At 36.5% G+C, this 144,179-nt stretch overlaps 2 protein-coding genes, 1 long non-coding RNA gene and 1 pseudogene across 3 annotated transcripts; 1 reads left to right on the top strand and 3 right to left on the bottom strand.

The window, feature by feature from the left end:
* Positions 1–29,792: 29,792 nt before the first annotated feature.
* Positions 29,793–139,139, bottom strand: LOC126763917 (ER membrane protein complex subunit 2-like). Its single transcript, XM_050481687.1, has 5 exons — positions 138,952–139,139; positions 138,431–138,839; positions 98,786–98,942; positions 30,248–30,343; positions 29,793–30,171 (listed from the first exon to the last, which is right to left on the bottom strand). Exons 1-5 carry the CDS (start codon positions 138,983–138,985, stop codon positions 29,986–29,988), a joined length of 882 nt encoding a protein of 293 aa, XP_050337644.1. The 5' UTR covers positions 138,986–139,139; the 3' UTR covers positions 29,793–29,985.
* Positions 64,313–65,637, bottom strand: LOC126763924 (putative nuclease HARBI1). The gene is made up of 3 exons (XM_050481695.1): positions 65,097–65,637; positions 64,901–65,036; positions 64,313–64,847 (listed from the first exon to the last, which is right to left on the bottom strand). The coding sequence occupies exons 1-3, from the start codon at positions 65,424–65,426 to the stop codon at positions 64,540–64,542; spliced, it is 774 nt and encodes a 257-aa protein (XP_050337652.1). The 5' UTR covers positions 65,427–65,637; the 3' UTR covers positions 64,313–64,539.
* Positions 100,037–101,331, top strand: LOC126763977 (tigger transposable element-derived protein 1-like; annotated as a pseudogene).
* LOC126764034 (uncharacterized) lies at positions 115,569–116,160 on the bottom strand. The gene is made up of 2 exons (XR_007667795.1): positions 116,074–116,160; positions 115,569–115,733 (listed from the first exon to the last, which is right to left on the bottom strand). It is a non-coding gene; the product is annotated as an uncharacterized LOC126764034 (long non-coding RNA).
* Positions 139,140–144,179: the final 5,040 nt, after the last annotated feature.

The following is a 144,179-nucleotide window of genomic DNA, read 5'->3' as shown; positions in this document are numbered from 1 at the left end:
CACAGCTTCGCAGGAAGACGGATAATTTGGTGAACCAAGCGATATCCATTTTTTAGAATAATTAGCTCTTCGCTTCCTTTTTCGAAGTAAAGACGAAGAGCGGTAGAATTTTAAAATTTTTAGTAGATACATCCAGTAAAAATTATGTTAAGCCAGAGCTGGCAAAAAAAAAAAATCCAAAACGACAATCCCTTTTTTGCAAAATCTATTGCGGGAAATTTAGAAATCAGCGAACATACTTATGTTCAACTTTTTAACTTTAATGATAAAATTAAATTCTATCTAATTCCACTTCTCAAAACATTTGACGGTATTCTAGGGAATGATACCCTCGGGAATTTAGGGCCATTATATACACTGGCGAAAATTACATGACTTTAAGTAACGGCTTTAAGGTTCACCCCAAACAGCTCCACTCACAGCGAGTGAACGCAATCAATGTAGATGAGGGAAACCTTTCAGAAAATCAAATACACACGATGGAAAACGTCGTAAATAAATACCCAAAGTTTTTTTCCGAACCTGACGAAAAGCTAACCTATACAACAAAAGTTGTCGAACAAATTCGGACAACATCCGATTCCCCCGTTTATACAAAATTCTATCCATATCTTGCAGCATTGAAACAGAAAGTGGAATCTCAGGTAGAAAAGCTTTTAAGCGATGGTATAATTAGACCATCTAGATCACCGTACAACTCCCCAGTGTGGATTGTACCAAAGAAGCCAGACGAGGCAGGAAATAAACAATACCGTACGGTCATTGATTATAGGAAACTAAACAAAGTAACGATCGCGGACAGATACCCCATTCCGGAAATTACAGAAGTAATTACTCAACTAGATAATAGCAGTTTTTTCTCAGTTCTCGACCTTAAAAATGGTTTTCACCAGATTCCACTAAAAAATCTGATATAGAAAAAAAATCTGATAAAGAACAAAATTTGATCTCTATCAACAATGGGAAGTACGAATTTACTCGACTACCGTTTGCCCTAAAAAATGCGCCATCTATTTTTCAACGTGCATTAGACGATATATTAAGAGAACACATAGGGAAATGTTGCTACGTGTATATCGACGATATAATTGTTTTTAGCAAAACGGAAGAGGAACATATACATATATAAGGTGTTTGAAACATTAGAAAACGCTAATATGAAAATGCACTTCGGAAAATGTAAATTTTTCAAAAAAGAAGTAGAATTCTTAGGGTATGTAATCACACCGGTTGGCATAACCCTTTCAGACCTTCAATACACAATTGTGCGGGTAAGACTAAAAATATGTTAAAATTTTTTTTTCACTTTACTACGTGTTAAGACCCGAAAGCAATGATTATGCCATTTATTTCTAACGGTTCTTTTCAACGGTTGCTTTGATTTTTTGTATATTTTTGTCACAATTTACAAAGTTTTGAAGTGTTCAGCCGTGTTGTCAAGAATGGAAAAAGGTAAATTGAAATAAATTTTGTGCAGTGCTTTAGTTTCGTGATGTTTTGCAAAAATGTGTATTGAAAAATATTAAATAAATTATAAATTGTCTTATTGCGAAAAAATTATAATTAAATTAAGTGTTTTGAACAAGTTTAAAAAAGGACCACACAATTGTGCGCTTCAGGCTTTGACCTCGCATTTTCATTTACCCGCACAATTGTGTCATTCCAGGTCATTTCAATTTTAATCTTGATGAGGACAGCTTCAACTTCTCCAAATATTGGAAAATTCCGATGCTGACTTTATTTTTGATGACTCAAATGATGATGCGCTCTGGGAAAAACCAAATAGGCAAATGGGCGGTTCATCCGAGTCGGATTGTAATGAAACTTCTTCGGAAGATGAAATTTTACTTCCAGCTAATCAAGACCCAACTGTACGTCATGTAAATACAAGCATATCTGCTCGGGATGAAGTCTGGAAGAGCGTCGGTTTTGTTGACTCGACGCCCCCGCAGCAAACAAGTCATCAAGGATTACGGAATACTCGATTGATGAGGAAATGATCTCATTTACAGGAAGGGCGTCCATGCGGCAATAAGTTAAAAATAAACCGAGACCTATAGGTCTTAAGAACCTTGTTGTTGCGACTTCCAGCGGGCTCGTCGTTGATTTCGAAATATTCCAAGGAGCAGGAACTTTTTCTGACACTGGCTTGGGAGTTGGACCGTCTATTGTCATCAGATTAACAAAACATTTGCCAAAAGGGAGTTTTCTCTATTTTGATAGGTACTTTACCACGATTCCGCTTTTAGAAAGGCTCCTGGAACTCGGTTACAAGGCTACTGGGACCATAGCTTTAAAGCGATTGCCTGTGCAGAGGATGGATTTCTCGTTAGATCGAAATATGAATAGAGGAGACAGTTGTGAAAGGTAATGTAGTTGCAGTTAAATGGCGCGATAGCAAGTGCGTTACGCTAGTATCCAGAGAATGTGGAAAAGACCCAGTTGGAGTGGTACAAAGGTGGTGCAAAAATGTACCATGCCCTCAAATCGTGAAGCGTTACAACGCTAAAATGGGCGGAGTCGACGCAGCTGATCAGTCAGTGGAATACTACAGAATTTTTATAAAAACGAAGAAATGGACTGTAAAAACAACTTTTCATTTGATTGACATGGCAGTATGCAATGCATGGAGAGAGTACAGAGCCGATGCACTAAAGGCGGGCATGCGAAAAAAGAATATTAATGACCTATTCAAGTTTAAATCTGAGCTCGGCGAAGTATTGGCCAAATTCACTGAAAGGCCAATTAATCCACCTGTTCCGTATTGCCCATCAACAGCAGAGCCAGCTGCAAAAAGAAACAGAGCCCTGGATCCTCCCGTTGATGTGCCTACTGATCGGTATGATCACTGGCCAGAGGTAATGGATATGACAGCACCACGGATGTGCCGCGTGAAAGAACGTACAAGCAGAACTGGAATAAAATGCTCCAAATGGGATGTATTTCTCTGCCTAGCCAAAAATAAAAACTGTTTTCAGGAGTACCACACAAAAAAATGATCACTTTCAATCAATGTACATGAATATTATTTTTAAATACATTCCATCAATATAAAATCATTTTTTTCTTGAAATAAGATTTTTAAATCATACTGCTTTTTCTTTCAATAATATGGCCTTAAGACCCGTAATACACAATTGTGCGAGTCCTTTTTCTAGGAATCCTTCTTCGGATAATTTTTTTTTCTTATTTTTATTGCATTCACGATAGTGATATTAGCAACTGTGCGAAGCGGCGTTAAAATCTGTAAACTTTAATTTCTCAGGTCTGAAAGGGATAAGAACCAACCCAAAAAAAGTTGACGCCATTTCAAACTTTCCACAACCATAAAATTTAAAACAACTTCGCAGCTTCCTCGGCATGTCAGGTTACTGCCGGCGTTTTATAAGATATTACGCTAAACTTGCAAAACCCCTAACATCTCTTTTAAGAGGGGAAGACGATCGTACGTCAAAGAATAAATCTACTCACATAAAAATAAATTTGAATTGGGAAGCGATAGAAACTTTCATGAAAATAAAAAATTCCCTCACCTCAGAGGATATCATCCTCACGTATCCAGATTACAGCAAAGAATTTGAGCTGACCACGGATGCGTCCAACTTCGCCATAGGCGCAGTATTGTCTCAGTCAGATAGACCAATAGCATTTTTATCCAGGACATTAAGCAAAGCGGAAGAGCACTATGCCGCGAATGAAAAAGAAATGTTAGCCATCATTTGGGCATTGAATTCATTTCATTATGAAATGCACTATAAGCCAGGTAGAACAAACGTCGTGGCCGACGCACTGTCAAAAATTCCACACCAAGAATCAGATTTGCATACGCTATCAATAGCGACAAATTCGGATGATAGCTCATCCCACAAGTTAATATACTGCGTAGACGCACCAATTAACGCGTTTAAAAATCAAATATTTTTAAATAAGGATGTAACATCGACATATCAATTTAAAATCATATTTCCCACCTACCACCGTCATATAGTAACCGAACCTGATAACTGCGAACAAAATTTGATTTCTATTTTAATTTTATATTTAAATCGGTCTGTAATAAACTGCATCAAAACGAAGGAGTACATTATGGGCAAGATTCAAGAAATTTATCCCTAACACTTTGACAAATATAAGATTAGGTTTTCGCAGTTCCAAGTGGAAGACATAACAAACAAGGAAGAGCAAGAGAATATTATTATAAATGAACATAAGAGAGCGCATAGAAATTGCAGGGAGAATAAGATACAAATTTTAGAAAAAATCTATTTTCCAAGTATGGCGAATAAAATAAATAAGATAATAATAAAATGCGTTACTTGTAAAGAGAACAAGTACGATCGCCACTCATCAAAGCCGTAGTTACAAGCCACACCCATACCTAATTTCCTTGGACAAATAATCCACATAGATATATTATTGATAGGCAAAAAGCTAGTTCTGACAGCAATGGACAAATTCTCAAAATACGCTATCGCAAAATCCATTATATCCAAGGCAACAGAGGATATCAGGCAACCTTTAAGGGACATTCTTTTCTTCCTTGTACCGGAAACATTGGTAATAGATAATGAAAGATCCTTTAACTCAGAGTCCATCAACTTTATGATAAAGAACGAATCTGACACCAAAATATATCGCATCCTCCTTACACAAGGTGCTCGAACGGTCAGGTTGAGCGCTTCTATTCTACTCTACAGAAGATTATGCGTTGTCTGCAAACAGAGAAAACCCACCGATCGTTCCAACAACTTTTGGAACAAACAATCAAATAATATAACTACACTATTCATTCAACAACGGGGAAAAACCCAATTGAAATCTTCTTCGGAAGACCTGTCAGTAGCGACCACAGGCTAATAGAAGAGGAAAGAAAATAAACGAAAAAAGGCTTCAGGATAAGCAATTGGCAGATCTTTCCTACCACAATAAAAACCGAACGCTACCCAAACAACATTTTGAAGGAGATGAAATTTTTGTTAAGATAAATAAGAGATTAGGAACTAAGTTATCACCTAGATTTAGGAAAGAAATTGTAGTACCACCGTTAAAACTAAAACAGGCAGGATTGTTCACAAAAACAACATAAAACAATGATAAGAAGAAAAAGTTACTTGCAGGTGGAAAAACATCGAAAAGGAGAACCTACAAATTTACCTTATCCTAATTACATATATTGGCACCCACTACAAAAACCCAACAAATTGACGTTCGGGACTTGACAAATAATAATGGATATCTACCAATTAAGACAGGAGAAGTAAGGACAATCAACCATTATGATAAAGTCCTACATTTTATCAAAAATCTAAACGAGGTCTCCTTAATATCATTGGGAAAGGACTAAAACACATAGCAGGTACCATGGACAGCGATGACGAAAAAGAAATTAGCGACGCACTTACACAATTGCATAAAAGCGAAAGGACAGATGCACAAAATATTAATAATTTATTATACTTTAGCAACCTTATTTCCGGACTAATAAACAACGTTACGGACCATAAAAATAAGCAGCAAATTATTGTCAGTATTTACATAAAAGAACTTAAAGAAACAGCGCAGAAAAAGATTAAGACTTTGGAAGACGACATTAAATTCATTAAACACACCTATCAGTTTAACAACGGTATATCGCTTTTACGCAGTCACGTGGACGACATTGGACAGATAATTTTTTCAAGCAAATTAGGCATAAAACCAACAGATATGTATACTGACATCTACAGAACTAAATCTCATTACCGATTTCGAAAGCTATAGCCACATAAAAACAGCAGTACTTTTCCAGGATAACACGATCATTATAACCGTCCTCATACCCCAATATTCCAACAGCATCCTAATCCAAATAAAAATTGAACCCTTCCCAATATAAACAATAAATCATTAGTTTTAGACAAATACGATGTATTAGTAGATGAAGATAATAAATATGTACAATGTAGAAATTAAGGATAATCTGGAGAAAAATTTAATTAAAAAGAAGGATCAATGTTTAACAATATATTATAATTTGAAGAAGCAGCTTGTAAGCTCAGAATTTGTAATGAGCAATCTGTAAATGAAGTGCTACCAGGCACACTAATATTTAAAAATTTTCAATCAAAAATTATACAAAATTGTAACAGACAAAATATTAAACAAAGAGGAACTTTTTTAGTAAAATTTAAAAATTGTGAAATAAGTGTATTTAACAGATCATATATTAATGTAAAAACGGAAGTATATGAATCCTTTGTATTAACGAATGTAATAACAAAAATTAAAGAAAATACAAATTTTACTAACCGGCTAAATGGGTATCAGCCTTCTCCCTTCTGCCCGTCACCACATCTATATATGCAACATTGGTACGCCACATTCCCCACACTCATCATCATTTTCCTCGCATTACACACCACTAACACACACACAATGACATCACACACCATCATCTACTTTCGCCGAACCAAAGTACAAAAGGACAGACAACTTGATCAAAAAACACTCTCTGGCGCTACGACATCGGCCCAATCAAAACGATTCTTTTTTTGCGAACGTCTACCATTTTTTTGCGAACATCATCGTTAACTTGAAATATTTTTTACCTTTTGGGAAAATTGAAAGTTTTACCTTTTTTACATATTTTTGCGAGCATCTCGTTTAAAAATTAAAGTTTATATTATATACCTACATATGTTGTGAAAATAAATTCGAAAACTTACAATTACATTACAAGTTTGTGAACCTCTTGGGTTAATTTCAAATACACTTGTGTTTTATACTTCAAAAGAAAATAAATTCAAAAGTTGATAACAACTTGAAGTGAAGTGCAAACGAATGTTTTAATCGCAATTTTGAAAAAAAAAATTATACGGTGAGAGTGGAAAAGGTGATACATACATCAATACACTAACAAAGAATGAGGACTGGAAACCTTATATGTGAAATAAATGCAACATGAAAATAATATTGAATTTTTGTTAAATAAAAGCGACAGTTCCTCAGTCATTAGCTTAAGTTCTGATGTAATAATAATTGTCATAATTATAACCGTTATAATACCATTTTTATATAAACATCGTCAGAAAGAATATTTGTTACCTGAATCTAGTGCAGAGGGCGTAGTAAACGTGCGGAAAGGTCCTTTTTTACAAATAACAACGGCACACCCTACGAGCAACACCGATTAGGGACAATCGATTTAAGAGGGGAAGAGTTAACGCAACACTTGTTACATGAATAAGTATCGACTTACAACTTCCGGCACGTGTGACGGAAATGCACCAGAAAGTGCATGGTCAGCGTCTGCACTACCTGTTGTGCAGAATAAGATTCGTGGAAACGAATCACACCACGGGTAATTATTTAGTTTAGAATTATATTAAATATAAAGTATTGTAATTTGGTTAAGCTAACTTACAGTTTTGATTACTGCAATAAAGCTACGCGGTAACGCTGCCCCAATGCAGCTCCGCAAAAAAATTATTATTTTTTGGTTTTTCAATAACCAAAAGCTTAACTTATATGATATTATGTAATACTTGTATATCTTTGCAAAATTAAGTAAAGGGTATCTCTAGAGTTTATAAGTGATATGTAATGATTTTATAAAATTCTTACATTTTGAAAGACCTACACAATTTAATTTCGACTGGAAGATTATGAAACTAGGGTAGCATTTGCCTGATTTTGTCCATTTTTGGAATCACGACATGTTATATGAGGGGCTTGAAAAGTTATGATCCGATTTTGACCATTTTTAGATTGTAGATTGGATTAGACTAACATATTTGTGCAAAGTTTTGTATCGCCTAAGTCATAGGCTATCGATTTATATACAGTAAAGTGAAAAAATCAGATGGAATTCAAAATTGTGATACAAGTATGTGTGGTTGTAGATCGATTGCGATTACGTCGCACTAAGGGGTATTTGATGCAAAAAACCGGTCATAATTATTTAGGGACTTATATTATCTTTAAATATAATAAAAAACAATATTGAATCAATATATAGCATTTATTAATAAAAATACATGATTAGAATAGAAAAAAAATACTGAAAATAAAATAATATAATTTAAAAAAATTAATCGGTTTCAGGATAATTTACTTCGCTGATTACATCAGAATCCTCTTCCTCGACAGTATTCTCGTCTGACCTATTGAGATTAGGTGTTGCTGCAGTTAAAATTGATTTTGCTTCCTCGGAAAATGGCATGAGTTTCTTCTTATTCTTTGGACGATTGCAGCTGATAAGTGGATCGGATGTTAAAAGCAGTCTGTTCAAAACATCTCTGTTACACTCGATCCTCGAAAACTTTCGGGCAAAATCTACCCGATATTTTCTGATATGTTTATTTCGGGCCTCAGCTGCCTCCTCGGATAATTGTCCAATTGGAAGAATTGCCTCTTGCAGCACCTGCGCTCCGTGTATGAGGATTTTGTGGACAGTTGGCGACATTGGATACCAACCGTACATTTCCACATACAATTTTGCCGTGTCTTGGGCATAATCATCGAATTTTTGAGGATCAATCTCATGACCACTTGATATTATTTCAAGAATAACTTTAAATCTTTTGATTACTTCGATGTTGATGCCGGTGATGCGAGAAGAGCATTCTGCATTTTCGAAAAATCTCCTAGATGTATTCCCGTCATTACTGTTTCCAAAACCAGGTTTAGGAACATCAACCAGTAGACCCATTTCATCTTTAAAACATTTTTGTATTGTCTCTTTTGTTTCCTTAATAATCTTTTTGTCTTCTGCTGTACGGGCTTGCCAATTCTTTATGGGTTCTTTATATGCTAAGTGCAACAACAACTCAAAAAACCGTATTCGGGCGTGGAGTACTGAGAGGCCAAACTTTAAAGCCTCTTGATTTATGACACCTTTTTTTAATTTATTAAAATCTTTTGAAGTCTGACCGCATACATAACATCGCATAGTAGAGGTTGTATCCGTTGCAGCGTTACAAACTTTCCCGTCTACCATTGTCAGTAATATTTTATGATTGATGTGCACTGATGTTTCACTGTCTCTTGTATCTTCCAGATTTCTGGCTTGATTTTCGATGTATTCTATTTCTTGTTTTGTTACATCTTTTGTTTCGTGAGTAAATTGAGCTCTAATAGGCCTGCAGAATCTCACCGAAGAAGGCGTAGGGTTTTGCCAAATGGTTTTTGTTGTTTCACCATTGAAGGTAACAACCAACCTCACTGGAACAATCGAGCTCACAAATATACTTGAATCGTCACCAGAAAGATTTTCAAATTTTTGCTTAAATGGAGTTTGGTGTGATCCATCGCAGCCCCATTTTGATATCAAAAGAAGGCTCTGCTTCTCGGCGTCAGTTAATGTATCTATGACTTCTTTTAAATATTGGATGAGGCGCAAAGCCGTATGATCCAACAAAGCTTGAAGTTCTACATTAAAGCTAGTCTCTGTAACCGTTATTTTATCTTCCTCCGGGTAAGCACTTTTTTTGCCTTTTGCAGCAAAGAGTAGCAAGGATAGATAGTTTTACGTCCGCCTTGTAATAAATTCCACTGACTTCTTGTGAAATTACCTTCAACAAATAAGGATAATGCTTCTTCTATAGTATATTTTTTTCCACGTGGTCTTTTTTAGATGAAACTAAATTTCTGATCTTCTTGGCTCTCGTAGGTGTTGAAGTTATTTCCTTAATCATCTTTGAAGTGTGTATGTTTCCGGAAGTGCCCTGACTTACACATGCAGCAAAAGTCAACTCCTCGACAGGTACGTGAGCCCGTAAATCTACAGTTCTGCGCCGCTTACTCCTTTCGCTTAATTCACGAAACTCTTTGACTGGACGACCAGGCTTGTTCGACCACGAAGGAAGTTCTAATGTTGTTCTTAGCCATTCTTCGTTATTTTTTACGAACCTCTCATCAGTGTTACGAGCTGCTGACCATTTTTTTTTTAAATCTGTCTTGAAATGCCTCAAAGAACGAGACAAAACATTTCTATCCTCTGTTGGGCATGACGTCAACTGAGCAATTCTATCTTCCAGAAAGGTGAATTTTTCGTTCATTTTTTTTCCTTTGTACTCCTTTATAATAACGTATAATTCCATTCGGGTGATATTTTTCAACATTGCTGCAGAATCTGTGAAAATTTGTATTTTGTATATGTAATATTAAAACGACGTGAAAGGTTTTGACTATAAAATTGTACTCAGCTCTGGTTGCCCAGAGCTCCTTTATTTATAGAGCCCACAGTATGTACACATATCTTAAGCATAAGTGTTTTCAAGGGCAGACACAATTGTCTATTGTTAGTTTAGGGTCATTTCCGATCCTTTTGGATCGATGTGCATTTAGGTAATTGAATACAAATGTGCATGTGACCTTGAAAACAACCCATATTATGTAGCATAAAACAATACCCGAAATGAATATTTGTTACAATGATGATTGAAATGAGTATTTGTACATACATATTTATAATTACAACTGTATTTTTATGTGTTAGCGATAATGACTGTTCAGAAATCTGAACAGTATAGAATTACACCGTGCACTTTAAAAAAATACCTATAAAAATGGGGTGGGTTGGGGGACAATTTTACTTCTGTTTCGGATAGAAGAAAGTCCAAATTACATTTCCGTACCAGAATTCTGGCGCGACAAATCCCGACAAATAAACAAAAACAATAATGTTATACTTTTTTTGTAAAAATACTACATTCTTGCAAAGGCAACTAACAACATCAGTTTAAATGCTTAAATTTAAAAATAAATTGACTGTTATACGTCTTAATCATAAGTACATACCTTTTACTTCCATATTCAATAAAGAATTTCCAAGTAAATCTTCACACGCAGCCGTATCAACCAAAGGAAATTATGTAAATAATCGAGAACGCCGAGAACAGAGACACGCGTTACACTCAATGATTGGGTTCCGGCTGGATCCGTGGCGAGAACGAGGTAAAAAGCGGGCGGGGGAGGGTTGCGCAGGTTGAAGCGGTTATTGTAAATAGTAAAACATGCGGCGTAAATACCATTTGGCAAAGTTTAGTAAAACCACTTTTGACCGGTTTTTTGCATCAAATACCCCTTAGTGCGTCGGATCATATGCCGGATGGAAAATTTAGTGATGTGACGTATTTATTTAGGTAATTGTCGCACTCTTAGTAGCTTAATTATCATATATATGTATATGTGCATATATGGGATATCATTCGATTTCATTAATTTTCACACTGTCTGAGGAGGTGCCGAAAATATTTATTCTCAGAAATTGGGTTGAAAAATATGTACTTTAAGTCTATTTAGGAGCTGGATATTTTATAAGTTTTAGATTAACGGCTTTTTGCGCGCGTGACAATGTTCCGATACATCTACCATCTACAATGCCAAATGTCTTACATGCTGACACATGGAGTTCAATTCGTTTCGTCCATTATTTATATACAGTAGTGGTCAAAACATTTTAAACCAAAATCAAATATTTGTTTCTATAATTTTTTCGCTGTTAAAGTAATTTTTTTGTTCTTTGTTTTTCTCTTTTTCCGAGCTTTAGTTATTGTATTTGTCACATACATATGTGGGAATCTATGGTGAATGGGCATTAGAAGAAAAGGAAGATTAGAGAAAACAGCAAGGAGTGAAGTAGTTGAACAGCGACAGCCAAAAGTGAAAGACGTGCCCACTAAGTTCCACACTTATTAATAAAACAACATTTATTATATGAACATAATATTATATAAACAATAAACCTAAATCTATTATATAAACAATAAACCTACATTTTGGGGGCTCGCCCGTGTTTGTGTGGAAAAATGGCTTGTTTAAATGATGTAATTTGTGGAAATCTGCGTTTGTGTAAAAAACCAAGCATAGTAGCTTTGCATAAATTTGTGTTCGGGTGCGACGGTGACCGAAATAATCGAAAGCGGTTGCGCGAGTTTATTGGTTTTAATTTCGCCGAGCAGAGCGCGGAGTATGTCGAAAAAATGAAGTACATTGAGAACAATTTAACGCAAGCAGATCTGGTGTCAATTTGCAATGACTTGGGCATGAGGCATAATGGTGAGCAATTGGCTGGTAATATTTTTCGCAACTTGCAAGAGGGCAATTTGTTGAAATACGACGTAAATGACGACGATGCTTCAAACGACGAGTCGGATGACGAAACTGACAACGAGGCATACGAAGATGTAAGAAGTATCTACAAATCACTCAGTCACAGCAAACCAACGTTCAACACCAAAGAGGCAAGCGCAAGACAGAGCAACACGATATAGCGCAAGCGTCAACGACGACAGAGGCAACGTTAGGCGAGAACGTTGTGAGCAGAACGAAAGCGATAGAATGACGACGACACGCTTTGCAACAAACTTTCGCGACGTAGAAGACAGCATTCGTAACTTTGATGGTACTAATTCTATGCCTATTGAAGTGTGGGTAAATGAATATGAAGAACAATCCGAATTAATGCGATGGGATGATTTTCAAAAGTTTATTTTCGCAAAAAAGGAATTAAAGGGAATTGCGAAATTATTTGTAGCAAGCGAACGAGGATTGAATTCATGGAACGCGTTGAAAGCAGCGCTGCTAACAGAATTCAAGTCCACTGTAAACAGCAAGCAGATACACAAATTGCTCGCTCAGAGCAAACGAGGTAAAGCCGAAGATGTTTTTGAATTTTTTTTATCGGTTGAAAGACATTTCGTCAAGAGGGCATATTGACGACGATGCTCTAATGCAATATGTGATAGACGGAATAGACGGTAAAGCAACAAATAAAACAATTTTGTATAATGCAAAAAATATGACTGAATTCAAAGAAAAATTGAGAGTGTACAAAATAATGAGCGAAAAAGAGAAGAGTGAGACTATTGTGCGTGTAGAGGACTATTCAAAGAAGAAGTTAAAAGAATTGCTTTGTTTTAATTGTGGTGAAAAGGGACACGTATCAAAGAATTGCCAAAATAAAGAAAAGGGTAGAAAATGTTTTGATTGTAACTCGTACGGCCATATTGCAAAAAATTGCAATACAAAGAAAACAAGTGACCCAGTCAGAAAAGTAAACACGATTGATGCAAAGAGCAATATAATGCATAAGACGGTAAACATTGGTGGTTGTAATTATTTGGCTCTGTTTGATACAGGGGGTAGTGCGAATATTATGAGCAGTGAAATTTATAATAAATTAATTAATCCACGGTTGAACAGTTGCTCAGTACAATTGACAGGTTTTGGCAAATCAGCTAGTGTTAAGCCGTTTGGTCAATTAATGCAAACCATTGTAGTAGACAATGAAAAATTTGACTTACTTTTTTATGTTGTGCAAGCAAATCACCTTGATGTAAATGTAATAATAGGTGCGGATTTTTGTTTAAAGGCCGAAATTTTAATAAATCCATCTGGTTTAAAGATAAGAAAACTTTTAGATACAAGTCAACATGAAGAACTGTCAGTACTTAATATTGACGTGGCTGATGAGAATGAGTATATTGACATAGGCGATACGGGGAGTGCATCGGCCAAGCAAGAAGTGTTTGAACTTATTTCAAATTATAAACCCTTAAAGTCGAAAACAACAAACATTAAAATGCGTATTATTTTAAAAGACGATTTACCAATATTTTCGCGACCTCGTAGAATGGCGTTATCTGAACAAAATATCGTTGACGATCAAATCGATGAGTGGCTAAAAAATGATATTATTGAAGAATCGAACTCTGAGTTTACTAGCCCGATAGTTCTTATTAAAAAACGTGACGGTTCGCCGCGACTTTGCGTAGACTTTCGTAGAATCAATAAGGTAATTGTTAAAGATCGTTTCCCTTTACCATTAATAGAAGATCAGTTAGACAGACTACAAGAGGCAAGAGTATTTAGTACCATTGACCTCAAAAACGGGTTTTTCCACGTGCCTGTTGCAGAGTCAAGCCGAAAGTATACGTCGTTTGTTACGCAAAACGGCCAATATCAATTTCTGAAGGTGCCGTTTGGGCTGTCAAACTCACCAGGCGTGTTTCAACGACATGTAAACGCTATTTTCAGGCATCTGTCGCGCAAAGGTATTGCTTTGCCTTACGTTGACGACGTTATTATGCCTTCTAAGGACGAAAACGAAGCTGTACAGAATTTCAAAGAAGTCATCAACGTATGTAAAGAGTATGGCTTACAATTAAATTTGAAAAAATGTAGTTTTTTAAAGACGCGAATACAGTTTCTTGGTCATATCATTGAGAATCAAAAACTGTACCCATCTACAGAGAAAATTGATGCAGTAATTAGGTTTAGGACTCCACAAACGTTAAAACAGTTAGAAAGTTTTTTGGGCTTAACCGGATACTTCAGAAGGTTTATCCCAAACTACGCAGTAATTTCAAAGCCGTTGTCGAATTTAACTAAAAATAACGTAAAGTTTGTAATTGGTATACAAGAAGAAGCCGCAATCAATCTTCTGAAGAAACTTTTAACTGAGAATCCAGTACAGAACATATACAACCAATCGTACGAAACTGAGGTGCATACAGACGCTTCGATTGATGGATTCGGTGCAGTTTTACTGCAGAAATTACCAGACGACTCCCAGTTACACCCAGTATATTTTATGAGCAAAAAGACGACAGATACACAGCGAAAGTATACTAGCTATGAATTAGAAATATTGGCGGTGATTGAAGCTCTGAAAAAATTTCGAGTTTACTTGTTGGGAACACATTTTATGTTAGTCACCGACTGCAACGCTTTCACGAAAACCTTAGAGAAGCAGAATTTGTGCACGAGGGTGGCACGTTGGGTTCTTTTCTTACAAGAGTTCGACTATACCGTTGAGCATCGTGCTGGACGGCGTATGCAGCATGTCGTCGCGCTCAGCAGATACCCGATATTGACGATAACTAAAGATGACGCTTGTGTTGGCATTGGTAGAGCACAAGCAAATTAAAAGCAATTAAAGAAATTATCAGCGATGAAACAAAAACATATGAGAATTATTTTCTTAGAGGTGATATTTTATACAAACTAGTAAACGACGTTGAGCTGCTAGTAGTTCCAAAAGCAATGCAAAGGCAGATCATTAGCAATGCGCACGACAGAGGTCATTTTGCGGCAAAGAAAACAAAATAATTGATTTGTAGATCTTATTATATCCCACAATTGGAAGACAAGATTAAGCAGTACATCGAATGCTGCATACCCTGTATCATGAGTAACCGTAGACGAGGCAAACAGGAAGGGTTTTTACATCCGCTTCAAAAAGAAGACGTTCCATTATATACTTACCATATTGATTTCTTAGGTCCACTAGATTCAACACATAAAGACTATAAACACATTTTAGCCGTTTAGATTATTTTACTAAGTTTTGCTGGTTATACCCAACGAAGTCAACAACGTCGAACGAAGTAATTACACGGCTTAGCAATCAAAGTTCATTGTTTGGCAATCCAGCGTATATTATATCTGACAGAGGTTCTGCTTTTACCTCTCAAGACTTTATTAAATATTGCGATGACGAAGGCATCAAGTTGGTTAAGACGACAACAGGCTTACCACGAGTTAATGGTCAAGTGGAGAGACTGAATGCAGTCATTATCTCAGTCCTCTCTAAGCTAAGCATCAACGATCCATCTAAGTGGTATAAGCACGTTAGTAAAGTACAGCAGGCGATCAACTCAACATTCTGCAGAAGCATAGACGCTACTCCTTTGATGCGAACTCGAGAAGATATTCAGTTACGAGACTGTGTCAGCAAAGAATTTTTAACCACGTTTTATGACAATCGAGATGACTTAAGAGCAAAGGCAAAAACAACTATTTTGAAGGTACAAAACGAAAACAAGAAGACATATAATCTACGGCGTAAAGCAGCACGACAGTATAAAATCGGAGAACGTGTAGCTATAAAGAGAACGCAGTTTGGTAGTAACCTTAAGCTGAAGCCAACATTTTTGGGTCCCTATCAAGTCGTTAAGGTCAAGCACAACAATTCATATGACGTTCAGAAGATAAGCAGCGGTGATAGTCTAAAGAATACAACGACTTGCGTAGAATATATGAAACCATGGTCCACGTCCAAAGACGACGCAGATAGCAATGAAGCATCCGAGGGGGATACTTAGTCAAAATGGCCGAATGTGGGAATCTATGGTGAATGGACATTAGAAGAAGAGGAAGATTAGAGAAAACAGCAAGGAGTGAAGTAGTTGAACAGCGACAGCCAAAAGTGAAAGACGAGCCCACTAAGTTCCACACTTATTAATAAAACAACATTTATTATATGAACATATTATTATATAAACAATAAACATAAATCTATTATATAAACAATAAACCTACACATATGTACTATCAAAATTGTTATTTTAATCTATAACCAAAAACAAAGCAATATTTCAGTGGAGAAAATGAAATACAAGTATTCAAACATTTGCAACTGATATTCGTTGTATTTTTTTATTTTGCTACTTAACAAAAGGCAAGTTATAACGGTAACCGCATTCCGCATAGTTAATGGAACTTTATGAGTTTTTATTTTACGAGCAGTTTGCATTTAATTTTTCGCGTTTCTAGTATTAAAATATTTTTCCGTATTTTGTGACCTTTGTAATATTTTCGGTTGAAAATGGGAGCCAATGAATACAGTTAGGACTTTATAGCAAAAATAAAAGATTTTAGAAATGGACTTTCACAAAAAGAAATATCGTTAAAATATTCCATACATAAATGAACGACTTGTCATATTATTCGGACTGAGAACATCCACACGTCCAGGCTCGTAAAATCGTGGTCAGTACTAATCATACAAATACTGTGGTGTGGCCGGCACAGTCTCCCAATCTTAACCCGTTATAGAATTTGTGGATGATTGTTAAACACAAAATAGGCAGTGAAATGTTCCGAAATTGTGATGATTGGCCAGATTGGAAAGTGAATGAAAATCGATCCCTTACAGTTACATTAAAAGTCAAGTAGCTTCAATGCCTAGAAGATATGCTGAAGTTATTAAAATTAATAGTTATGCAACTAAAAATTAAAAAAAGTTGCAAGCGTTTTGAACACATGACTTTTGACTTTGGCTTATATAAGAAAATGAATTAATGTTTAAATTTTTATAATTATTTGTATAAACAACACCTCCAAAAAAAATATAAATAAATTAATACTTTACCAAAAACTAAAAAAAAATATTTTTAAATATAATAGTCATTATGGTTGCAAAAGTTTTGACCACCATTGTATGTGTCGGAGATTTGTTTGTAGACGAAGCCATGATTAACACTTTACACTTTTATTTTGTTAAGGCACAGTAAGTTCTGCTCGTCTCAACACCACATTTCGAAATGCTTTTGCGAGGAGACAGCGGTTCATATAACCGAAACAGCCAAAAACGCTACTCCCTTCCTTCCTTTGCCCGTGGTAAAAACGTAGAAATCAGCAATCTTTCTTTGTTTTCATTTGAACAATGTTGCCATTGCTCAGTACGCATATATAGTTTTGTACACATCTAAATTTTAAATTACAATTTTTCATAATATAAAATATCAAATCTGATAACAAACTATTAAATTTAGTTTATATATTTAAAAATAATAGGATTCGTCTCTGATTTTGAGTTAGTTTAAGGAAATTTCAAACATATTGAAGATAACTTTTATATTTACTACAGTGTATAGAGATTGGCAACCCTGCGTTGTGAGAGAGCAATCAGCTGACACGTTTCTACGGCAAAAACCCAAATGCCGTGGATTCCTACGGCATCCTACGGCAAAGAGAGAAGGGAGTAGTGTTTCTCGCTGTTTCGCTGCGCGCCCATAAGATAGGTCGTATCAGCTGACACGGGCCACGGGTCTACGTTTTTGGCTGTTTCGGCTATAAGGTGCTGCTAGTAGTGGTGAAGGTGACTGCTTAACCTTCTGAAGACTGTCAAAGACAAATTTTTAACATTTATTAGAATATGAGCAATATGAGTATTGTGTGTGCTGCAATACCGCTAAACCTTTCACTACAACTATCCCATCTACTAATTGAAATGTTTACTAACCTCAAATAATTTTCCTTCCATTGTTTAAATAGTTTATTTATACCAGTCTTCTCCGATTTTTCAGCTCTTCAAAACAAGTAAATATATGACAGAATGTTTCTCATAAGAATTGATCACTACACAGCTAAAGAACGATTGATGTCAATTGAAAGACGTTCTCAATAATTGGGACTATCTCAAACCACAACCTGGAGAATTTTGAGAAAGGATTTGGCCTTGCATCCATATAAAATTGTTCTCACTCAAGGACTGAAGCCATTGGAGCACCATGAATTTGCTGAGTTTGCACCTGGAACAACTTGAAAACGATAACGATTTTTGTAAGAAAAACATCTTCTCCGATGAGGCTCACTATCATCTGAGTGCGGTAAATAAAATAAAAATGTCGATTCTGGTGTAAAGAAAATCCACAACTAATAATTTATATGATTCCTGGTCTGGTGGAATCATCATCGGTCCGTACTTTTTTCGAAATTAAGCTGGTGGCGTCGTTACTGTCAATGGAAATCGGTATAGATCGATGATAACCAATTTTTTCTAGGAAAAAGTTGATCTTGAAAGCATTTGTTCCAAGAAAGCCAGTAGCACAAAGAAAGTACAACAACTCAAAATTATTGCGAACAAGTTTGGAGATTCAAGATATTGTGACATTGAATGACTTCCAAAACGTTGTGATTTTACGTCATTAGACTACTTCTTGTGGGGTCATTAGAAGTCATTGGTATTTGGCAATAAACCAGACTCTTTTCAAGCTTTTGAAGTCAATATTGAAGGTGTGATTCAGGATATACGATTTGATTTTGTGGAAAAAGTACTCAAAGATTGGGTCAGTCGAATTCGTTCCTGCAAAAGAAGTCGTGGAGGCCATTTGAATATTATGCTCAAAACTTAATTGTATTGAGTGTATTTCCCATTAAATAAATTTGAATTTCAATTTCCTTAACGATTAGTGTTTTCTCATATTTAAGGAATCATGTCGCTCTTATTGGAAAACCTTGTATATACATATCCAGTCTACTCGTATTGTATTATATATGCAATCAATATATAGAATAAGAGACATGTGAATATCTAAAGAAAACTCTTTATATGAGCAGTTTCTTCTCAGGTATTTAAATACACAGTCGCCTTTAATGGGTTAAGGCATATTAGTACTTGCGTATTTGTTCTTGACTTTATTTTTATTGTTGCTTTGAAATACTTACACTGCGCGCCCATAAGATAGGTCGTATCAGCTGACACGGGCCATGGGTCTACGTTTTTGGCTGTTTCGGCTATTATTATCCCGCACTCCTTCTTTGCTTCTTAGTTTGCCGAATCCGATCACACCTCACTCAACAACACTTTCCCTATTTTTGCTAATATGCTTATTTGCGTATTTACATATACGATAATATATGCCGTCTATGCACTGCCTACTTCAAAAGACGCTCTATTGCCTGGTTTCACAGTCCATACTTAGGTTGTGCCCAAATAAAATCTTAGGTAAGAGTTGTTGCAGACTGAGTAGTCGTTTGCGTTTCACAGTCAATGCTTAATTTCTATTAAATTTTATTATGACACATGTTTTACAAATGTCATCCATAAAAATATTTAAATTATAACAGGCAATACATAAATTTGCAACGAAAATTATATCGAAAATGGATGAAAACAACAAAAGAACACCGAATTTCACCGCTAGCGAGTCGGAGCACCTATTGGAACTGGTGGAAAAGTATAAAGCTATCATCGAGTGCAAGCGGACGGACACTTGCTCGAACGCTAAGAAAGATGTCGCATGTAAGCGTATCGGAGATGATTTTAATTCAAAGTGTTCAGTGAAAAACATTGAAGAAATAGTATCTTAATCTGAAAAAAGGGGACAAAAAGCGAGCTGCAGAGGATTAAAGATCTCTTTATTTAACTGGAGGAGGACCACCATCAAAAAAAATTGTTAACTGTTATGACAATGATGTAATTGCCGTAATAGTTTCCGAAATTAACGAAAATAGTAGCATCATGCGTTGATCCAGGCCACAGTGCAACGATGTCTATGATGTGGAGATTACTATCACATAACGTCTGGACGTTGATGGAAAATATACCTTGTCTATTACGAAATAGCTCTACATCTATCTTCCCCAACTGTATATAAAAAGATTTTGAGAGAAGTAGTTTTTTGGACTTTCTTTACCTGGAGAAATTATTTTATATAATATGTTATAACTCTTGATACCGTACTTTTAGATACTCCAAATCAATCTCCCACTGTCCTCAACATATGTACTTCCCGTAGCATAAAAGCGCAATGTAAACAAAAACATTTGTTCTGGCGATAGTGCATGATTCCTAAAAGAAATGTATACATAATTGAGTCGTATAAGGCAAATTAGATGTACCACTTGGTTTTGTGCTCATATTTTTTCACAAAATATAATTTCTTATTATTCTTCTTTTCACAAATAACTGAAAATTCAAAACTTAACTTAATTATGAACTGTAAACACATTTTTCCTATTTTATCTTAAGCACAACTAAAGTATGGACTCACAAATTTCACAAATCGGGCATATATCTATCTCAAATTAGTGTTACAAACAACCGTTAGGTAAGCATAATTCTGTTGCAACATGTTGGGGGAGTATAGAATTAAATTTGAATAATAGACCATGACCATGAAACCAAGCCGTGAACCCAGTCTCAGAACGTTAATCACCAAATACAGTGGACCAATAAAGTTTGCATACACCTAGTTCTATTAAATTACGACACGTTTATTTCTAGTTTTTTTCTATCCATTTCAAAAGATGTACATTTAACATTAAATATAGCATATCAAAATATTTTTTTTTTACACTAAAAAAAAAATTAATGCTAAAGCTTCAAATGAGCATAATTTATATCAAAAAAGTTTACGTACACTAATGATTATTTATTAAATCAAAAGTAATTACAATACTTTTAGCGGTTTTTGGCCTACATTTTGTTGCTATTATTGTCTCTAGACATCGATGTATGCTCCCCACTCAAAATACTCCAAAATACTAGTATTACTTCCGGATATTTTGACCCACTAAGTCCATGATCCAGCTTTTTGGCCTTATTTTGATGAATTTCGTTGTTCTCGAATACGGTTTTCAAAAAAGTTCCAGGGGCCCTATTCTGTATCTCGATTCGTAAATGTATTCTATTCGAAATTCGGATCTATTTTATTATTATGCGAAAGTTGTGCCAGAATAAATACGTACAATTTTCGTTTTTGCTTTCTACAACTCAAAAGCTAACGAATATTTTATTCGAAAATTGGCTTGAAAATCCGAAAATTGAGTTACGGAATACAAAAAAATCCGAATTCGAGTAAATTTTTTTTCGAATCGAGTTACAGAATAGGCCCCCAGAATGGGGCCCCAGATATTTTGAATAGGATTAATGTATGGTGATTGCGGGACCTATGGAGTTATTTTTAATTCCATAACAACCATTCACGTACAAGATAACACGTGTGTTTTGGGTCGTTATCTTGTTGTAAATAGAAGTGGCTGCTATTAATAGCCGATTTAAGCACACTTAAAATTTAAATCTTTTTCTTAAAATGCTCAAAAAAAATAAATCCCCAAACAGTAGGGAATGTGTTGAATAGTTCTGGTTTTCATAGACGAATCGCACATCGGAAGCCATACATAAGTAAGGTTAATAAAAAGAAGAAGTCGGCGGTTGCTTAACAATATTTAAACAAACCGTATTGATTTTGGGAAAACATTGTGTTCACGAATCAAAATTTAATATATTTGGTTCGAATAGATCATGAAAAGTGTGGAGAAAGATCAATGTAGAGTCGAAAGGAAAAAATGTATTGCCAACGATAAAGCACGGTAGGAGTAATGTTATGGTTTGGGGGTATATGGCTGCATCTGAAGTTGGACATTTGGACTTTTTTTGGGAAAAAATGGATAAGCATATGTATCTGAAAATTTTAAGAAAAAGGGGATGTTCGCGTCTTAATCACTGCGGCAATATTGCAAAGCATCATATTCGACGCAAAAATGTAGCAACTTTTGCAAATGTCAAACGTTCGAGCAACTCAAATTTTGACATTTCTTGCGCGCAAAAGTGACAAAATCGCCATCAACAAAATTAATGATGGAAAAATGAGGCAAGCGAAATCACTCTTTATTTTTGTTTATAACTAATTATTATCATTATGTTTCACGAGACATCCGAAAATGTGATAAATATATATCTAGAGGATAAAATCGAATTTTTTTAAAGAAGTTTTGCGATTTACTATTGCCCTCTTCTTTAAAATTTCAGTCATAAGCCACTTTTTAACGCAAAAAACTTTGTTTCCTTGCTTTTTTGTATTTAAGAAGCAAACTACACTCACTATCCACCAAGTTATCCACTGTTAAATTGATTAAAAATTCATTTTTAAGACTTCTTAAATTTCCCTTCTTCAATGCACCTGCACGCCGCGAAAAATATTTGTTTAAGTATCAGCTGAGTATCTGCAAAAAAACATCAAGGTTGCAATATTGCCACAGTTATTTGCTTGATCGAACATCCCCAAAGCTTCTAATTTTAAGTGTGCTTAAATCGGCTATTAATAGCAGCCACTTCTATTTACAACAGGATAACGACCCAAAACACACAACTTATCTTGGACGTGAATGGTTGTTATGGAATTAAAAATATGTAAATCCATAGCTTCAGCAATCACCAGACATTAATTCTATTCAAAATATCTGGAACTTTTTGGAAAATTGTATTCGAAAACATCGAATTTCTTCAAAATAAGGCCAAAAAAATGGATCATCGACTTATTGGGTCAAAATATGCAGGAAGCATACGTCGACGTCTAGGGACAATAATTGCAACAAAATGTGGCCCAAAAACCGCTAAAACTATTGTAATTACTTTTGATTTATATAAATAATCATTGGTATACGCAAACTTTTTTTATATGAATTAGGCGCATTTTAAGATTTAGCATTAATTTTTTTAATTTGTGTAAAAAAAATTTATTGATATGCTATATTTAATGTTAAATATACATATCTTGAAATGGATAGAAAAAAACAACAAAATCTATTCATTTTGAAACAAATAAACGTGTCGTAATTTTATAGAACTAGGTGTATGTAAACTTTATTGGTCCACTGTATATATATTTTTTTTGTTAATGAAACGTAACAAAGATATGGTTTTACATTTCATTCAAATTGCAACTAGTGACAAAACAATAAAAGCTCTATTAAGAAGTTTTTTCAAAAACTAAATATTATAATATTTGTTATTTACTTAGAAGGTCATGAAACGTTATACTTTTCAATCTGCGCCTGCCATTTCTAGTCTCTCCTAGTTGTCGGCCTTCAGAGTTTACGTGATTTGTAACCTTGTGCCATGTTTCGATGCCGTTTCCTGAATGACTTTCCGAATCATTTTTATGTGAAGATCACGATGTAGATCTGAATTTCGTATATACCAAGGGGCATTTTCAATTTTTAGCAGTAATTTGTTTTGGAATCTTTGCACTGCTTCGATGAATAATGGGCTTTAACGTCTGATTGCAGACTAGGATTTTATTTAAGGTTGTTAGGGGTGATTTCTTGCCGATTAACCAGTTTATTTTGTTGTTTTTAGTTTTAGTTCTGCAACTTTTCTTTGGATGTGCCTCTTCCACTTTAACGAGTACGGGATTGCTTCAATCCTTCCAATATATAAGGCACCTTTGTATATAGACTTTGTGTATAGACTTCAACTCGTTTAGAGTAATGCTCCAGTTTTGTGTCCATTCTATAATTACATAGGTAAATTGAAGACTGCATTCTGTTCGACGACTCTACTACATTTTTACCAGTAGTAATGACCTACATCATTACAAATCTGCAAATTTGGCGATTGTGCAGTTTGGGGGCGTAGGCATATCGCTAGTAAACAAAATGTATAAGAGTGGCCCCAGGATACTTCCTTAGGGTACACCCGTTTTTATTGGCTGTAACTTAGTATATGATTGTCCCTGCTTTATTCTGAAGTAGCGGTTACTCAGGTCAGAGGCAAATAGTTCACTTAGATGCTGTGGAAAGAGAAGTCTTAATTTATGAAGTAAGCCATGTATGTCATACTCTATCGAGCGCCTGGGATAAGTCAAGAGAAACAGCTATGCAATTTTGTTCTTTTCCATCACATCTTCTGTTATATCTGTTATTCGATGAACCTGATCGATTGTGAAATGTTGCGATCTAAATCCAAATTGATGAATCGGTATAAGGCCCTTTTCTCCAATTGCGTACAGAAGTCTTCTTTCAACTTGAAGTAGTTTGGACAAAATAGGCGACAGTGAGATTGCACGATATGACGAGGCTTCTCAATATCTCCGAATTCCATGGTAATGAAGGTCTTGGATATTTGTCGAGTGGTGAAAAAGTCGATCAAGTCAGGTAAGTTTATTGTGTCGGAAGGCCAGTAAGTCGGCTTGCCAGTAGACATGAAGTCGCATCCAGTGGCCATAACAGCTTTAAATAGCTCTCTCCCTTTCGGTGTCGTAACTCTTGAATCCCATTGGGAGTGTTTCGAGTTAAAATCACCACTCATGATGAATTTCCCATGATGTTTTAATATACATAAGTTCTGTGTACAATTCCATTTCGATATTGTATCTAGGTGGGCTATATATTGCGGTAATACTTATTTTTCCGAAACTAGATTCAACCGATATGTACGTGGTTTGGAATTCTGGGACACTTATATTAATTTCTTCGTAGTGGGGAATATTATCTCTGATAATTATGGCACTCCCTCCTCTCGCATTGTAATTTGGGTGGTTCGAGCAATACGTCTTGTAGTTTTTGAATCTAACGAAAGTCTCATTTGTAAAATGAGTTTCTGATATAAATATCAATTTTTTCAACATGGAGTATGTCTCTAATTCTTTACTACGTTTGAGCAAGCCATTTGCATTTCAGGTCATAATTTTTATCGGTTTAATTTTTGCGCCTTACTTTCGATTTGCTGTCGCTCCAGTTGAGTAAGACGTTTGTGGGTAAGTCTATTTTGTTCTTCTAGCTTATTAAGCTTGTTGAGAATTAATGAAAAATTACCGGTAATATCGCCAATTGCATTTGTATTTTTTTACTTTATTAGCACCTTTAGTTATGCTGGCAAATGAGGGCTTTCCAGATTGATGATTTACATTAGTCACTTGAGTCTGAGGCGCAGTGGAAGCGGTTGTACTTAAGTTTTTAATTTTTTGAAGTTGCTTTGCCAGTTCACATCATTATCAGTTACAGCATTTTGGCGTTAGTTCGGCAAGTTTTGTGCAGCTTAGAGTTGTATGACTTCCGGCGCACTTCACGCACCTCGGTGGTTAACAACAAAAGCTTCTAGTGTGAACGAACGCCTGACAGGATTTACACTGCGGCACAAGATTCGATGGCTTGATGGGGTCGAGCTTAATGACAGAATTTAAAATATGTTTGATTTCGTAGATCTTCTTAATGTTTTCTGTAGATTCGAAGCATACTATAAACATATTTAACGGATTTTTGTTTTATATTGAAGTTTGTTTAAGACCTTCGTAACTTTAAACCCTTGCTTTTGAAGATCTGTGGCAATACTTTCAGGCTCACATGAGCGATGAAGGTCTTTTACCATTACGCGTATATCACGGAATTGCTTGTCCTCGTACTAGTATCAAGGAATTTTCGATTCGTTTAATTCCCTTGTAAGTATTCTATAATCAGAACTATCTGAAAGATTTATTTTACAGGAACTTGGGCCAGTGAGCTTGAGTGTGTAAGATTTTTTAACATCTGCGTTTATGCGTTCAAGGGATAGTTAAAATTTCCCGATATTATAATTGGCGGAGGGCGATTACTTACTTTTGTAGCTATTTCACCTTCTGCTGCTTCATCCGGACTCGGAGACTTCAATGTTACATCCGGTGAAGAATCTTCTTTGCGTTTCTTACTTTCCCTACTTTTGTTTTAATAGACCATTTGTTTTTTTTTCGAGATCTTCTTCGTCTGTTTCGGCTACAAAGGTCGATTTTGATGAAGAAGAAGACGTTTCATTTGTACAAGTATATTTTGTTTGCGATTTCTTTAGCCTTTCGTTTTGAAGTTTTTCGTTTGAAGTTTAAAATGCGATACTTTCATTTCTCAATTCATTGTTCAATGTTTCTATTTTCTTAATGCGTTCGAGCAACATACCTATTTGGTTACATTCGGTTCCCCCACCGGGAGGCGGGGTTTGTATGTCCATCACGATCTTATTAAATTGTGGTTACGTTAAGTAAAAGAAACTGCCTTACCTACAACTCTGCGTAAACAGCTGGTTTGCCGTGCGACAGAAACAGCTGATATCCACTTTAGATGTGCGGAGGAGAATTTTTGCGCGAAAATTAATTGAATGTTTTTTAATTTGGTATTATTGTTTTATATTTCCAAATGTTTATGTGATAAATTATTTTTGTTTTAAAATATTGTTGTAGATAATTTCGAATATATTGATATACCTCTGGTGAATCTGCTCACGAGTTTCCAAAAGAGGAAATATTCAAAATCAACAACGAGCTACCTCCTAAGTTGAAATTTTTAAGAGTCCAAAAAGATGAAACACTAAAAAATGTGTACAACATCATAAGAGGAAAAGGAATTATAATACATAACAAGATAGTGATCAAAACGACAAAATTATACAGAGTAAGATTGCAAACTGGTCATAGTAGTTTGGCTTTATATTATCTTTTTCAAATGGAAATATAGATATCGAATGCAGTAATTCAAAATAATTCTTCAACATTCTATCGAAGGGCATACTGGAATTAAAAATAGGAAGTACACGAAACTTACAAAGACATTTTTCTTGCACCTCCACCACAATATCACACACAAAAGTTGATTGAAGCATCTTTAAAGCAATTATGATGGAAGTAAATGAAGTACCGACAAAAGTAATTTCGCAACCAGAAACGTTACTCTAAGAGTTAAAAATATGTAAATCCATAGCTTCAGCAATCACCATACATTAATGCTATTCAAAATATCTGGAGCTTTTTTGAAATCCCTATTCGAGAACATCGAATTTCTTCAAAATAAGGCAAAAAAATGGATCATCAACTTATTGGGTCAAAATATGCGGAAATAATACTAGAAATCGAGTGGGGAGCAAACATCGATGTCTAGGGACAATTCTTCTTCTTCTTAATTGGCGTAGACACCGCTTACGCGATTATAGCCGAGTTAACAACAGCGCGCCAGTCGTTTCTTCTTTTCGCTGCGTGGCGCCAATTGGATATTCCAAGCGAAGCCAGGTCCTTCTCCACTTGGTCCTTCCAACGGAGTGGAGGTCTTCCTCTGCTTCCCCCGGCGAGTATTGCGTCGAATACTTTCAGAGCTGGAGTGTTTTCATCCATCCGGACAACATGACCTAGCCAGCGTAGCCGCTGTCTTTTAATTCGCTGAACTATGTCAATGTCGTCGTATATCTCGTACAGATCGTTCCATCGGATGCGATATTCGCCGTGGCCAATGCGCAAAGGACAATAAATCTTTCGCAGAATTTTTCTCTCGAAAACTCGTAACGTCGACTCATCGGTTGCTGTCATCGCCCAAGCCTCTGCACCATATAGCAGGACGGGAATTATGAGCGACTTATAGAGTTTAGCTTTTGTTCGTCGAGAGAGGACTTTACTTTTCAATTGCCTACTCAGTCCGAAGTAGCACCTGTTGGCAAGAGCAATCCTGCGTTGGATTTCCAGGCTGACATTATTAGTGGTGTTAATGCTGGTTCCTAAATAGACGAAATTATCTACAACTTCAAAGTTATGACTGTCAACAGTGACGTGAGAGCCAAGTCGCGAGTGCGACGACTGTTTGTTTGATGACAGGAGATATTTCGTTTTGCCCTCGTTCACTACCAGACCCATTTTCTGTGCTTCCTTGTTCAGCCTAGAGAAAGCAGAACTAACAGCGCGGGTGTTGAGGCCGATGATATCAATATCGTCGGCATACGCCAGCAGCTGTACACTCTTAAAGAAGATGGTACCTTCTCTGTTTAGTTCTGCAGCTCGAACTATTTTCTCCACAAGCAGGTTGAAGAAGTCGCACGATAGGGAGTCGCCTTGTCTGAAACCTCGTTTGGTATCGAACGGCTCGGAGAGGTCCTTCCCGATCCGGAGCTTTTGGTGTTGTTCAACGTCAGTTTACACAGCCGTATTAGTTTTGAGGGGATACCAAATTCAGACATCGCGGCATAAAGGCAGCTCCTTTTCGTGCTGTCGAAAGCAGCTTTGAAATCGACGAAGAGGTGGTGTGTGTCGATTCTCCTTTCACGGGTCTTTTCCAAGATTTGGCGCATGGTGAATATCTGGTCGGTTGTTGATTTTCCAGGTCTGAAGCCACACTGATAAGGTCCAATCAGTTTGTTGACGGTGGGCTTTAATCTTTCACACAATACGCTCGATAGAACCTTATATGCGATGTTGAGGAGGCTAATCCCACGGTAGTTGGCGCAGATTGTGGGGTCTCCTTTTTTATGGATTGGGCATAGCACACTTAAATTCCAATCGTTGGGCATGCTCTCGTCCGACCCTATTTTACAAAGAAGCTGATGCATGCTCCCTATTAGTTCTTCGCCGCCGTGTTTGAATAGCTCGGCCGGTAGTCCGTCGGCCCCTGCCGCTTTGTTGTTCTTGAGGCGGGCAATTGCTATTCGAACTTCTTCATGGTCGGGTAATGGAACGTCTGCTCCATCGTCATCGATTGGGGAATCGGGTTCGCCTTCTCCTGGTGTTGTGCGTTCACTGCCATTCAGTAGGCTGGAGAAGTGTTCCCTCCATAATTTAACTATGCTCTGGGCATCAGTGACTAGATCACCTTTGGGAGTTCTACAAGAGTATGCTCCGGTCTTGAAACCTTCTGTAAGCCGCCGCATTTTTTCGTAGAATTTTCGAGCATTACCCCTGTCGGCCAGCTTATCAAGCTCTTCGTACTCACGCATTTCGGCCTCTTTCTTCTTCTGTCTGCAAATGCGTCTCGCTTCCCTCTTCAACTCTCGGTATCTATCCCATCCCGCACGTGTAGTGGTCGATCGTAACGTGGCGAGGTAGGCAGCCTGTTTTCTCTCCGCTGCGACACGGCACTCCTCGTCGTACCAGCTGTTCTTTTGCTCTTTCCGGAAACCAATGGTTTCGGTTGCAGCTGTACGTAAGGAATTTGAAATGCCGTCCCACAGTTCCCTTATACCGAGTTGTTGACTAGTGCTCTCAGAGAGCAGGAGTGCAAGCCGAGTAGAAAACCGTTCGGCTGTCTGTTGTGATTGCAGCTTCTCGACGTCGAACCTTCCTTGTGTTTGTTGGCGTGCGTTTTTTGCTGCACAGAGGCGAGTGCGAATCTTAGCTGCAACAAGATAGTGGTCCGAGTCGATGTTAGGACCTCGGAGCGCACGCACATCTAAAACACTGGAGACGTGTCTTCCATCTATCACAACATGATCGATCTGGTTGGTAGTTTTTCGATCCGGAGACAGCCAGGTAGCTTGATGGACAAGGGGACAATTATAGCAACAAAATGTAGGCCAAAAGCCACTAAAAGTATTGTAATTACTTTTGATTTATATATCATTAGTGTACGTAAACTTTTTTGATACCAAATTATGCTAATTTAGGCTTTAGCATTAATTTTTTTTATTAGTGTAAAAAAAAAATATTTTGATATTCTATATTTAATGTTAAATATACATCTTTTGAAATGGATAGAAAAAACTACAAAATTTATTCATTTTAAAACAAATAAACGTGTCGTAATTTAAAAGAACTAGGTGTATGTAAACTTTATTGGTCCACTGTACATAAATTGGTTATGATTATGTATCTTTAAGCATAGTAAATGCACTAAAATTTTAACGTATATTTTTATAGTATTAGAAGATAAATCAAATAGGATGACCATTAATATAATCTTTTATACATTTTACAACAATGGTTTAGGATAATGTCAATTAGATTTAATATCTAAGCTACCCAATGCACATTCTAGACTTGAAACTAATTTATCGTTGCTAGGAATTTTCGATGACGTAATTGTTCGCACGCCTGCACTCTCCAACGCCCATTGCCCCATTTTTTGAGCCTCTTTGCGCTTCGACCCCAAGGCGCGAGAATTGGTAATGTAACTGCAACACTGGAAAACATAACAAGCATATACATACATACACATTCAGATATATAGTCGATCTATTATGACATATCAAACTTACCAAATATAAACCATATAATGCACGCAAATTATTTGGATTTAATTTCAAGGCTTGGGAATAGTATATTCGAGCGATTTCCACATTCTCCATTCCACCCTAAAATAAATAAAATACAAAATGATATCAGATAAATGAAAAATAAATACACTTTGCTGCTAACGCTTCGTCAAGGATCAGCAGCTTCTTGACACTGTAATCACTAAAAGCGAAGACGTTTTTAATAAAGTGTCCGCATACATAAAGTTCTCGAAACAAACTTTGAATCGAGGCGATAAATATAAAACGATTTAAAAAACAACACATATTTTTGAACGGAGCCAATGTTTATTACAAAAAATAAGTTATAAGCAATCAATTATGGAAAGTCTGGGCTTATGTGCCTAAACTGGCCGCTACAATAGCGAAAGCGATTCGTTTTAACAACCAGCTTTATTAACAAGTAAGGAAGGGCTAAGTTCGGGTGTCACCGAACATTTTATACTCTCGCATGATAAAGTCATAATGGTTCCTAATGTATATATCGGGTGATTTTTTAAGAGCTTGATAACTTTTTTTTTTTAAAAAACGCATAAAATTTGCAAAATCTCATCGGTTCTTTATTTGAAACGTTAGATTGGTTCATGACATTTACTTTTTGAAGATAATTTCATTTAAATGTTGACCGCGGCTGCGTCTTAGGTGGTCCATTCGGAAAGTCCAATTTTGGGCAACTTTTTCGAGCATTTCGGCCGGAATAGCCCGAATTTCTTCGGAAATGTTGTCTTCCAAAGCTGGAATAGTTGCTGGCTTATTTCTGTAGACTTTAGACTTGACGTAGCCCCACAAAAAATAGTCTAAAGGCGTTAAATCGCATGATCTTGGTGGCCAACTTACGGGTCCATTTCTTGAGATGAATTGTTCTCCGAAGTTTTCCCTCAAAATGGCCATAGAATCGCGAGCTGTGTGGCATGTAGCGCCATCTTGTTGAAACCACATGTCAACCAAGTTCAGTTCTTCCATTTTTGGCAACAAAAAGTTTGTTAGCATCGAACGATAGCGATCGCCATTCACCGTAACGTTGCGTCCAACAGCATCTTTGAAAAAATACGGTCCAATGATTCCACCAGCGTACAAACCACACCAAACAGTGCATTTTTCGGGATGCATGGGCAGTTTCTCTTCTGTACGCACTGTACGCATTCGTGTGGTTGGTTTAATGTCCAATAAAGTAAACTGAGTGCGAAACTTGGTCACAATCGCATTAATTGTTTGCTCACTTGGTCGATTATGTAGACCATAAATCGGACGTAAAGCGCGAAACACATTTCGAACCGAACACTGATTTTGGTAATAAAATTCAATGATTTGCAAGCGTTGCTCGTTAGTAAGTCTATTCATGATGAAATGTCAAAGCATACTGAGCATCTTTCTCTTTGACACCATGTCTGAAATCCCACGTGATCTGTCAAATACTAATGCATGAAAATCCTAACCTCAAAAAAATCACCCGATATTATACAGAGAAAGCATCAGAAGGAATTCAAAATAGCGTTATATTGGAAGAAGGCGTGGTTGTGAACCGATTTCACCATATTTTGTACATGTCATCAGGGTGTTAAGAGAATATTATATACCGAATTTCATTGAAATCGGTGGAGTAGTTCCTGAGATATGGTTTTTCGTCCACAAGTGGGCGACGCCACGCCCATTTTCGATTTTTAAAAAAAGCCTAGGTGCAGCTTCCTTCTGCCATTTCTTTCGTAAAATTTAGTGTTTCTGACGTTTTTTGTTAGTCGGTTAACGCACTTTTAGTGATTTTCAACATAACCTTTGTATGGGAGGTGGGCGTTGTTATTATCCGATTTCTTCTATTTTTAAACTGCATATGGAAATGCCTAAAGGAAACGACTCTATAGAGTTTGGTTGACATAGCTATAGTAGTTTCCGAGATATGTACTTAATGCGATCCTTTGTGCCAAATTTCACTTTCATATCTTTATTTATGGCACTTTATAGGTTTTCGGTTTTCGCCATTTTGTGAGCGTGGCAGTTGGCCGATTTTGCCCATCTTCGAACTTAACCTTCTTATGGAGCCAAGAAATACGTGTACCAAGTTTCATCATGATATCTCAATTTTTACTCAAGTTACAGCTTGCACGGACGGACGGACGGACGGACAGACGGATGGATGGACAGACAGACATCCGGATTTCAACTCTACTCGTCACCCTGATCACTTTGGTATATATAACCCTATATCTGACTCTTTTAGTTTCAGGACTTACAAACAACCGTTATGTGAACAAAACTATAATACTCTCCTTAGCAACTTTGTTGCGAGAGTATAAAAAACGAATATACGCAACTTTTTTAATATTACAACATTTGCGAACATTTCTTCATCACCTAATTGTTATTTTTCAATAAACATAGCCAAATCTACAGCGTGGACAACAACCAGAATTGCGTTAAATTTTCAACTCGATTTGTATTCCATTAAGAATTAGTGTAGTACGGTAAATTGATTTAAATTAGCGCTTTAAAAGAGCAAAGGCTGGTTAATTGTTCAGTGAAGAGGCTATGACAATCAGTCGCACACTCCAACGACAACTTGTCTCATTGTTTGATGCATAAGTTTAGGTAATGACAATTTATGCCCAGAAACATCACTTCCTTATTTATACCAGTTTACTCTCTTCTTTTCAGACTTTCAAGTTTGAATATTTGAAGACTACGCAAGGCTGTATGAATTCACGGTGTTCAAGGTGTTGTTTTTCGTTTGTGGTAGTATATATTAGCTAATCTGCCATCCTTTATCTGCAAATTATGTCGGAGTTTATGTAGCGAGAGCGTATTCTACATCAGTGGTCGGCATGAGAGGATCTGTCACTGTGTTGGTGAGCACGAAAAAAAAGTAGCCCAGTGAGAAATTGGAATTAAAATTAAGCATCTAATCTAAATAATTAATAGTATAATGAAAATTAACAAAATGTCTTTTAAGGATATATTCCCTATTATCTTTAAAAGACTTGGAACATAAAATGCATTGCATGGCACCAAAGGCAGTTAGAATCATAAAATATTTCTCGTAGGGCATATTTGGTTTTGCGCTATAGTCTTGCGTGATGTTAATTGTGCCAAAATATGTTTCCACAGTTCAATGAAATTTCATTTCGCACTAATTTCGTCAAGTAATTATAGCGCTGCCCCTTTGGCATCCCACCTTTTTCGCTATTAACATAAACAGTGGAGAACGTAGAATCGTGGCCCGACTCAGCTGATACGACTATCTTATGGGCGCGCAATGTAAGTGAACAGTGAAAAACGCTACTTCCTTCTCTCTTTGACGTAGGATGCCGTGAGAATTCAGGGCATTTGGTTTTTTGCCGTAGAAACGTGGCAGCTGATTGCTCTTTCACAACCCATGGTTGCCAATATCGATATACTGTAGTAATTATCAACTTTTATAATTCAGTCTGTTCAATATGTTTGAAATTTTCTTAAAATAACTCAAAATCTGAGTCGAATGCTATTATTTATAAATATATAAACTATTTTTAATAGTTTGTTTCCAGTTTTGATATTTTATTTTATAAAAAATTGTAATTGAAAACATAGATACAAAACGTAGCGTTTTTGACTGGTTCTGCTATAATTGCTGGTTGACGGCACCATGATTGTGTTTTGTTGTCAGCTCAGAAAACAGATCAGGATGCCCTGCCAGCTGACAAGCGAGAGAGCAAGAAAAGAAATTCTGATCAAGTTATCTATGCTAAAGAGTCAGTCATTATTCAATTACCGAGGATGCAGCACCAGACTCAGGAACTCGTTGAAAGATGACACTTTGAGTGTGATGCCTAAATGCAAAATCGAAATTGAATTGAGTAACCGAAAATTATTCTCGATAGGGGTGTACGACTGCTGATATAATTTTATCAGAACAACGTCTTGTGAGAATTAGTGATTCTGTAAGCAGTCTCTAGTCACTATTTGAGACATTTTGATGTAAAGTCTCAATTTGTGACTAGTTTCTATTCACAGTCTCTAGCGTTAGTCTCAAAATATTGACTCAAATTTAAGACCTAATAGTTAGCAGGTCACAAAACTAAAAAGAACTCTTGTTTGCCATTGTGAACATACTGAATAGAGATCTCGTAGATATTAATCGATTGTAGTTTTTTATATTTTGTAAGCAACTGAAACACGAATCAAATCAATTAAAAATCAATTTTACGTAAATTTCGTAATTATTATGAAACAAAGTCAACATAAGTATATATTTTTATTTTTATGGATAAGTATGTTTTTTGACTATATTATAGAAAATTGTATGTTTGTTATCGACATATTTATTTTCATTCAATTGTAAAAACATCTTTGAATATGGCTGGCTTTGCTGTATTTGCGGCCCAACAATTAAAAAAGCGAAAATGCCTATTCTACTGTGTCATTTTTGCGAAAAGCCCTGACATAAAATTGATTGTCAATCAGTGCTTTACAACAGAACCAAAAGCGAGTAAGACGCAAACAAGTGAGGTCTATCCAATTTGTTTTGATTCCAGGGTGGAATGCCCATTGATAAGAGAGAGTGTTGGCCAGAAGCTAGCTGGCAAATGGGCACAATTCCGATTTCTTTGACGCCGCGATTTGAAGATACCGTTGGAAAGAGGAAGTCCTGTTTAAAAAATTGTAAATATAATATATTTTAAATATAATAATATATATCGTCACCTAAAATACAAACCAATATATCATAAAAAATAAATTGAAATCGCTGACAGATATAATAACCAAAATGTATAAATTTTATAACGAAAACTTAAATTTTATTTGAATATTGGATATAAAGTGGTTATATTTTTTGGTTATCATGCACTCACATTGAAACAAAATTTAAGTTTTGGATATAAAGTAGTTATATTTTTTGGTTATTATATCTGTCAGCGATTTCCATTTATTTTTTATGATTCATTGGTTTGTATTTTAGGTGACGATATATATATTATTATATTTAAAATATGAGTTTGAGTGCATAATAACCAAAAAATATAACTACTTTATATCCAAAACTCAATGTTTGTTGTAATAAGAGTGCATGATAACCGTAAAATATAAACACTTTATATAAAATATAAATGGAAATCGCTGACAGAAATAATAATCAAAATTTATCAATTTTATAACGAAAACTTAAATTTTGTTTGAATATGAGTGCATAATAACCAAAGAATATAACCACTTTCACCACTTTATAACAAAAAGTCAATCAGGGGTGTTGTGGAATCTGATAGTTGTCGGAATCAGAATTGAAACCGATCAAAAAAAGCAGTAGGTGTCATGAATTCAGACATTATTGGTTTGATATTCGAAACAGAATTTGTATCGGTTTTTGGTGTCACAGAAACCAATTTTATCGGGTTTGCTGACAGAAACAAAGCAAGAAGATAATCGCACACAGATTTGAAATGCTAGTTAAGAAATCAAGTTACATATTTTATTGTTACGAATTAATTTATCTTTATTTCTATAGGAGAAAACATAAGAATAAAACACGTAATGTTTTAATTATTGAGTTTTGAAAAAAAAATGGGGATAGTATTTAAGGGGGGAGCCTGCTTTAGAGGCTTAAAAAATCGATTTTTTTATAGGGAAAGAAATAATTGATTAAAGCGAAATTTCTAGGGTTTATAGTTATATATTTAAACATCAACAGAAAATTTTTTGGATACGAATTCTTTGATATTCTGCCTTAGGGAAGCAATCGCTCGATGCATCTCGCATGTGCATTTGTCGGACGGCGGGTAGTATGCAGGTTGCAATTTCTATCGAAAACAAAAAATTCAAAGAGATTCAAATTTGTTAATAACTTATGTTCAAGTTAAACTAGGAAAATTTCAAAAACAATTGTAAAATTCTAAAAAAATTTAAAAATTTGAAAAAAAGTAACCAAAAAATTTTACTTTATGTTGTTTAAACATATGTTCAAACTTAACTTTTCTTAGTTTTTTTAATTTAAATAGAAGATAATTTAATGCCAAAGATAATAAACTTTGCCCCAAAAATCGTAAAAATGAAAAAACCGAGAAATCGCACGTCAAAGTCTTCGCTTCCTGCCCATACATTTTAAGAGATTTAAGCAAAAAAAATTCAATTTTTTTGAAGATTCTAAAGCAGTTTCCTCCCTTACTTAACTTAAGACCCAAACGCGTCTTTATTCATTCGAAATATGTTATCTCTTAAAATCTTTCTTTAATTCGGAACTCATTAAAAACTTTAATAGGATTGCTTCCAAATGTATTCACTTGCAAGTTTTGTCTCATTAGTAAACAGCTGGTTCGAATATTGGTTTTGCGTATGTTCGAAAAGACGAAAATCTATTCAGATTCTGTGACACCATTGATATTCAGAATTGGCAATTCTGACAGCTAAGTCTTGGATTCCACAACACCCCTAAATATATTTTTTTATTTTTAACGCAGGAAGGAGTACTACGCGAAAGTACTTCAGTCACCCCGGGTATTCGCTCGGCCAAAGTTATTTTTTTAGAGCGCGGCCAAAGGCCGCCAACGCCGAAAGGAGTACTACGCGATAGTACTTCAGTCACCCCGGGTATTCGCTCGGCCAGGGTTATTTTTTTAGAGCGCGGCCAAAGGCCGCCAACGCCGAAAGGAGTACTACGCGAAAGTACTTCAGTCACCCCGGGTATTCGCTCGGCCAGGGTTATTTTTTTTAGAGCGCGGCCGAAGGCCGCCAACGCAGAAAGGAGTACTACGCGAAAATACTTCAGTAACCCCGGGTATTCGCTCGGCCAGAGATATTTTTTTAGAGCGCGGCCAAAGGCCGCCAACGCCGAAAGGAGTACTACGCGATAGTACTTCAGTCACCCCGGGTATTCGCTCGGCCAGGGTTATTTTTTTTAGAGCGCGGCCAAAGGCCGCCAACGCCGAAAGGAGTACTACGCGAAAGTACTTCAGTCACCCCGGGTATTCGCTCGGCCAGGGTTATTTTTTTAGAGCGCGGCCAAGGCCGCCAACGCAGAAAGGAGTACTACGCGAAAGTACTTCAGTCACCCCGGGGTATTCGCACGACCAGGGTTATTTTTTAAAGCGCGGCCGAAGGCCGCCAACGCAGAAAGGAGTACTACGCGAAAGTACTTCAGTCACCCCGGGGTATTCGCTCGACCAGGGTTATTTTTTAAAGCGCGGCCGAAGGCCGCCAACGCAGAAAGGAGTACTTCTCGAAAGTACTTCAGTCACATAAATTACGTATTACACATATATGTACATATGTAGAAACTATTTTTTTATAGTTAATATAGAAAAAAGAATCACGCGATAAAACTAACAAAGAAAAATTGTTAAAAATCCTACATATTTACTGTTTAAGATGTGGCAAGGCTCGTTTTCCTCATAATTGTAAACAATCTAACCTTTTCAACGATGAGTGTGTTAAGTGATTTTTAAATTAATAAATTTAGGTAAAATATACCACAATAAAAGTGAAATGTAAGCTTATTTCAAAGCTTAGAGTGTGTATTTAAATATACAAAGTAAAAAATGTGAAAAAAAATTGTGAAACATGGAGAAATAACATGTTTTCTTAGTGCAAATTTTTGAACTTTTAATCGTGAATATTTTAAAAAATATTAGTAATTTTTACATTATTTTTGGATATTCCTCCTCTGGAGAAGCTCTCCTATCCGTACATACCCCATTTATACGGAAATTCGGTTTTTTTACCCCTCCGCCAAAGTAATCGGAATCGTGCCGGCAAATGCATAAATAATATTGTAATATGTAGGAGTATTGATGATGTTTTGATGTACAGTACATTACAAATTTTAAATTGTGTTGTCATTAATGAAAGTGTTCAGAAAATATTATCCCATGTAGTGCAGGATAGATATTTGAAAAATGACAATGTAATTGACTGTAAAATCCTTAAGCAACGCTATAATGTTATATTGTCATTTGATAAGTTTGATATTACAAAATCGAAATGTATAAATATTTGTACGATATCTGAGCCAGCAAGACAATCTTAAGCCATACTATTATTAAAAATACAGACAAGAAAAAGACCGATACTTTAATTAGGAAGTATCTCGGCAAGTTAAGAATTATAAAAAAAACGTAAATGTAATCAAAAAAAATTTGAGATATAGTGCACTGCGGATTTATAACAACGGCAAAAAGTTATGGGTTATGGAACGAATTCACATCAACCACACGAAGTTGGCAGGAAAGACAGAGCCGAATCACGAATACTTAATCAACAATGCGTTCGAGAATTTGCGGCAAACATGTGAAGTCACACATGAAAGGAAAAGAGCTAAGGATCAGCTCAAAATTCAACGCTTGGATCAACATCGAAATCAAGGGTAGAGAAAATTCGCTTTATATTCAACAATAGGCAACGGAAATAAATGCGGTCTACGAAAACGTGCTTGGAAGGCATGAATTAATATTAAGAAGATTTGGGGTCTCATAGAAAAAAATATAGATAGTTTAGCACACAAACGTGGCAGAGAAGTTCTTAATGAAGAGATAGAAAAACTGGAGGATGAAGCCATGTGTAGAATTTCATGCAAGTGAGGAATGTCCAGTCCCGTAATTCGGAAAGTGTCGCTGTCCAGCTGCTTGATATCCTCGTCAGATATCATCGCCGTCCAAGAAATACGATGGGCCGGACAAGGACTGGGGCGAGTTGGCCCTTGTGGCATTTACAACAGCGGCCATATAAAAATTAGGTGTGGAAGAGAGACTCCGTCGCCGAGTACTGTCATTCACCCCGGTGGATGAACGTCTAGCCACAATCCGCATCAAAGCGAATTTCTTCAACATATCGCTGATTTGCGCCCACGCCCCGACGGAGGAGAAAGACGATGTAACCAAAGATGTCTTCTATGAGCGCTTGAAGTGCACCCATGACAGCTGTCCCCGCCATGATCTCCAAATCATGCTTGGCGACTTTAACGCCAGGGTGGGCAAAAAAGGTATATTTGGCACAACAGTCGCGAAATTCAGCGTACACGATGAAACTTCCCTAAATGGGTTGACGCTGATCGACTTCGCTGGGGCCCGAAATTTGATTATCTGTAGTACTAGATTACAGCATAGAAAAATTCATCAAGATACCTTGGCTGTCTCCGGATCGAAAAGCCACCAACCAGATCGATCATGTTGTGATGGACGGAAGACAAGTCTCCAGTGTTTTAGATGTGCGTACGCTCTGAGGTCCTTACATCTATTCGGACCACTATCTTGTTGCAGCCAAGATTCGCACCCGCCTCTGTGCACCAAAAAACGCACGTCAACAAACACAAAGAAGGTTCGACATAGAGAAACTTGCAATCACAACAAACAACCGAACGATTTTCTAGTCGACATGCATTCCTGCTCTCTGAGAGCACTCATCAGCAACTCGGTATAAGGGAATTGTGGGACTACATTTTAAGCTCCTTATATACGTACAGCTGCAAACGAAACCATTGGTTTCGGAAAAGGGAAAAAAATACCTGGTACGATGAGGAGTGCCGTGTCGACGGATGGATAGATACTGAGAGTTGAAGAGGGAAACGAGATGCAAGATCGGAGCATACTTTTGCAGACCTCGCAGAGGTGATCTAGAGACGGGTTATAGAGGAAACAATTTTCCAGCCTGCCGAATGGCAGCGAAAGCATAACACCAGAATATTGTGAACCCGATTCCACTACCGATGACATTTCGGACGTTCTAATGTCCGACCATGAAAAAGTTCGAATAGCAGTTACGTGTTTGAATAACAACAAAGCGGGGGGGGGGGGCTGATGAATTGCCGGTCGAACCATTCAAATTCGGCGGCGGAGCATCTTGGAACCAATATTAACACCAACAACATTGTCAGCCTCGAAATTCAACACAGAATAACTCTAACTGGTTCTACTTCGGACGGAGTAGGCAATTGAGAAGTAAAGTCCTGTCTTAATGAATAAAGAACAATTTCTACAATTCACTCATCATCCCCGCCCTACTATTTGGTGCAGAGGCATGGACGAAGAGACTTTACAAGTTTCTTCTCCCGCCGGGAGAAGAGGATGATTGGCACGTTGTTGTAAACTCGGCGGCAAGTGGTGTCTTCTTCTTCTTCTTCTTAATTGGCGTAGACACCACTTACGCGATTATAGCCGAGTTAACAACAGCGCGCCAGTCGTTTCTTCTTTTCGCTACGTGGCGCCAATTGGATACTCCAAGCGAAGCCAGGTCCTTCTCCACTTGGTCCTTCCAACGGAGTGGAGGTCTTCCTCTGCTTCCCCCGGCGAGTATTGCGTCGAATACTTTCAGAGCTGGAGTGTTTTCATCCATCCGGACAACATGACCTAGCCAGCGTAGCCGCTGTCTTTTAATTCGCTGAACTATGTCAATGTCGTCGTATATCTCGTACAGATCGTTCCATCGAATGCGATATTCGCCGTGGCCAACGCGCAAAGGACCATACATCTTTCGCAGAATTTTTCTCTCGAAAACTCGTAACGTCGACTCATCGGTTGCTGTCATCGCCCAAGCCTCTGCACCATATAGCAGGGCGGGAATTATGCGACTTATAGAGTTTAGCTTTTGTTCGTCGAAAGAGGACTTTACTTTTCAATTGCCTTCTCAGTCCGAAGTAGCACCTGTTGGCAAGAGCAATCCTGCGTTGGATTTCCAGGCTGACATTGTTGGTGGTGTTTACGCTGGTTCCAAGATAGACGAAATTATCTACAACTTCAAAGTTATGACTGACAACAGTGACGTGAGAGCCAAGTCGCGAGTGCGACGACTGTTTGCTTGATGACAGGAGATATTTCGTTTTGCCCTCGTTCACTGCCAGACCCATTTTCTGTGCTTCCTTGTCCAGCCTGGAGAAAGCAGAACTAACGGCGCGGGTGTTGAGGCCGATGATATCAATATCATCGGCATACGCCAGCAGCTGTACACCTTATAGAAGATGGTACCTTCTCTATTTAGTTCTGCAGCTCGAACTATTTTCTCCAGAAGCAGGTTGAAGAAGTCGCACGATAAGGAGTCGCCTTGTCTGAAACCTCGTTTGGTATCGAACGGCTCGGAGAGGTCCTTCCCGATCCTGAAGGAGCTTTTGGTGTTACTCAACGTCAGTTTATACAGCCGTATTAGTTTTGAGGGGATACCAAATTCAGACATCGCGGCATAAAGGCAGCTCCTTTTCGTGCTGTCGAAAGCAGCTTTGAAATCGACGAAGAGGTGGTGTGTGTCGATTCTCCTTTCACGGGTCTTTTCCAAGATTTGGCGCATGGTGAATATCTGGTCGGTTGTTGATTTTCCAGGTCTAAAGCCACACTGATAAGGTCCAATCAGTTTGTTGACGGTGGGCTTTAATCTTTCACACAGTATGCTCGATAGAACCTTATATGCGATGTTGAGGAGGCTAATCCCACGGTAGTTGGCGCAGATTGTGGGGTCTCCTTTTTTATGGATTGGGCATAACACACTTAAATTCCAATCGTTCGGCATGCTTTCGTCCGACCATATTTTACAAAGAAGCTGATGCATGCTCCTTATCAGTTCTTCGCCGCGGTGTTTCAATAGCTCGGCCGGCAATCCATCGGGCCCCGCTGCTTTGTTGTTCTTCAGGCGGGCAATTGCTATTCGAACTTCATCATGATCGGGCAATGGAACGTCGGCTCCATTGTCGTCGATTGGGGAATCGGGTTCGCCTTCTCCTGGCGTTGTGCATTCACTGCCTTTTAGCAGGCTGGAGAAGTGTTCCCTCCATAATTTAAGTATGCTCTGGGCACCGGTCACTAGATCACCTTTGGGGGTTCTACAAGAGTATGCTCCGGTCTTGAAACCTTCTGTAAGCCGCCGCATTTTTTCGTAGAATTTTCGAGCATTACCCCTGTCGGCCAGCTTATCAAGCTCTTCGTACTCACGCATTTCGGCCTCTTTCTTCTTCTGTCTGCAAATGCGTCTCGCTTCCCTCTTCAACTCTCGGTATCTATCCCATCCCGCACGTGTAGTGGGCGATCGTAACGTTGCGAGGTAGGCAGCCTGTTTTCTCTCCGCTGCGACACGGCACTCCTCGTCGTACCAGCTGTTCTTTTGCTCTTTCCGAAAACCAATGGTTTCGGTTGCAGCTGTACGTATGGAATTTGAAATGCCGGCCCACAGTCCCCTTATACCGAGTTGTTGACTAGTGCTCTCAGAGAGCAGGAGTGCAAGCCGAGTAGAAAATCGTTCGGCAGTCTGTTGTGATTGCAGCTTTTCGACGTCGAACCTTCCTTGTGTTTGTTGGCGTACGTTTTTTGCTGCACAGAGGCGAGTGCGAATCTTAGCTGCAACAAGATAGTGGTCCGAGTCGATGTTAGGACCTCGGAGCGCACGCACATCTAAAACACTGGAGACGTGTCTTCCATCTATCACAACATGATCGATCTGGTTGGTAGTTTTTCGATCCGGAGACAGCCAGGTAGCTTGATGAATCTTCTTATGCTGGAATCTAGTACTACAGATAACCATATTTCGGGCCCCGGCGAAGTCAATCAGCCTCAACGCATTTGGGGATGTTTCGTCGTGGAGGCTGAATTTACCGACCGTAGTGCCAAATATACCTTCTTTGCCCACCCTGGCGTTAAAGTCGCCAAGCACGATTTTGATATCGTGGCGGGGGTAGTAGCTCTCATAAGCGCTCATAGAAGGCATCTTTGGTCACATCGTCCTTCTCTTCCGTCGGGGCGTGGGCGCAAATCAGCGATATGTTGAAGAACCTCGCTTTGATGCGGATTGTGGCTAGACGTTCATTCACCGGAGTGAATGATAGTACTCGGCGACGGAGTCTCTCTCCCACCACGAATCCAACACCAAACTTGCGCTCCTTTATATGGCCACTGTAGTAAATGCCACAAGGACCTACTCGTCTCTGTCCTTGTCCCGTCCATCGCATTTCTTGGACGGCGGTGATGTCAGCCTTTATTTTTGCGAGGACATCAACCAGCTGCGCAGCGGCACCTTCCCAATTAAGGGTCCGGACATTCCAGGTGCATGCCCTCAAATCGTAGTCCTTATTCCGTTTGCCATGGTCGTCATCAAAAGGGGGGTCTCTCATCCGAGGCTGTTTCAACGTTTTCATTGGTATTGTTTTTTTACGTGGCGGGTCCCAAGCCCAGCGCACAACCCTTGTAGGGAATGTTTCGCCTTCTCACCTTAGCTCGCCTTCGGACGGATGTTCTTAGGCTACCCAGAGGATACTTGGTCAAAGAACGGAAGTAGTGAGCTGCTTGAGCCATGTGTAAAAGAATCGTTTCTGGCCACTCCCAAGTGAATGGCGATCAGAGAACTTTCCACACTTGCGTGAACTTCTACACATGACACCATCCTCCTAAAAGTTTAGAAATGTCTAATTCATGTTTGTCTTTTAACCATCCTTAATCCAAACACGCTTTTTTCTTTAATTTTTTTCGTTTTTTTTTTTCAAGACAATAGCGATAATAATTCCTGCACAAATTATGTCTCCCTCCATAACGACTTTTTCACATACATACGTACATGCAATTTATGTTTTTGTAGTGTATGTTTCAAGTTGTTGGCACCATCACGTGATTGCGCCAGCTTGCTGGTGTAGTGTATAGGGCGCTTAATAATAAGACAAGAAGTTTTATGTTATAATGCAGTTTTAAAAATAGCGTGTTGATATGTTTTTGTAATAAAAATGGTTTTGTAAAAATTTACCGGCTAACAACCGCAATGTTTATCAAATATCCATTTTTATCGAAGATATTATAAAAATACTTTTAGTGGTTTGTAACAGTATCGTTATATGGGGAGGGCTGGGTTATCATCATATTTCATCTATTTTCACATTGTCGGTAGAGTTTTTATAGTAATTTCGTTAGGCGAATTGTTGTAGTTTTAGTGGTTTAGGTTATATACATATGTGTCGGAGATTTCATTCGTAGACACTCTTTTTTTATCACTTTAAACTTGTATCTTACTATAGTATAATAACATCACTTCACATTTTTATTAAGCACAGCAAGTTCTGATCTGATCGATATCACTTTTCGAACTAATTCTGCGAGGACATTGCGCCTAAATATTGCGCACCCCTTCAATGCTCTAAAAGTAGGTAACGGTTCCTGCCTCTTTTCTCTCTGTTCGCAGAATACGACCAGACCTCACTCAGTAACAGTTTCTATATTCCTACTACTATGCTTATTTGCACATTCACAATCTATAGTACCTTAATAAACGGGGGCAAGAAAAAATACTGTTGTTAGTTTGAGTGTACATATATGAACTTAATTACAAACGGGTAACTTTGATATTTTACATTTAAACATTAGATTTGTGTATTAAAAAATGTAAATGCACTCGCTACATGCAAACGTGCGATTGAAATTCCACGGCATGGAGACAAGATGAGAAAAAAAGACGTGAAGGATCCCGGTTGAATGAAATGTTGAACGCATCGCGCAAGATTCATCCGAACGATGTAAATATGCGGAAGGTTTTGAAAATAATAGCGATGATCCAATCCTTTTGACATCTGCTGTGGTGAAATCCAAAATATCCCCAGGTGTGGTGTATTGGTGTTGTGCCTAGCTAGGATGCGCCAGTTTTTCCCGGGTAGAGTGGGCAGAGGCTTAACTCATTTAAACAGTACCGTAATATATGCCGCCAATGCGTCGCCTACTTCAAACGACGCTGTGGCACATACAGTTGCCTACAAAATATTAGCATTCCGACATACGCATGTACACTGACACACAAAATGCAAGTAATACCACTCCGACATATGTATGTATATTAAACCAATTAGATGGCAGGATCACATCCACTTTTTCCACTGATCGAAGAGTCAGCTTATAAAATGAAAAAGTTCCTGGACGCTTTGAATGAATGCGTATCCATAATAAAGAGAAAAGGAACATTACAAGATGTATTAGCACAGCTGGTGTTAAGATAATTTTCCAGAAAGGAAAACCAAATAAGCGGTAAAAATAAATATTCGATAAATTTGAAAAAAAAAAATTCAAGGGATGATATATGTATCTCGATACGAAAAATTAAAAATACATATGTACTTGTATACATATGTATATGTCGAACGTCAATTGGAGCTGGTACGTAAAACGCAGCTATGCTTAAAACAACACGCAACAAAATGTTGCTTTAGAACATGGAAATGTTGAGTATACTAGAAAATACACAATACTTAACTGCATGAGGCAAACAAGTGGTCAAATCGTCAAATATGATCAAGTAAAAATCAGAAGAGACTTTTTTATCAACCGCAATTATAAAAGGATTTTTTGTAAACTAATAGCCTTTACAGAAGGCAGCGTTAATCTGGATTAACTGCGAACTTAATCAGATCAATATTTGTAGGTGACAGATGGCAGCTATGCGAATTCGAAACTATCGAAAACAGCTGATTGTAATTTTTATAACATTTTCAATGAAAATGGATAGAAGGTAAACATTGCAGTTGTTAGCTTACCAATTATTACAATGCCATTTTTTATTACAAAAACATATCAACACGTTAGTTTTAAAACTGCATCATATCATCATAACATAAATCTTCTTCATTACCTCCTGAATTGATCCCGATTAATGCAGTTAATCCGGATTAACGCTGCCGTCTGTCAATCTTATTTCAGAGGAAGCTGTTCAAATTCTAGGATTAATAAAGGCAGTAACCTGAATAACCGGTGCCTCAGAAGAATTCGTATAAGTTTCGCGCCATAAAGCTCAACTTGATATAAGACCCAGATTTGTTAGTGAGTCTATAGCAGAAACAGAAACAGCCCTGATATTATCTAAGTTATACAAAACCTTTCCAACGAAGAAGTTTGAGAAATAATTTGTATATGGAGAAATAAAATACCAGCGGATCCACAATTCAACAAACCAGGTCGTATTGATGTGGTAATTGGAGCTGACATAAAGTAAGTTATGAAGTAAGGTATCACAAAAGTTGATGGATTATTAGGACAAGCAGCAATACTGGGTTGGATCGTATTATATATCGAATCGTTATATCGAAAGATCCAAAAATAAAAAAGTATCAGCAATAACGGCATTTAAATTAGATGATTTGTAACGATTCTGGGAAATGGAAAAGATGAATAGGTGCCTAAACCAGATGTCATCAGCGAGGAGAATTATACACAGACGACAACACGAGATTTAATAGATCAACGATTTGTAGTAGCCATATCATTTAAAAAAAAAAAGAGTTTGGAGAGTCCAAGAGGCAGCGGTTGCATGACTTATCAGCACGGAAAAGAAATTTTATGTAAAAACGGACCTCAAAAACTACTCTAAAAATTATGCGAGAATATCTAGCGATGGGACATAAGAGGAAGTTATAAAGATGGGTCAAGGGAAATATTATTTAAATATTTTATGTAAAAACGGACCTCAAAAACTACTCTAAAAATTATGCGAGAATATGTAGCGATGGGACATAAGAGGAAGTTATAAAGATGGGTCAAGGGAAATATTATTTGCCCAATCAAGTTATAATTAAAGTAGAAAGTACCACAAAAACTGTGTTTTTTTTTGACACAACAGCAAAAACAACAAACGGTTTCAGTTTGAATGGCGTAATGCTATGTAGTCGGCCCGAAATTACAAAAAGTTGTAGATATTATCGTACAGGAAGGAGCGCATCTATCGTTATAAGATGACTGGCGATGTGGAGAAAATATACCAATATATATGTATATATGTATGTACATGCCAAAATGGGTTAGCAGATCACACTGTTGTTAGCTAAATGCAAGGTAAACCCTATCACTGAATTTACAATGCAAAATACATATGTATGTATGTATGCGCATGAAATGTTTCGATTGTTACACTTGCATGGAAATAAAAACAACAAAGAAAAGTTTGTACGCAGCAGAGTAAACGAAATCAATAAGATAATTCCGGTACATAAACTCAAGCGAAAATCCAGCAGATATAGCATCAAGAGGAACATTTTCGGATCTAGGAAAACTAAGTAGAGTGGTAACGTAAGTAATACTATTCACAAACTTCAAAAAAAAATTTACATCAAATTATCTAACCGTAAAGGAATTGAATTTGCAAAAACTTGTAATTAAGATGCAACAAAATTTGGATTTCCATAATGAAATATGGCAGATAAAAAGTAGCAAGGTGTTGAAAAAAAAGCCTATTATTAACATTATATCATCCTATATTGCCATTTCTATTTACCACAGGATAACGATCCAAAACACACAACTTATCTTGGACGTGAATGGTTATTATGGAATTAAAAATATGTAAATCCATAGCTTCAGCAATCAACAGACATTAATTCTATTCAAAATATCTGGAACTTTTTGGAAAATTGTATTCGAAAACATCGAATTTCTTCAAAATAAGGCCAAAAAAATGGATCATCGACTTATTGGGTCAAAATATGCGGGAAGCATACGTCGACGTCTAGGGACAATAATTGCAACAAAATGTGGGCCAAAAACCGCTAAACTATTGTAATTACTTTTGATTTATATAAATAATCATTGGTATACGCAACCTTTTTTTATATGAATTAGGCGCATTTTAAGGTTTAACATTAATTTTTTTAATTTGTGTAAAAAAAAATTTATTGATATGCTATATTTAATGTTAAATATACATATCTTGAAATGGATAGAAAAAAACCACAAAATCTATTCATTTTAAAACAAATAAACGTGTCGTAATTTTATAGAACTAGGTGTATGTAAACTTTATTGGTCCCCTGTATATATATTTTTTTTGTTATTGAAACGTAACAAAGATATGGTTTTACATTTCATTCAAATTGCAACTAGTGACAAAACAATAAAAGCTCTATTAAGAAGTTTTTTCAAAAACTAAACTTTGTTTCAAAAACTAAATATTATAATATTTGTTATTTACTTAGAAGGTCATGAAACGTTATACTTTTCAATCTGCGCCTGCCATTTCTAGTCTCTCCTAGTTGTCGGCCTTCAGAGTTTACGTGATTTGTAACCTTGTGCCATGTTTCGATGCCGTTTCCTGAATGACTTCCCGAACCATTTTTATGTGAAGATCCGATGTAGGTCTGAATTTCGTATATACCAAGGGGCATTTTCAATTTTTAGCAGTAATTTGTTTTGGAATCTTTGCACTGCTTCGATGAATAATGGGCTTTAACGTTTGATTGCAGACTAGGATTTTATTTAAGGTTGTTAGGGGTGATTTCTTGCCGATTAACCAGTTTATTTTGTTGTTTTTAGTTTTAGTTCTGCAACTTTTCTTTGGATGTGCCTCTTCCACTTTAACGAGTACGGGATTACTTCAATCCTTCCAATATATAAGGCACCTTTGTATATAGACTTTGTGTATAGACTTCAACTCGTTTAGAGTAATGCTCCAGTTTTGTGTCCATTCTATAATTACATAGGTAAATTGAAGACTGCATTCTGTTCGACGACTCTACTACATTTTTACCAGTAGTAATGACCTACATCATTACAAATCTGCAAATGTGGCGATTGTGCAGTTTGGGGGCGTAGGCATATCGCTAGTAAACAAAATGTATAAGAGTGGCCCCAGGATACTTCCTTAGGGTACACCCGTTTTTATTGGCTGTAACTTAGTATATGATTGTCCCTGCTTTATTCTGAAGTAGCGGTTACTCAGGTCAGAGGCAAATAGTTCACTTAGATGCTGTGGAAAGAGAAGTCTTAATTTATGAAGTAAGCCATGTATGTCATACTCTATCGAGCGCCTGGGATAAGTCAAGAGAAACAGCTATGCAATTTTGTTCTTTTCCATCACATCTTCTGTTATATCTGTTATTCGATGAACCTGATCGATTGTGAAATGTTGCGATCTAAATCCAAATTGATGAATCGGTATAAGGCCCTTTTCTCCAATTGCGTACAGAAGTCTTCTTTCAACTTGAAGTAGTTTGGACAAAATAGGCGACAGTGAGATTGCACGATATGACGAGGCTTCTCAATATCTCCGAATTCCATGGTAATGAAGGTCTTGGATATTTGTCGAGTGGTGAAAAAGTCGATCAAGTCAGGTAAGTTTATTGTGTCGGAAGGCCAGTAAGTCGGCTTGCCAGTAGACATGAAGTCGCATCCAGTGGCCATAACAGCTTTAAATAGCTCTCTCCCTTTCGGTGTCGTAACTCTTGAATCCCATTGGGAGTGTTTCGAGTTAAAATCACCACTCATGATGAATTTCCCATGATGTTTTAATATACATAAGTTCTGTGTACAATTCCATTTCGATATTGTATCTAGGTGGGCTATATATTGCGGTAATACTTATTTTTCCGAAACTAGATTCAACCGATATGTACGTGGTTTGGAATTCTGGGACACTTATATTAATTTCTTCGTAGTGGGGAATATTATCTCTGATAATTATGGCACTCCCTCCTCTCGCATTGTAATTTGGGTGGTTCGAGCAATACGTCTTGTAGTTTTTGAATCTAACGAAAGTCTCATTTGTAAAATGAGTTTCTGATATAAATATCAATTTTTTCAACATGGAGTATGTCTCTAATTCTTTACTACGTTTGAGCAAGCCATTTGCATTTCAGGTCATAATTTTTATCGGTTTAATTTTTGCGCCTTACTTTCGATTTTCTGTCGCTCCAGTTGAGTAAGACGTTTGTGGGTAAGTCTATTTTGTTCTTCTAGCTTATTAAGCTTGTTGAGAATTAATGAAAAATTACCGGTAATATCGCCAATTGCATTTGTATTTTTTTACTTTATTAGCACTTTTAGTTATGCTGGCAAATGAGGGCTTTCCAGATTGATGATTTACATTAGTCACTTGAGTCTGAGGCGCAGTGGAAGCGGTTGTACTTAAGTTTTTAATTTTTTGAAGTTGCTTTGCCAGTTCACATCATTATCAGTTACAGCATTTTGGCGTTAGTTCGGCAAGTTTTGTGCAGCTTAGAGTTGTATGACTTCCGGCGCACTTCACGCACCTCGGTGGTTAACAACAAAAGCTTCTAGTGTGAACGAACGCCTGACAGGATTTACACTGCGGCACAAGATTCGATGGCTTGATGGGGTCGAGCTTAATGACAGAATTTAAAATATGTTTGATTTCGTAGATCTTCTTAATGTTTTCTGTAGATTCGAAGCATACTATAAACATATTTAACGGATTTTTGTTTTATATTGAAGTTTGTTTAAGACCTTCGTAACTTTAAACCCTTGCTTTTGAAGATCTGTGGCAATACTTTCAGGCTCACATGAGCGATGAAGGTCTTTTACCATTACGCGTTTATCACGGAATTGCTTGTCCTCGTACTAGTATCAAGGAATTTTCGATTCGTTTAATTCCCTTGTAAGTATTCTATAATCAGAACTATCTGAAAGATTTATTTTACAGCAACTTGGGCCAGTGAGCTTGAGTGTGTAAGATTTTTTAACATCTGCGTTTATGCGTTCAAGGGATAGTTAAAATTTCCCGATATTATAATTGGCGGAGGGCGATTACTTACTTTTGTAGCTATTTCACCTTCTGCTGTTTCATCCGGACTCGGAGACTTTAATGTTACATCCGGTGAAGAATCTTCTTTGCGTTTCTTACTTTCCCTACTTTTGTTTTAATAGACCATTTTTTTTTTTTTCGAGATCTTCTTCGTCTATTTCGGCTACAAAGGTCGATTTTGATGAAGAAGAAGACGTTTCATTTGTACAAGTATATTTTGTTTGCGATTTCTTTAGCCTTTCGTTTTGAAGTTTTTCGTTTGAAGTTTAAAATGCGATACTTTCATTTCTCAATTCATTGTTCAATGTTTCTATTTTCTTAATGCGTTCGAGCAACATACCTATTTGGTTACATTCGGTTCCCCCACCGGGAGGCGGGGTTTGTATGTCCATCACGATCTTATTAAATTGTGGTTACGTTAAGTAAAAGAAACTGCCTTACCTACAACTCTGCGTAAACAGCTGGTTTGCCGTGCGACAGAAACAGCTGATATCCACTTTAGATGTGCGGAGGAGAATTTTTGCGCGAAAATTAATTGAATGTTTTTTAATTTGGTATTATTGTTTTATATTTCCAAATGTTTATGTGATAAATTATTTTTGTTTTAAAATATTGTTGTAGATAATTTCGAATATATTGATATACCTCTGGTGAATCTGCTCACGAGTTTCCAAAAGAGGAAATATTCAAAATCAACAACGAGCTACCTCCTAAGTTGAAATTTTTAAGAGTCCAAAAAGATGAAACACTAAAAAATGTGTACAACATCATAAGAGGAAAAGGAATTATAATACATAACAAGATAGTGATCAAAACGACAACATTATACAGAGTAAGATTGCAACCTGGTCATAGTAGTTTGGCTTTATATTATCTTTTTCAAATGGAAATATAGATATCGAATGCAGTAATTCAAAATAATTCTTCAACATTCCATCGAAGGGCATACTAGAATTAAAAATAGGAAGTACACGAAGCTTACAAAGACATTTTTCTTGCACCTCCACCACAATATCACACACAAAAGTTGATTGAAGCATCTTTAAAGCAATTATGATGGAAGTAAATGAATTACCGACAAAAGTAATTTCGCAACCAGAAACGTTAAGTATAGGGTTTTTCAATAGGAAGCTACAAAAGTAAACCGATGCAATATTTTTTTCCGTTGTTTTGACATTTCTCTTGAGTACGGTTTGCCATTTTATCATGGAAAGATATACGATCCAATAACGAGTCGATATTATTTACTTCCGAAATTCGGAGTTAGTGACTTCAACTTTAAGAGCGTGTTTTTCAATAAGGGTGCTACAAAAGTTTTTTTTAAAATAAAACAAAAATGGTTTGTACGTACTCTAAGAGTCATCATTGCATCCCGAAAAAATCACGGCTTGGTGCGCTTTATGGTCCGGCGGCGTCATTGGGCCGTACCTATTCCGTGATGATCAAGACCGGCACGTTAATGTGAATGGGAATTTCTACCGCTCAATGATAACCAAATATTTTTTGTCCGAATTTGATATACGAGCTTGGACAACATGTGGTTTTTAACAAGACGGTGCCACGCAGCGAATTTTCCAAGGATTTATTGAAACCCAAGTTTGTGTGTTATCTCACGAAATAGCCCAGTCAATTGGCCACCTAGGTCGTGCGATTGGACGCCGTTAGACTATATCCTGTGGGGCTACGTCAAGTCTACGGTCAGTGCCTTCGACGATTAATGATCTTCGTACGAATATCGAACGTGAAGTTGCAGCAGTATCGGCCGTTTTATGCTTGAAAACCGTCAAAAATTTAAATCAGCGTCTGGACTTATGCAAGCGTGCCTATGGTGGCCATGCAAACAACTTTTCACTACTTTCACAGGAATAAAGTTTTTGCTTTTTTTAAAAAACTTTTGTAGGGCTCTTAAAAAAACCGAACCATTTGGATTTTTAGCACGAAGAAAGGTAAGTGCAGAAATTTGTATTTTTTAAATATATTTTAAATTAATAATTTAATTCCATTACAGCATACAATATCTAAAGCGAAAAAAGTAAGGAAAATTTTGAAAATATTTGTAATTTAATTAATTCCTATGTCTCTCACTTTAAAAATCTTCAATTACATACGACATCTACAGCAGCAGAAGCAGGAGCACAATTCTGTTTGGTGAGTTTTGTCAAATTTTATATAATAATATTCTATATACAGCTATGGACAAATAAATGGCACAAAGTTGAATTTCATATAAATGCTTTGTTTAACCCTCATCGAGACCCTCGGGTCTGGCCAGGCATATTTTGTTTTTAAATGTTATTTAAATAAATTAAGAGTGTAGCAAACGACTTGCGCTTCCAGGTGGCTTCCTAGAACTTTATTGTCTATAGAATTCAGAAAAAAAATTCAAGGATATAGTATCGAAAAGGACGAAAAAAGGATATATTACACCTTAGTGCACCAATGGTGCTTGGCTAGACCCCATATATTTTGTATGAAAATATAAGAACTTTGCTATGTTTCTATCACTTCGCACGGTTGATTTATCTGTTTTTATGTTCGCTTTGTTCATGTTTGTATGTTTATCTAGGTCAAATACTTTAGCCGCTAAAGCGTTTTAAAGGGTTAAGAAAAAATGTAATTTTTCTCAAAATGTTACATTTTTTGTGAACGCTACTGCCACGCCCCTGGTAGGGAGAGAGGGGAGGTTGAGGGCTTTCCTGAAAGCCCCAGGGGTCAACTAACCCCCCCAACTGTAGTGAAACAAAAACCCATTTTCGCCTATTGCCACGCCCCCGGGGCCTTGGGGGCGAATTATACATTTCCTGAAAGCTCTTTTAATTACCTAACCGGTGCAATTTATTTCACCCACCTAGGTCAAATACTTTAGCCGCTAGAGCGTTTAAGGTTAGAGGTTAAGAAAAAATTAACTTTCCACGCCAAGCCTGAACAAGGCAGTCAATTTGATTTCAACCAAATCGAGAGGTAAGAAATTTCAAAAATGTATCTATATTGTACATATATGAGCGTAAATACAACACGTATTTCCATACAAATGTATGTAAACACCACTTGGCCTAGCCAAGCACCATTGGTCTCGACTAAGTGTATCAGACCATTGATCTCGACCAGGGTTAAGTTAACGTTGTTTAAAATTTAAAAATTTTGCATTCAGTTGGGTGCTGCTGTACTAAAGTTGTAATGTACTGCCCAAATATTCCGTCATGTTTTGCTTTTGTTTACCGTTATCAATTACGCGTAGTCAATGCTGATTTTTAGTGGACACATATGTAAATGGCTCAGCTTACTTCGCAGAAGTAGTACTCGCGCAGATTTTAATTTAGAACATAATTTTTTGTGTTGTTGAAAAATAAATAATTAAAACTATTTCAGTGAAAAAAATAATATACAAGGACTAAGAAAACACAGAACAAATGGTTTTTTCGGCAAAATCATTTTATTTTATTTAAAATAGTCCTCTTCTGCTTGTACTGAACAGCTTTTTGCACGGTCCAAAAGCATGTCGAACAAGTGTTTTATCTCGTTGGTCGGTATGGTCAATAAGTAAAAAGGCTTCCACACAACAATAAAACCAACAATTTGCAAGATTTTGTTAGTAGATGAAGATAAGACAATACGAGCACTTTAGTTGTAATTGTTTTTTTATTCGCACTGCCGTATGCCGGTGCAAGCCTTTTGAATGGCATCTACGTCTGCATAACGCTTTCCTTTCATGGGCAAATGCATTTTTCCGAAAAGGAAGAAGTCGCACGGTGCCATATCAGGAAAATACGGCGAGTGGTTAATGGTTAAAAGGTGATTTTTGGTCAAATAATCGGTCACAAAATGTCCTTCGAATGTTGGATTCTGAGAAATTTTTGGTCGTCAGTCAATTTGTGCAGAACAAACCGTGCACACACCTTTCATAAGCCCAATGTTCGGTCAAAATGCGATAAATCGATGATTTGGAGATGTTCAATTCCATTTCCATGAATTTCAATGATGATTTCGGCTGATTTTTGATGAATTCACCCACAGTTTCGATGGAATTTCCGATGATCACGGATTTTGATTAGCCCACATGTTGACCGTCATTTAAGTCCTCACGACCACTTTGAAACAACACAAACATACTGACACTTAAAACGCAATAACTTCACTTCCAATCGATGAAATGTCATGAAAATCTCACTGGACAATCGATAAAGATAGAAGATTCTAACGCATCAGTCGACATATAGTTGACGCCGCTAGATTCAAAAAGTCCTGTTTACTTTGAACCGCACCTTGTAAAATAGGATCCGGAAAGCATACTACAATAGAAGGGGAATAATTTGGAACATGTATAAAAAAAGGGCAAAAAGAGACCGAAATTGCTAAACTAATGGAATTTTCTCGTAAAAAAGTACACAACGCAATCAAATCATGTACGGAGAATTCCCAAGTATTGGTCAAAGGCAGAATTCGGAGGCCAAGATCCCGTAAAACAGATGCGCGTATAGACACTGCTATAGTAAGAATCGCCAAAAATTATCCCTTTAAATCATCACGGCAGGTAGCAGATGATATCAATCAATCATTGGGCATCTAGACTTGGACGCATATCAAGGAAGAAATCTTCTTCTTCTTTATTGGCGTAGACACCGCTTACGCGATTATAGCCGAGTTAACAGCGCGCCAGTCGTTTCTTATTTTCGCTACGTGGCGCCAATTGGATATTCCAAGCGAAGCCAGGTCCTTCTCCACTTGGTCCTTCCAACGGAGTGGAGGTCTTCCTCTTCCTCTGTTTCCCCCGGCGGGTACTGCGTCGAATACTTTCAGAGCTGGAGTGTTTTCGTCCATTCGGACAACATGACCTAGCCAGCGTAGCCACTGTCTTTTAATTCGCTGAACTATGTCAATGTCGTCGTATATCTCGTACAGCTCATTGTTCCATCGAATGCGATATTCGCCGTGGCCAACGCGCAAAGGACCGTAAATCTTCCACAGAACTTTTCTCTCGAAAACTTGCAACGTCGACTCATCAGTTGTTGTCATCGTTCAGGCGTCTGCACCATATAGCAGGACGGGAATTGTGAGTGACTTATAGAGTTTGGATTTTGTTCGTCGAGAGAGGACTTTGCTTCTCAATTGCCTACTCAGTCCGAAGTAGCACCTGTTGGCAAGAGTTATCCTGCGATGGATTTCTAGGCTGGCATTGTTGGTGGTGTTTACGCTGGTTCCAAGATAGACGAAATTATCTACGACTTCAAAGTTATGACTGTCAACAGTGACGTGAGAGCCAAGTCGCGAGTGCGACGACTGTTTGATGACAGGAGATAATTTGTCTTGCCCTCGTTCACTGCCAGACCCATTTGCATTGCTTCCTTGTCCAGTCTGGAGAAAGCAGAACTAACGGCGCGGATGTTGAGGCCGATGATATCAATATCATCGGCATACGCCAGCACCTGTACACTCTTATAAAAGACTGTACCTGCTCGATTAAGTTCTGTAGCTCGAATTATTCAAGAAAGAAACCACTCTTTTCAAAAAAAAAAAAAACAAAATTTCAAAACGACAGATATTCGCCAAAGCTCATCAAGATTATACACTCATACTCATACATTCAAAAAGAGTATATTGGGTAATCGAAAAAGGCTTTTCGTATTTTGTCAATAGCAGCAGTCGTATATCTCCAGTGCTACCAATCACATTGTATCATACCATATAGTGTTGGAAAAGTGAGATTTTAAGCTTCATTTAACCACAAAAAAATCAAATTCGGGGAAGTTGAAAAAAAGTTGCAGCTGTTCAAAAATGAGTGAAAATAATGAAAAAAATCGCTATATTTTAAATTTATGTACATACATATATGCCACGCCAAATTTGTGATGTTTACGGAGACGATGCTGTATCAGTTCGTGTAGCGCAACAATGGTTCACTCGCTTCTGTTCTGGAAATTTCGATTTACACTAATGGAATAATGTCTGCCGCGGAAAATGGCAAAATGTTGTCGACCAAAATGGTCCTTATTTGTTTATTTATTTAAAAGTGTATAAATATAAAAAAATAAGTCTAAGTTTGATTAGAAATACGAAAAGAATTTTCCGTCTACCCAATATAAGTGATGAAAATACTGAATTAAAATCCGAAAAAAAATCTTACTCAATTGTACAACCTTCCAATCCCCCACCCCCGTAAGGATTTAAAGAAATTGTATTGAGTTAATAACATTTGGTTTTATAAACCAAATAAATTACAGCATTTATTAATAGTATCCCTTGTACAAGGTTAATATAGGTAAAAAAAATTGGTTAATAGATCCTTACAAAACGATACAACGGCGACTATATTGGCTCAATCCTGATGAAACAGAAATAGTTCGAGTTAAATTATATGAGTTAATAAAATACAATATTATTCGACCTAGTTCTTCTCCCTATGGTACTCGTTAAGGAAAAAAATGGCTCAGATCAACTTTGTATTGATTATGGGGAACTTAACACAGTTTTTGACAAATACCTGTCGTCTCTTATCAGTGATCAGATTGCTAGACTTTTTGGTGCTAATCATTTTACTTGTTTAGACATGTCTAGTTGTTACCATCAGATTCCTGTCCAGACTCTGTTGAATATACAGCATTTGTAACATCGGAAGCGCAATTTGAATGTCTAACAATGTCAATAGTAGACATCCAAAGTTTTCTACCGCACAAGCCGTTACACTTTCCCACATCATCTCACCCGCACCACGATGCTTAATAGAAGGTACAAATTTTCTTTATTGAAAAAAAACTTTCTTCTAAAACTGTGGGGGCACATTTTAATATTTATTTGTAACAGAGATACATTTTTGTCGGTTTCCCAAGCAGTTATGTATGATACCCTGCTTTCTTCAAAATTCTCGATGAAAGCGCTTATAACCTTATTGGAAGTCTTGCTTAGCATCTGGGTCATTTTCAATATATTTTCTATGATTTAAAGCAGTGAATATTTATTTTGCAGAGGAGCGTAGATCTATGATGTGTATACCCATTTTCATTACATTTGATTCTTCCCAATATTCCATTTCCATTTATATTAATATCATTCATATTATAATTTTATAATAATTGTCTAATTGCCAGATAATATTTGTGAAAATAATAAAGTTACTCCTATATCGAAAGGTTATAAATATACATATGTATGTATGTACATAGTTCATCAAAGTTTCAATCGTGGCTTTACATAAACTGCATTATTGAACACTGCGATAATAGGCACTGATTATTACTAGTTATGCAAGTTGAACAATAACTAGGACATGTCATGATTAATTACTGAGACAAGTATGTATATCTACCACTGTGACATAACACTGTAGTCCTTTATTATTCAAGAGATATAAATATTACATAAAATGTTATGAACTATTCAATATGAATAATGTAATTAAGACACTTTTAATCTAGTTAGAAAAAACTGCACGTGAAAATAAAGATATTTAGGTAAAATAATCAAGTTTTAATTCTTAACTTTATCTTAGCTGATCAATTATAATAAATGAGGGATGCAATGACAGGACAACACGTAGCGGACACACCTACTATTAACGTACGCACACTCACCACACTTACGCATTTGGGGTTTTATGAACAAAGACAACACACAACACTGACAAAAGGGTGGACTAACCTCAAGAATGATAGAAACAAGATTGCGCAATGCGCATGTTTGCTTTCAGTCAGCTGTTCTTGCTGACGTCACGCTTGACTTATTATTCGCCCGCGCTTTTGAAAGTGAATTCGATTGTGTTTTCAAGTGTTGAATTAATTGTGAAATTTTGCAGTGTTCGGGTGCAATAATAATAATGGTCAAAATTGTGCTACGAAATGGAGATTTTTCCATTTCCCTAAAGATAAAACAATAGTAAAACAATGGATTCATTTTTGTCGTCGTACGGACAAAATTAATGTTAAAAATGCATGCATTTGTGAAGTGCACTTCGCGCCAGAAGCCTTCGAAAGAAACTTGCATTTTGAAATGGGTAATTATAGCATTTTGATTACAATAATTTTACTTTTATAACCAAACACTCTTGCAGGTTTAAGTTCGCGGAATCCAACTAAATTGTTACCTAGCGCTATTCCCACGTTAACCACTGCTCCTGCAGAGGCTAATGAACGGCAGAAAAGAATGGAGTCTCGTTCTAAAAAAGAGATGTTAAAAACAACGTTGAAGAATACCGCCCCTGTTGAAGTAATTCAAGAAGACGAGGTTGGAGAGGCACCTCAAACTGCAGGAGAGGAGGTCATCGATGAGAAAGACGAGAAAATTTGGAAACAGAAATGTTAGTCCTAATTGATATTGATGAAGTATCTTTTTCTTACACAAGTATGTGTGTTTCTTAAAAGTTCTGCGAAAGATTTATGGTCCTTTGCCTATTGGCCACGGCGAATATCGAGAAACAACTTTCTTCTTCCAGGTGTGCGCACTCTGCAATGGTGGTCAAAGAAAATTGACGTAGCTCCAGGTGTCATAGAGCCGGTGATGAAACTGTTGAAGGCAGCAACTGAGCTAACACAAGCGCAAAAAATTTGTGTACTCAGTTTTGATGAAATGAAGATCAGAAAGAGTTACTGTTACGATAGATACTCTGATTCGACATTGCCTCCTGTTAACTACGTTCAGATTGCAATGATAAGAGGTAATTAAACTCATTAATTTACTTGAAGTCAATTTTTTCTAATGTACTTTGTTCTTTTAGGTTTGATAAGTAAATGGAAACAGCATGTATTCTTCGAATTTATTCTGAAGCTGCTCTCGCTTACCTGCAACGACCGACATGTCACGCACAAAATTTCTCAGAAGCATTTGTCTGTAACAGGAGCAGGAAGGCAAAGGGTTAAACTAGCCACAAAATTGTTCTCCCACACAATAGCTCAAGCAATAACTCGAGCCGCTAGTTTAGGTCTGCTAGATAACGAAAATTGGGAGGAATGCCATCGACTTTTCAAAATTGTAAGTAATATTTAAAATATTAATTAAAGTGTTCATATATAATAAATTTTAATTTTTTAGACAAATGACTGGTTTGATCTGATGAATGTCATGGTGCCCAAAGATGGAGTGAGGAAACGCTTGCACGCCTACGGTTTGGCTTTGAACAAGCAAAATAATGTACTGGAACAGATGACGGAGATGGTTTCATCAATGAGAGTCATTGGTAAAAATGGGTTGCTTCCATTCCAAAAAGGTAATACTCAAGCTATATATTTAGATAAGTTGATTTTCTACAGTTTTTGATTTTACTTATGATTTACAGGTATACTCCAAAGCAATAATGCTTTGAAATTGCTGCTGGATGACTTAAGACAGCGGTACAAAATTGATTATGTTTTGACCTACCGATTAAACCAGGACGTTTTGGAAAATTTTTTTGGCATAATCAGGTCAAGAGGCGGTCTTCACGATCACCCAGACAGGCAGGAGTTCAAATATAGGCTGCGTTCCTATATACTTGGTCACACCGAAGGAGCGATCACAGAAGAAGGAAATGTTGAAGTCGACAACACACCAGATTTGGAAGGAAATTACTTATATCTAACCAGTAATTATGAAAATATTAAACGTACGTAGTATTATAAATCTAAAACTACAGAAAACATTCTTTTATAAAAATGTATTGATGTTAACAAATGCAAATATGTACTAACATACAACTAAGTTTTTACACTGTTTATTATCGTAATTAAAATAACAATCTTAACTAACAATTTATTCCATTTATTTATACGCATGTATGTATGTTTATTTTATTTTTGCAGGTAATATTTTTCAACGTGTGTCAGTTGATATAAATTCCACTGACGCAATTTAAAAAATAGTGACTTGGAGATTCTGAACAACGACGGACTTAAGAATTTGGCAGGGTACATCTGCCACAAACTCGGTGAAGACAACCCCGAAATTTGTGCCAATTCAGAGAATTGTTCGTCTTATACTTGGGTGGATCACCTTTCTGAAGGAGGCCTCTCAAAACCAACAGATATGATGATGGAGCATATGAGAGCCTTGCAAGCAGTATTTGACGATGTAAATGGTACTGATTTGCATATATGAGCCATTTAAAGCACAAGTGGTATAACTCCATTTTTTTTTTTTTTGAGTTAGCTATGGTACTGTATTGAGGAAAATGTGTTCTATTTAATGCAATAACATGGTAGCTTCTAGTTCCCATAGCAACCTCATAAAAAGCAGAAATTACTAGTGCAGTAAATGCTGCCGCCTATTCGTTGACAGCACAAGTGGTATAATTGACAAATTCACCATTCGTGCAGTGAATTTCATGGGAGAAAGACCTATTCTCAGTGGACTCAGGTGAAGGTAACAGTAGTGAAATTAAGAATTAAGTGTTAAGCTGAAAAATGGCAAAATTTATTCATTCGTTTGTTGTTGTTGTAAAACCCAATTTGGTGCTTAATCGAAAATGCTAATTCATGTCTTAATGTTTATACTTTCTCAAATAATTGAACGTAAACTTTGGTTTCAGCCGTCGATGATCCCGGTTCCATAGAGGACAATGAAGCAGCTGCTGATCAGGAAGGGAGACCCAGTACTCATGAAAGTGGTGAAGCAGAGGAAAATGCAGAAGGAAGCCCAAAGAGAGCCCGGAAAAGGCAGAGGAAGGAATGGAAGCGAGAAGAAAGGAAAAGGAAGCGAAATTCGGGAGACTCTTACATCACTAGAAAGGGAAAGCCAATTCCAAAGAAGCAATTTAGCAATCTCGATTGCAAATGCACCAAAAAGTGTTTTAACAAAATAACAGAAGAACGAAAAAAAATATTCGAAGCATTTTGGAAAATAGGGACATTCTCTGCCCAAAATGCATTCATTTGTGGTCTTTTGAAACCAATATTACCGGTATGTCCTCGGCCAACCACCGCTGAGAAGAATCGAACAAGTTCAAATAGGTTCTATTGTAATGTTGCTGGGGAAACCAAACAGGTTTGCAAGAGGTACTTCTTAGAAACATTGAAAATCTCAAATGGAAGAATGATGCGAGCTTTGGAGAAGGTCAAAATGGGTTATCCTCCAGGGGACGATAAACGGGGTAAGAAGGTGCCTGGTAACAAAACCTCCGATGAACAAATGGCACAAGTAAGAGCCCATATTTCAGCTTTTCCTTCATACGAATCTCACTACACAAGAAAACACAACCCAAATAGGAAATATTTAGCCGAGAACTTAAATATACGACTTCTGTACAATCTGTACAAGTAGCACGTTGAAAGCCAAGGGCTTCAGCGAGTTCAATCTGCAATTTCACGCCCCACATAAAGACACTTGCGTCAAGTGTGATATTTTTTCTAATAAAGTAAAATACTCAACAGATGAAGAAGAAAAGAGAAAGCTCAAGCAGAACAATGAACTTCATTTACGGAAGGCAGAACAAGCCCGAGATTCCATGAAGGCGGATGCTGAAAAAAGTGCTAACAATGACAGCTACTATGCATTCTCTTTTGATTTGGAGAAGTCCCTGCCTTTCCCGAAATTGGTGTGTTAACAGGCCTACTACACACGTAATATGTACGTATACAATTTAGGTTGCCATGAACTTACAACGAAAATGGGGTTCATGTATTGTTGGGACGAAGTAAATGGCTCTAAAGGTTCACAAGAAATTTCATCGTGTTTAATAAAACACATAAAATTTGGAGCGACAGCAGCCGAACATGTGGTTATGTATAGCGACACATGCACAGGTCAAAACCGTAACTGGAAAATCGCTATGACGTTGATGAAATATGTCCAAAGTCCAGAAAATAATGTAGAAATGATGGACCAAAAGTTCATGCAAAGTGGACATTCATTCCTCCCCAATGACTGTGACTTTGCATCTATTGAAAATTTTGGTAAGTCGCAACAAATATTTACACCTGACGACTGGTATAGAACTATTGCGTTGTCAAGGAAAAAGAATGCCTTTCATGTGACAGTTATGACGATCGATAATTTTTTGTCAGTCGAAAACATTCTAAAAAAAAATCACCAAAAGAAAAAAAGACTGTGAAGGCCAACCTGTATCGTGGCTGAAAATGCAATGGATACGCTACACAAAAAGTGAGCCATTTAAAATCCTTTTTAAGAAAACTCTATCTGAAGATATGCCGTTTTCAACATTGGATTTCAGGCCAGCAGGAAAAAAGGACGACCGGTTAATGTTTGCATCATTGATCAGGGTAAGCTGTACACAAGAGCTCGGCCTATTTCAAAAGAAAAAAGGAAAGATATGATGGACTTGCTGCCATACATCCCTCCAGTACACCACAATTATTTCGAGGGGCTTGTTACTAGTGAGACTGCTGAAGATGTTGGCCCACTTCAGGAAGAATCTCAAGAAAGTGACGATGAATAAAAAAATATTTTTTCACTTATTATACTGTCAATAATGATATAAATTTAAGTTTTATTGATAATACATGAAAAATTAGATGGGAAAACTAAACAGATTTCAAACTATTTAAAAGTTAAATGAAATCTTAAAACCATTTACAGCACAAATGGTATAATTAATTTTCGGTACTCGATAAAACAAGAGTTAATGGACAAAAAGTTTCAAAAACATCAATCTAAGTTAAATAAGACCTTTTTCTGAAGTTTTATTGAAAAAAGTAGTCCAAAAGTTCAATATTGATTTTTATATACAACTTTTAGCAAACCCTTTAACACTTTGAGCCCCGCGTGTACCACCAGTGGACATTTACGTTTTGACGATTTGGGACAATGTGACCACCAGTGGACATTGGTGGATTTTCATTATGGGACAATGTGACCACCGGTGGTCACAAAAAAAAGAAAAAAACAACAAAAATGCATTTGGTTTATCAAAAATAAATATCACAAGGTCACCTCAATCGCAAAAAATCAATAAAACTAAGTAAATAATCAATAAAGCAAAAACAAACAAACCAGCTTGTCAACTAAAGCACAACCCTTCGTCAGCATGCGGTCCACCGGTACAGAAAAAAATGACCACGGGTGGGCACGCGGGGCTCAAAGTGTTAATATCTCGACAGAAGAAAAAGTGGAGTTATACCACTTGTGCTTTAAAGGGCTCATATGTATGTACAAATTACGTCCAGAAACACTTAGATTTAAGTAATTTTGTAAATTGTTGCCCCTATTGCGGTTTTCAACCCAACTGCATTTCAGTCGAAGTTTAAAAATTCGGTATTGCCAACTTCAACTCAATCCGTCAAAAAAAATTGCGGTTGAAGTATGATCGAACTTCAACTTTTTTTGGTATTGCGGTTTTCAACTCTGTGCAAGTGGGGTTGACTAGTATATAAATAAACTTCAACTGCTTAATAGCAGTTGAAGTTCAACATTCGTGCAGTGAAATACAAAAAAAATATTAAAGAAAAATGGAGGACGGGTCAAATAACTATTTTAATTAATGTTAAATTAATTTTAATTAATATTTTTTATAAATTTTTAGAAAAAATAAAGTTGCAACAAAAAAGCAATTTGAAAAATTGTTAATGGAGAAGTTTCCAGAAGTAGGAAGAGGAAAGCCACAATTTGGAAACAATAAATTCAAATTGAGGTGCAGCGCCTCAAAATTGCTAAATTAAAATCTTGGCAAAGATTTTAATTTTTTTTGGTTATTTAAGACACAAAGTAATATTTTTTTAATTTTATTTTTAATTATTCTGGAATGAAGTGATATTGTTATTTAATGAATTTATTTAAATAAAATTTAAATATATGCCTGTATAAATAGCACATTAGAAATAATAAATCAAATTTAATATTTTAATTATTTAGAGGGAAGTCATAATATTATTGCGAATTATTCGAGCCGTATCCTCTTCTTCTCTTTCTATGTCCTAAATATCATTGGTCATTGTAGTATGTGAAGTAGATGGTATTTCTTCCGGAGATTCCACTTGAAAGTGTTGGCAAATATTGTGCAATGCGCAACAAGCATTCACAAATTGCGTAGCCTTTTCGGGAGTGTAATGTAAACCTCGTACAGATAAAAGACATCGAAATCTACTCTTGAGTACACCAATTGTCCGCTCTACAATATTCCGGGCCTTTGAGTGTACTGTATTGTAGCGTGCTTGGGGTGAAGAAGCTTCCGCCAAGCGATAAGGCGTCATTAAAAATTTGTGCAGAGGATAGCCAGCGTCGCCTAAGAAATTACATTACTCCACTTATTTAGCAATAAATACGATAAAGTCTTACCCAAGATCCAAGTGTTATTCTGTATGTTGTTCTGTAAATGCACCTTCAAATAGCTAACATTGAAAATAAAAGAGTCATGATTTGCGCCTGCATGCCTAGCATCCACATACCGAATAGACATTTTATAATCACAAAGCTAAAAATTTTAAGAAATTATACCATTTTGTTTCTAATATAATTCAGACTTTATACATACAATCATCACGTTTAAACTGTAGTAGCCCTTTCTGTTAAGATAAAGATGTTGCACTTCTTTTCTTGGTGTAATTATGCGAACATGAGTCCCGTCGATGCAACCAACTACTCCCGGGAAAACACTTTTTGAATAAAATGAAGTTTTTGAAGCGTTTTGCTCCTCCTCAGTCATTTGAATTTTAATCCATTGGGCACAAATACGTTGTTCAATTATATTTAGAACCTCTTTAATTACTAAAGATATCGTAGGTTGCGCCAACCCAATGTTAAATAGTTTTAATATAGGAGGTATGGCCGTTCCTCGCACACGTTTGTGGAAATGTTCCTTCATCTCATTCAGCAAAAAACAAAATGCTTCTTTATTTAATCGAAAATAACTTATGAATCTGCAACAAACATTATTAAAAAGCAATTCAATTGTGAAAAAACTATGGCTTACTTTGCATTTGGAAGCTCCAATGGATTTGAGTGATCACGAAGGCTTTTTCGTATACGTAGCACATCAATTTTGCCCCCAGTATTTTCGTCATTGTAATATAAATCAAAACTTATATCTATTTTTTATTATTTATTGTTTATTATATATGTTTATTCACTTTTTCGCGAGCGACAACTGAATTTAATTGTTTAAATATGTCGTTTACAAAATTTTAGCAGTTTCACTATCTGTCAAATTTCCCTTTCTTAGTTTGGCAACGCCAATCATATTTCGACTGAACTTAGTTGAAGTTCGCAATACCGAAAAAGAGTTTGGTTGATCTGAAGTTGAGTTGCCTTAACTTCAATTCGACCAAGTCGGGTTGAAAACCGCAATAGGGGCATGTATCTCGAAAATAAAAGAATTGTTTTTCAGAGCAAGAATGTATTTTGGGATTCGTTCCTTAAATAAAAACTTAATCGAACATATCTTCTTCTTCTTAATTGGCGTAGACACCGCTTACGCGATTATAGCCGAGTTAACAACAGCGCGCCAGTCGTTTCTCCTTTTCGATATGATATCAATATCATCAGCATACGCCAGCAGCTGTACACTCTTATAAAAGATGGTACCTTCTCTATTAAGTTCTGCAGCTCGAACTATTTTCTCCAGAAGCAGGTTGAAAAAGTCACACGATAGGGAATCGCCTTGTCTGAAACCTCGTTTGGTATCGAACGGCTCGGAGAGGTCCTTCCCGATTCTGACGGTGCTTTTCGTGTTGCTCAGCGTCAGTTTACACAGCCGTATTAGTTTTGCGGGGATACCAAATTCAGACATCGCGGCATAGAGGCAGTTCCTTTTCGTGCTGTCGAAAGCAGCTTTGAAATCGACGAAGAGGTGGTGTGTGTCGATTCACCTTTCACGGGTCTTTTCCAAGATTTGGCGCATGGTGAATATCTGGTCGGTTGTTGATTTTCCAGGTCTAAAGACACACTGATAAGGTCCAATCAGTTTGTTGACGCTGGGCTTTAATCTTTCACACAATACGCTCGATAGAACCTTATATGCGATGTTGAGGAGGCTAATCCCACGGTAGTTGGCGCAGATTGTGGGATCTCCTTTTTTATGGATTGGGCATAGCACACTTAAATTCCAATCGTTGGGCATGCTTTCGTCCGACCATATTTTACAAAGAAGCTGATGCATGCTCCTTATCAGTTCTTCGCCGCCGTGTTTGAATAGCTCGGCCGGCAATCCATCGGCCCCCGCCGCTTTGTTCTTCTTCAGGCGGGTAATTGCTATTCGAACTTCTTCATGATCGGGCAATGGAACGTCGGCTCCATTGTCGTCGATTGGGGAATCGGGTTCGCCTTCTCCTGGCGTTGTGCATTCACTGCCTTTTAGCAGGCTGGAGAAGTGTTCCCTCCATAATTTAAGTATGCTCTGGGCACCGGTCACTAGATCACCTTTGGGGGTTCTACAAGAGTATGCTCCGGTCTTGAAACCTTCTGTAAGCCGCCGCATTTTTTCGTAGAATTTTCGAGGATTACCCCTGTCGGCCAGCTTATCAAGCTCTTCATACTCACGCATTTCGGCCTCTTTCTTTTTCTGTCTACAAATGCGTCTCGCTTCCCTCTTCAACTCGCGGTATCTATCCCATCCCGAACGTGTTGTGGTCGATCGTAACGTTGCGAGGTAGGCAGCCTGTTTTCTCTCCGCTGCGACGCGGCACTCCTCGTCGTACCAGTTGTTCTTTTGCACTTTTCGAAAACCAATGGTTTCAGATGCAGCTGTACGTAAGGAGTTTGAAATGCCGTCCCACAGTTCCCTTATACCGAGTTGTTGATGAGTGCTCTCAGAGAGCAGGAGTGCAAGCCGAGTAGAAAATCGTTCGGCAGTCTGTTGTGATTGCAGCTTTTCGACGTCGAACCTTCCTTGTGTTTGTTGACGTGCGTTTTTTGCTGCACAGAGGCGGGTGGGAATCTTGGCTGCAACAAGATAGTGGTCCGAGTCGATGTTAGGACCTCGGAGCGCACGCACATCTAAAACACTGGAGACGTGTCTTCCGTCTATCACAACATGACCGATCTGGTTGGTAGTTTTTCGATCCGGCGACAGCCAGGTAGCTTGATGAATCTTTTTGTGCTGGAATCTAGTACTACAGATAACCATATTTCGGGCCCCGGCGAAGTCGATCAGCCTCAACCCATTTGGGGATGTTTCCTCGTGGAAGCTGAATTTACCGACCGTAGTGCCAAAGATACCTTCTTTGCCCACCCTGGCGTTAAAGTCGCCGAGCATGATTTTGACATCGTGGCGGACCTCGGAGCGCACGCACATCTAAAACACTGGAGACGTGTCTTCTGTCTATCACAACATGATCGATCTGGTTGGTAGTTTTTCGATCCGGAGACAGCCAGGTAGCTTGATGAATCTTTTTGTGCTGGAATCTAGTACTACAGATAGCCATATTTCGAGCCCCGGCGAAGTCGATCAGCCTGAACCCATTTGGGGATGTTTCCTCGTGGAAGCTGAATTTACCGACCGTAGTGCCAAAGATACCTTCTTTGCCCACCCTGGCGTTAAAGTCGCCGAGCACGATTTTCACATCGTGGCGGGGGCATCTCTCATAAATGCGTTCCAAGCACTCATAAAAGGCATCTTTGGTCACATCGTCCTTCTCATCCGTCGGGGCGTGGGCGCAGATCAGCGATATGTTGAAGAACCTCGCTTTGATGCGGATTGTGGCTAGACGTTCATTCACCAGAGTGAATGATAGTACTCGGCGACGGAGTCTCTCTCCCAACACGAATCCCACACCAAACTTGCGCTCCTTTATATGGCCACTGTAGTAAATGCCACAAGGACCTACTCGTCTCTGTCCTTGTGCCGTCCATCGCATTTCTTGGACGGCGGTGATGTCAGCCTTTATCACATCAACCAGCAATTAAGGGACCGGACATTCCAGGTGCATGCCCTCAATTCGTAGTGCTTATTTCGTTTGCCATGGTCGTCATCAAAAGAGGGGTCTCTCATCCGAGGCTGTTTGTCATTTTTCATTGGGGTAGGCTTTTTACGTGGCGGGTCCCAAACCCAGCGCACAACCCTATGCAGGGGATGTTTCGCCTTCTCACTTTAGCTCGCCTTCGAACGGATGTTCTTAGGCTACCCAGAGGATACTTGGTCAAAGACCGAAAGTAGTGAGCTACTTGAGTCATGTGTAAAAGAATTGTTTCTGGCCACTCCCAAGTGAATGGCGATCAGAGAACTTTCCTCACTTGCGTGAACTTCTACACATGACTCCATCCTCCTATCGAACCATCGAACATATGCTTAGCAAAAAAAGAAAATTAAATAAGACAATAAATTGATACTTGGTCACAAAATATTCAATCTTTTTATTTGCATAAATGTATATGGTTGAAACAAACACAGCAAAGTGACAAAATCAAATAATGCAATGAAAACACATTAAATAATAAAACTTGAACTCGTCATTGCGCAATCTTGTTTCTATCATTCTTGGACTAACCTGACAAAAGGGACATTAGCACAGTCATCAAACAGTCACCTCAGTATATACAGTAATATACCTTTGCTTTGTTTACATACATATACTCAACTCTAGAAAATCTTAGGGTGCGGTGTAACACTTTTTTTGCTACTTTCATTGGTAATCAGGGTCTTGTGTTAGCATTTAAGCACATATAAAGTTTAAATTTTGATGAGCAACACTTTAAAAGATATTAAATAATGCAAGTGTTTACGTTATTTAAGTGATTATATTGAATTACTTTGCATATCTGTTCAATTTTATTGGGATAGTACTTGTTGTTTAATGTCAGTTGTTTTTTTTGTGCAATTTTTAAACACGCAGGATACAATTCTGGGTGGTAATTTGTAGTTTGACATATACAAATTGGCAAATCGTTAGCCGTTATAAGAAAACATCAATTGGAAAATGAGTTCTCAGTATATAAAATATCTTGGGATTGGATTTCTAAATTGAAATTATTGGTATTAATATTTCAAAAACTTACGAATGCAAACCGTTTTATGTTTTCTGTCTGTCAATTGTAATACATTCAGAAGAAAACTCACCACGGAGAAATCTAAAAACAGGGCTGCATTTTATTAATAAGAACTCATTACATAAATATCTGAATAACAGTAAGTGATATTTTTAGGGGCGAAATATTGCACACTATGGCTTTTAAATCAAATATTAGTAAATATACATACATATATCATTAATAAATAATTTCCTTTTATTTAAGCAATAATATTTATAGTTTTTGTTATTTAATAAAATAAATTTGCTAAGTATTTACTACCTCAATATATACTGCACTGCGTTGCTCCCACTGAAAATCCAAGATGGCCGCTATTCACCCCTCAGAAAGCTACCACGAAAAGGTTTTCTATTGTATATACTGTACAGTCACTGCAAATTTGGTGACAGAAGTGGTATAGGAGCCCCGCGGAAAATTAAAAGAAAAACATTTTTAACAAAAAAAAAAGGATTTTTTGACAGCAAGGTTCAAGGCAGCGGCAGAACATAAGCTAGAACGCAGACGTACGAAGCTGTATTGTTGCAGAAACGAGCAGGGGCAGAGCTTCAGTAAGAACAGGAGTAACAGGCGGCGTCCCTAGCGGTATTTATTTAGCACATAAGTTATATGTATGTATATAGTATAAGCGATTCCGCTTTGATGCTAAAATCTTATTAGAGTACAGTAGCGGTAACCAAAAAAAGACAACTGTTAAACAATTTTGGAAGGTACAGTTGAGACAAATAAAATAAGGCCGCATAGTTTAATATTCATTATATTTCAATATTATAATTCCAGCGAATTTTAATTTATTTTGTAATTGCATTCGTCTTGAAATATTTCAAAAGACTTTTCTAAATTTTATATTTAATAAACCTATATAAAATTAAAATTTTGTAACTTTTCTCATTATAGTAATAGTATTTTGTATTGATATTAAATTTGTAAGGGTATTGTAAGATAATGGACCGTAAACAGATTTTAGCATTGACAGTGGTTGGACTTAGGGAAAGGTTGGGGTTAGTAGCTACTGGACGGAAAGCCGTACTGCAGGACAGATTGCTGGAACACTTCGGTCTGAATGCAAGTGTAAATACACCGATTGTAGAGCGATCGAAGATAATGCGGAAGCAGTGCACTGGAGTGAGCTGCAGAAATATACATATGTATGTATCTATGCCAAGCAATTGTTAACGGGTGCTGCAAAGATGTACGTTCGTAGTCAAACAGGAATTTGTAACTGAAGTTCGCTGAAATAAGCACTGAAATGCGAGTTTGGTACCATCCTTTCTGCAATTGATGTACATATGTAAGTATGTAAGTCGTGCATTGAGAATTCGGCGTACTTAGCAGAGTGAAGATTTGCGTGAATAGTAATATTGTATGATGGAAATAAGTAAATTTATAAACTTAGATGACCTCAGCCTTATAGAGTACTTCATCGATGGTACACCAGATTCCAAAACCAACAAGTCCAATTTGTATCAAGCAATGTCTATCGGCGGATAGGACATGTGGCACCTAATATGATGCCGCAAACGATGTCGGCATTAATACTGGTGGACTTGTGCTTGATTCGGAATGATACTTTGTTGATTCTACAGTCTGTTTTTGAATTAAGTAAGGAAAGAAGCGTCAAGTTGGACGATGGCTAGAAGAAGGGATCATTAAACCCAGCATATCGGAATATGCATCACCAATTGTACTCGTACTCAAAAAGAAAAGTGAAAAGAGGATATGTTGCGACTACAGGAGACTGAATGCAAAAGATACTTAGGGACAATTTCCCGATGCCATTGATGGATAAAATAGTTGAGTGTTTGAAAGGTGCCAGGAATTGGACAATGATTTTTTGTATGTACCATTTGGAATTAGTAACTCACCATCAGTGTTTTCAAGATATATTCTAACCGTATTCAGAGATTTTATAAGGGATGGAATCGTAATCGCTTACATGGATGACCTGATAATTCCAACCAAGGGCGAATCTGATGGTTGTGCTGAGAATAACTGCAGCTGGTGGAGGCGAATCACCATCAAACACTACCCACTGCCACGCGATAAAAAAGCTCTGCAATGATTCCTCCGACTGACGTCATACTTCAGGCGATTCATCGAAGGTTACGCCACGATTACGAGACCACTGTCAGAGTTTTTTAAGCAAGACGTACGATACGAACTAGGTCATGAGCAACTAGCAGTATTTCAGCAACTAAAAGCAGCACCAATCAACGCTCCAGTTTTAACATTATACAATTCGTAAGCGGTACAGACGCTTCGAAATTTGGATATGGAGCAGTACTATTGCAGAGGAATAGGGATGATCAGAACTTACACCCAGTCCAGTATATGAGTGGGAAGACGAAATCATGTGGGGTATTTTACCACTCGTACGAACCCGGAGTCTTAGCCATCATCGAACCACTCAAAAAATGGCGTGTATATCTGACAGGCATTAAATTCCTAATAGTAACCGATTACAACGCGTTTGCCATGATGATGAAGAAACGAGACGTGCCCTTGAGATCTGCTGCAAGATTTTACGAAATACAGCATCAAAGTGGCACTAAAATGAGCCACTTGGACGCGTTAAGTAGAGTTTCCTGTTTACTCATGGAAGACTCATTGCAACACCGATTGAAGCAAGCTCAAGAAGTAGATAATTAGGTCAGAGCTGGAGAGAAGAACGAATACGAAGATTACTACATGAAATACGGTATATTACACAAAGGTCCCACTAAGAAAACGATTATGGTACCCACACGCACGAAGGAAGAAGTGATTAGAATGGCAGAGGTCACTTCTCCAGTAGGAAGACGCAAGGAAGAGAAAACATTCTTCATTCCACTTTTGAAAGCGAAGGCATCTCTCGATGTAGAAAGCTGCATCGAATGTTTAGTGAACGAATATAAAGTAGGAAAAAAGAAAGGCTGGCTTAATTCAATTAACAAGGAAGACTGTCTTTGTTATATATTAAAATTATTTACTGGTGGTTATTGACGCATTCTTCAAAATTGTTTGTTTTTATCCAACAAAGTCCACGGGTGCAGAGGCGGTAGTTGATAGACTTAGAAAGCAGTTACCGGTGTTTGGAAACCCGAGGCGTATTATTAGCGACAAATGCTTAGAAAAAAGGTATTCAGCATTTACCAATTGTCACGGGTGTTTCAAGGGGAAGCTGGCAAGTTGAGCGAATACACAAAATTGTGATACCAAATGATATCGAAGTTATCGTTAGTCCTGAATAGTATAAACGTGTAGAACGCGTACAACAGACGATAAATAACACTCTACCTCGTAGCACATAAAATCACCGTTTAAGATATTAACTGGAGATCTGCAAGAGCTTTTAAATAACTTACCTACAGGAGAAATCGATTCAGAGCGTGAGAAAAGCCGCCTTCAAGCGAAAGCAGACTTGTAGCTCGACTATTAGAAGAAAATCGCAAAGCCTATAACGCTCGCCGCAAAGCTGAAATTGAGTACAACATTAACAAACTGGTAGCAATCAAACGTACACAGTATGGATCTGGGCTGAAGCTGAAACCAAAATATCTTGGACCGTCCAAGATCATTAAGCAGTTAAAATATGGCAGACACGAAGTAGCGAAAATTGGAGATTATGAAGGACCCGGACGTACTACTACCGTCGCGGAATTCATGAAAAAATGGAATCCTTCATTCGGGTCGAATGATAGCGCAGTATGGCCGATTGTGGGAAGCGATGACAGGACAACACGTATGGACACACCTACTGATAACGTTCGCACACTCACCACACTTCCCATATGCAACAAGCAACACTGACAATAGGGACGACCAACCTGACAAAAGGGACATTAGCACGGTCATCAAAAAATCACTGCGCGCGAGGCACTTATTAAAGCGGACGGATCATTTATGAAACCTATAAACTGTGAACTAATAAACAATTGATTGAATTAACAAGTGCATTTTGTTTAACGGCGATCCCACATAAATAGAAAGTAAAACATGTATTTCTTTGATTGATTGAACGAAAAATCAAAGAAAACGTATACTTAGATTACATAAATAAGAGTTAAGTTTGGATGCGGACAAACCCTCGCAGTTCGTAAGAATTAGAGGTGAAAAACCTTTAAACAAAACTGTTGCATTAAATAAACCAATTTTGTGTCTTTAAAGTTTTGCCTATATGTTTACCTAACGTTTGTTTTTGCAACCAAAATAAATCGAGATACATAAAGAGCTATGTACAGTGGCTCACAGAAGTATTTTGCATAACCCTTACCATTCCTTTTATATACAGTGACTCACAGAAGTATTTTGCATAACCCTTACCATTCCTTTTACTAAAATTTTCAGTGGTTAAAGTAGGCGTTTTCATTTATTTAAATGCGTATGTTTATTTATTCAAGTTTTCTTTAGAAAAAACAGTAGTCCATGGAAATAAAGATTGTCCCGTTATGCAGATCAAACAAAAAATATGTGTTTCGGCGAAATCCTGTGCTCACAAAAGTATTTTGCTTTCGTTTTCAAATCTGCTAGTTGGTGCGCATTTTGTTTGGTTTTCTATTTTTACATAAGATTATGGTTGCTTGTACATATTAGAATTGAATTTAGTTGTAGTTGCATTTATTTCGATTGTGATCGTGGTTTCGTGCACATTAGAAATGCCTAAATGTAAAGAATTAATTCCTACTGAGAAGAAAATTATTTTGCATCTTTGCAATGAAGGTAAATCCACAAACTATTTTAGTGATATGTTTAGTCGATATCGCCCACCTATATAAAGTGTGGTAAAAAGGAACGCTAAAACCTAGAAAACGCAGTCCGTAGTGGACGACCAAAGTTACTGACAGTAAGGGAAGAATGTAAAATATTACAGGAAAACCGTGAAAGTCCACATTTATTAGCCCCAAAAATTAACGATGAACTTAGAGCAGCGTTTCGCACCAAAATGTCAGATGAAACAGTGCGGAAAGTGCATAGAAAGAACAATACACACGGCCATGTTGAGAGCAAAAAAAAACACTTACATCGGTTAATTATAAATAAATAATAAGAGATTACCTTTCGCTAATACCTATTAAATTAAATGTTTTGACTTTTGGAAAACTGTAATATTTAGTGACGAAAGCAAATATAACATGTATGCCAGCTCAGGGAGTCGGGAATCTCAATCGGAACAATAGATAAGCATCTTTATTTATCCATTCCCAAGAAAAATTTATATTCCAGTGCTGTAAAAATGGGCATCTCAAAAAAATAGTTTTTATTTCAAAACGACAATGGTCCGAAATATACAGCCCACGACGTTAAAATGTGGATTCCCTTCAACGCAAAACATCTGCCAACACCGCCACAAAGTCCCGACTTTAATACAATTGAAAACTGGACCAATATGGAGAAAAAAGTACGAAATTGCCAAATTTCATCAACAAGTTTGCTCAAAAGAGTTTTAAGAGAGGAATGGGAGAAGATACGCCGCGACAGAATCAATGCCAGGATGTTTGGAAGCTATCGGTAAAAATAATAGCTTTCATACGAAATGCTAAGTAATTTTTATACTCTCGCAACAAAGTTGCTAAAGAGAGTATTATAGTTTTGTTCACATAACGGTTGTTTGTAAGTCCTAAAACTAAAAGAGTCAGATATAGGGTTATATATACCAAAGTGATCAGGGTGACGAGTAGAGTTGAAATCCGGATGTCTGTCTGTCCGTCCGTCTGTCCGTCCGTCCGTCCGTGCAAGCTGTAACTTGAGTAAAAATTGAGATATCATGATGAAACTTGGTACACGTATTCCTTGGCTTCATAAGAAGGTTAAGTTCGAAGATGGGCAAAATCGGCCAACTGCCACGCTCACAAAATGGCGAAAACCGAAAACCTATAAAGTGTCATAACTAAGCCATAAATAAAGATATTAAAGTGAAATTTGGCACAACGAATCGCATTAGGGAGGGGCATATTTGGACACAATTTTTTTGGAAAAGTGGGCGTGGCCCCGCCCCTACTAAGTTTTTTGTACATATCTCGGAAACTACTATAGCTATATCAACCAAACTCTACAGAGTCGTTTTCTTTCCATATACAGTTCAAAAATTTAAGAAATCGGATAATAACCACGCCCACCTCCCATACAAAGGTTATGTTGAAAATCACTAAAAGTGCGTTAACCGACTAACAAAAAACGTCAGAAACACTAAATTTTACGGAAGAAATTGCAGAAGGAAGCTGCACCCAGGCGTTTTTTAAAAATTGAAAATGGGCGTGGTCTCGCCCACTTATGGACCAAAAACCATATCTCAGGAACTACTAGACCGATTTCAATGAAATTCGGTACATAATATTTTCTTAACACCCTGATGACATGTACGAAATATGGGTGAAATCGGTTCACAACCACGCCTTCTTCCAATATAACGCTATTTTGAATTCCATCTGATGCCTTCTCTGTATAATATATACTACATACATTAGGCACCAATGATTATAGCGGAATAAAACTTTACACAAATACGGAATTTGGAAAATATGTAAATGACGGATAATGAAATCTCGATTATCACTTTATCATGCGAGAGTATAAAATGTTCGGTGACACCCGAACTTAGCCCTTCCTTACTTGTTTTTACTTATGTTCCCATATAACTACTGCTGAAAAGCGAAATACTTTTGTGAGCTAAAAATTCTGGATATTTCTAGATTTTGTTAAATTTTTAATGAAAAATTAAATAGTTTTTAAGTTTTTATGATGAATTATTGAAATATAAACTATTTTTTTTATTACCTAAAAATTATATTAAAAATTATTTAAAAGTACAGAAACACAAGTTTTAATTAATAATATTCAGATGCAAAATACTTTTGTGATTCACTGCATATCCAAAGATAAGGATGACGGTGCATTTTAAGAATTTTGATTGTCTTAATACCGTATACACATAGGTCAATATGCAAGCAAAACTAAGTGCACATATAGACCTGGGTTTAATACGGAGGCTGCTATATATATTTCTGGCCTAGTGTTGCCAGGTGCAATCTGACATTTCCATTGGAAAGTTTGACATTTTTTAGCATAACATCAGTCAGAACGTTTTGTCATTTAATCGTGAATTGTTTTATTTACAGGGAATTAAAAAATTCATCTCGGCCAAAAAATGGAATTAATTCGTAAACATTTTCGTGCGATCATTTTTCACAACTTTCGACGTGGATTATCACGACAAGAGTGCATCGATGAACTAAAATCTTTGTATGGCTATGAAGCACCATCCTATAGCACTGTGAAAAACTGGTACAACGAATTCAATCGTGGCCGACGCTCGCTCAAAGACGGATTCCGTGAAGGTCGTCCAAAAACAGCCGTTGTGCCATAAAACATCGATGCCGTACGTGAACTGATAATGAATAACTGATGATGATAACCTGAACGCAGAAATTCTAATTTTCTAAGTGGATTGTTGAAAAGAAATTTTTAGAAAGACTTCGATTATTTTAGGAGGATATAACGAATAATTTTGATATTGCGTCTGTCAGCAGGGCAATGAAAATATGAAAAATAGCAGAAGGATGGAAGGAAGTGGTTCAAATGGCCGAGTGTTCAAGGTTCAAATTTAATGGTGGATGTTTGTTATCATTCGAAAGAACACTATTTGGCATTTATTTTTTGAACGTTATCTCTAACAAATGTTGGCCGCGGCAACGTCTTAGGGAAGTGATCTGTGAGGGAAGTTGCAATGTCTTATTGAACCAAATCTCGCTGAGATCACGAGCTTCAATTTCAGGCGTCAAATAATCGATTATCATAGCGCGATAACGGTCGCCATTGACGGTTTCCTTCACACTGACATCATTTTTGAAGAAATATTCATCAATGATTCCACTGCCCAGAAACCATTTTTGTAGGTGAAATGGCAGCTCTTGAATCTCTTCAGGTTGCTCTTCGGCAGTTTTGCTTGTTTACTTAGCAAAATTTGGGTCGAAAACGTCGCCCATAGAGCGATGTTACTTGGGAAGGTCGAGCAGTTTCAGTTCTTGCACAAACTTGCTAATTTAACATCTCGACGTAAAATGTGCCAAGTCATTCCATATGTCCGTCTGAGTCGCTGCGAACGGCGCCAAATCGGCTCTCCACGGTCTTCGTGTACACTCTCAGCTACGGCTGCTATATTTTCTTCACTGCGTGCTGGACGTGGTCTATTCGGTCGAATATTATCCAATAATGAATACTGGGTCTCAAGATGAGTGATGGTGTTGCAAATAGTACGCTCAGTAGGCCGATTATGTTGACAATAAGCTGAGCGAAATGCATTCTTTACAGAACGTGAATTTTAGTATAAAGTTGGACGATTTGTAAACGTTGCTCAGATTTTCCATGATGAAATGCTAAGCAATACTGAACAAATATAACATGATAGCTTGACACCACTCACGACTGAAAAAAATGCCTTGGAAAAAAGTACCTCTACTTAGATCACCCGTTATATAAAAAAAAAAAACATTATATGTAGAATTATGGGTAATTCGTGGCCCGATTTCATACGGTTATATTGTATATAACCAGCCGGAAGTTCGTATATAGGACATGTGGCAACTATGATCGTATTCATTTGATTTTATACAATTTAGGCACAAGGAAGCACTGTTATTAGAAAAACATTGTTTCCAAACAAAATAATTCACATCTTGACCGATATACATACATATGCGGTCTAGAGTCAACCGTTAGTTTGGAAATATTTATAAGAGGATCTACTGACCCGCTTTGTCCCATTTTGTCAGCAATGAGCACTGTTGAGGTACACACTAGGTAGATAAATAGTGAAGTTTTTAGATCTACTAATAAATATTTACTTCTAAGGCAGCTCTAAAAGCCATACGGTGGGGAATTCACTAGAGCTTCACTGTCTGACAGTTTCCAATTTTGTAAACACAGTGTCAGAAAGCAAGATATATTGGGCGATAACAGGTTTCAATCCCTTCTAATTGCCGGGACTCGACGGTCCCAAAGCTACAGAATAGCCTTGTTAACAACCACGTCGTAATTAAACTATATTTAGTCGTTGTGGAAGAAAGTCAAGGTAATATACATACATATATACCAATTAGCCTTTCTCTTAAAAACGTTGGAAAAACTAATAGAAATTCCCTTAAGAAACAAATAAAATAAAAAAAACTATAGAAAAATCCTCAGAACTGCACTAAACTCCGTGGTAGCAGATATTGGAAAATTTTTGGAGGTAAAAGAATACAATTTCATATTCTTCTTAGACGTAAAAGCCGCTTTCAATAACGTCCTAAGGGCATATTGAGCGAGCTTAAAGATTTGAACATATCTGAGCCTCTCGGGAAATAAATTGAACATATGTTTATGAGCAGGTCAATAATTTAAACGCTGCGAGCTTCAACGAGGTGCAGATTTGTTCAAAGGTCTACACCCTCAAATAGGATCTTAACAATAAATCAAATGTTTTTAGATCTAGAAAAGAAGGGAGTGCATGTTGCAGCAGGGTAAAGAAAGCAGCGACGCAAAAAGGATGGTGGGAGAATTGGCACTACAGAGCATTTATCAGACCGATTTTGACTTGCAGTATATTGGTAAGTAGGAATTTATATGCCTCTAGCTACTTGCTGATGTCGGTGAAATCAACCCCTAACTTGTTTAACAAGCAGGCAAAGGTGGGCCCCTCATGCCCATGTATGTATGTACACCAAGTTTTATCAAGATATTTAAATGTTTACTCATGGTATTGCTTTTACAGCTAGACGAACTGATCATTTTTATACTCTTGTAACATGATATTACGACGTAGTATGTCGTAATCTGATATGATGACATACGGGAACGAGTATATAACTGTATCCGTTTGTTCGAAATGTCATTCGAATGAACACTGCCAACCGTTACAGACAAATTTATGAAAATGTGAGTGATTTTTTTTATGTTATATTTTTTTTTATAATTCTTGGTAATAAATTAATTTTAGGTTGAATTTTAACAAGCTATAGAGAAAGATGTCATGTTGGAGTTCATGGCAACTCACCAATCATTGGACAAAAATAACCTGCCGAATTCTGCGCAAGGAAGAGCTACAGCAAATAAACTATGGGAGGAGCTGCGAAAAGAACTTAATGCTGTGGGGCCTCCAGTTAAAGATACTAAGTTGTAGAGAAAGGTATGAATATAATATATAGGATTTCTACGATCTCTTAGCTATCTCCGCACTATTTTTTCAACCCATCACTTTCACTAGAGCTCAAATAAATATAATATAAATATAATAAATGTGAAACCAATTACGAACAGTTTGCTATTGTATGTCATAATGGCAATCACCGAATACGATTGACGTATGACGGAATTTTTTTTCATATGTTTGCCAATCCGTATACGCATGTAACGATTCGACCCCAGGATGACGAGACGAATTGCAACCTGGGAGACTGTATGTCTATCCGTCCGTCTGTGCAAACTGTAACCTGAGTAAAACTAAATATATGTTAATGAAACTTGGTAGGCGTGTTCATTGGCATCATAAGAAACTTGGTATTGTAGATGGGCGTAAACAGACCACTGCCACGCCCACAAAACGCCATTAATCGAAAATGTATAAAGGGTTATAACTAATCACTAAATTAATACAAAAAACTCAAATTAAGCACAACAACTGACACTAAGGAGGGGAGCTGTGGTTTGAAAATCTTCAAAAAATAGAGGTGGCCCGCCCCTAACAAGTTTAATGCATATATCTTCCAAACCAACAAAGCTATGTCACCCAAATTTAACTCGTCTACCCACCGTGTGAAACTAGGCGTTAAAAATACGGATATTTACTACTTTCTGATAGATTAGGAAATTGCCGTCATAAATTTGGCTTATATATATTGGGTAGTCGAAAAAGTCATTTCGTATTTTGTCAATAGATGTCATTGCAGTCGTATATCTCCAGTTCTACCAATCACATTGTGAATTCGGGGAAATTGGTGAAAAATATACAGTTATTCAAAAATGAGTGAAAATAATGAAAAAATTCGCTATATTTTGAAACGAAGACGATGCTGTATCAGTTGTTATAACTCAACAATGGTTCGCTCGCTTTCGTTTTGGAAGCTCGATGTTTGGGTACCACATGATTTGTCTGTGAAAAATTTAATGGACCGAATTAACATCTGCTATTCTTTGCTGTAACGAAATGAAATCGAATCATTTCTGAAGCGAATGGTAACAGGAGACGAAAAGTGGATCAAATACGACAATAATGTGCGAAAAAGATCATGGTCCAATGTGGTGAAGCTTAACAAATGGTCGCAAAGCCAGGTTTGACGCCTCGAAAGGTTATACTGAATGTTTGGTGGGATTGGAAAGCAACCATCCATTATGAGCTGCTCCAGCCTGGACGAACGATTGACTCTACATTTTACTGTCAACCGCTCATGAGATTGAAGCAAGCAATCGAAACAACGGCGAGAACTGATCAACTGAAAGTACTTCGTCTTCCCATCAGGACAACGCTAGAGCACACACAACTTTGATGACTCGGCAAAAACTGGGAGAGCTTGGCTGCGAAGTGTTGATGCATCCACCATATAGCCCTGGGCCCGAATCGCGGCATTCGTCATCGAGCGAGCTATTGTATCGAAACAATTTTCGTGACATTTCGAGTAGCCGGACCGCCGCACTCGATACGAAGCGAATCTAAATTAGCTCACTGTAACAGCCCTGGCCTCTCTACAAATGGCATTTACGAAGTGTCAAATTGTGAAATCAAAACAAAAGAAATCAAAACAAAAAAAGTTGTTGAAGCCGTGCTATATTTTTTTTATAAAGGTGAAATACTATTGTTTTTCTCAAAAGTGATGCATCCAATAATTTTTTTATATTCGTCTTCGGAATCTGAGGAAGAAAACGTGCAGCAAGTCATAAGGAACCGAATGCGAGACAAAAACAATCCCTTGGCATTGCCGGAGGCAGCGTAAGGAATTAGAGTTGTGTACAAATTAATTTCAATTGCCTACATGTTTATATTTACAGCTTCAGGAAACGGTTCAGACTCTCTAAAAGTGAATTTAACTACTTATTGGCTGAACTCAAATTTGAAAGGCATTTGTCAACCGCAGTGGCACCAATGATTCAACTGGGAGCGACTTTGTCCCTTTTGGCCAGTGTTGGCTACGAGCACTTGGTGGGAAATGACTTTTTGATAGGAATATGTCAAAGCACTATTTGCAAAATAATAAAAAATGTAATCAGCGAAATGGAAACAAAGTTGTGCCCCCAATTTATTAAATTCGTGCCCGACATCTTTCGGAATGCACGAAATCGTTTGTTGAAAAATACAAAATTCCTGGAGGTAAGATTAGCGCTTTTATTTTGAGTAAAATGTAGTGCTTTTAAAGCTGAAGCATACTTAACATATTTAAATATATGTTTATTCATGCAGTTATTGGATGTATTGATGGCACGCTCTGTGGGCTGCAAAAACCAACAGTAAATGAGCACATGTTCTTCAACAGGAAAGGATTTATTATTATTTGTATGTATATTTATTTATTTTTTTTTAAGGCTTCTAATTGTATTCGGTTAATTTGCAGTTCTATTGCTTTGACTTCCATACAAGCTTTGTGAGCGTCCTCTTTCATTTCCATCGACCTCTCCTTCAAAGCTATAAGCTTGTTTGGTTTTGCGCCTATACTCTGCTGGTAGCTTTCAAACGCGATCATGTTTTCTTTAATGAGGGCCAGCTTTTCATCGGCAGCATCCTGTTTGCTCCTCTTCGTAGCGATGCGACTAGTAGAGGGCTTCGGTGGAACGTCGTCTTCGCCACTGTATAAAAGCTCTGCCATAAGCTTTTCGAGAGACTCTTTTTCAGGGGTGGAGTTGCCAAAAGTTCTTACTTCTCCCAGGCCTTCTACCGCAACGTCCATGCCGGTAGCCTGAAGCAGTTGCTCCTCTGCTGTTGTTAGGTACTTTTCTTCGTAAGGACCACCACCAGTTCGCTGCTTCCACGCTTTGTTGAAAGACAACTTCTTTTTGACGTTGTGCTTTTGATCAGCAAATACCTAAGTGTATATGTACACTCAGTCCTTTTTTTACGCGACCTCTTTTTACGCTATTTTACTTTAACGGTGTTATTTTTGCAGAATTTCTCACTTTAACGCGATTGCTTTTTTTCGTTTTTTGCTTGGTCTTCAACTTGCAGCAGAATTGGAAAATTATTTTGTAGCAAATGATACTGATGCCGAACGTGCATGAATTTTTCAAAAAGAATTGAGTGTCTGCATGTTAAGATATAAAGAACTACATCGGAATTTATTGGGTCCAAAAAGAAGCATTCAAACAAAATTAACTGAATTTATGGAGCAAACTCAGTCGGAGACGCTAAGTCAATCAGAACGTCATTCCATAGTTCTTACTATTGATTCTGATACAAATTCTAGTGATATCAGTGCCGGCCATCAAAATAAGCCGCTAAAAATAATTTAAACTACGGTTAATGACAGTGATTAAACAGCATTCAACGGGTTTTTCAATAAATATTGTTTTTGTTTTGTATTTTTTATTTTGTTATGAATGAATAAATCATGTCTGAAATTTGAAACTTATTGTATTGTTTTTGAATATTTTTTTGCGCGTATATTTTGTTATACGCGATATTTTTTATATTCAGTTAATATTGGAAAACTAACCATTTTTAGGCGATTTTTTTTTTACGCGATTAGTGGCAGAACCGAAAATCGCGTAAAAAAAGGAACGGGGTGTATATAGAAAATAACATTTGTGTTAGTAAATTCGTTAAGACACTTATCAAAAGAAGAAATTCATGGAGATTTACGTACTTTCCGCCAAGACTTAGCATCCTTCATTGGTGGACCGGCCGCATTAAGCAGGACCGCCAAAGAGTCCTACAATTTATTGGCTGCAGCTTTGCCCTGACCACAATTCGGCCACATATTTTTTGCCACATCTTGATACCGAAGCATGTATTCGGCCATTAATTTTTTTTGTCTCATGTTGATTTTATTAACATTTGTCCTAAAAAAAGGATTATATTTATAAAATAGTCAATAGCATAAACGTTAACTTACATTTTATTTGATTTTTTCTGAGTAGACTAACGACGTTTGAAATCTTTTGAACTAACGATTGCAAATTATCAATCGATTGACATTTCGTTAGGTTCGTTTGAATTACAACTCGTTATCGAATAACAGAATGTCAAATTTCGAACGAGTGTACTCGATAACGAGTGTCGCAATCCGAAAACTGGAAATTTCGAACAATTTTACTCGTTCACGAATGCCGCGATTCGGGCCCTGATCTTGCACCATCGGACTACCATTTGCTTCGGCAATGCAGAACTTTCTTAATGGAGTCAAGAGAAGCTTGTGAAAATTACTTGCCGCAGTTTTCGATGAGAAACCAGAAAAAATTTACACTCAATTACCTCAAACCATGTCCATATATTAAAGTGGATACATCCCAACCAAGTTCCTGGAGCGAATTACTATCTCCTAAGGTTGCGCAGATTGAACACAATATCTCTGCATTTAGAACAGAAAAATCGAGTTTTACGACGCAATTTACCGCTTTCTTGCAAACGAAGTCTGCAATCTCTCCTTCCTTTGAGTGTGTCAGCACTTTTTGATGTTGAAGCTACTAATCGTGATGGGATGTTGAGTGAACGACCGAAAAAGGATTCAAAAGCCAAACGACAAGATAGATGTTTGATGACATTGGGATTGTTCATACGATTTTCGATATTGGGCGTTGCCAATGTTCTCGATAAATTGAAAACAAAAGTGCGTCGTGCATCCGGCCTTTGTTGAATTATAAAACAAAATTGCTTCCGGTTTTTTGGCTTCACCTTCACAATCCTTTGTGTAGTGTAGGGTTGAAATCAAATTGACTGCCTTGATTTTTTTCGGAACATAGCTACAAATCGAAACGAGATTATCGTAAAACCCGATAGGAGTAGAAAGCAACGGACGAGACGGATTTTTTTTCAATTCTTCGGGTAAACACTTCTTATTGGCGCGAATAGTACCAATGGTAGCCAATCGTTTGGCTCCTGTCAGTGTTATGAAAAAGTTGTCAGCTCCTATTGTTCTGCCGGTGTTTTCGTACCGTTTCACAAGTTTGAGCAATACATTTTCTCCTTGGTTCACTTCACGCTCTCCGCCATCCTTTTTTCCCGCGTACAATATACCTTGCAATGGGTATTTTGTTTGTGAGTCACATGCCCACCAGATTTTCACACCGTATTTGGCTGGTTTTGATGGTGTGAATTGCGTAAACTTTGCCTTGCCACGATACGGAAACAATTGCTCATCAATCGTTACATTTTCATGCGGCTCATAGTTTCTGGCGAGGTTTTCATTTAAAAAATTCCATATATCGCGAATTGCGGCAGCCTTATCAGATTGTATTCGGAATGAACGTATGCGGCCATCATCGAAACGGATATATCGCGTCAATAACTTGAATCGTTTGAGTGGCATCGCCGCTCGAAAGATGGGAAAAGCATCTGTTTGCCACAAAAGTGGTGTAAACTGCATATCATTGTGCGTTACACCAGAAGCAATAAGAATGCCAATAAATGCATCAAGTTCGGTGATAGTGAAATCCACCCAAACTTTAGGTTTTGAGGTTAGATTTTCTGGATTCCATTTTGCAAATTGGTCTCTTCCATAACGATTTGTTTGACTGATGATAATGAATGAAATATTGGTAGTAAAAAACTGTTTGAATACCTCAATGGGAACAGAGTTTTGTTGCTTCGGTCCAGGCCTAAAGCGTTTAATATTGTGTGCACGAATACGAGTTGCTTCATTAGGCTCTTTTTTCCATCCTGTCCCATCTTTACCGTAGTAAGAAGTTTCAGTAGCAGCTGGAGTTTCACGCTCTTCTTCTTCTACACCATCGATTACTTCCTCTTCGTCGCTATCTAATATTTCATTCGGCTCGATTTCGATTTCATTTTCAATATCCGATGCATCTTCAAATGGCACATAATCGACATCTCTATCATCGTCATCGCTTTCGAATGGATCCACTTCTTCACGCACAACATTATTATTTTCATTTTGAATGTCATTTACCAATGCTGATGTTAAGCGATCATAAAAATCTGCACTGTTTCTAGAACGTAATCGTGTATTTTACACATATTCCACTTCATCACTCTTATTATAACCAAAACGAACAGAATAATAAAAAACAAGATGAGAACTGGAGCGAAATATGCGTATTTTCACAGTAATATATTGTGCGTTCAACTATGTCATCAACTGACTTGCATAATACAAAAGAATACAGAAAACGAATTCATTAGAGAGAGAGAAGAAGAATACTGTAGCAAAAATAAACACACAAAATTCTGGCTTTGTTTGTAAACACACTCTTCTTTTGACTGTTTCCCTCTTTTCCTCTTCTTTCGCACGAACAAGTCGATCGCAAAGAGCTCGCTATAGACCCGAATGAACATATTTATGCATGTGAGTATGTTTATATGAGTGCTAGATAAACATACAAACCAATTTGGACATGTAACGAACATGAAAACAGATAAATCAACCGTGCGAAGTGATAGAAACATACCAAAGTTCATATATCCCTGGTCGAGACCAACGGTCTGATACACTTAGTCGAGACCAATGGTGCTTGGCTAGGCCAAGTGGTGTTTACATACATTTGTATGGAAAAACGTGTTGTATTCACGCTCATATATGTACAATATAGATACATTTTTGAAATTTCTTACCACTCGATTTGGTTGAAATCAAATTAACTGCATTGTTCACGCTTGGCCTGGCAATAGCGTTCACAAAAAATTTAACCTTTTGTAAAAAATTACATTTTTTCTTAACCTTTTAAAGCGGCTAAAGTATTTGACCTAGGTGGGTGAAATAAATTGCACCGGTTAGGTAATTTAAAGAGCTTTCAGGAAATGTATAATTCGCCCCCAAGGCCCCACCGGGGACGTGGCAATAGGCGAAAATGGGGTTTCACCATGTCCCCCCTTTTGTTTCACTACAGTTGGAGGGGTATGGGGCCGGGGGGGATCAAAACCATTTTGCGAGTTAGTTCACCCCTGGAGCTTTCAGGAAAGCCCTCAACCTCCCCTCTATCCCTACCACGGGCGTGGCAATAGCGTTCACAAAAAATGTAACATTTTGAGAAAAATTACATTTTTCTTAACCTTTAAAACGCTTTAGCGGCTAAAGTATTTGACCTAGATAAACATACAAACCAATTTGGACATGTAACGAACATGAAAACAGATAAATCAACCGTGCGAAGTGATAGAAACATACCAAAGTTCATATATTTTCATACAAAATATATGGAGTCTAGCCAAGCACCATTGGTGCACTAAAGTGTAATATTATAATATCCTTTTTTCGTCCTTTTCGATACGATATCCTTGAACTTTTTTTCTGAATTCTATAGACAATAAAATTCTAGGAAGCTACCTGGAAGCGCAAGTCGTTTGCTACACTCTAAATCAGAGATGGGCAAATGAAATGTATGGATGTATTGGTAACCGCGAGTGTAAAGTGGCTACCATGGGACAAAGAACATTTGCAGTCAGTTGATTAACAAACAACAGCGAAGCAACATCGTGCGCCGCTTGATTGTTTTATGATACTATTTATGCGCGTACCTATATGTGTTTGTTCAAAATGAATGATAAATATTGCTTTATGATTTCCGATGCCGAGGCAAGCCTTATTTTTAAGCATGATTTCTCGAGAACTTCACAATTTCACCTTTATCTTGAAATTTCCGCTAACTAGTTTGCTAGTAAAAGTAGTCAACACCCAATTTACCCCACCAAAGGTATCTGAAATTATAACATTTTATTTATGTTATACATTTCAAATGGGGCAAAAATATACTAGGGCATAAAAAAACATCAACATACCGACTACCTATGTTACCTCGTGGCTGTCTGCAGCGCAACTGGCAGGAAAATCAATTCATTATCCCACAGTGCAAAACTGTTTTTTTCGCTCTCAATAGCGACTCAAATAAGAGCGTAAGAATACGTGTGCTGAGAGTAACTGCTCATGTGAGTCAAAACGCCCATGTATGCTCTAAATACTTATATTTAAATAACATTTAAAAACAAAATATGCCTGGCCAGACCCGAGGGTATCGATGAGGGATATTTTCATACAAAATATTATAATATCCTTTTTTCGCCCTTTTCGATACGATATCCTTGAATTTTTTTTTCTGAATTCTATAGACAATAAAATTCTAGGAAGCTACCTGGAAGCGCAAGTCGTTTGCTACACTCTAAATATATTTAAATAACATTTAAAAACAAAAAGACCCGTTGGTCTCGATGAGGGTTAACGCAATACTTTCACATGGCATTGCGTTAGAGAATGTCCTTATAAGCTGGGAGGCCGTAGTTATAGTGGCTGCCGGTAAACCGCTATATATGTACTGCGTTCTAGGCCACAGGGGCTTTCCGGTAAACGAAAAAGCTGATGAGGCTGTCGCTTGAATACCAGACCAGTTCAAAAAATACGCGAATAGAGCAAAAACGAAACACAGAATGAGATGGGATGCCTTAGGGGCATGTAGAATCGCCAATAAATCTAAGGGAGCAGAAGGAAAAAACGCAAGCTTTCTACTCACAGGGCCTCGAAAATACTGCAGGACGGTTGTTGACCTAGTCACAAGTCCCAACTTTTTGATTTCACATGTGACATTATTAACGATGACACATATAGAAAGTGCAGCGAAGTAGGAATGAGAGAAACGCGGAAACATCACCTCGGCTATGGCCGGCTTTATCTAGGAGCTTCATAATTCAAGGGACTGGATGAAGTATCAAAATTAGATATTAAATTTCGCAAAAAGTGTTGACGTTCTGCACGATGTAAACTTCAGCTTGTATTAATAACCTACGTTTATTAGGTACCAACATAAATACCAAATATGATTGCATTCAGGCTTTTGCGAATTATGAATGTTTAATTCTTTCGGAACATATTGCCAAAGAGTATAAGAGAATAGTTTGGTTCACCTAACGGCTGTGTGTAACAACACCAATCGATAGAGATATAGTTATGTACATCAGGAAGACGATACGCGTTTAATTCCGGTTGACTATATGGATGTCCTTCTGTACACTAGTGCAAGCGATAACTTGAACAAAAATAAAGATATCGCAATGCTACTTGGTACACTTGTTCCTTGTTATCCAAGGGAGGCTGTTATTGTAAATGGACAGAATCTAACTATTTCGACGCCCACAAAATGACGCTTATCGTAGACCTATAAGCGCTATACTAAGCTCCGATTTAGGATATAAAAATGTAATTTTGTAAAAGGGATAGTAGTAGTAAGTGGAATCTGGGAGCTAAAAATTTTCAAAAAGTGGACGTTCCCCATAATAAGTTTAATGTACTTACCTCACAAACCATATGAGCTATCCTCATACAGTCTGGAAATGGATGAAATCACGCCTACTCTCCATTTAAAGTTTATGTTGAAACCTCCTAAAAGTGGAATAAGTCGCTAAGTAAATACAGCGCGGCAACGAATAACTGTTAATCAAGTTTTGTTAAAAATAAAAAAACACCGTTATAAGTAGAATTATAGAAAAAAAATTATTTAATTTTCGCACATATTTGGTCTAATAATACCTCCAAATAATATTTTGCATTAATTTTCACGCCTTTTTTTAATATATTATGGCCCCCCATAGAATAACATATGAAACGTTTTGATACCATTCAAGTGCTTATTTTTTGAGTGGGAAAATCAGCCATTATTTTGGTGCGTATATGCATAGCAAAAATAATTTTTCAACGAAAATAATTATTTCGCAACTTGCGTTTTGCGGAAAAAGTTTCACAATTCTTTTACTTCTCATTTTTGTTTCTCCGTTAGGTCGTAATTTCGGTTTTTGACATTTTGTACTGTTTTGTTGGCAAAATAGAGCAATTTCTTTCACGTAATTTTTTCTCGATTTCTGGAGTTTTAAAGGTACATTTGCATACGGTCTTTTTCGCAAATTCAGAGCTTCCAATTTTCTTGATTCAAGCTGTAGTACGATGTACGAACATTTTATTGACATTAAGATTTTTTAAAGATTTAACAATCTCACTTTTGGCCTTTGCCCATTAAATGCAACTTCGCTATAAGTTAACAACAGCGAGCCAGTCGTTTCGCAACGTGGCACTAATTGGAGATTCCAAGCAAAGTCTACCTGGTCTTTCCAACGGAGTGGAAATCGTTCCTTCGAAGAGGACCACAAATCTTTCGCAGAAACTGTCTCTTGAAAACTCCTAAGGCAGACTCATTAGATGTTGTCATCGTCCATGTCTCTGCACCATATAGCAGGACGGGAATAATGAGTGACTTATAGGGTTTGGTTTTTGTTCGTCGAGAGAAGAATTTACTTCTCAATTGCAATGTTGTTGTTGATTAATGCTGATTCCAAAATAGACGAAATTATCTACAACTTCGAAGTTATGACTGTCAACAGTGACGTGGGAGCCTAATCGCAGGTGCCACAACTGTTTGTTTGATGCCAGGAGATATTTAGTCTTGCCCTCGTTCACTGCCAGACCCCTACTCGCATCAGTCCTAGTCCCGTCTATCGCATTTCTTGGATGCCGGTGATGTCAGCCTTCACTTTAGCGAGGACATCAACCAAACAATTGTATGTAGCATATGGAAGTTGGGGTAGAATCGACATACTACTAACAGGTCACTTACTAAAAACCTAATCATATTTATGTAGTAAAATCAGTCGGATGTTCGAAAATCCTGATATTAGTTATATGGGGGGTAAGATAAGTTTCCGCTCAAATGCATCTATTTTATAGATTTAATAGAATAGAATACGCTCTCCTATTTTCATTGGGATAACGCACATATTGACCGATATATACGGTACAAAGTCACCCGGAAGTTCGAAAATCTTTATATTAGGTATATGGGGGCTAAGGGAAATATTGGACCGATTCGAAGAGAAGAATTATCCCTGAATTTCAGTTATACATATATCTTAGACATTGACCGACATTTCTGAACGAAAGTCACCTACAGGTACTGGGGTCCAAATGTTCAGTATCTAAGGGATTGAACAGTTTGTGTTGGTTTGATCAATTTTCGGCCATACCCGTTATATTAATTTATTCTTGATTTGTGTACTGGAAACTGAACGAATCAATTGGAATTTAAAAATGTGCTATATGGGAAGTAGGGGTGGTTATTTTCCGATTTCGCTCATTTTCACAAGGTTATATAGGAATATGTAAAGAACGCCACGTACCAAATTTTGTCGAAATCGGTTGGTCGGATCCTGAGATATGTCATTTCACCAAAAAGTGGGACTCAGCAAATTTGGTTGTAGTGGCTTAAGTGGTATAGGAGATATCTACATTAAACTTGTGAGAGGGCGGGGCCATGCTCACTTTTAAAAAAAATTTACCCACAGATGCCCCTTGCTACTGGGATGCTCTGCACTAAATTATACCTTTATACCTTCATTTGGTGCTTAGTTATGGCTTTTTATATGTTTTCGGTCAATGGCAACTTGTGCGCGTGGCAGTGGTCCAATTACGCCCATCTAAGAATTCGATTTTTTGTTTGTACTAAGGAACCCAAATACCAAATTTCATAGAGATATCTCAATTTTTACTCAATTTACAGCTTGCACGAACGGACGGACGGACGGACAGTCAACCGGATTTCAACTTTTCTCGTCATCCTGATCATTTATATATACATAAATATCTATCTCGATTATTTTTAGGTGATACGTACAACCGTTAGGTGATATAATACTCTGTAGCAACTTATTGCAAGAGTATAAAAATTTGACCGAAAATATGGGTAAATCTGTGAGGTACCTTAAAGAAAATCAGAGAGCATCTTTTCCTGAAAATAATAAAAATTGTCTAACAAATTTTTTATCTTAAAAATTTTTAACTTCCGGTTAAATTTATAGCGTATATATCCATACATAAGTACGATATTCTTTGATTGAACTTGTTCATTAATAATTTAAAAAACTCTTCATTTGAATGCTGATTATAATAAAGTTGTGGATGTTGTGTACAACTGGAATGAGTTATAAACAGTATAGAAAACTAGTGAAGAGGTTGAGTAGTTATCGATAATCCAATACTAATTGTACAATTTCAAATTAAGGCGAGGTTGAGTTGTAAACCGTAAATTCGAACCGTAAGGCTTTAGTCGAGTCAATTTATTTATTAATTTACGATTTACCATGAATTTTGGGAACGGATTTTCGTTGTTCTTATATAAATAGGAATTATATTCAATTCAACACAGATAGGGCTAACAAGAGCATTGCATATACAGTGGATCGATAAAGTTTACATACATCTGGTTTCATCAATCTGCGACACGTTTATTTATTTCAAAATGAATATATTTTGTATTTTTTAGCATATCAAAATATTTTTTTGTTTACACAAATAAAAAAAAATTAATGCTTAAGCTTAAAATGCGCCTAATTAATGCCAAAAAAAGTTTACATACCCTAATTATTATTTATATAAATCAAAAGTAATTACAATATTTTAGATGTGTTTATTTATTTTTGGCTTTCATTTCGTTGGAATTATTGCCCCCAGACATCGACGCATGCATTTTGATGTTTTCGAATACGGTTTTCCAATAAGTTCCATATATGTTGAATAGAATTATTTTCGTGTGATTACAGTAGATTTAAGCACACTTCGACGTAAATTATTTTGCTAAAATGTTCAGATACATGTCCTTGTGCATTTTTGAACTGTACACAAAAACTTAAATCCCCAAAATAGTAAGGAATATGTTGAATAGTGCTAGTTTTCATTAAGGCTTGTTTTAGTCTGAATCTGTGTCAAATTTATTGATAAAATCAGATTTTATACTAAACTTTGGCACTTGTTGCCTAGATTTCAGTGTAGAGCGTATAAAATGATCACGAGATTGGGGGCCAATACTTTAGAAGATGCCTCTGTCACCAGTTTGACGGTTCTCTCGACTGCCACGGTGTGAGAGGGGAATTCACTAAATTTCCATACCTCTGCAGTGTCTCCCGACAGCCCTTTTATGAGTTCTTCGTTAGAAACTGAACAAAGAACTGGTGGAACAGTTAATCATATCGTAATAATTATGAGCTTTGAAATTCAGCTTTGGCACTTTAATACATCTAACCCTTCCATTTACAGTGTAATACTCTGCTTCTCTGGCTGCCAGAAGACGGTCAAGGGCCAACTTTCTGACTTCTATCCGTTGGTCAGTCATCATACTAAGGAGAATGTTTTCTGGAAGAGCAAAGAAAGCATTCTGTTGAATGAATGAATCGACAACCTTGCGCAGTTTAGCAGGTAAGTATCTCGACCTTTGAATTGCAGCATAGAGATGGCGCGAGCCATGTTTGATTGAACTGTTGAATCTTATTGAGAACCACAAAGGTGAGTAAACTGTAAGTATGTACTTCACCAAAATCTTTATTTTCTTTGTTGGTTTGTCAGTAGAAATGTATAATCTCAGAATTCTATTTGCACAGGTGAGCCAGCGAGATTTGCACATGTTACCTGGATGCATCGACGCTAAATCTGAGGAACATTGACCGGAAATAACAGCTTCTGATATTTTATAGAGATAAGCTTGGTTGGGTCGGATTAATAACCTCACAAGGTAAATGGCAGGATGGAAAACTTTCAAATTTGACAACAGGCAACTTCTCACAATCAGGGAGCAGTTTACCTATGTCGCCAGATAATGTATTTGGACTCTTTGAGACACCATCTATGTGTTCGAAAAGGGCACGAAATGGAAGTTCGTTGAAATGTAGAAGACAAACAACCCACTGTAATAGCCTACCTATTCTTTCTTCTAGTTTCCGAATGATTTCACCTTTCCAACCTGTGTTCGTGTTGGTGCCATCAGCACCGACAACTTCTAGATGTTCCGCATCAACTGAATTGTATTGTAAATGTTGCCATATAGCTTGCGTCTCATCTTCAGCTAACCCGGAAGGAGAGGTGACGTTGCCAAAGTAATGACAACCAGGTTCCGCTATAAGAGAAATATGTTCCTCTTTGACAGTGTCGCGGTAGTACTTTTCACCTTCGCTGACTTGTGTAAGCGTCAAAATACAGCAAAATACAGCCCATATACAGTTAATACTTTCGGTGTTTTGGAGCTTAACTCCAACACTTTTTTTTGCCAGACTAATCTTGCATTTGTCAGTGACAAAGCTAGCCTGATCCTCTGTTATCAAACCTGCTTTTTTGGCATCCAGAAAAGCAGATGAAGCAATCAAGGCCGCTGCTCTATCACTTACTCCAAATCTTTGGGCAGCTAAAGCAGTGTGTTCTAATACTAGTGTGTTATGTTTGGTTTTAGAGGATGGAAAAGAAAATTCATCATCAGCATCGTTTTTGGAAGAATCCATGTGCGACGCACCTACATTGTTGTCGTCTGTATGAGAGTCTGACTGATTTGAATGGTCACGTGTTCTAGCTGATACTATTCTGGTAAGTATTGATGTTGAATGACGTTTTGAAAGCTTTTCTTTGCGTTCATTTTTCTTTGTAATCTTTTTTGTTTCAGGTAGATCAACACTTCCAATGCGACCAATTCTTCTGGTTCTCTGGTCTAAGAGAAATGGTTGTTCATTGATAGGAACTTTCCTTTCCTTTGGACAAGTGCAAGAGGAAAAATAAATGCAGCGATGTCAAATAATTTTCCGGCAGAAGAGACAAAGTCATCTCTTTTAGAGCTCAAACCTATTGGGTTCCTTAAAAACATTTGTTTAAGAGTCAGAAATTTCTTATGGTATGTGGTGAGCATTTGTACAACTCTGGTGTGTGAAACTATCGGAATAGATGACTTTTTGAAAGTATTTTCAACCTTTTTTGCAACTATTTCTGTAACCTCTTTACTTCTAGGTTCATAGTTGTCGCCTCGGAGTCGCCCTATACGAAATCTTTCAAACTGATAACACAAAAGAACATCCTGGTAAGTAGGTAACTGGGACTCAGAGAGATTGTACGGATATATGCCAAACACAGGACATTTCTGTCTAAATTTAAATTTAGATACAGACATTTTGAGTTCTGTGTTCTGTTGAGAGAATATAAGTGATAGCACTCGGCGAAATCAACGACAAGAGTGAAGGAACTTGATGAAAAAATATTTATGTGGAGACCAGTCCGAACGTGTCGTATGGCGCAGGGAAATGAATTTAAGTGATAGAACTCGGCGAAATCACCGACAAGAGTGAAGGAACTCGATGAAAAAATATTTGTGTGGAGACCTATCCGAACGTGTCCTTTGGCGTAGGTGAATGAATGTGAGTGATAGCACTCGGAGAAATCAACGTCAAGAAGTGTGGCCGCAAGCCGTTTTCACCTTGCGCTGTGGCGCGCCGCATTTTAGCTCGTATCTCGGGAACTGTTCGTCCTACGGCCATGATCACATATACCATTTCGGTAGCAAATGACGTGACAAATAACTTTTGTTTTATACATTTTGCCATGAGATGCGTATTTCAGGCGCTAGGTAGACAATTTCACGACTTTAGGCGAATTTCCGAAATTTCAAGGCCGGAGTTGGGTTTGAAGATGCAATCCGATCTCAAAACAAAAAGTTGCATTGGAATCAGGAAGCACTAAGGCAACTTTTCCGCACTATTAGAAATCCCGAATCGAAAAAAGTCCGGAATCGACCCACCCTAATGAGTAAGGTTAATAAAAAAGAGGTGGTTGACGTTTGCTAAAAAATAACCATTTGGTTATGGGAAAATATTGTGTTCATCAACGAATCAAAATTTAAAATATTTGGTTTGGAACATGAAAAGCGTGGGGAAAAATCAATGAAGAATAGCCACAAAAAAGTATATTGCCAACGGTAAAGCACGGTGGGGGTAATGTTATAGTTTAGGGGTGTATGGCTGCGTCTGGAGTTGGACACTTGTAGTGTGTTTAAATTGTTTCTTAATATCAGGCACTTATATTTCCAACAGGATAACGAACCAAAATACACGTAGTACCCTGTACGTGAGTCGTTGAAATATAATTGTAAACAACTACATGCGCCCCGCAATCAACAGATATTAATTCTATTCAATATATCTGGAACTTCTTGGAAACCCGTATTCGAAGACATCGAATTCTCAAAATAATGCCTAAAAACTTCCTTATCGACTTAGTAGGTCAAAATATCCAGAAATAATACTAGAAATTGAGTGATAAAAGATAATAAATACATCTAAAACCATTGTAATTACTTTTGATTCATATAAATAATGATTAGTGTATGTACTTTTTATACTCTCGCAACAATGTTGCTAAGGAGAGTATTGTAGTTTTGTTCACATAACGGTTGTTTGTAAGTCCTAAAACTAAAAGAGTCAGATATAGGGTTATATATACCAAAGTGATCAGGGTGACGAGTAGAGTCGAAATCCGGATGTCTGTCTGTCCGTCCGTCCGTCTGTCCGTCCGTCCGTCCGTCCAAGCTGTAACTTGAGTAAAAATTGAGATATCGTGATGAAACTTGGTACACGTATTCCTTGGCTCCATAAGAAGGTTAAGTTCGAAGATGGGCAAAATCGGCCCACTGCCACGCCCACAAAATGCCGGAAACCGAAAACCTATAAAGTGTCTTAACTAAGCCATAAATAAAGATAATAAAGTGAAATTTGGCACAAGGAATCGCATTAGGGAGGGGCATATTTGGACGTAATTTTTTTGGAAAAGTGGGCGTGGCCCCGCCCCCTACTAAGTTTTTTGTACGTATCTCGGAAACTACTATAGCTATGTCAACCAAACTCTACAGAGTCGTTTTCTTCAGGCATTTCCATATACAGTTCAAAAATTTAAGAAATCGGATAATAACCACGCCCACCTCCCATACAAAGGTTATGTTGAAAATCACTAAAAGTGCGTTAACGGACTAACAAAAAACGTCAGAAACACTAAATTTTACGGAAGAAATTGCAGAAGGAAGCTGCACCCAGGCTTTTTTTAAAAATTGAAAATGGGCGTGGCCTCGCCCACTTATGGACCAAAAACCATATCTCAGGAACTACTAGACCGATTTCAATGAAATTCGGTATATAATATTTTCTTAACACCCTGATGACATGTACGAAATATAGGTGAAATCGGTTCACAACCACGCCTTCTTCCAATATAACGCTATTTTGAATTCCATCTGATGCCTTCTCTGTATAATATATAGTACATTAGGAACCAATGATGATAGCGGAATAAAACTTTACAAAAATACGGTATTTGAAAAATATGTAAATGACGTATATATAAAATCTCGATTATCACTTTATAATGCGAGAGTATAAAATGTTCGGTGACACCCGAACTTAGTCCTTCCTTACTTGTTTTGATATGAGTTAGGCGCATTTTAAGCTTTAATATTCATTTTTTTATTTGAGTAAAAAAAAATTGTATATGCTATATTTCATGTTAAAGATCCATACTTTGAAATATATGTACATATATAAAAAAATACAAAATATTTTCATTTTGAAACAAATAAACGTATCGCAGATAAATAAAACTAGGTGTATGTAAACTTTATTGATTCACTGTATACACTTGTGGCCACGCAAACTTTTGGTTCGTTCGGAATTTTCTTCAATTTTGTTTTTTGTTAATTTTTTAGTAAGCAAAAGTTTTATATTTTATTATCTAATTATAAATATAGTTTATAATTTATTACGTTTAATGAGTAGAACACAAACTACATAGCTTTTCTGTACTTGTACAAATGAGGCCGATTTTATGGTTTTTAAAGTAATACCGCGACTAAACTTCGTGTTTCAATTAAAACAAAATAAAATAGAACATCAATTTCAATTATATTGTAAATGAAGTTAAATTAAAAAAGTAAAAACTATAATTTTTTCATCGCATGTCAGTCAGTTAAATACGAGCTCATTTTGTAAAGCTTACTAAAAACATATGATTTTGTCTATAGCTGAAGGTGTTTTGTTTTTAATATTTAATATTTTTGATAAATAACATGTCATTAACTTATTTCTAAATAAAACAAGTAAGGAAGGGCTATGTTCGGGTGCCACCGAACATTTTATACTCTCGCATGATAAAGTGATAATCGACATTTCGTTATCCGTCATTTACATATTTTTCAAATACCATATTTGTGTAAAGTTTTATTCCGCTATCATCATTGGTTCCTAATGTACTATATATTATACAGAGAAGGCATCAGATGGAATTCAAAATAGCGTTATATTAGAAGAAGGCGTGGTTGTGAACCGATTTCACCCATATTTCGTACATGTCATCAGGGTGTTAAGAAAATATTATGTACCGAATTCATTGAAATCGGTCTAGTCGTTCCTGAGATATGGTTTTTGGTCCATAAGTGGGCGAGGCCACGCCCATTTTCAATTTTTAAAAAACGCCTGGGTGCAGCTTCCTTCTGTTACGTCTTCCGGAAAATTTAGTGTTTCTGACGTTTTTTGTTAGTCCGTTAACGCACTTTTAGTGATTTTCAACATAACCTTTGTATGGGAGAAGGGCGTGGTTATTATCCGATTTCTTCAATTTTTAAACTGTATATGGAAATGCCGGAAGGAAACGACTCTATAGAGTTTGGTTGACATAGCTATAGTAGTTTCCGAGATATATACAAAGAGTAGGGGGCGGGGCCACGCCCACTTTTCCAAAAAAATTACGTCCAAATATGCCCCTCCCTAATGCGATCCTTTGTGCCAAATTTCACTTTAATATCTCTATTTATGGCTTAGTTATGACACTTTATAGATTTTCGGTTTTCGCCATTTTGTGGGCGTGGCAGTGGGTCCATTTTGCCCATCTTTGAACTTAACCTTCCTATGGAGCCAAGAAATACGTGTACCAAGTTTCATAATGATATCTCAATTTTTACTCAAGTTACAGCTTGCACGGACGGACAGACAGACATCCGGATTTCAACTCTACTCGTCACTCTGATCACTTTGGTATATATAACCCTATATGTGACTCTTTCAGTTTTAGGACTTACAAACAACCGTTATGTGAACAAACCTATAGCACTCTCCTTAGCAACTTTGTTGCGAGAGTATAAAAATGTCTACTATACCGCAAAATGTACCACTATAAAGTGTTGTCACAACACTTGAAAATTTTGAGTGGTAAGCCTTGCGTGGCCACGAGTGTAGATATGGATTTTCGATTAACATAAACATATAGTTACCATTGTATAACGGATTTCTGCAATTCGCTGATGAATTAGATGACTGTGTGGATTATGTAGTAAGAGTTCTTCCATACAGAAAACCGCTTTGGAGTAGTCCCCTTCTGCCAAATATAGTCCACATAACTCATGCCAAGCTTCCTGATCAGACATAAACCTTTAAAACACATTTGGATTAGTAGCGGTCTCATTAAATGTAATATATAGTACATTATACATTTTATATATACATATGTACATATTAGAGTGATTGAAAAAAAAATTTTTTTGTTTTCGTTTGGTACTCAGAAAAATAGGTTCCTAGACACCTCTAAGAAAGCCTCTCCAAACATGAGTTTTTAATTGTAACGGGAAGGTCCTCCTACATACAGTTTTCTATTTTTTTTTTTCTTATTATCAGATAGAAAAATTTATATCTCGCTTCCAACTACTTCAAAAAATATCCTGTTCCTTAGATTTTGTAGGAAATTGAATGCTCTACAAAAAAGGTATATTATGATTTTTTCGTAAACCCAAACGTTTAAAAGATATTAACAGTTAGAGTTTGATTATTTTTGGGAAAAATTTTTATTTCTTATGAATTTTATAACCCCATGAAAATAAATTATTATAAATGATGAAACTCATAGTTTTGTAGGAAATTTACTGCTCTATAAAAATGGTCTCCTACGATTTTTCGATTAAGTTAAGCGTTTACGAGATATTCATCGTCAAACTTCAATGCATATTAAGGTGCATCAAAAATTTTTTTTTCGTTTGGTACTCTGAAAAATAGGTTCCTAGACACCTCCAAGAAAGCCTATAAGCCTAAAAAACGCAAAGGCATTTCTTTAGAAACAAAACTCAGTGAATCTACAGTGTGGACAATAAAAAAAATAAAAATGCAATTAGAAAATCTGTAGTTTCCGGAAAAAATGTAAATGCGAAGAAATCTTCATACTCAAGAAATGTTTTTATTGAAGAAATGGAAAACCTATTAACAATTTGGATTGAGGATCTCAACCAGAAACGAATCCCAGTTGATACTACAAAAATAAAACAAAAAGCTCTATGTATTTTTAAACGATTAACATCGAACCAAGAAAACAAAAACGAATTTTCAGCTAGTGGTGGATGGTTTTCGAAGTTTATTGTAAGACATAATTTTCATAATTTAAAAACTATGGGTGAAATTGCTTCAGCTGATAGTAAAGCTGCGCAGGACTATCCACCAAAGTTATTAACTATTCAAGAAGGTGGTTACACGCCAGACCAAGTTTTCAATGCGGACGAAACCGGCCTACTTTGGAAGAGGTTACCAAAACGAACATATGTGCCTAAGACCCAAAAATCATTTGATGGCTTCAAAGCTGCAAAAGCCCGTGTAACGATTTTATTATGTAGCAATGCTTCTGGTGGCAGCCAATAAAAAAGCCTGGGTAACTGGAAATATATTCCAAAAATGGTTTGCTAAATGCTTTGTACCAGAAGTTAAAAGTTATTTGGAGAAGAAGAAACAGCCCTTTAAAGCTCTTTTAATAATTGACAATGCACCAGGCCATCCGTTGATTGAACATCCTAATGTAAATATCATTTTCCTCCCACCGAATACTACATCAATTATTCAACCGCTGGATCAAGGCATTATTGCGACTTTTAAAATGTACTACCTCAAAAAACTTTTCAGTGCATTATGGAAAAACTGGAGGAAAATCCTGAATTGGACTTCACCGATGCTTGGACAAATTTTTCTATCAAGGATTGCATCTTGTACGCGTCAAAAGCAATTTCTGAAATAAGGCAAAATATGTACGCATGCTGGAAATCTCTTTGGCCAGAAGGTGTTAAAAGTGGTATGTCCGTAACAAGCAATTCAACTGATTATTCAGATATCATTGATTTAGCACGTTCCGCGGGAGGAGAAATTCTTGCAGATATGACGAGAGAAGATATTGACGAGATTCTTCTAGACCGAGAGCTCGACGATGACGATTTGATTGAAGTAGCTACGGAAGTAATCGAATCGGAAAATGGCAGCGACACCGAGATAGACGAGCATCCAATTAAAGCAGAGACGATTAAGCAAGGTCTTAAACTTGCAGCAGAATTGGAAAATTATTTTGTAGCAAATGATACTGATGCCGAACGTGCACGAATTTTTCAAAAAGAATTGAGTCTCTGCATGTTAAGATACACATAAAGAACTAAATCGGAATTTATTGGGTCCAAAAAGAAGCATTCAAACAAAATTAACTGAATTTATGGTGCAAACTCAGTCGGAGATGCTAAGTCAATCAGAATATCAATCCATAGTTCTTACTATTGATTCTGATACAAATTCTAGTGATATCAGTGCCGGCCATCAAAATAAGCGGCTAATAATAATTTCCACTACGGATAATGACAGTGATTAAACAGCATTCAACGGTTTTTTCAATAAATCTACCTATTTTCTATTTTCTTCTCTTTTATATATGGTTTTTGTTATATATTTCTTATTTTGTTATGAATGAATAAATCATAAGTCTGAAATTTGAAACTTATTGTATTGTTTTTGAATATTTTTTTGCGCGTATATTTTGTTATACGCGACATTTTTTATATTCGGAACCAATTCGTCAGTTAATATTGGAAAACTGACCATTTTTACGCGATTTTTTTTTTACGCGATTAGTGGCAGAACCAATAATCGCGTAAAAAAAGGACTGAGTGTATATTATAAGAAGACGTAACTATACATACCATAGTCGTTTTAACCCCTAGAACAAATTGTGAAATACACACTCTATCATATATTATCCAAAAATTAAAAATAAAAACTTCATTATATTTATTTAATTTAAAGTATTTTTAAGTACATAGTTGGGTTAAGGGATCGTCGTTTTCGAGACATCGCTTTTTTGTTGCATTATCGGATAGTATACACTGTAATAAACATTTCCGAAATTCAAATTATTAATAAATAATATTCGCTACTGCGTTTCTTGTATTAAGAGGATTGAGTGAAGAACATGGCGACTCCAATCTTTAAACGTGTTTTTTTTCAGAATGGTGTTTTTCAAAACGGTTTCCACTCTCAAAAGAAGAGTTTTGAAGATATCGAGTTCCAATTTGGAGAGCATGTTGAGCTGAGTCGATTTAGCCATGTCCGTCTGTCCGTCTGTATATAGATATACTGAGGGACTAGAGTTTTTAAGATATCGTTTTGAAATTTTGCAAACGTCATTTTCTCTTCAAGAAGTTGCTCATTTGTCGGAACTGCCGGATATATTCACGAAATTTGGTATAGATTATTTTTTAAGACAACAATGTAATCTCCGAAGAAATTGTTCAGATCGGTTAACTATAGCATATAGCTGCCATACAAACTGAACGATCGGAATCAAGTTTTTGTATGGAAAATTTTTACATTTGACAAGATATATTCACGAAATTTGGTATACATATATTATTTTCTAAAACAATAATGTAATCTCCGTAGAAATGGTTCAGATCGATTAACTATAGCATATAGCTGCCATACAAACTGGAGGATCGGAATCAAATGCTTGCATGGAAAACTTACTGGATTACTGTTTAAGGTAATTATATAATCTCTGGAAAAACTGTTCAGATCGGATTACTATAGCATATAGCTTCCATACAAACTGAACACATAGTTACTAAAAGAAATGCACCTGTGAAGGGTATATTAGCTTCGGTGCAGCCGAAGTTAACGTTTTTTCTTGTTTTTTTTTTTTTTGAATCTTCCTATTTTTTTCCACGAAGAACTGTCGAAAAAATGGCCAAATTTGATACTTTTTGATCACACCGTCGCCATTTGTCAAATATCAACAAAACAAAAAAGGTTTCATAGCGCGATAGCGACTTTCCTACAGGTTAATAATCTTTTTGAAATTTTTGTTTCAAATCAAAAATGCGGCCGCAATCGTGGACAGCGCACAGGACCTTTTTTTTACGTTGCATTTCAACAATTTATTAAACTATTATACACCTAATAAATAAACATAAAAAAAATAATTTTATATTCGTCATGAATGTATTTAATTATTAAAAAAATCGGATCTATTAGTTAATATCAACTATAAAAAAAATCGCGAAAATTAGTGATTTTTCTAAGGGTCACACTGAGAGATCCCTTAATGACATGGAATATTATTATACTTTTGCAGCATGTCTTTGACCAAGTACCCTCTGGGTAGCCAGAAAATATCCGTTTGAAGGCGAGCTAAAATGAGAAGGCGCTGGGTTTAGGACCCGCCACGTAAAAAAACACTACCAATGAAAAAGCGCAAACAGCCTCGAATGAGAGACCCCCCTTTTGATGACGACATGGCAAACGCACTAAGGATAACGATTTAAAGGGAAGGTGCCGCTGCACAGCTGGTTGATGTCCTCGTTAGAGTGAAGGCTGACCCCTTTTGGGTTCGGGGGGGGGAAACCGAATGTACCCGTGGTAAGGCATGCCTGTCGTAAGAGGCGACCAATATCCTGGCCACCAGTCCAGAGCCGTATGGAATCTCAACTGGTAGTAGCTTCGGCTACGAGGTCTGACCGGAGACTTAATTCTGGTACCACGGGGAGTAGTAGCCCTTGGAGGTAACTCCAATCTGCTCATTGGGTTTGGCCCTTTGTGGAGATTCGTGGTGGTTGTGGTTAAAACCCAAATGCGGGAAGAACTGACCTTGTCAGTTGAATGTGGAGTTGCATTGCTACCGGGTGCCAGAAACAAAGCACGGCAGAGGTTTTAGATGGGCCTCGAACCCGACCAAGGTGGTTAGTGTGTCCATGCCACAATGCCACTTGGTACTGAAAATGCTTAGCAATCTCAGGGCGCTGATCAACGCATTAATTTGATCCGCTGTGCTTTTTCTTGTATTTTTATTGTGCCTTTTGCTTGTTTATTTTAAGTATACTGCTAACTGTTTTGAAAAACAGAAGGGGTATTCTGGAAAACCTTGCAAGTGGATACTTGAATTTAATTTGTTGTTTCATTTGTTTGTTATGTGTGTTTGCAACACTGGGGTACGCAAATAGGTAAATAATTTAATATTTTTTGTTTTTTATATATTGATGATATATACAATAAAATTGTTCCCGTTTTGTACCGTTCAAACGGATTATATCAAATATAAATCCGTTTGTTACCGTACATACTATGTACATACATATAATGAAGAGAGAGGAAAAACGATACACTAACTTTATCTGCCTCCAGGGGGTTTTGGGGGAAAATAAGTTAGTTTTTAGTTTGTAATGCTGTCTTATTGTTGTGCTATGTCCATGTGCCCCAGAGTTTCTTTGTGTGGGGCTCCGCATGTTTTGTTATTATGTTGAATTAAGGTGTTTTTGTTGCCCGATAGCGCCCGAATTACGTTTAGTGGTTATATTTTAAATTTAGGTTTAGTTTTTTACTACGCGCCCGTTCGAGTTTGCCTTTGTATAATTTTATGCGTCTTAATAGCTTGGTTCCTTGTTTATTGAACAGTTTGTAGACACTTATTTATGTAATATTTCCTTTTGTGTACATAGGAGGATGGAGTCATGTGTAGAAGTTAATCGCCATTCACTTGGGAGTCGCCAGAAACGACTCTTTTACATATGGCTCAAGCAGCTCACGACTTCCGGTCTTTGACCAAGTATCCTCTGGGTAGCCAAAGAACATCCGTTTGAAAGCGAGCTAAAGTGAGAAAGCGAAACATCCCCTCCACAGGGTTGTACGCAGGGTTTGGGACCTGCCACGTAAAAAACAGTACTAATGAAAAGAACAACAAGCCTCGGATGAGAGACCTCCCTTTTGATGACGACCATGGCAAACGAATTAAGGACTACGATTTTAGGGCATGCACCTGGAATGTCCGGTCTCTTAATTGGGAAGGTACCGCTGCCCAGCTGGTTGATGTCCTCGTTAGAGTGAAGGCTGACATCACCGCCGTTCACTCTAACCGTCCAAGAAATGCGATGGACTGGACAAGGACTGAGACAAGTAGGTCCTTGTGGCATTTACTGTAGGGGCCATATAAAGGAGCGCAAATTTGGTGTGGGATTCGTGGTGGGAAAGAGACTCCGTCGCCGAGTACTGTCATTCACCCCGGTGGATGAACGTTCAGCTACAATCCGCTTCAACATATCGCTGATCTGCGCCCATGCCCCGACGGAAGAGAAGGACAATGTGACCAAAAATGCCTTCTATGAGCGCTTGGAGCGCACCTATGAGAGCTGCCCCTGCCACGATATCAAAATCGTGATTGGCGACTTTAACGCCAGGGTGGGCAAAGAAGGTATCTTTGGCATACAGTCGGTAAATTCAGCCCTCCCGAGGAAACATCCCCAAATAAGTTGAGGCTGACCGACTTCGCCGGGGCCCTAAATAAACTTTTTTGATATGAAATAGGCGCATTTTAAGCTTTAGCATTAATTTTTTTTTATTCAAAGTTCAAAAGACGGTGAAAAGTTTAGTGCATTACGATGACAAAAACTACAATTAAGAACGTTCCAACACGACCTACATAAATCGAAACTTCATTAGACCCCAAATTGGTAACAATAGCAACTTAAATCGTAGTTTTTTCAAAACACAATCGATCGCATCCAAATAAAGCAATCATACGTTATGTGAACTATGTATGGGAGGGCATAAACTCAAATCTTGCAAAAGTTTAAAAAATTTAATATTAACGAAAGGAACAATTTTGTCAGATCAAAAAGGCTCTGTACAAACTGCTTTTACCATGCACACAATCTTAATAATTGCGAAAGAAAATTAAATTGCGCATATTGCCGCAAAAGGCATCATTCAATGTAGCGCTTTCTCAAAAAGAGCCACGGGTTTAGTTGCAACCGAAACACTAAATACCGAAATTTGCCAAGAGACACCATGCTGCTCAAAGGCATTAAAAACTCAAACGCTACACTTCTTCTTCTTAATTGGCGTAGACACCGCTTACACGATTATAGCCGAGTTAACAACAGCGCGCCAGTCGTTTCTTCTTTTCGCTACGTGGCGCCAATTGGATATTCCAAGCGAAGCCAGGTCCTTCTCCACTTGGTCCTTCCAACGGAGTGGAGGTCTTCCTCTTCCTCTGCTTCCCCCGGCGGGTACTGCGTCGAATACTTTCAGAGCTGGAGTGTTTTCATCCATCCGGACAACATGACCTAGCCAGCGTAGCCGCTGTCTTTTAATTCGCTGAACTATGTCAATGTCGTCGTATATCTCGTACAGCTCATCGTTCCATCGAATGCGATATTCGCCGTGGCCAATGCGCAAAGGACCATAAATCTTTCGCAGAATTTTTCTCTCGAAAACTCGTAACGTCGACTCATCGGTTGCTGTCATCGCCCAAGCCTCTGCACCATATAGCAGGACGGGAATTATGAGGGACTTATAGAGTTTAGTTTTTGTTCGTCGAGAGAGGACTTTACTTTTCAATTGCCTACTCAGTCCGAAGTAGCACCTGTTGGCAAGAGCAATCCTGCGTTGGATTTCCAGGCTGACATTGTTCGTGGTGTTAATGCTGGTTCCTAAGTAGACGAAATTATCTACAACTTCAAAGTTATGACTGTCAACAGTGACGTGAGAGCCAAGTCGCGAGTGCGACGACTGTTTGTTTGATGACAGGAGATATTTCGTTTTGCCCTCGTTCACTGCCAGACCCATTTTCTGTGCTTCCTTGTCCAGCCTAGAGAAAGCAGAACTAACGGCGCGGGTGTTGAGGCCGATGATATCAATATCGTCGGCATACGCCAGCAGCTGTACACTCTTATAGAAGATGGTACCTTCTCTGTTTAGTTCTGCAGCTCGAACTATTTTCTCCAGAAGCAGGTTGAAGAAGTCACACGATAGGGAGTCGCCTTGTCTGAAACCTCGTTTGGTATCGAACGGCTCGGAGAGGTCCTTCCCTATCCTGACGGAGCTTTTTGTGTTGCTCAGCGTCAACTTACACAGCCGTATTAGTTTTGCGGGGATACCAAATTCAGACATCGCGGCATAAAGGCAGCTCCTTTTTGTGCTGTCGAAAGCAGCTTTGAAATCGACAAAGAGGTGGTGTGTGTCGATTCTCCTTTCACGGGTCTTTTCCAAGATTTGGCGCATGGTGAATATCTGGTCGGTTGTTGATTTTCCAGGTCTGAAGCCACACTGATAAGGTCCAATCAGTTTGTTGACGGTGGGCTTTAATCTTTCACACAATACGCTCGATAGAACCTTATATGCGATGTTTAGGAGGCTAATCCCACGGTAGTTGGCGCAGATTGTGGGGTCTCCTTTTTTATGGATTGGGCATAGCACACTTAAATTCCAATCGTTGGGCATGCTTTCGTCCGACCATATTTTACAAAGAAGCTGATGCATGCACCCTATTAGTTCTTCGCCGCCGTGTTTGAATAGCTCGGCCGGTAGTCCGTCGGCCCCTGCCGCTTTGTTGTTTTTGAGGCGGGCAATTGCTATTCGAACTTCTTCATGGTCGGGTAATGGAACGTCTGCTCCATCGTCATCGATTGGGGAATCGGGTTCTTCTTCTCCTGGTGTTGTGCGTTCACTGCCATTCAGCAGGCTGGAGAAGTGTTCCCTCCATAATTTAAGTATGCTCTGGGCATCAGTGACTAGATCACCTTTGGGGGTTCTACAAGAGTATGCTCCGGTCTTGAAACCTTCTGTAAGCCGCCGCATTTTTTCGTAGAATTTTCGAGCATTACCCCTGTCGGCCAGCTTATCAAGCTCTTCGTACTCACGCATTTCGGCCTCTTTCTTCTTCTGTCTGCAAATGCGTCTCGCTTCCCTCTTCAACTCTCGGTATCTATCCCATCCCGCACGTGTAGTGGTCGATCGTAACGTTGCGAGGTAGGCAGTCTGTTTTCTCTCCGCTGCGACAGGGCACTCCTCGTCGTACCAGCAGTTCTTTTGCACTTTCCGAAAACCAATGGTTTCGGTGGTTTCGGCGAGAATCAAAGTTGGTTACTACTACTCACAGAAGTCGTCTCCATCGACGAGAACTGTTTAAGCTCAGGACCCTAATAGACCAAAGATTACAACGATTTTTTATAGCGTCTAGGGCACAAAATACTCTAAAACTGCCAACAAAACAAGCCAATTATAAAATTACGGGAATGGACGGAAGAGTAGTACAAAACTCAAATAAAATCTAATTCAAATTAATTTCCCCCCAAGCGGATAAGCGCATTCAAGCAGAAGCCACAGTCTTACCGCAACTTATGAACATGCTTCCAAGCTATCATAAAAATAGCAAGCATTGGCAAAAGGTTACACATCTAAAACTAGCAGATCCCAACTGCAACACTCCGCTCAAATAGACCTTCTACTAGACAGCGACCTTGTACCTCAAATTATAGTAGAAGGTGTTGAAAAAAATTCAAACACCCTTCTAGCTCAGAATACTATATTCGGTTGGATCCTAAGTGGACTAGTTACGGAACCAGTTACCACAATGACAACTCAAGTTGAAGAAATATCCAATGAGTACCATAATTCACAATTAAGGAAATTTTGGGAGTTAGAAGAACTCCTCCCCATTTCAAATACAACGCCAGAGGATCAGTATTGTGAAGACTTTTACCAAGCCACAAGTACTAGATCAGCAATACCGACCACTTTAACAACAATTCCCTAACACACTCGCCTTAGGTCACTCCCGCATCTCTGCAATACAGCAGTTTCTAAGTATAGAAAGAAACCATCTTAAAAAAGGTAAACTCAAATAGAATATAATGTTGTGTTAGAAGAATACTTACACTTAAATCACATGGAGAAAGTAAGCCCAAGGAAAAAAATTATCAACAGCAAATACTACTCCTTTTACTTGCCACACCATGCAGTAGCAAATCCAGACAAGAAAACAAAAAAAGTTAAAGTTGTCTTCAATGCCTCAAGATCCACCCGCTAGAGGAATTCCCTAAATGATATTCTATTCACGGGACCCACACTCCAACCAGATTTGATGCTCCTCATATTACATTGGCGTATGTACATATATAGAAATACGTTTTAAAATGGGGATGTCGAAAAAATGTATGTAATGTTACCTTTGGCGTAAACTGTGCCCCATACCTAGCCGTTCGTACACTCCACGAACTGGCAGAAGACACAAAGTCAGAATTTCCTCTGGGAACACAAGTGTTAAAAATTCAAACGTATGTAGACGATGTCCTGTCCTGTCTGGAAGGCACAGTCTTCCACAAGCATACAAGTCCTTATTAATGATAATGTTCGAAAAGGTCACTAGGCATCCAATGGAGTGCGATATCGGACCAGTTTTCATACACGACTGAGTCCATATCCGCATTGTCCGCCATAACGAGGAGACAGATTTTATCCTCGGTGGCAAAACTTTTCGATCCCGCAGGATGGCTTTCGCCAATTATAATACAAGCAAAAATTATGATTCAAGAATTATGGCTAGACGGAACCGACAGGGACGAACAAGTGAAACCTCTTCGCTTAGAAAAATGGTCTCAGATACAAATTCCACGTTGGTTAAACTATTCCCCCGAATACAAAGTGGAACTACACGGCTTCTGCGACGCCTCTGAAAAGGCATATTATGCCACTATCTATGTATGTGCGCACACAAAGCGATACCGCAACCACAAGCCACTACAAGTGGCAAAAGCAAAAGTTGCACCTTTAAAAACGCTAAGTCTACCACGACTTGAACTCTGTGGCGCTCTACTACTCGCGAACTAGTTTCCATGATGTAAACCCACTTAAGGAACTATACCAGTGTACCGCATGATCGCATTAGGCGATTTTCGTGAATTTTTTTAAGAGAAAGTACGCGATTGAATATTTGGAACTTCTTTGAACGTAATTTCAGCAATATTTTAAGGTTTTTTTTACAAAGGAGTTGAAAAATAACAGAGTTATGGTCTGTCTTCGGAGGTGCCAAAAAAATGCTGACTTGATTCCGGCAGAATGAGTAGCTGATACAAAAAAATTTAAAAAGTTTATTAAACCTACAGATATTTCCTATACAATGACCTACGATCTTTGGAAAACATCAAAAATTAACAAAATGGCGTAATTTTGAAAAAAATCGTGTTTTAGGTAAAAAAAATGGTCGTTTTGTTAATGCCAAATTGACAATTTTCAACCAATCAAAAAGATCGTAGGTCATTGTGAAATAAATGTATTCAAATCGTCCTTTTATTCAGCAAGCAAAGTAAATAATGCGATATAAAGAAATTGTCGAAGTAAACCGCAGGAGTCTCCAGATTCTTAATGGATTCCAATGGACCGAGTGCCACAGAGGCACCACAGTTTGAAGCCAAAGCAAATTGGCTTCCCATTTTTTCTCAGTATTATTGAAATTCAAAATTACCGAATAAAATTGAAATTCATTTCAATCATAATTTTCTTCAATCTCACCAGCGACTTCGAGAGTATGATCGATGTCGTCTGTGTTATCCTCATCATTGATTTGCTCGTTATTGCTCAATACACCAACAGTTGACGGAGCGATGTAAAAAATGATTGTGTTCTCGTTCAAATTTGTCCTCTGTTCTTCATTTTCGTTTTCCCTACACTACTTCTGACTACAGAAAGATCTCGTCCTCCTTTGACTTATAATATGTATAAAGAGTTTCACAATCACATACTTCAGCGCACTATTTATACTTATACTTTTCCAGTGTCTAATGTGATTGAGAGCGCAAGAGCGCTCAAGCCACTTGGCGGAGGAAGTCGAGCCTCACAGTCGTAAAAACTAGAACCGAACACGATTCGCCCTACTTGTAAAGCACATAATACGAATAAAGATAACAAAAATATAGAAGTATCCATTAACGTTTTTGTTTTGTTAATCACGAAAAACCAAAAAAATAATGAATGACGTCTAAAAATTTCAAAAAGAAACGTGTCGAAAAGTCAAATTCATTTGTTCAGCAAAGTGTTAACGTTGCGTGCACGCAACAAAGATTCGATTTTCTTGCCTTTTTGTAAACGTATTTTCATATATATGTTATACAATGTATGCTTTATAGGTGGTTAAGATATGGAGAGGATGAAATGTCTTCCAAGTAAACAAAAATATCACGATTCCTCACTCACACGGCACATAGATTTTTTTTAAGTACGTGTTTTTATTCAAATTTGCAAAAGATGAAGGAAATGGGTTAAGGAAGAAAAAGAGGACAACAGGAAGAAATATTAAACTCAGCAATCATTTTAATTCGTTATCTAATTTCTTGCTACAATTCTGTAAACAAATCCGCTAAAACCAGAAGAGATCAGCCAGTCTTCTAAAGCCAACGTACTAGCAAACTTTAACCTTTATTTCAATTCCATTTTTTTTATCTACATTATGTGGGCATTATGATGGCATTAAACTATAGTATATCCAGTATTATACTCATACATTAATTTAATTTTGCTAAGATACATATCTGAACCCTTATTCTTATATTAGGGTTAGTTTTGTCACATTATCTGACAGATTGACCGAAATATAAGATATCAAGTCAATCGGAAGTTTGAAAATCATTGTATAGAAGTATCGACTCGATTGTAGCCATTTTTGGCGTGACAATATATTATTTTCAAACTCACACTATTGACCGACATACTATATGAGTCAAACGAATAGCAATAGATTTCAAAGATAAACCAGTAATTTTGGTAAACAGTCGGCCATAGGCACTGGAATTCACATATTCGGTATCGGACGGCTTAATAAGTAATCGTCTAATTTCGACATTTTTTAGACGTGAAATGGATTACCTTCATACTATTGCGCAAAATATTATTTCGATAACTTCAATAGTGCTTAAGGGGCTATACCAGTGTGACGCATGAAAAATTAGGCGATTTTCGTGAATTTTTTTAAAAGAAAGTACTAGATTGAATGTTTCGACGTTCTATGGACGTAATAAAGTATATTTTTAGCTATATTAAAAAAAAAAATTTACAAAAATATTGAAAAATAACGGAGCTGCTAATGTGCTGTCTGCGGAAGTGCCAAAAAAAAAAGTGCCTCAACTGCTGGCATGATTCCGGTCGATTGAGTAGCTGAAACAAAAAAATTCAAAATGTTTATTAAACTTAAATATATATTCTATACAATGGACTACGATCTTTGAAAAATATCAAAAATTAAGAAAATGGCGCCATTTTGAAAAAAAAATCGTTTTTTTACGAAAAAAATTGTCGTTTTTTTAATGCCAAATTGACAATTTTCAGCCAATCAAAAAGATCGTAGTCTATTGTATAGCAAATGTATTCAACTATATCCAGTTTTAATTTGAAGTCGATTGGTTAATTTCTCGTTGAGTTATAATGTCAGCAAATTTGAAAAATGTCGTTTCGAGAAAAACGCGTTTAAAGTTTCACTTATTGTATATGTTTGCACCTCTGAGCGGTCGCTATTTAGAACGCTGCCATTCAAAAACTATTTAAAATACGACCTCGCCGATTTCACAGGATATTTTTGAATATATAAGCTATCGAAAAAAGCAAAAAAAAAATTTTTTTTTGAAAGTGTCACACTGGTATAGCCCCTTAAATGTAAAGTGAAAGAATCATACGTTGGTTGTAATCCGACTTCCAATTTTTATATTGTAAATAAAAGTATATTAAGATAATGGCTCAACATTACCGTTATGTGTGGTGTGGGGTTCGTTGTCATATAAAACCATCCATTCAGTAACATTCGTTCTCAGAAAGTTTGGATCATATACTTAGCTGCAGCTCTTTGTGAGATATGATTCAAACGCTGCCATTTTTTTTCAAACTTCAAAAAAAAAGCTTCTATAGATTAATAACCGTTTTAAAATTTTTGTTTTAGATCAAAATTGCGGCTGCGATCGTTTACATCGTACATTCTGTTTGAGTTCTCATTAATCGTAATAAAACCGAATTTTTGTGTCGGTATGTGACAATAAAAACATGGCTCCATCATTTCACACTGGAGTCCAATCGACATTCTAGTGAACTGCACATGATGAACCGGTTCTCAATCGTGGAAAGACGATAAAGTCGGCTGGCATTCATCGACTAATAACTGAGCCAGTTATAACCCATACGCATATACATTATCGTTTCCGTTTAAATATTCCTCGTTAAAGAGCTCCGATAATATAGGGAGAACCTCGGCTACCGGGGCACTATTTATAGGCACGCTCCCGCCTCCCCGGCAGCGCTATACTCACAAATGATTTCTTACAATTGCTTTGTGTTAATTGTAACACCTCAACAAATTGCCAAGTAAGTGCACCGTTCCAAATTTTGTTGTTGATTTCGCTCTACGTTTATTTTTTTACAGTTCATCTCTGTCTTGGAACCAATGTACGTTTGATACATTAGAAGAGACATCAGCAACAAAAAAAACAGGAACATGTAATTTTTTTTATTTTACATATTGCTATATGTTGTTTATTTTTGAAGGTTAACAAAAAGTTAACAGCAGTTTTGAGTCGCTATCAGACTGATGAGACAAGGGAGTTGAATTTTCAAAGTCTGCAGAGGCTTGTTTTGTTAAAGCAAAACAAAGTGCTTTCTGTTAAAATGCAGATTTTGCAATAAAAACTTGTGGAAAGTAACTTGGGGTTCCATGAACGATGAAATTTATTAATAAATAATTAATCAATATTCATGAACTGAACCAGGCCAGGTTATGTCAACGCTTGTAAAAAGTTTTTTTTCCAACACAAGTTGCCTGCACATTTATAGAGAGGAAGCCTTTTCTACAAATATACTCAGCACTTTGTTTTGTGGGTTTTTTTTAATTTTTATATGAGTACAATCAATCATTCCAATTGCAATTTATTGCTTCTTGAAAGCTTTTCTTTCTTCTTGAAAGCCACACGTGTAAAAAGAACATTATGTACATTAAACTCATTAGGAGGCGGCACCCACCCACTTTTATAAATTATAAACTACGGACGAACAAGAACTCCACTCGTTATACAGATCATTTGAATGTATATAAATCCATATTAATTTTAATTAGTCTAATATGCTACAAACAACCGTCAAGTGAACATAACTATTGTACTTTGTCTATAACTTAACTATTGCATGTTGTGAGAGTAAAATAAACAAGTAAGGAAGGGCTAAGTTCGGGTGTCACCGAACATTTTATACTCTCGCATGATAAAGTGATAATCGAGATTTCATTATACGTCATTTACATATTTTTCAAATACCGTATTTGTGTAAAGTTTTATTCCGCTATCATCATTGGTTCCTAATGTATATATTATACACAGAAGGCATCAGATGGAATTCAAAATAGCGTTATATTGGAAGAAGGCGTGGTTGTGAACCGATTTCACCCATATTTCGTACATGTCATCAGAGTGTCATTTCAATCATAATTTTCTTCAATCTCACCAGCGACTTCGAGAGTATGATCGATGTCGTCTGTGTTATCCTCATCATTGATTTGCTCGTTATTGCTCAATACACCAACAGTTGACGGAGCGATGTAAAAAATGATTGTGTTCTCGTTCAAATTTGTCCTCTGTTCTTCATTTTCGTTTTCCCTACACTACTTCTGACTACAGAAAGATCTCGTCCTCCTTTGACTTATAATATGTATAAAGAGTTTCACAATCACATACTTCAGCGCACTATTTATACTTATACTTTTCCAGTGTCTAATGTGATTGAGAGCGCAAGAGCGCTCAAGCCACTTGGCGGAGGAAGTCGAGCCTCACAGTCGTAAAAACTAGAACCGAACACGATTCGCCCTACTTGTAAAGCACATAATACGAATAAAGATAACAAAAATATAGAAGTATCCATTAACGTTTTTGTTTTGTTAATCACGAAAACCAAAAAATAATGAATGACGTCTAAAAATTTCAAAAAAAACGTCGAAAAGTCAAATTCATTTGTTCAGCAAAGTGTTAACGTTGCGTGCACGCAACAAAGATTCGATTTTTTGCCTTTTGTAAACGTATTTTCATATATATGTTATACAATGTATGCTTTATAGGTGGTTAAGATATGGAGAGGATGAAATGTCTTAATTAAACAAAAATATCACGATTTACTCACCATTTGCACATAGATTTTTTTAAGTACGTGTTTTTATTCAAATTTGCAAAAGATGAAGGAAATGTAAGGAAGAAGAAAAAGAGGACAACAGGAAGAAATATTAAACTCAGCAATCATTTTAATTTGTTATCTAATTTCTTGCTACAATTCTGTAAACAAATCCGCTAAAACCAGAAGAGATAGCCAGTCTTCTAAAGCCAACGTACTAGCAAACTTTAACCTTTTATTTCAATTCCATTTTTTTATCTACATTATGTGGGTATTATGATGGCATTAAACTATAGTATATCCAGTATTATACTCATACATTAATTTAATTTTTAGCTAAGATACATATCTGAACCCTTATTCTTATATTAGGGTTAGTTTTGTCACATTATCTGACAGATTGACCGAAATATAAGATATCAAGTCAATCGGAAGTTTGAAAATCATTGTATAGAAGTATCGACTCGATTGTAGCCATTTTTGGCGTGACAATATATTATTTTCAAACTCACACTATTGACCGACATACTATATGAGTCAAACGAATTGCAATAGATTTCAAAGATAAACCAGTAATTTTGGTAAACAGTCGGCCATAGGCACTGGAATTCACATATTCGGTATCGGACGGCTTAATAAGTAATCGTCTAATTTCGACATTTTTTAGACGTGAAATGGATTACCTTCATACTATTGCGCAAAATATTATTTCGATAACTTCAATAGTGCTTAAGGGGCTATACCAGTGTGACGCATGAAAAATTAGGCGATTTTCGTGAATTTTTCTAAAAGAAAGTACTAGATTGATTGTTTCGACGTTCTATGGACGTAATAAAGTATATTTTTAGCTATATTAAAAAAAAAAAAATTTACAAAAATATTGAAAAATAACGGAGCTGCTAATGTGCTGTCTGCGGAAGTGCCAAAAAAAAAGTGCCTCAACTGCTGGCATGATTCCGGTCGATTGAGTAGCTGAAACAAAAAAATTCAAAATGTTTATTAAACTTAAATATATATTCTATACAATGGACTACGATCTTTGAAAAATATCAAAAATTAAGAAAATGGCGCCATTTTGAAAAAAAAAATCGTTTTTTTACGAAAAAAATTGTCGTTTTTTAATGCCAAATTGACAATTTTCAGCCAATCAAAAAGATCGTAGTCTATTGTATAGCAAATGTATTCAACTATATCCAGTTTTAATTTGAAGTCGATTGGTTAATTTCTCGTTGAGTTATAATGTCAGCAAATTTGAAAAATGTCGTTTCGAGAAAAACGCGTTTAAAGTTTCACTTATTGTATATGTTTGCACCTCTGAGCGGTCGCTATTTAGAACGCTGCCATTCAAAAACTATTTAAAATACGACCTCGCCGATTTCACAGGATATTTTTGAATATATATAAGCTATCGAAAAAAGCAAAAAAAAAATTTTTTTTTGAAAGTGTCACACTGGTATAGCCCCTTAAATGTAAAGTGAAAGAATCATACGTTGGTTGTAATCCGACTTCCAATTTTTATATTGTAAATAAAAGTATATTAAGATAATGGCTCAACATTACCGTTATGTGTGGTGTGGGGTTCGTTGTCATATAAAACCATCCATTCAGTAACATTCGTTCTCAGAAAGTTTGGATCATATACTTAGCTGCAGCTCTTTGTGAGATATGATTCAAACGCTGCCATTTTTTTTCAAACTTCAAAAAAAAGCTTCTATAGATTAATAACCGTTTTAAAATTTTTGTTTTAGATCAAAATTGCGGCTGCGATCGTTTACATCGTACATTCTGTTTGAGTTCTCATTAATCGTAATAAAACCGAATTTTTGTGTCGGTATGTGACAATAAAAACATGGCTCCATCATTTCACACTGGAGTCCAATCGACATTCTAGTGAACTGCACATGATGAACCGGTTCTCAATCGTGGAAAGACGATAAAGTCGGCTGGCATTCATCGACTAATAACTGAGCCAGTTATAACCCATACGCATATACATTATCGTTTCCGTTTAAATATTCCTCGTTAAAGAGCTCCGATAATATAGGGAGAACCTCGGCTACCGGGTCACTATTTATAGGCACGCTCCCGCCTCCCCGGCAGCGCTATACTCACAAATGATTTCTTACAATTGCTTTGTGTTAATTGTAACACCTCAACAAATTGCCAAGTAAGTGCACCGTTCCAAATTTTGTTGTTGATTTCGCTCTACGTTTATTTTTTTACAGTTCATCTCTGTCTTGGAACCAATGTACGTTTGATACATTAGAAGAGACATCAGCAACAAAAAAAACAGGAACATGTAATTTTTTTTATTTTACATATTGCTATATGTTGTTTATTTTTGAAGGTTAACAAAAAGTTAACAGCAGTTTTGAGTCGCTATCAGACTGATGAGACAAGGGAGTTGAATTTTCAAAGTCTGCAGAGGCTTGTTTTGTTAAAGCAAAACAAAGTGCTTTCTGTTAAAATGCAGATTTTGCAATAAAAACTTGTGGAAAGTAACTTGGAGTTCCATGAACGATGAAATTTATTAATAAATAATTAATCAATATTCATGAACTGAACCAGGCCAGGTTATGTCAACGCTTGTAAAAAGTTTTTTTTCCAACACAAGTTGCCTGCACATTTATAGAGAGGAAGCCTTTTCTACAAATATACTCAGCACTTTGTTTTGTGGGTTTTTTTTAATTTTTATATGAGTACAATCAATCATTCCAATTGCAATTTATTGCTTCTTGAAAGCTTTTCTTTCTTCTTGAAAGCCACACGTGTAAAAAGAACATTATGTACATTAAACTCATTAGGAGGCGGCACCCACCCACTTTTATAAATTATAAACTACGGACGAACAAGAACTCCACTCGTTATACAGATCATTTGAATGTATATAAATCCATATTAATTTTAATTAGTCTAATATGCTACAAACAACCGTCAAGTGAACATAACTATTGTACTTTGTCTATAACTTAACTATTGCATGTTGTGAGAGTAAAATAAACAAGTAAGGAAGGGCTAAGTTCGGGTGTCACCGAACATTTTATACTCTCGCATGATAAAGTGATAATCGAGATTTCATTATACGTCATTTACATATTTTTCAAATACCGTATTTGTGTAAAGTTTTATTCCGCTATCATCATTGGTTCCTAATGTATATATTATACACAGAAGGCATCAGATGGAATTCAAAATAGCGTTATATTGGAAGAAGGCGTGGTTGTGAACCGATTTCACCCATATTTCGTACATGTCATCAGAGTGTTAAGAAAATATTATATACCGAATTTCATTGAAATCGGTCTAGTAGTTCCTGAGATATGGGTTTTGGTCCATAAGTGGGCGAGGCCACGCCCATTTTCAATTTTTAAAAAACGCCTGGGTGCAGGCTTCCTTCTGCAATTTCTTCCGGAAAATTTAGTGTTTCTGACGTTTTTTGTTAGTCCGTTAACGCACTTTTAGTGATTTTCAACATAACCTTTGTATGGGAGAAGGGCGTGGTTATTATCCGATTTCTTCAATTTTTAAACTGTATATGGAAATGCCGGAAGGAAACGACTCTATAGAGTTTGGTTGACATAGCTATAGTAGTTTCCGAGATATATACATTAAACTTAGTAGGGGCGGGGTCACGCTCACTTTTCCAAAAAAATTACGTCCAAATATGCCCCTCCCTAATGCGATCCTTTGTGCCAAATTTCACTTTAATATCTCTATTTATGGCTTAGTTATGACACTTTATAGATTTTCGGTTTCCGCCATTTTGTGGGCGTGGCAGTGGGCCGATTTTGCCCATCTTCGAACTTAACATTCTTATGGAGCCAAGGAATATGTGTACCAAGTTTCATCATGATATCTCAATTTTTACTCAAGTTACAGCTTGCACGGACGGACGGACAGACGGACGGACGGACAGACAGACATCCGGATTTCAACTCTACTCGTCACCCTGATCACTTTGGTATATATAACCCTATATCTGACTCTTTTAGTTTTAGGACTTACAAACAACCGTTATGTGAACAAAACTATAATACTCTCTTTAGCAACTTTGTTGCGAGAGTATAAAAAGGTATAGTATACACTTGCAATTTTATTGGTACAAATCATTTGAGTTACTTCAAATCGGAATTTTACTACTGCATATGCGCAAAAGGCTCCGACCAAACGACGGTCGATTAGGCGTAATGAATACAATGGATGGAACGATCTTAAGACCAGTTCAGGTCTTAAAACGCAAGCGGATTGAATTACAAATTATATGACCCCTCATAGCCAACACACAACTGCTAAACTAGTAAAACACGAGTTCCCCTCGCAACAACCTATGTATAATGGCATCGACCATTACTACAATAGAATGACAGGTCATGCTTTCCAATCAGGCGATGTCGAGCTCGATCGATTTAATGAACAGTAGCTCCAAGCGAAACTCGTACAAGTCAAAAAAAATTATTAAATTCCCAAAAATCATAAATAAAATAGGCGCTTTCAAAAAAACGTTTGCATATTTTATTAGTATATTACTACGTAACAAAAACAAAATAATCAAAACTATTAAACATTTAGTTCAAATACACTTTAAGTGAGGTAAAAAAGTAAAATAGCATGTAATTCAATGCCAAAGTGAAACTCGTACATTATATAAAAGTAAAAGTAATGTTAATATTAATATTTTGTATGCATTCCTTTGTTTTTGATAACCATTTGTAATATTTGGCATACTTTTAACAAGCTTTCCACAAAAACTGGGTTCAATTTTTTGCCATTCATCCTGGAGGATCCTCTTAAACTCGTCCTTTGAACTTATTTTACGCTGGTGCACTTTCGTATCGAGATAGCTCCACAAGTTCTCAATGGGGTTTAAATCTGGACTCTGGGCTGGTGTATCGATGACATGCGGAAAGCAACCACGACCGCACATTATAAGCCCTATGCTTTGGGTCATTGTCCTGGTAAAAATGCAAATCCTCGACAAGGCCCAGTTTTTCTTTACAAAGTGGCAATTTTTCTTTCAAAATGTTCATATACATAGCGTGATTCGTAATACCCTCAATGAAATGCAATTCTCCAGGTCCCTGTGCAGAAAATGATCTCCACAACATTACCGATCCGCCACCGTGCTTTACTGTGAGCTTCATATTTTCGGCAAGAAGCGCCTCATTTGACCTTCTCCATACATAGGGTCTACCGCCCGAACCGAAAAGATTAAACTTGCTTTCATCTGTGAATAGAACGTTTTTCCAAAACGAGAAATCTTTTGATTGATGTTTCTTTGCAAATCGTAGTCTTGCTTTTTGATTACGTTCGTTGATAAGAGGCTTTTGCCTCGCTCTTCTGCCGTTATAATCAGCCTTATTCAATATATTTCTTATGGTTTGTGGGCAACACTTTTTCCCCAAATCATTTTCGGCGATTGTTACGAGTTTCGGTGCACTTATAAATGGATATTTTTTGACTTGGCGTAGAATATACTGTTAATCACTAGCAGAGAAAATTTTATTATTTGCAACTTTCGATCTATTTTTCACAGTTTTATCTCTCTTGTACTGTTTAATGATGTACTGAACGGTCGATCGGCTTCGATCTACAATTTCAGATATTTCCCGAAGCGATTTTTTGTTTTCGTAATGACGAATTACTAGTTCCCGCACTTCAACACTGGTTTGTCCCCTTTGTCTGCCCATTTCACTTTTTTTATTATCCTTTTTCGATAAATGACGCGATATTCAAAATTTTCCAATGAACTTTGTTACTTGGGACTTCCCCGAATAACACTTTAAAAATTACTTGAAGTTAGATATGCGTGGAAATAGTGTTGCCTGTTAAATTAAAAATGTACGAGTTTGGCTTTTGCATTGAAAATGAAGACTTTTTAGATAATGTATTTTTACTTTTATAAATAAAAGATTATTCAAAAATTTGTTTTTGTCATTTAATGAATTACCCAATACGTTAATGAAATAAAACATCAATTTTTATTGCAATAGTAATTCCCCGTATTTTAAGTAAAACCAAATATTTTAGGGGTGTACGAGTTTCGCTTGGAGCTACTGTATGTATATAATCCGTAAAATTACATATTACTTAACAGGATATCACTTGAACATCGGTGCGCTCCGTGGGAGAATGTTTTGGTGCAATGACACTTTAACACACACCACGATCTATGCTAGGGCATAGAGTTGGCGGAACAGATAAATGATTCGATATTCTGCATAATGAATACCGAAGCCCACAAAATTTTTATGTTGAATCCCCCACACTTTGTCAGTCACTCAAAATAGTCTCTTGTCGATTTGTTGTTGTTGTTGTATGTTTTCTGCCGCTACAACAAAACTTGAACAACAAAAACGGTGCTTCGAAAACCCGTCTATGACATCGTGATCATGAATTTACGAGTATGAACCCGAAAGTATACAGCACAGTCCACTGTATGGGTGTTCCATGATGAGCTGAATCCAACAAAAGTTGTTGTTCCTTGTCTTTAAACCGTTTATGTATGATTTAAAAAGTAAGGAAGGTCTAAGTTTGAGTGCAACCGAACATTTTTTAATTTTGCAACTTGCAAAAAACAAAGCCTCTTGTAAAACCAATCATATAGAGTAAAGTCAGCCGGATGTTCGAAAATCCTAATAATAGTTATATGGAGGGTTAGTCAAGTTTTCGCTCAAACTTATATATTTTAGGCACAAAGATTCAGTGTTATGAGTAAAACACGCTAGTTCATTTTCATTTGAGCAATTCACAACCTGTCGTAAAGCATCGTGAAATTGTAAAATTATAAAAAAACAAGTGTAAAAATTTATAATTTTACGATTTTACGATGCTTTACGACAGGTTGTGAATTGAACAATTAATATAACTCAGATATCAGCCGATATATGCAGTACAAAGTCACTCGGAAGTTCGAAAATATGTACATTAAGTATTTGGGGGCTAATTCCGATTCAACCCACTTTTGACATACAGTGAACCAATAGTTTTCATACTCCTAGTTCTATTAAATTACGACACGTTTATTTGTTTTAAAATGAATAAATTTTGTAGTTTTTTTCTATCCATTTTAAAAGATGTATATTTAACATTAAATATAGCATTTCAAAATATTTTTTTTTACACTAATAAAAAAATTAATGCTAAAGCTTGAAATAAACATAATTTATATCAAAAAAGTTTACGTACACTAATGAATGTATGGTGATTGCGGGACCTATGGAGTTATTTTAATTCCATAACAACCATTCACGTACAACAATGTGATGATAATGTCACGATACAATGTGCATTCAGTGTCGGTATCCTGTTGGAAATTGATTTTCCTGCTATTAACAGCCGATTTAAGCACACTTAAAATTTTAATTATTTTGTTAAAATGTTCAGGTACATATGTATGCTTATTTATTTTTTCACTAAAAAAGTCCAAATGTCCAACTCCTGATGCAGCCATATACTCCCGAACCATAACATTACTCCAACCGTGCTTTACCGTTGGCAATACATTTTTTCCTTGCGACTCTTCATTGATCTTTCTCCACACTTTTCGTGATAAATTCGAGCCAAATATATTAAATTCCGATTCGTCGGTGAACACACTGTTTTCCCAAAACCAATACGGTTTGTTTAAATATTGTTTAGCAACCGCCGACCTCTTCTTTTTATTAACCTTACTTATGTATGGCTTACGACGTGCGATTCGTCTATGAAAACCAGCACTATTCAACACATTCCCTACTGTTTGGGGATTTATTTTTCGGGTACATTTCAAAAATGGATAAACACATGTATCTGAACATTTTAACAAAATAATTTAAATTTTAAGTGTGCTTAAATCGGCTGTTAATAGCAGGAAAATAAATTTCCAACAGGATACCGACCCAAAATGCACATTGTATCTAGTAAGTGAATGGTTGGTATGGAATTAAAAATAATTCCATAGGTCCCGCAATCACCATACATTACTCCTATTCAAAATATCTGGAACTTTTTGGAAAACTGTATTCGAAAACATCGAATTTCATCAAAATAAGGCCAAAAAGCTGGATCATGGACTTAGTGGTTAAAATATCCGGAAATAATACTAGAAATTGAGTGGGGAGCATACATCGATATCTAGGGACAATAATAGCAACAAAATGTAGGCCAAAAACCGCTAAAAGTATTGTGATTACTTTTGATTTATATAAATAATCATTAGTGTAGGTAAACTTTTTTGATATAAATTATGCTAATTTTAAGCTTTAGCATAAATTTTTTTTGTTTGTGTAAAAAAAAAAAATATTTTGATATGCTATATTTAATGTTAAATATATGTACATCTTTTGAAATGGATACAAAAAAACTACAAAATTTATTAATTTTAAAACAAATAAACGTGTCGTAATTTAATAGAAGAAGGTGTATGTAAACTTTATTGGTCCACTGTAAGTATAGACATACTACCATCATAAGAGACGGATTATCCCTTCATTTCAATTGTATATATCACATATTGACAGACATTTTCGATCAAAAGTCAACAATAGGTAACGGGGTCTAAATATTCGGTACCTCGGCGCTTGAACAGTTTTTTTTGGATTTAAAAAATGTTTGGTCATAAGGTGGCTCACACTAAAAAATTTTTGTTTTATCCCGTTATATTAATTGCTTCTTGATTTGTGTACTAGAAATTGAACAAATCAAGTGGAGTTTAAAATTGTGATATAAGGGAAGAAGGCGTTTTTTCACAATAACAATAAAAATGAGAGAAGAATGCCATGTATTAAATTTTGTCGCAATCGGTTGGCCAGGTCCCGAGATATGGGATTTCATCAAAAAGTGGGCGGTGTCACGCCCATCGTCCAATTTTCACGCCGGCCCTCTTATACCATCTTACCGAATTTAATGTCTCTGAGGAGTATTCAGTTATTGATTTATCGTGCTTTTAGTAGTTTTGAACAGTACCGTTGTATGGGGAGTGAAAGGGGTTAACCTCCGATTTCATCCATTTTCACACTATTGGTAGAAGTTCTTATAAGATTTGCACTCAGCAAATTTGGTTATGGTATCTTAAGTAGTTTAGGAGATATGTACATTAAATTTGTTATAGGGCGGGACCACGCCCACTATCTTAATTTAGTGCTTAGTTATGACACTTTATAAGTTTGCGGTTAATGGCGATTTGTGGGCGTGGCAGTGGTCTGATTACATCCATATACGAACTCGAATTTTTTTGTACTAAGGAGCCCTCATATCAAGTTTCATCGAGATATCTCGATTTTTACTCAAGTTACAGTTTGCATGTACGAACGGATGGATGGACAGACAGACAGTCAACCGGATTTCAACTTTATCCTATACTATCTCGATTAGTTTTAGGTGATACGTACAACCGTTGAGTGAACAAAACTGTAATACTCGTAGCAACTGGTTGTATGAGTATAAAAAAACTAAGTTGACAAAGTTTCTTAACTAACGGTTGTTTGTATCATCTAAATCTAATAGAGAAAGGTTATATATGTATATACATATATGTATATATAAATTATCAGGATTAAGAGGCGAGTAGAAGTCCGGGTGACTGTCCGTCCGTCCGTCCGCCTATCCGTACAAGTTGCAACTTGAGTAAAAATTAATGGGTTATATACAGTTAGAATTTTCTAAAAATCGGGCTTTCTTTATTTTTTTCTTAATGTAAATATATTTAATACACACAAAATTTCATATCGTTCCGGTGAATATTTTCGAAGTTTCACGCAAATTTGAAAAGGCGTTTTAGAGTGCTTGGAAGTGCATTCCATACTTTTAACGCGTTTTTCTCAAAATGTTTTTCAAAGTCGGTGATCAACATAACTCGAAAACGGCTAAATCAATTAATCCCAAGTTTTAATACGAGCTTCTTAAATATATTTTTTAGAAATTAATGAAAAATTTTTTTCTCACCGTTGTTTTTTTATAAACAATTAAAGGGCGAAATTTTGGTCAAAAATTGATTTTTTTTTTTGAGAAACCCACATTTTGTCAAAAAATTTTGTTTAGCTCATTCCTTCGATTAATTATTAGATTTTACATTACGTTAACGAAATCTGTTTGGCTTTTTTAATTTCAGAGGATCCAGTTTAGAGATATAGTAGTCATCGCAAAACGTCTTTTTTGAAAGGAGCTCCCGCAGATCAGCAGTAGGTTCTTTCGAAATAAATATTTTTACCAATACAAAGTTTTAAAATACAGTAAACTTAAAAATTTTCTCATAAAAAATTCTGAAAAACCACATTTTTCGGCCTTCTAATTGTATATAACCCCTTAAAATATTCGTAGACTGACTTAATCGGACCACTGCCACGGGCTGGGATTTAGAATAGCATCCCCCGATTTCGGGGTTAAAATGGGTATGTACGGATAGAGGAGGTCCTCCAAAACAAGAAAAGATACATAAATAGTTGCCGCTGACTTATGGTTTTTGAGATATTTGCATTTAAAGTTCAAAAATTCAACTATTTAAAACGCGTGTTTCTCCGATTTAAAATTAATTTTACACTTAAATTTTTAGCTTTTATGTCCATTAAAACTTCACTTATTCGTTTCTAACTATTTATTTTATATTAAATAGTGTAAAAATTACTTTAATTCCATAATAAACTTTAGTTGAAATCCATTTATTCATACAATAAGAAAATGGTTGCAAACAAGCAAAAAAATTCTTGTTACCATATTTACATATATTTTGTAATGGAATAAAAATAAAATAACAAAGTGATTATGACGTCATTACAAAATTCATTATCGTGTAATGAGTAATGTAAAGTCTTTCAGAATTTTTATTATCTTGATAAATCCTGCTGTTGGATCGGCCAAAAAGGAGTTGAACGCGAAAGAACTGAGCACGCCCAGGTGTTGATCCGACCAGGGTTATTTTTTTGAAGCGTGGCCGAAGGCCACCAATGCAGAATGGAGTTCAACGCGAAGGAACTGATCAAGCCAATGTGCTGGTCCGACCAGGGTTATTTTTTTTTGAAGCGAATGCAGAAAATAATTCTATGCGAAAGGCTAATGTGTTATTTATTTCCTGTCATTGGGGAATTATTTCTTTTGGTTCTTTTGTGAAATATGTACGTAAGGTAACACTGATTATTAGTTAGAAATTAAATTAGAAAATTAGTAAAATTCTGAGAAAATCTTTTTCTGATAATACCATTTATTTATAACAGTATTTATTTTTTATTTCACATCAATAATTCTTTGTAAAAATTAATTATAGTCCGCTTTCATTTATCGTTAATCAGGTGGAATAACCGATAACTTCCCTAAGTATTTACATATGTGGTGCGCTTATTGAATCATTACCCTGGCCTTATTCTTCACTCACTTCTTAATAATGTAGAGTGTGTAGTGATCACGAAATCTGTTTGGTTCTAAGAGATTGAGCGTTGTCTTTAATATGGACTACACTCTAATTTTGCGCAGTAATCAACTTATGTATGCATCCTGGTGGTTGGCAATATTACGATTCTTTTGGCGCCGCGATTTGATGGTACGGATGAATAAAGGAGGTCCTCAAAATTAAAAAAATATACCCTCCTCAGACTCATAGTTTTCGAGATATTTCTATTTAAAGTTCAATAATTTGTAAAAGTAATGCTCGTTATTTCACTATGTTTAACCCACTTTTCACGCATTTTTCAATTAATATATATTTAATTACACTGTACACTAGGGTGTACCATTTTGAGGCAACCTATTTTTTTCAACTGAAAAACAGGCTCAAAACTTTCGAAATGTGTAAAAAAAAAGTCACTCAAAAGATGAGCTCTTAATATTAATATTAAGAGGTGCCTCTTTCAAATTTTCTGTTTTCCATATAAATTACATGGAAAAAAAATAATTTTTTTTTGTGGTGGTTATTCTGCGGAGGTTATTATATGAGCACGCGATGGCTGCCAGTAGGGATGGTAAACTCGATTCCGATTCTACTCGAAAATCGAGTTTTCTCGTAAAATAATCGATTTATCTTCAGTAGTCGAAGTCGATTAAGAATCGATTCTTGACATTCGAAAAGTCGATTATTTTACGAGAAAACTCGATTTTCGAGTAGAATCGGAATCGAGTTAACCATCCCTACTGGCAGCCATCGCGTGCACATATAATAACCTCCGCACAATAACCACCACAAAAAAAATTATTTTTTTTCCATGTAATTTATATGGAAAACAGAAAATTTGAAAGAGGCACCTCTTAATATTAATCTTAAGAGCTCATCTTTTGAGTGACTTTTTTTTACACATTTCGAAAGTTTTGAGCCTGTTTTTCAGTGGAAAAAAAAGGTTGCCTCAAAATGGCACACCCTACTGTACACATTCAAATATATCCAAAATTTATACTAATTGTGTATTTTTTAAGAAAATAAATATACTTTAAAAACTACTTTGCACATTCAAACTTTCAAGAGATTTGTGTGTTTACATTTATGACAAATAGTAGTGTTGCCATACTTTGTGTCCTGAAAAAATAATCAAAAATTTTTCTGTTTAATCTTTAGAGATATAAATGATTCAAAATGAACTATTGATTCATACATATGCATTATATACAGTATATTATTTAAGAAATAGAGAAAATTATTATGATACAAAACTTCGTAAATACCGGTTTCATGTATATTACCAATGGAAACCCAAATATTTTTGGCTTTCTTACTATTTGGCAATTCCCAAAGTCTGAATATGAAATGCATATTCCAATAAAATATTCCGTTAGATTTTTCTACTCCGTTGGAATTTATTATCGGTGATTATTTTATAGTGAGTGAAGTTTCGATTTTTGCGTTTATATTAATTTAAAATTCCTCATCCGGATTTAAATTCAAAGCTAACGAATTTTTCAATTTTTTCATCTCTTGGAAGGCTTGTTGAAAACAATGAGCAATCGTCACAGTTTTTGAGGCAATGGGACCAGAGGAAAATAAAAGATCAAATTTAGGATGGATTTGGAGGAGTAATTCAAAGCCAACGAAAAAAAGGAGCAAAACATTGTAGGCAGAGCATAAGTTCAGCTCGAGTTACATTTTTCGATGGATGTCAGTGTCATTTGACTTCGAAGGAAATTTTAGCAATAATTTGTTGTTTTGTGGCCTTTTATTAAAAAGTTTGTACATCCCGAATTTGTACTGATGACTTTAGTAAACTTTTCCGTGACAGTACTATTTGCTTAACCACCAATCATAGCATTGGTGAGTGTGTGGAGAAAGGGAATGCAGACAATACCTCGAATGTCAGAATCGTTTGTTCAAGAGTGCAATTAAGAGTCGCCAATGTCAGAAATTATTACATCACTACATGGCTGTATACGACTATCGTCAAATTTTTTTAGAAAAGAAATACAAGTATGACCTTGGCTCGGCTACTTCTTTTGGATATAAAGCAAGTTTATCCTAGCTATGTAGAAGGAAATCTTCAGGAAGGAATGGAGTTAAAAAAACTGGAAGTACTTACAGTAGAGTCCGAGGGTTTAACTGATATTGTTCCTCTATCGAAACGGTTGCGTTACGAAACTATACAAGATTTAGTGGATAATATATCAACTGATGATAAAAATGACGCGGTTGACATCAACGATCCTGATTTTCATTTTAACGATTTTCGTTAACTTAAATTTAATTTAGCATTGAATATACATATATACATATGTACATATATGTAGAAACATCATAATAAATAGAAAAAATTTATTATAAAATCCAAAGTTTTTCAGTATTTCACTCCTTTTGATTAATATAGGTGTTCGATTGATGAGGGTTATTTTTTATTTTTTTGAAGCGCGGCCGAAGGCCGCTAGTGCAGAAAGTAGTTCGACACAAAAGAACTATGAACACCCCGGTGTTGGACCGATCAAGGTTATTTTTTTTATCTTTGTTTGTCAAACAACATAAGATACAAAAACCATTTGTTCTATTGTCTCTTTATATAGTACATATCTTAAACAGAAAATTTTTGATAATTTTTTCAAAACACAATATGTGGCAACACTTCTTCGGAGATTACATTGTTGTCTTAGAAAATACTCTATACCAAATTTCGTGAAGATACATGGTCAAATGTGAAAGTATTCCATACAAGCCCTTGATTCCGATCCTTCAGTTTATATGGCAGCTATATGTTATAGTGGTCCGATATCGGCAGTTCCGACAAATGACTTCTTGAAGAGAAAATGACGTTTGCAAAATTTCAAAACGATATCTTAAAAACTGAGGGACTAGTTCGTATATATACAGACAGACGGACAGACAGACAGACATGGCTAAATCGACTCAGCTCGACATACTGATCGTTAATATATATACTTTATAGGGTCTCCAACCCTTCCTTCTGTGTGTTACAAACTTCGTGACAAACTTAATATACCCTGTTCAGGGTATAAAAATGTCAAAAAAACAGACCAGATTACTTTACTGACCCTTTAAATACAAATATCTCGAAAACTATAAGTCTGAGGACGGTATATATATACCTCCTCTTTCCGTTTATACCTTCAAATCGCGGCGCCAAATCGTAATCGTGCCTGGTGGTTGAAGCAGCATTGTGTCATAAAAATAAAAAAGAAACTTGGCACAATTCCGATTTCTTTGGCGCCGCGATCTGAAGGTACCGTTAGAAAGAGGAAATCCTCCTAATTAAAAAATATACGAGGTTATAGGTACCGCAAACGGTTAGTTTACCGTTGGAAAGAGGAAGTCCTCCTGATTAAAAAATATATAGGGTTATAGGTACCGCAAACACTTAGTTTACGAGATATTCGACCTTAAAGTTCAAAAATTCCCAAAATTCGAACATTTCAACTAACTATTTTAGCGCATTAAACACACTTTACTTACATTTTTCACTTCAAATGAATTAAATTAAACTATAAACTTTTAAATAAATCCACATTTTACACTTTTAACAGTTTTTTACCGAAGAAATCTTTATGTTAAAAATTACATTTTACACTCGTAGTGAATATTATGTGTGTGCTAAAAATTACGACGAAATGGAGCGCTGCCATGTGATAAGGAAATTCGCTGAAATTCCTTTTTCCCAAAAATTCCTCTATCCATTCACATGGATATGTTCTTTATTTAATTTAATAAACAAATAAGTAATATTATATAGTTATATTATATAATAACATTATACTACTGTGCCCAAAAAATAAGGTGACATTTGAATTTAAACTGCGTGCGTCGAAGGATATGGAGAATTATTTTTTTTTTAGGTTGGTAGTACTGTCAGTCACATTTATGTCAAATTTCATGTCAAAATATTTATTAGTGTTTGAGATACGTGACGTTTTGTGAGCTGCTAAAAGTAAGTTTTTCGTTTTTTGCGATGTCGAAATTTGTTGAGCAAAGAATTTGCATTAAATTTTGTTTACGGAATCAATTTTCTGCTGCGGGTACGTTGAGGATGGAGAAAGCCTTTGGTGATGAGGCTATGTCTAAAAAAAATGTTTACAAGTGGTATAGTGAGTTCCAAGCCGACCGTGACCGTGTCGAAGACGAAGAGCGTCCAGGGCGACCATCAACCTGAACCGACGAAGCTCACGTTCAACAAATCAAAGATTTGGTGCTGAAAAACCGTCGATTAACAATTAGAGACCTTGCTGATGAAGTTGGAATATCGAAAGGCTCAGCCAATACCATTTTGAAGGATGTTTTGGGCCTCAAGCGCATCAAATCTCGACTGGTACCGAAAACATTGAATTTTTTGGAAAAAAGGCGTCGCGTTGAAGTGTGTGATGCTTTCCGACTACCAGGGTGTCATGAAACGCATTATAACTGGCGATGAGACTTGGATCTATGCTTACGACGCCGAAACAACCGATCAACCGAGCGAATATCGTGCCAAAAGAGAGCCGAGACAAAAAAATCGCGCCAAAGTCGCTCAAAAATCAAAGTCATGTTGACTGTTTTCTTCGATTATCGTGGTGTTGTGCATTATGAATTCCTTCCAACCGGTCAAACAGTCAACAAGAATGTTATTTGAACGTTATGCGTCGTTTGCGTAACGCTACCCGCCTAAAAAGGCCGGAATTGTGGAAAGACAATTCTTGGTTTTTACACCACGATAATTGGTGGATGGTCCCATACTGCCCTCGTAATTCGTGATCATTTCGCCAAAAACTCAACCCATATCGTTCCGCAACCACCGCATTCACCTGATCTGGCACCGTGCAACTTCTGGCTGTTCACCAAGCTCAAAAGACAGCTCCGGGGACACCGTTTTTATACGATAGAGGAGATTCAAGCCGCAGCGAAGACGGAACTGAAGGTCATCCAGGAAAGTGACTACAACCAGTGTTTCGAAGATTGGAAAATCCGTTGACATAAGTGCATTGCATCGGGAGGGGATTACTTTGAAGGGGATGAAATTGATTTGGAAGAATAAATAAACAATTTTCAAAAAAAATACAATGTCACCTTTGGGCACAGTAGTATATATTGTCCCCTAATATACAAAACAACGTATTATCAAAAATAAATGGAAAGCGCTGACAGATATAATAACCAAAATTTAACCATTTTATAACGAAAACTCAAATTTTGTTTCAATATCAGTGCAAGATAACCAAAAAATATAACCACATTATAACGAAACTCAATATTTTATTTTTATTTTATTAAAGCTTACATAATAAACAAATTATTATATAAACTAAAGTACGCAGCGCTAGCATCATAGGCTTTCGGCTGACTGGTGGGAAAAATTAGAAACTTGTTTAAATACAACGAAGGAGATCTGTATCCTTCAGATAACTGTAAATTTTAGATATGTTGCTAATAGTTGGGTTCATTAAAAACTGAACAGGATCATCATTGTTAAAGTTTTTAAGTCTGAGGCTGTCCAGAGCAGGACAAAAAACGAGTAGGTGTAGCACACTAACCGTTGACTCACAAAAGGGACATTGGCTGATGCGACTACCATCCAGAAGGTGTGCATTGGTAATGATAGTGTGTCCAAGCATGTTTCCAATTATACCCGAGTGACTGGGAACCCACATAATTCTGAGTTTATGTGGAAGAGATATCAAAATGTCTCTGATGGCGCAAATGATGTAATTGGAGTTATTGCAGTTTTTTAAAGCTAGAAAGCAGGATAAACTGTCAGTACAGATAATCTATTTTCCTTTGTTTAGCTTTGAGTATTGAACAGCTTTAAGAATTGCGGTAGCTTCAGCTGTAAATATTGAACAGAAAGAAAATAGCAGGCCATACGAAATAGGGTTTTATCTTCACTAACTGCAGCGAAGGAGGTGTGAGTACCTTTTGATCCGTCTGTGAATAGAAGTTTCCAACCAGCTGGAGCTGGAGAGGAGCTGTTACTTTCAGGAAGTGGGCTTTATAAACATTGCTAGAAGTATTGTTCTTTCGTTGTTGAACTAAATCAGAAACAAATGAGGCTACACTCACACGCCACGGGGGTGTTTAATACTCCAAGGTAAAGCTATTTTATGCGGTAACTCATTTACTTTCACAAACATGGTGCATTTGTATAACGATGATTGAATCTTTAGCGATCGCATACGTGTCAGAGCTGAGTGGAAATCCTTTTTCAGAATAAAACTGGGATTGATTATGAGCTTAGGATAGAGTTTATATAAGCTGTCTTCCATATTGTCTTTTAAAAAAGGCAGTCCAGATTCAGGCAATATGTTTTTTATCGGAGATGTTGGAAACGCACGAATAGAACGACGGGCAGCAGAATGATACGGTGCAGCAAGCAACTTGATATGATTTTTACAATGGTGTCCATATATTTCTAAGCCGTAATTAATTATTGATAAGATGAGAGCTTTAGTGACCTTTACCAGTAGAGCCGGGCCAATGAGTGAGCGCTTACATGAAAGATACTTGATTATGTTTAAAATAACAAATAGTCTTTTTCTTACATATTGACAATGCTGCTTAAATGAATACTTAGAGTCTAATATTACGCCTAGGAACTTAAAACTATCTGTACAGATTAAATTTATATTATTAACGGTAAGTGTGGGTGTATTACAATGTTTCTTACAAATATGTAATAACTTAGATTTAGAGGAAGAAATTGACGTGCCCGAAGAACCGGACCAATGGATTAAGAGGGATAAGATTTTAGAAAAGGAAGACGTAACAACGGACAAATCGCAGGCATTAGAAAATAATACTAAATCATCAGCATAGATTTGGTGACTGATATTAGGGAAGACAGATGAAATTGTACTGATTTCATCAAATTCGATAGTAAAAAGTATGACTGAAAGGGGGGAACCTTGGGGTGTTCCATTATCAAGAGGTAGTATAGAGGATCGGACATTAGAAACAAGTACACTAATTTTACGTTTAGAGAGAAAAGATTTAACAAAGTTATATAAGTATATGTGAGCCGACTTTCCATTTTCTAAGCTGCCATAATACCACGTGTATACCAATCCGATCAAAAGCTTTTAAAAAATCAAGTGAAAGTATCGATACATGATTTTTGTGGGATAATGCATCAGAGACGAATTGGTCAAGATGCAGAAGAGCGTCTAACGTCCCCTGCCCCTTCTTAAATGCAAACTGGTTATGGTGAACAAGATTGTGAGATTGAGCATACCAGGATAGCCTGATATCAATGATTTTCTCCATTAGTTTTTCTAGGCAAGGCAGGAGGGATATAGGCCGATAACTATTGACTTCGCAGGGAGGCTTACCAGGTTTTAAAATGGGAATGACAGCGCTGGTCTTCCAAAGCAGAGGATAGTTGCCTGTCCGAAGGATGTTATTATAAAGATTAATTAGACGGGATAGCAGGAAGGGTGGGAGGTGTTTAATGATAGGGTAGGATATTTTATCAATGCCAGGGGTTTTGCCTTTAACTACAGAGAGTGCAGAGAGGAATTCAAGAATGGATATATCAGAATCTAAAAACCTAGCTGAAGAAGACAAGTTCGAGGGAGGCAGGTAAGGGGAGGAAAGAACGGACAGTTTGCTGGAGGAAAATTCAGGAGAAAAACTGGAATCCGAGGAAACGTTGGAAAAGTGAAGCGCAAGTTCTAAGGCTATATCTTGCGGATATAGAAGATTGCCACGAGGAGAATTGAGGAGAGAAATCGGAGAAAAGGAGGTTAAACCAGACAGTCTCCTTATGTCAGCCCAGATCTTTTTTGGGTTAGAAGAGGAATTGATTTCGCTAGTGAACTTTTGAAAACAGAGAACTTTCGCCTTACGACGAAAAATCGCATTAGATATTTTATTGCCTAAACGCACAAAGTTCACTATTCCACACATTGGACGAAATGGGGAAAAGACGGGATGAAATTCACAGAAATGTTCAAACTTATCCCAATCAGCCAAGTCTGTTTTAAAGCATACTCTAGTCTTAAACCGGGATGCATGATGGGGAGAGGAAATTTTAGAAAGAATGGGGAAGTGATCGCTACCATGTAGGTCATCGATCCGGAGCCATTCGGTTTTGGTGAGTAGGGATGGGGAACAAAGCGATAGGTCAATATGTGTAGAGGAAGAGTGAGTGGAAAAGTGGGTGGGAGAACCGTCATTAAGAGCAATGCAGTTAGAACTAAGTATAACATCTTCAATAATTCGACCTTTCGGATTAGCTGAGGAAGACCCCCAAAGTGGGCTGCAAGCGTAAAAATCACCGGCCAGTAAGAAAGGAGTAGTTCTAGACGGGAAGAGATGACAGATATCACTTAAAGTGAAAGATTCATTAGGAGGGGAATAGACACAAGTAATGATGAGTTTATAAGGAGAAAGAATTTCTAAGGAGAGGGAGGAGATGTTTGAAGGAGTAGGGGGTAGGGTATTATGTGGTACTTTTCTGTTGATCAGAATGGCTATTCCGTTTGCTGGTGGTATTGCTGGGGAGGTTATAAAAATAACCTATATATGCCTTGGGGGTATGAGCTACAATATTGTTGGCAAGATGAGTTTAATTTAATAATATTGCTGAGGGGTTGAATGTTTTAATTAAAAGTTCGAGTTCCATGTAATTATTTAAGTATCCGTTGATATTCCACTGAAGGATGGATAACATGGATAGAAAAATAAAGAAAAAGTAATAATGTGAGGTTATGGGAATTTGATTTTTATACATGGTAATGACGTCCCGCATAGTGCATTTGTGTATAATTTTAATCTTTAATATTTCTTTCGATTGAATAAATTTAGGGCAAGCATTTGAGGACGAGGGGTGTTCACCTGCGCAGTTAGCGCAGTAAACTTTGGTGCAATCAGAAGGTGGAGAGTGGTTAGGAGGAAGGTTGCAAATGACACAGGAAGGAGATTTATCGCAGTGTTTAGCGGTGTGTCCTAATAGCTGACAAGTTTTGCAGCGCATAGGATTAGGGTAGTACGGACGGACATCTAGGGTTCTCCAGGCTACTTCAATTCTGTTAGGAAGTGTATATTTATTGAATGTTAATAATACGGCACCAGTAGGTACTCGAACGCCTTTAACCATTTTGTTAAACTTATGGACTGCACCTTGTTCCTTGAGACCTTCAATTATTTCATCGTCGCTAAGTTGGCAAATAAAGGGGGCATAAATTGTGCCCTTGACTGAGTTAAGGGTGCTGTGAAGGGCGACTTCAACAGCACCTGCACCGGGTAGATTCTTAGTGAAAAGGAATTTATCAGCAATTTTTTGATTTTTTACAAGGAGGAGTAGGCTGCCATCGCGAAATGACGAGATGTTGTTAATATCTTTTATGATAGATTGAATACTTTTATTAATCGCGAAACAGGAGATGGATGTAATAGGTTTACTGGCATCCCGCGACTTAATGACGAGGTATTTGGGGTCATCCTTCTTTGTTATGGGGAGTTCCGGATATAGTTCCAACGTTGATTGATCAGGTTTTTTTCTTTTAGTCTTCTGGGCTGAGGATAATAGGGCAAACCTATTATCACCCAGATTGTTGGCCCCAGGGGGCATTGTGAAAATATTACTTCTTATGTATGCAAAAATGTAGGAATGTAGCACAAGTTAACAATAAGAAATAAACACAACGAGAAAATAACAGTAAAAAAGTTTTTTGTGCACAACTGTAAAGTAGCGTTATAACACAGACACCGTTAGAATGCAGATGCTCAACAACAGCACTAGCGAGAGAAAAAAAATGCGGCCGTACGGTATGACAACACGGTTTCGACTGAAACTCAATATATTTTTTTTATTTTAACGCAGAAAGGAGAACTATGCGAAAGTACTTTAGTCAAATAAATCACATATTACACATATACATATGTAGAAAGTACTTTTTATACCCTGAACAGGGTATATTAAGTGTGTCCAAAGTTTGTAACACCCAGAAGGAAGCGTCGGAGACCCTATAAGGTACATACATATATAAATGATCAGTATGTTGAGCTGAGTCGATTTAGCCATGTCCGTCTGTCCGTCTGTCCGTCCGTGTCCGTCCGTCTGTCCGTCTGTCCGTCCGTCTGTCCGTCCGTCCGTCCGTCTGTCTGTATATATACGAACTAGTCCCTCAGTTTTTAAGATATCCTTTTGAAATTTTGCAAACGTCATTTTCTCTTCAAGAAGCTGCTCATTTGTCGGAACGGCCGATATCGGGCAACTATAACATATAGCTGCCATATAAACTGAACGATCGGAATCAAGTTCTTGTATGGAAAACTTTCACATTTGACAATGTATCTTCACCAAATTTGTTATAGATTATTTTCTAAGGCAACAATGTAATCTCCGAAGAAATTGGTCAGATCGGTTAACTATAGTATATAGCTAACATACAAACTGAACAATCGGAATCAAGTTCTTGTATGGAAAACTTTCACATTTGAAAACGTATCTTCACGAAATTTGGTATGAGTTATTGTTTGTAAAAATAATGTAATATCTGAAGAAATTGTTCAGATCGGCTTACTATAGCATATAGCTGCCATACAAACTGAATGATCGGAATCAAATGCTGGTATGGAAAACTTTTGCATTTGACAAGATATATTTACGAAATTTGGTATAAATTATTTTCTAAGGCACCAATGTAATCTGTGAAGAGTATATCAGCTTCGGTGCAGCCGAAGTTACCGTTTTTTCTTGTTTTTATAGTTAATATAGAAAAAAGAATCACCCGAAAAAACGGCACGATTCCGATTACTTTGGCGGAGGGGTAAAAAAAACCGAATTTCCATATAAATGGGGTATGTGCGGATAGGGGAGCTTCTCCAGAGAAGAAATATCCAAAAATAATATAAAAATAACTTTTATTTTTTTTAAATATTCACGATTAAAAGTTCACAAATTTGCACTAATAACACATGGTATTTCTTATGTTTCACTAAATTTTTTCACGTTTTTCACTCTGTATATTTAAATATACACTCTAAACATTAAAATAAGTTCACATTTCACTTTTATTTGCTTATATTTTACCTAAATTGATTAATTTAAAAATCACTTAGCACACTCATCGTTGAAAAGGTTAGATTGTTTACAATTATGAGGAAAACGAGCCTTGCCACATCTTGAACAGCAAATATGTAGGTTTTTAACAATTTTTCTTTGTTTTTTTACGTGATTCTTTTTCCCATATTAACTATAAAACAAAAATACTTTTTACATAATATGTATGTATATACCGGATATGTGATTTATGTAACTGAAGTACTTTCGCGTAGTACTCTTTTTTGCATTGTCGGCCTTCAGCCGCGCTTTGAAAAAATAACCCTGGTCGAGCCAATACCAGGGGTGACTGAAGTACTTTCGCATAGTACTCCTTTTTGCGTTAAAATAAAAAATATACATTGAGTTTCGTTAAAAAGTGGTTATATTTTTCGGTTATCTTGCACGGAAATTGAAACAAAATTTGAGTTTTCGTTATAAAATGGTTAAATTTTGGTTATTATATCTTTCAGCGCTTTCCATTTATTTTTGATAATACGTTGTTTTGTATATTAGGTGACAATATATATAATATTATTATATAATATTACTATATACATACATATATATATGTACATATAGGTACATATATTATTATATAATATTACTTATTTGTTTATTAAATTAAATAAAGAACATATCCGTATGAAGGGATAGAGGAATTTTTGGGAAAAAAAGGAATTTCAGCGAATTTCCTTATTGGCACATGGCAGCGCTCCATTTCGTCGTAATTTTTAGCACACACATAATGTTCACTACGAGTGTAAAATGTAATTTTTAAAATAAAGATTTCTTCGGTAAAAAAAAACTGATAAAAGTGTAAAGTGTGGATTTATTTAAAAGTTTATAGATTAATTTAATTTATTTGAAATGAAAAATGTGAGTAAAGTGTGTTTAATGTGGTAAAATAGCTTGTTGAAATGTTCGAGGACTTCCTCTTTCCAACGGTACCTTCAAATCGCGGCGCCAAATAAATCGGAATTGTGCCGCCGACCTATCCGTGCATACCCCATTTTTACCGAAATACGTGTTTTTTTCTCGACCGCCAAAGTAATAGGAATCGTGCCCCATACTTAATTACTCTAAGTGGGAAATCTACTTAAATTTACTGAGCTCACTCAATTCACACAACATTCTTTAAAGTGGGTATAAGTGGCAAAGATATTTCTTGTTGTTTTCATCCTTTGTATTTGTATAGCCGAACATGTTGCAAATAATATAATATAAACAAACGTATTAATTTTACTTACAATGATAGCATATACTCACGTTTTTAAATATTCACTTAAATCTTTAATTGCTTCTGATCTCATTCCTCTTGCTTTTAATATAGCTATTTTACGCTTACGGGGAGCAGCGTTTGTTTCATCTTTCGAAATAATTTCATCTAACAAATCAGTTGCCTCTTCATACATCTGCAAAGCTTCTAAGCGCATAGCCTCAAACTTCATAACCCTCATGCTTTCAGGAAATTCTATGCTTAATGTTTCAATGCATTTCCCAGCAATATCTAATCGAGAAGTGTCGAATGCAGCAATTAGTACTTGCTCCAATATAATATGCCTCTCATTGCCAGTTTTTTGCACATGATTTTCCAACAGTGCTTCCCATAGTTGTATTATTTCATCACTCCGACGCTCATTGTCCTCACGCCACTTCCGAAATTGGTCACGAACATCTACCAATAATAAAAAAGAGAATATTTTGGTATGATCTACAATTGGGAAAACACGAAAATAATTTGTATTGCTTTTATAATTATTTAAATATTTCAAAAATTTTCACAAAACCTTTCCAACACATTTCTTTAAAATTATACGCCATTGTGTATGTGAAATTCAAGAACAATTATGTTCAGAGTAAAAATTATTGTTTAAACGTCAGATTTATTAGACTCGAACATCGCCGCAAGAGGAGGCTATGTTACCGAAAGATGGCGTACAGAACTTATTTGGTATGTCTCGGTTTATACACGAAATGTGTTGTTGCTCCTTATAGGCCTATTCACTTTTGGTTTTAATCTTCTTTTGTGTAACAGCGAACTGTTAACCAAACTGTTACACAAATGACTGATTCACATAAAACTTTTTCCTGGCTTTGCTTCGGGCATATGCTTTGATAGAAATGTTGGGCAATTTCTATATTTTCAAACTTTGTGTATGTCGTTCTGAACATAGAGAGCGACACGACATGAATCCTACTACATGAACATTTGTAAGAAGTCAGCGACATAACAATGGCCGGCATGTACACAAAACGACACAACTGTCCATTTCGTATGTACACAATTGCGTTGTTGCCGAACTAATACCTTGCACTTCAATGAAATTTTAATATTTTGTTCAAAGTGAATTTTTTTATGCAAAAATAAATTAAATTGGTAAATTTATTTGTTTTTAAGGTAAATGTTCAGCAGAGCGACTTTTCCGAAAACGTGCACTAATTTTCACGGGAAATGTCTTAAAAAATTCGTTTTTAATTCCGATTCACGAATATATATGGAGCGTTATCTATTTTTATGTTTTTTTGTAATAAAAACAAAAAGAAATATTATGATTTTGCACGTTATTTACGCTATAAATGGCATCACTGTTCGAAATTCAATTGGGTACTAGTGATACAAGCAGCGATCGGCTTCGAAATATCGATACTCTCGATATTCGAGACTAAACAAGAATAGATAAAAATGAAAGATAGGTAATAGAAAAATAATAATAATTGGAAAAATTAAAAGAAATTAAAATTACGATATTCTCAATATTCGAGTCTGAACGAGAATTGGTAAAAATGAGAAATACATAAAAGGAAAATAATAATTGGAAAAATAAAAAGAAATTAAAATATCGATATTCTCAATATTCGGGTCTGAGCGCTCGAAAAAAAATAACCGTGGTCGGTCCAACACCCCGGCGTTCATAATTCTTCTATGTCCAACTTCTTCTTCTTTCTGCAATAATAATGAATTATAAATTTTTCTATTATGTATTTCTCCCATTTTTATCAATTCTCGTTCAGACTCAAATATCGAGAGTATCGATAATTCGAACACGATCAGTGCATGAATTAATAGATTCGAATTTACAACAGCGATGCCATAATTTCGAACATTACCTTGCCATTTGCGTTGAAGTAAAGTGATTGTGAAGTTTTACATATTTTTATATGAATAACAATAAAAACCATTTCTCTAATTAATTAATTAAAGAACATCAATAATTACGTGTATATAATTGATAGAAAATATATTTTTAACATCTAAAGACGTGTAAAGTGCAAAAGTGAATTTTTGATTTCGATATATATACGATGTTTTTCTATTAAAACAAAGAAAATATTGTTATTAAAAGCACGCGCCTAACATATTCGTAAAGTAGAACTAAAACCGAGTATTTTGAGACATTTCCGTAAAAATTGGTGCACTTTTTCGGAAAAGCCGCTCTGCTGAACATTTATCGTTTTTAATTATCAATTGTTATTACAAATTATATAACAGAGCTATTTTATGCTTTTATTTGTATAATAACGTCAGGTTTGTTAGAGCTTTGAATAATTTTACATATTAGTGGCATCACTCCTCTCTACTGTCAACTCTACTGTCGTCGGCATATTTAAAAATATTTTCATGTTTGCGAGAGCGACAAGCAGTCGTGTAGTCGTGCAGCTGTCTAAATAACTGTGTCCATAAGAACGTGTGTATTTTAATATTTGACAGATGTCGCTTGTAGTCTGTCGCGCTGACCACAAAACTTCACAACCAAGATGATGGTGAAAAGCTTTATAGGAGCACGAATACAAATTGAACAATGGGCGGTGCGCCGGCCACCTTTAGATGAAACACAATATCTCAGGAACTACTCTACCAATTTCAAATACTATGCTAAATCGGACAAAAACCACCACTACTTCCCATATAACACCACTTTAAATTCCATCTGATTCTTTTACTTCTACTATACAAATCAAACACCAATGAATACATATGTCGACATAAAACTTTGCACAAGTAGTGACCTTAAGGTCTTTAATCTTCTGACAAATATGGTTTATACCATGTTCAGACCGAAAATTAAAAGATAAGATTACATTTAAGCATTTCATAACCCAACAGTGTTCTCACTGCCGTTAGAAAGATCAAAAAACAGCTGTTATTGTCATTCAAGAATTCACATCGCTTAATATTTATCAAAAAGAAAGATTGTCATATAGTATTTTCAAATAAAAGCCGTATTTTTTTAATGTTTTCCATATAATAGAAATAATGGATGTATTTTTTCATTTGTTAAGTCGATTTTCAGGTGAAATTAGATTCATTGCTTTAAAAAAAATTTGTTTGTTTACATTTTTCCCCTTTGTAGTGTCTTAATCAGCTGTGATAATGTAACAGATTTCCAGTGCTGACAAGTAGATTGCGCAAAATCAGAGTCGCACAGACAGATTTAGCGTGGATCAGTTTGAAATCATTTCAATGAAGTGATTTGGAACTGTCATTTTTGTATGGCGAAATCTTGATAAATTTTTAAGATTAGTGGGATAATCCATTCAACAGCCGAAATCGTGTGATTAAGTGTCGGTCTGAATATGGTATTAAAGGGTTAAAAATATAATTCTTAAAGGGGTACTCTCATGTGAACGCATACATTTCAACACCTTTTTGTTAAAATTTTTTTTATGCGACAACAAAATTCAATCATTTTAATTTTTTTTTTTTTTTATTTTTATTTGTATTTTGAAATGTACAAAAAAAAATTTGTTTCCGGTTTTTATATTTTTAATATATTTTTTTTTTAATCAAAGTAGTCCCCAACAAAAAAAAGTAGTTCACTGGTCATGGTGATAGCGGCTGTTCATGTTGTCACAGTACAGAATCGCACGTTTAACCTGAAAGATGGGTATCTGTTAAAGGGGCCATACACGACACACATGTGCGTTCGATCTGTATGAAATCGTTTCGCCATACACGACATACAAATCCATTTTGCGTTCGTTCTTCACACAGTGAACACGTGCGACAGGCAAGCGGAACATTTCTTGGAATTTATAATTAATTTGCAGGCAGGATAGAAAAAAACTAAACGTCGTATGGAATTGGGGGCATAAAATTATCTGCTCTTTAAACTAAAAAAAACTAAGAAAAGTCAAGTTTGAACATATTTTTAAACAACATAAAGTAAAATTTTATTGGTCAAAAAACACTTTTTCAATCTTTAAAAAATTTGTAAAATTTAACACTGTTTTTTGGAATTTTCTTAGTTTAACTAGAAGATAAATTATTAAAAAATATGAATCTCTTTGAATTTTTTGTTTCCGATAGAAATTGCGACCTGAGTATACCGCAATCGCATACATACCGATCGAACGCACATGTGTGTCGTGTATGGCCACTTTCAGCGAACGACTTGTTATTGTTCACCTTTCCATAAGTTTCTATCCCGAGAAAACCTCACAACTGATTTGTTAGGAAAAATTTGTGAGGTTCGTTATGAGGTTTACAGCCCTATTCTCGTGCCCTCACAAAAATCACTACCCTCACTATTGTGAGGTTTTGTGAGCTGTGAGGTTTTTCGTATCCTGAGGTGATTTCAAAAGCACAAAAGCTCACAATTACCTCACAAATTTGTGATGTCTGAAAGCAAACATCACAATGCAAAATTGGTTGCAAAATGTCCAAAAGCGTTATCTATTATAAATATTTATATACTATTTGCCTACAATAAATATGTAACTTACGGTCTTTGTACATTTTACTTCCTATGTATATATGTATTATTTGATACATGTGCGAAAAAAATCTATTTATGTTTAAATAATATACTGTAATGCTGCAGCTGCTCCTAAGTTGTTTTTTCACATTTTGAAATCCTAGAAATAAATTAAATTATTATATATGCACCATATTTACAAATAAAATCTTGTCGAAATTATTTAAACATAAATATGTATATTTCTTTTTATTCATAAGGAAGTAAAATGTACAAAGACCGTATTTATTATAACAGGCAAATATTTATATCTATAATAGATAACGCATTTGGAAAAATAATTCCTCCATTTTATTTCAATAACATTGTAAATGCAATTTTAAAAATATTGAATTAACAAAAAAAGCACAACCGATTTTTCATTGTATGGTTTGCTTTCATACATCACAAATTTGTGAGAAAATTGTGAGCATATACGTATAAGTTTTGAAACTACCTCAGCATACGGAAAACCTCATAAATTACAAAACTTCACAATAGTGAGGGTGGTGATCTTTATGAGGGCATGACAATAGGGCTGCAAAATACTTTTACTCTTGTTCAGAGTGGGAAAAAAGTAACACATCGCCATTTCTTCAATGTTTTTCTCACTCTATCTAATTGCAAATATGGCATGCTGTCCTATCCTGAGTTACATCTTATATGGGTACCTTGTTTGTTATGTTTCGGCAAACAGAATGACATACATTCGTTATCAAATCTGTTTACAATCTCTAAAATTGTTTAAAATAAAAACAACAATAGTTTTCCATAATGTCCCTACATGACGGGGGTAACCAATTCACAAATACATTTGTAAAGTTTCACCTGTCCCTGCGAACCACGGCTACCCGCTTGCGACAAATATTCCAATACAACTACACATTTTTTCTCTATACACTAACATCAACGCACATTTTCGGGTTATTTTTTGTTTACCTAAATGCGATGAAAAAAAGTTTGTTTCATTGCTTGATTTATTTGAATGAGTGCGAAGGAGAAAACATAATTGTCAATAGTGACAATAGAAAATCACAAAAAGGGTAATAAAAAAAACGATTGAAAGACACATGTCGTTCGTGATCGTACCATCGTAAAGGAAGTTCGTACAACAAGAAGGTAATTAAAATGCATGTGAATTTTTAACAATATTTTGAAAATAATTACTTCATTTATTTTTATAGCATTGGAAATCAGAACTGAATTGGAAGTATCAATTGTTAAGTAAGTATGTGAAAAAAGTGTGTGAACTTAGAAATTGGACTGCGCAGTCCAATATA

This window comes from Bactrocera neohumeralis, unplaced genomic scaffold, assembly GCF_024586455.1.
Source record: "Bactrocera neohumeralis isolate Rockhampton unplaced genomic scaffold, APGP_CSIRO_Bneo_wtdbg2-racon-allhic-juicebox.fasta_v2 cluster09, whole genome shotgun sequence".
Taxonomy (NCBI): Eukaryota; Metazoa; Arthropoda; class Insecta; order Diptera; family Tephritidae; genus Bactrocera; species Bactrocera neohumeralis.
Note: the sequence above shows the minus strand (reverse complement) of the source record. Positions and strands in the feature narration are given on the sequence as shown.

Coding starts and splice junctions, on each gene's coding strand:
- LOC126763924 (XM_050481695.1), bottom strand. CDS start 65,426: ATGAAGGAACATTTCCACAAACGTGTGCGAGGAACGGCCATACCTCCT. Junction 65,037..65,096: donor ACAGTTTAAACGTGATGATT/GTATGTATAAAG, acceptor TAAAATTTTTAG/CTTTGTGATTATAAAATGTC. Junction 64,848..64,900: donor GAATAACACTTGGATCTTGG/GTAAGACTTTAT, acceptor GTAATTTCTTAG/GCGACGCTGGCTATCCTCTG.
- LOC126763917 (XM_050481687.1), bottom strand. CDS start 138,985: ATGGCGTATAATTTTAAAGAAATGTGTTGGAAAG. Junction 138,840..138,951: donor TAAAGAAATGTGTTGGAAAG/GTTTTGTGAAAA, acceptor TATTATTGGTAG/ATGTTCGTGACCAATTTCGG. Junction 98,943..138,430: donor TTAAGTGAATATTTAAAAAC/GTGAGTATATGC, acceptor TGTGTTTTAAAG/GTTTATGTCTGATCAGGAAG.